The sequence below is a fragment of the Mesoplodon densirostris genome, chromosome 1 (genome assembly GCF_025265405.1).
Source record: "Mesoplodon densirostris isolate mMesDen1 chromosome 1, mMesDen1 primary haplotype, whole genome shotgun sequence".
Taxonomy (NCBI): domain Eukaryota; kingdom Metazoa; phylum Chordata; class Mammalia; order Artiodactyla; family Ziphiidae; genus Mesoplodon; species Mesoplodon densirostris.
The window spans coordinates 167,224,474-167,368,188 of NC_082661.1; the positions used below are offsets into that span (position 1 = coordinate 167,224,474).

General features: G+C 44.5%; 3 protein-coding genes across 4 annotated transcripts; all 3 read right to left on the reverse strand.

Annotated features, from left to right (window-relative positions):
- Positions 1-10,967: 10,967 nt before the first annotated feature.
- CDHR1 (cadherin related family member 1) lies at positions 10,968-32,359 on the reverse strand. Of its 2 annotated transcripts, XM_060111391.1 has the most exons (17): positions 32,211-32,359; positions 31,589-31,684; positions 30,681-30,826; positions 29,837-29,887; positions 28,584-28,673; positions 27,241-27,327; positions 25,775-25,891; positions 24,529-24,672; positions 22,658-22,736; positions 21,292-21,392; positions 18,517-18,720; positions 17,856-18,008; positions 16,079-16,243; positions 15,612-15,679; positions 14,866-15,094; positions 13,955-14,212; positions 10,968-13,291 (listed from the first exon to the last, which is right to left on the reverse strand). In XM_060111391.1, exons 1-17 carry the CDS (start codon positions 32,263-32,265, stop codon positions 12,743-12,745), a joined length of 2,592 nt encoding a protein of 863 aa, XP_059967374.1. In that variant the 5' UTR covers positions 32,266-32,359; the 3' UTR covers positions 10,968-12,742. The 2 variants fall into 2 exon arrangements, with proteins under 2 accessions (XP_059967374.1, XP_059967367.1); XM_060111384.1 differs by lacking the exon at positions 32,211-32,359 and having other exon boundaries at positions 31,589-32,013.
- An 8,968-nt stretch (positions 32,360-41,327) lies between these two features.
- On the reverse strand, positions 41,328-49,887 carry GPR15LG (G protein-coupled receptor 15 ligand). Its single transcript, XM_060091606.1, has 3 exons — positions 49,818-49,887; positions 48,021-48,110; positions 41,328-41,413 (listed from the first exon to the last, which is right to left on the reverse strand). The coding sequence occupies exons 1-3, from the start codon at positions 49,885-49,887 to the stop codon at positions 41,328-41,330; spliced, it is 246 nt and encodes an 81-aa protein (XP_059947589.1).
- Positions 49,888-59,832: 9,945 nt separating this feature from the next.
- GHITM (growth hormone inducible transmembrane protein) lies at positions 59,833-75,796 on the reverse strand. The gene is made up of 9 exons (XM_060111399.1): positions 75,671-75,796; positions 74,114-74,278; positions 73,013-73,112; positions 71,334-71,445; positions 70,765-70,906; positions 67,359-67,467; positions 62,271-62,459; positions 61,638-61,809; positions 59,833-60,120 (listed from the first exon to the last, which is right to left on the reverse strand). Exons 2-9 carry the CDS (start codon positions 74,240-74,242, stop codon positions 60,036-60,038), a joined length of 1,038 nt encoding a protein of 345 aa, XP_059967382.1. The 5' UTR covers positions 74,243-74,278; positions 75,671-75,796; the 3' UTR covers positions 59,833-60,035.
- Between the last annotated feature and the right edge of the window lie 67,919 nt (positions 75,797-143,715).

Sequence of the window (143,715 nt, forward strand, 5' to 3'; positions counted from 1 at the left end):
AAACAAACGAAAAAACCCTTTCTAGCTTTCTATGGGTTGAAATGCTCGGGTTTTTTTTTTTTTTTTTGCCGGAATTCAAAATCCTAACAGAGTCCACTTCTACAGCAGAGATGGAGAAATCTGCCTACTTTCCTCCCAGTTCAACTTTTCTTTTCTCTGCTACTCCAGGGACCTCCTGAATTTTGTGCAGCCCTATTCACAGTGACAAACATGGCTCCTGGGAGGCTGAGAACAGGGAGCATTCACCCTTCTTACTAGAGAATTCAGATGACTGCTCAGACACAGGTGAAACCGCCCTCAGGTTTCCCACAGGTGAAATCTCAGTGAGGTGAAAATCCAAGTGGCTTCAAACATAACGCAGGTCTGCCTCTTCTCTTCCAAGCCACTGACTCCCACCTAAATGTGTAGCTGGGTTTCCATGTGACCCAAATCAAACTCAGCATTACATGAATGTCTACTTTATGCCAACTACTTTACATATTTAATTGCATTTTTATGTTTATCAACAACCTCAGTGAAGCAGATATCCTTCCCTTCATTTTTCAGATGAGGAAACTGAGCTTTAGAGAAATAAAGTGAGGTGCCTAAGACCTCAAAGCTAGCTAGTAGTGAAAGAGGAATCCTGAACTTAAACCCACGTCTCTGTGTCTCTAATGCTCACAGTCTTTCCCTGCCCATACTGCCTTCTCTAATCTGACATAATTCACAATGTGCCTTTGAACAAGTCACTCAGCCTCTCTGAGCCTCAGTGTCCTTGTCTATGAAATGAGAATAGTAAGTCCTGCTCCCCAGTGTTCTTGAGAGCTTTAAAAACGGGATCAAGCAGGTAAACTATTTAGCATATTCCTGGCACATAGATGTTCAGCAAGTAGCACCAACTTCTATTTTCTAGTAACAGCATTCAAGCTTTTGATGGTAGAGTCAGATCATAGAATCCTCCAGCTAGAAGCACCTTTAAGAACATCTTTTACAGTCCCCTCACTTTACAGATGAGGAGATAGAGGCCAGAGAGTTTAGGTGAACTTCCTGTGGTCAGACAATGTGTTAGTGAAAAACTGAGGCCATGTTCATGTCCTTTCAAGTACAGGTTCAAGTTCTTCAAAACTAACTTTTGGAAGGAAGGAATGTTTATATCTTGCCCTTTGAACTTCTTAGCTGCATTCCAGGCTATTCGGTGTGGGGATGGGGGATGGGGAGTAGTTTCTGGTTTTGTTTTGTACCAAATCACAGCTGAGGAAAAGTTGTAAAGGAAAAGCCGATATGGGTCAACACTCCTTGACCTATGTGAGATCCCTGGGTCAGTATCATCTAGAAGCTTGTTAGAAATGCAATTTCTTGGGCTCCAACCTAGATCTCTTGAGTCAGAAACTCTCTCAGGGACTTCCCTGGTGGTCCACTGGCTAAGACTCCATGCTCCCAATGCAGGGAGCCCAGGTTTGATCCCTGATCAGGGAACTAGAGGCCACATGCCGTAACAAAGAGTTTGCATGCTGCAACTAGAAAGATCCCATGTGCCACAACTAAAGATCCCGCATGCCACAAAGAAGATCCCATGTGCTGCAACTAAGAGCCGGTGCAGCCAAACAAATAAATATTTTTAAAAAACCCAAAAAACCTCTCTTAAAATGGATCTTACAATAAATACTTCATTTGAAAATATTGTATCCATAAAATACACCAAGAACAAAATGTTATGAAAAAAGAACAAGAAAGAGTTTTTGAAAACTTAAAAAAAAAAAATGAGAGCCAAAATGAAAAAATACAAAGAAAGGCTGAAAGGAAAACTAGAGGAAATCTCTCTGAAAAATGAAATAAAAAGACAAAGAAATGGAAAACAGGATAAAGATAAGAAAATTAAAGAAGCAATCAGGGTGGTGGTTTGGGTGGGTCATCTGACTGGTAGGAATTCCAGAAAGAGAGAACAGAGATAATGGAGGAGAACAAATTTTCAAAGACATAACACAAGAAAACTCCAGCAAAGTTCATAAATATCTATTATTTATTTATTTATTTTTGTCTGGGTTGGGTCTTTGTTGCTGCGCGCAGGCTTTCTCTACTTGCGGCAAGCGGGGGCTACTCTTTCTTGTGGTGTGCGGGCTTCTCATTGCGGTGGCTTCTGTTGTTGCAGAGCATAGGCTCTAGGCACACAGACTTCAATAGTTGTGGCACGCAGGCTCAGTAGTTCTGGCTCGTGGGTTCTAGAGCGCAGGCTCAGGAGTTGTGGTGCATGGGCTTAGTTACTCCACGACATCGTAAATATCTATTTTGAAAGCACCCAGTGAATGTCTAGCATGTGTTTGAAAAAGAAAAAGTGTACAGCAACACATGTATGTCAGTGTACAATTTCAGAAAGCAAGGATTGAAAAAAATCCTAGGACTTCCCTGGTGGCGCAGTGGTTGAGAGTCCGCCTGCCGATGCAGGGGACACGGGTTCGTGCCCTGGTCCGGGAGGATCCCACATGCCACAGAGTGGCCGGGCCCGTGAGCCATGGCCACTGAGCCTGCGCGTCCAAGCCTGTGCTCTGCAACGGGAGAGGCCACAGCAGTGAGAGGACCGAGTATCGCAAAAAAAAAAAAAAAAAAAAGAAGGGAAGAGTATATAGAGGTAATCTTTTTTTTTTTTTTTGTCTGTCCGGTATTTTCACTTAAGTTTCTTTGCCATAAACACTTTTACCACAGGCATTTTTGCCACTTAGCTAATTTGCCTAAGGTAATTTTTCCATGAAAGATAAATAATGGGTTGACAGTTTGGTTTCAACTGGTTGAAATATGCTAGCATTTCCTCCAGTTAGTAACATTACTGATGGCTTTATTGAGCTGACAGATGATGATGATTTGCCCCATTGGTCGGTTTCTTATTTTGAAACACAATACACTGAAGGAGAAAGAGGCCAAAGGCATGGAGTTGAACCCCTTTTCCCATACAACTTTGGAACATCTAACAATGGACATGTGACAATATGCCAAGAACAAGCAACAGTGTAGGCTTTCCCAATGAAACACAGAGCTCAGTTACACACATGCATCCTCTCATGTGGAAACTGATACCCCTCTTTTTTTAATGAGAAAACACATATTTTATTTTTAGTAGGGAGAGTGGAATATGACAGGTGCTTCTTCAAACTTTCATACTCTCCTGACACATGGGGATCTTGTTAAAATGCTGATTCTGACTCAGTAGTGGAAACCAATACCTCTCTGAATGAAGGAAAAAATTTTAGCAAAAAAGAAAAAGTGTGATGCCAAACAAGGACACAAATCAATAAGCAGGAAAAAAAAAAGTATAAAATACTATGAACCAAAGACTTGGAAGACAAGGGCTTAGGTATGAACCACAAAATGTAATCAGTTATTTGCCCAGTATTGCCATGAATCTGCACACATTTTAAATGTATTCAGATATTTTGTATTTTGCAAGGAAGCATTTTTAATTTTATTATTCATTTTTCTTGCTTCATTGCATCCTTTTTAATGTCCCTCTTTTAAGTTTCATTACTTTATCTTTTATGACAAAATATGGCAATGAAGGTGCAATTATTCAAGCAACAGAAGAACCATTTGATGCCCACACAGTTCAGAAATTTAGCAATAAAAAGGAGAAAAAATAGAGTCTCAGCCAGAGGAGGTTACAGGGTTAAAAGAGGATGCTCTTATGTGTTTGATTTCAAGAGAGGATGGAGGTATGTATGCTTGAAGAGAAAGGAAGAGGCACCAAAGAGAACTAAATATGTTGGAGAGGAAGAGCATAGGTGTGAGCCCACAGATGTAAGAAAAATAGGCATTTTTAGGTGACAAAACTGCTTGTGGCAAAGATGTTTTCAGCAAAAATTCCTAGAACATAATTTTTCATCTATAAGGTTAGTAAAGATTTTTTAAAGTTTTAATCAACTTGTAGTGAGATGAATGGTGGCTCCCAAAGAGATATGTCTCCATCCTAATCCCTGCAACCTGTGAATGTTAACTTATTTGGGAAAAGGGTCTTTGCAGATATAGTTAGGTTGAAAATCTTGAGATGAAGAGATCATCTTAAATTATCCAGAAGGGCCCTAAATCCAATGGCTAGTGTCCTTATAAGAGTGAGGTAGAGGGACGTTACCAGCCAGAAGAGGACCAATATTTGGTTGTACTCAAAGTCCCACTTCTTTCAGTCTGTAGCTTCTCCATTTTCTAAGGCATTATCCTGCTCTGCTATTGGTGGAAAAGAGAAAAAGCACAGAAGATCCTGTGGATGTATTTTAGTTGGGAAGGTGTCTGTGGTACCACTCCTGCTCACACTCCATTGGCTGTAACTCAGTCACATGATCCCACCAAACTGCAAGTGCAGCTGGGAAATGTGGTCTGGGTACCCGGGAGTTGGAATGCATAGCACTGTCTCTACTGTATGGAGATTCCCAGAGCGGATTCTTTCTTTCATGGAATGCTTTCATGGATTTCCAGAGATGCCCCATGTGATCACAGCTTCCTTAATGTAGAGAATTCCCCCCTTTCACTAGCTACTTATAATTCCTCCTAAGCCTGTGGGCATCTGGCTGTCCACTCCCTCTGTTGGAGTCACATTACACCTCTGGAAGGTTCTCTCAGGTGGAGTTCAAGATGACTCCAAGAAGGAAACTTCCCATTTGTCCCCCAGCTGGTCCCCCAGGAAGCATCTGTGCTCCCCATCAGTGAACTGTAGTTTACTCCCAGTGTGGACCTTTCTATTCAGTTGCCTCAAGCGGCTTCACCCAGCACTTGCCTGTACATTTTTCAGAATTGGGTCAAATACAAATCCTTGTGCACCTTCAACTCCAGGGGACACATGCCACGCTCTCTTGAAACCTGCAGAATGTGGCTTATGGTGGAAAGACAGCGCTCTCCTCCCTGCCCTCATCAAAGGAAGACAGAAGGCACAGCACATGCAACTCTCTCCCCAATGCTGACTCTCCAGATCATTCAATTTGGGTTCACAAAATAATTTTTTCTAAATACCTTTTGAAAGTCCTCCATATTTGGTCCAGCACCTCACTTTGAAATGTAGGGGCTCTTGACATATTGCTTTGCTTATAGTGTTTTTGTAAAAGGTTTTTTTTTGCTGTTTGTTTGTTTAATGTAGTCAAATTTGTGATGCTTTTGACTCTGGGTCCAAAAAAAATTCTTACCCTACTCCTGGTCTTAGAAACTTTGATTTTCCTTCCATTTCTCCCATTACTAATTGAGCTGCTGTGGGCAAATTACATTACAGGTTTAAACCTTGGTGTCTTTACCAGTAAAATGGAGTAATAATATACAATTTACAGAGTCATTGTGGAGGTTAAATGGAATATTATCTGTGAAAGTGCCTAAGACTGTGCTCAGACAGACTAAATGTTCAACAAGAAAGATCTTCCACCATCATTCTATTCTAGAACAGAGATGTCTAAACTGCTTCTAAAGTGTTAATAAATAAATAAATATGGTTTTAGGCTTACGTTTGTAATTAACAAAAAGCTTTCAAAAGGGGTCCTAACAAGAGAATGAATTTGCTAGAAAATCTAACCTGGACTTTCCCTTTCACGTTCCTCTGGGTTAATTGCTCTTATTTTGTAGACAGCCTGCTGCTGATTTAAGGTAATCTAAGAGCTTGGAATGAAAATGAGGTTTAGATTTTATGTAATTTCAGCCACCTCAAACCCAGTACTGTATACACATTGCCAAATTGTAAAAGCTACCTACTGCTCCCAGGGAAGATCTTTTCTAAATATAATGTGCCCTGGGGAGACTGACAATATGCTCTGAAACAAAACAAAGAAAATATATCCAGCTTGCAATGGGCAACCCGGTTCCTGGTCGATGTTTGAATATCATTGAGTCCTGATAGAAGCAGGGGGCCCTGTTAAGTCTGTGTGCCAAGGACAGTGAAATGGGTGGTCCTGATGTGTTAAAGCCAGTCCCTGCATATTGTAATTAATACAATGAAATTGTAAGCCAGGCCTGAAGGGTTACTGTGACTTGCTAGGTGGCTTCTATAACAGTTTGCTGTAAAAAGCATCTCCTTTCTCTGAGAAGCTCTATGTGTTTGACAAAGGAGTAGCTCAGACAATTTCAGGAATCAGAGATGAAAATTTCAACTGTTTCAGATTCCAGGGATTTTAAGTTCCTACTGTGTGTTGGGGTACATGCCAGGGCCCAGTGAGTTCTGGGCTAATTGAGAAATAATATAAAGGAGTTCTTTTTTAGCTAATTGTTTATTTGCTCTTCTGCTATGTATTTGTCTCTTTAAATTAGGGAGGAACTCAATGATCACGCTTCCAGCTGAGGTTGAACCAGGCAATGCTCTGCCTCCTTGTTTCAGCTCTCATACTGTAACCTATCGCCTTTTGCAGTCTATTTAGTGCCAAGATTTTTGCATTTTTCTGCTTTTTCTGGTGATGTCTGTTTAGAATAATCCCCATGTGTAACGGTGAAGTGATGTCTAGTGTCCCTAAGTGCAAGAAGGCTGTGCTACGCCCTGTAGAGAAAATACATGTGTGAGATAAGAGTCATTCGGGCATGGACTTCTGGGATGGAGCAGTGGTTAGGAATCTGCCTGCCAATACAGGGGACACGGGTTCGAGCTCTGGTCCGGGAAGATCCCACATGCCGCAGAGCAATTAAGCCCGTGCGCCACAACTACTGAGCCTGCGCTCTAGAACCCACAATCCACAACTACTGAAGCCCGCATGCGTAGAGCCCGTGCTCCACAGCAAGAGTAGCCACCACAATGAGAAGCCCGTGCACCACAACGAGGAGTGGCCCCCGCTCACCAAAACTAGAGAAGGCCCACAAGCAGCAATGAAGACCCAACACAGCCCCCCAAAAATAAATAAATAAATAAATAAAGAGTCATTCAGGCATGAGTTATGGTGCTATTGGCCATGACTTTGATGTTAACTAATCAACAATATATGCTAACTAACGTATCTTTAAACAGAAACATACATGAAATAAGGTATGTATTGATTGATTGATGAAAATGTGAACATAGGTTTATAAGTGCCTAACCCTGTATTTCCCCTAGGAGCAATTGTTCAGTATCAACTAATTTAAAGTTCTCAGTAACTCTTTAGAACATCATTATTGCGAATAATTAGAATCAATTGTAGTAGTAGCAATAATAATAATATACCAGTATGGTCATTTTGTTATTATTAATGATAATAATTACAACTATTATTATGATTAAGGCAGAACAATTGGCAATGGAGCATTCTGGTTCTCAGGTCTTATGATAACAGAAATTAAAGCCTGCCCCTGGATAAGAGTTGTGACAACAACTTAAGGTATATTTTCATTGCCCTAAAAATCCTGTTTCAGCCTATTCATCCCCCGCCCCCAGCCAACTCTTGGCAACCACTGGTCTTTCTACTGTCACCATAGTTTTGCCTTTTCCAGAATGTCATACAGTTGGAATCATACAGCATGTAACATTTTCAGATTGACTTCTTTCAGTTAGTAATACGCATTTAAGATTCCTCCATGTCTTTTCATGGCTTATAGCTCATTTCTCTTTAGTGTTGAATACTATTCCATTGTCTGGATGGACCACAGTTTACCTACTGAAGGACATCTTGGTTGCTTTCAGGTTTCAGCAGTTATGAATAAACTGCTATAAACATCTGCAGGTAGGTTTTTGTGTGGACATAAGTTTTCAACTGCTTTGAATAAAAACCAAGAGTGATTGCTGGATCACATTGTAAGAGGATGTTTAGCTTTGTAGGAAACCACCAAACTGTCTTCCAAAATGACTGTACCATTTTGTACTTCCACCAGCAATGTATGAGAGTTCCTGTTGCTCCACATTCTCACCAGCATCTGGTATTGTCAGTGTTCCAGATTTCGGGCATTCTAAAAGGTGTGTGTTAGTATCTCATTGTTGTTTTAATTTCCATTTCCCTGATGACATATGATGTGGAGCATCTTTTCATTTGCTTATTTACCACTTGTATATCTTCTCTGGTGAGGTTTCTGTTAAGGTTGTTGGGCCATTTTTTAATTGGGTTGTTTGTTTTCTTACTGTTAAGTTTTAAGAGTTATCTGTATATTTTGGTAACAGTCCTTTATTAGATGTGTCTTTTAGAAATATTTTCTCACAGTCTGTGGCTTCTCTTTTCATTCTCTTGACATTCATTGTCTTTTGAAGAGCACAAGTTTTAATTTTAATAAAGTCCAGCTTATCAATTATTTCTTTCATGGATTGTGCCTTCTGTGTTGTATCTAAAGAGGCAATGGACTTCCCTGGTGGTGAAGTGGTTAAGAATCCGCCTGCCAATGCAGGGGACACGGGTTCGATCCCTGGTCTGGGAAGATCCCACATGCTGTGGAGCAACTAAGCCCATGCGCCACAACTACTGCGCCTGTGCTCTAGAGCCCACAAGCCACAACTGCTGAGCCCACGTGTCACAACTACTGAAACCCGTGCACCTAGAGCCCATGCTCTGCAACAAGAGAAGCCACCGCAATGAGAAGACTGTGCACCACAACGAAGAGTAGCCCCTGCTCACCGCAACTAGAGAAAGCCTGCGTGCAGCAATGACGACCCAACGCAGCCAAAAAAAGTAAAAGTAAAAATAAATAAATAAAAATTTTAAACAAAGTTAAAAAAATTTAAAAAAAAAATAATAAAAAGACATCATCAGGGACTTCCCTGGTGGTTCCAGTGCAGGGGGTGTGGGTTTGATCCTTGGTCAGGGAGCTAAGATCCCACATGCCTCACAGCCAAAAAACCAAAACAAAACAGAAGCAATATTGTAACAAATTCAATAAAGACTTTAAAAATAATAGTCCACGTCAAAAGAAAAAAATTTGTAAAGACATCATCTTACCTAAGTTCATCTAGATTTTCTCCTATATTATCCTGTAGCACTTTTATAGTTTTATGTTTTACATATAGATCCGTGATCCATTTTGAGTCAATTTTTTGAAGAGTGTAAGCTGTGTCTAGATTCGATTTTTTGCATGTGGATGTCCAGTTGTTCTAGCACCACTTGGTGAAGAAACTATATTTGCCCCGTTGTATTGTCTTTGATTCTTTGTCAAAGATCAGTTGACTATATTTATGTGAATCTGTTTCTGGGGTCTATTTTGTTCCATTGATCTCTTTGTTTATTCTTTTGCCAATACTATACTGTCTTGATTACTACAGCTTTATGATAAGTCTTGAAGTCAGGTAGTGTCAGTCCCCCAACTTTGTTCTTCTCCTTCAATATTATGTTGGCTATTCTGGGTCTTTTGCCTCTCTATATAAACTTTAGAATTAGTTTGTTGATATCCACAAAATAATTTGTTGGAATGTTCATTGGGATTGCACTGACTCCATAGAGCAAGTTGGGAAGAACTCACATCTTGACAATATTTGGTCTTCCTATCCATAAACATGGATATCTCTCCATTCATTTCATTCTTTTTTGATTTTACTTAGAGTTTTTTAGTTGTCTTCATATAGATTTTGTACATATTTTGTTAGATTTACACCTAGGTTGAATTTTTTGGATGCTAATGTAAATGATACTGTGTTTTTAATTTCAAATTCCACTTGTTCATTGTTGGTATGTGGAAAAGTAATTGACTTTTGTATAACAACCTTGTATTTTACAACCTTGCTATATTCACTTATTAGTTCCAGGAGTTTTTTCTCACACTTTCAAGATCATGTCATCTGGAAACAAAGCTAGTTTTATTTCTTCTTTCCCAATCTGTATATCTTTTATTCTCTTTTCTTGCTTTATTGTATTAGCTGGAACTTCTGGTATGATGTTGAAAATGAGTGGTGTGAGGGGACATCTTTTACCTGATCTTAAAAAAGTTTCAAATTTCTCTATTTTGATAAATAGTCTTCCTGAACTGTTTTTACATTTTCTCTCATGGGGGAATCCTGGGACAAATCCCCAAATCACATCTGAGATCTTTGACATGACCTTGTAATGCTGTTTCCTTCACATGGAAACAGATGAGGTATGCCAACCAAAGTCACTGCCTCTTTTCCTTTAATGAAGGAAAATTAGTGCCATTCCAGGGAATTCCTGAGCACGATGTTATTTCATATAATTAGAAAGGCTGAGCTCAACCACAGGAAAAAAGCACACACTGTTCTACAGACTTCTTGGAGTCACATCTGTTGGTTGTCCATCTATCCTTGGGACCCAGGAGTGGTAGAGCCCAGCCAATCTGTTACCCCTGCTTCCCAGCTCTTTACCTTGAGGTCTGTCATTGTGCCTGTCCTAGTGTGACTGGGCAGGCAGTCACTTGGCCCACACTGTTCCCTAATGCAGTGGCACTTGGCCTGGCCTCACTCCCACTGTCCAGAGGGTCTCCTCCAGTGCCACCACATTTGCTAGTCCCTTGGTGTTAGCCATATCTTCCTCCTCTTTCTCAATATAGCTTGTGCTGGCAACTAGGCACTTTTCCCATGCTTCCCAGTACAAGAGTTGCTCACATGCCCAGTTTCCAAGATTGCCTCTGCTTTGGTTCAAGTTCCTGGGCTTGTCCTGGAGCCCCCATTCCCCACCACCTGGGCCTTGATACTGGCCTGAGCTTCCAGCCCAGGGGCCTTCATGTCCCAGAGACAGCACTGCTTCCTGGGCTTTCATGCCTATACCAGGCCTCCCAACTCCTGCCCTCGCCGGGCTGGGCTGGGAGATAATTAATTTTAGCTCCAGATCCCATTCCTCCCCAAGCAGCCCTGCTGAGGCTTGTCCTGCTCATCCAGGCTCTGATAAGCCACACTCAGGTAGACAAGCCCCACAAGCGTGTTGCTGTTACAGATGTATGCGTGGCAATTTGGACAAAATTTTGCAGCCCCCCACAGTCGGATCTGGGGGTCGGGGGATTGATCCACCAAAGGAGCCAGGCAGCAGGCTGAGCTTGGCTGTCAGGACAATTGGTCTCTACAAGTCAGCTAACACTGATGCTAAGCAGGCAGCCAGAGGTCAGCTTGGCTTTTGGTTAACAGATTTTATTTACCATTTACAAAAGAGGTTGACTGCGTGCAAGTTGTAAGGATGCTGCATTGCCTATGGAGGGCAAACATGATCCAGCACAGCCCTGTCCTGAAACCTGTACCTGTTTGTTCAGTCTGGGCTCCTGGCTTGTTAGAGACCAACCCTTAATACAGCTTGGGTTGTGGACTGCAGAAACCCTGGCAAAGAGCCTGCACACCAGCGCATCTGAGTAACACCTTCAAACACCAACTCAAAAATCAAGAAAACCACATGTACATGTAATCTGTTTAAATAAAATCACAGACATATTCTAGAGAGGTTATTAGCGAGTGGAGTGAAATGCAAAGAATTGTTCCGTTTCTCTCTCTGGGCACACATTTAGACTTCCTCTTGGCAGATTTCCTTAAAGTCAGACAGAACTTCTTTGCATTAATAGAGGCCTGCGTGTTGTCTCTGCTGGAGGCCGTGGTCACAAGCTGATGAGGTGCGCCCCAGCTAGAGAAACATGCTGAGGGGCCGGGAGCCCTCAAACCAGGTCCCTGCCGCCAAACTGCTATGTGGCCTCTGGCAATCACTCCTCTAGGGAACTCATTTTCGTCATCTTGGCAAAACGGAGCCTTGGCTGGATGTGCTGACCAGCTCTGGTTCTGACAATGGCTGTCCTGGGCTGCATGGGGGATGTAGTTGGGGGGTGGGGGTGGGGAGGGAGGAGACATGGAAGGGAAGCTATGCCATCACCCAGCTCGGGCTGCGGTGGATCAGTGGCAGTGCCCTCACCCAGCACAGTGCCTCCTGGGGGTGCTTGGAAGAATAGCTGAGGGGCTCCCAATACTTTGTGGAAGAGCTGCACCCCAGAGAACTGGGCTGTGGAAAAATACTTTACATTTGTGCTGCTTTGCACTTGGTTAAAGCCCCTGTCGCTACTACTTGTTCTGATCCTCTCCCCAGACCCATGAATGAGGGAGACTCACTTTCTACATTTTCCAGATGAGAAAGAGGATGAGCAGGAAGTTTAAACAGCTTTCCCAAGGTTATAGCATGTGAGCAGAAGAGCTGGATAAAAATGGAAGTCTCCCCAGATCTCAGCGCTGCACTGTCTCTTTAAGGACTTCTAGTGGGACAGCTCCTAAGGCGACTTGATGTTTTTCCGGATATCTCTAGGGCTGCCGGCATGGCTCCAGCTATTTCTGGGACCAGGGAAAGCCCATGTGGACATAGCAGGGGCCCACAGTCTCTGCCCAGACACCATCCTCCACCTTCCAATGGCTTTTAGGCCCAGGGCCACAGTCAGCGTGAGTTTTCCGTGCATCCTTGCCCTCCCCTGCTGCATTTGGTCTCCTACAGCCTGCGAGGTTCGCTGACCCTCAACCTTAGTCAGCACTGAACCTCCTTTTTCTGCTCCTGCTCTTCGCTGAAGACCTCAGGATCCAGGTTCTAGTCGACCTTGTCACATGTGGCCAGGGCCCTGCTCCTGGACTGAGAAAGCTGGGGCCCCAGCAGGACCCAAGAGACACTGTGAGTTCTGGGGTTGGTGAGTAGAAGACATAGATCTGGCTCCTCGTCAACTCCCAGCCTCTGCAGAACAGGGAGCATTGAAGCTGTGCCGGGGATCTGGGTGACGGGAAGGTATTTGCCAATTGCATCCATAACCAGAGAAATAAATTCCTTGCCCAAGGCACTGTCCAGAGCCCTGGATATGGGGGTTACACCATTGTACAAAATAGGGGTGACCCTAAGGGGCACAGCTGGGGAGTATGGCCCAAGCAGCTGGGCAATCGGGTTGGGAGAGAGGGACCACAGGACACGTTCTAGAAGTAAGCCTTGTTATGCACATTCTTCTCAAACTTTTGCCTGAGCTCAGAGACCAGAGCTGACTGGACGGGTCTTCCCGCAGCCTTGTGCTTTGCCAAGGCCTTGGGTTTTGGTGATGGGTGGGGTTGCTGAGGGGCGAGTGAGCCAGAGACTGTAGGCACCATCCAGTGGGCTGGTCCCGTGCTGGGTGCCATGCTGGGTGGTGGAGGGGGGGCGGGGGCTTTGGGGGGCGGTGCACTTCCCAGGCTGTTGTTGTTGCAGTTCTCATTGGGAGGATCCTCTCTGAGCACAAACTTGTCAGCGGCCTCGGTCCTTCTGAGCCACTTGATGCCGGCGGTGCGGGGTGCAGGGCTGGGCCGCTTGCGGAGCACACGCCGCACGGGCAGGACCTTGTTGGACTTCTTGTTGCGCCAGAAGGTGGCGGTGGAAATGAGGACGGTTATGGCCACAATAATGGCCATGATGCCGGCCAGCACACCCACGGCCTTCATGGGGTTGTCTTTGGTCTGCATCAGGAAGGCAGCCATGGGGTTTCGGGACAGCATCTGGAAGAAAGATGCATTCGGCTGCTCCTGCCTCATCCCCAGAGGACAGAGCAGGGGCTGTAAGCTCCCTTAAGCTTGATGGTTTTTAAGCTTTCTGGGGTCAGGCATCCCTTGGAGAATCTGATGAGCACTATGGGCTTCATTGCAGAAAAAATGCACACAGAGAAAACACAATGCATGCACCTCTGCAGAAAAATGCACACAGAGAGAGCATGATGCAAGCACCTCTTCTGGATGAGGAACGCCTACATTAGCTGCTACTGCTTTCCTTTGATTGGGGGGAGTGTGTGTCACGTTTGCCCAAGTGCATTAGGAACCTCTTAAGTGATGACTTCCTGCCAGACCCTGAGCTGAGAACTACACATAATGATTTTACTTCTGCCTTTCAACACCCATGTGAAGGAGGCATCATTAGTCCCATTTCACAGAAAGGGAGTGGAGGCTTAGCAAAGTCCAAAGTCACACCATTACAAAGTGTTGAAACTAGGATTTCGACCTGATTTCAAAGCCTGTGTGTTTGATGGCACAGGTGGTCTTCGAGAGCATTGGGTGGGTGTCTTTGGAGGAAGGTGGTCTTTCTGCCTCTGGCCATGTTGCAGCGAGGCCTGAGCTGGCCCTCTGGCCCTCCCCCCCCCACCCCCCAGATCAGGGCTCCGTACCCACCTCAGTGTCTACGATGTCAATCTTGAGTAAGGCCGTGGTGCTGAAGGATGGGGAGCCGCGGTCCTTGGCCTGCACCTCTAGTGACCACGTGTGGTCCCCGCTGGGTGTGATGTTGTGCAGGGCATCCAGGGAGCGGATGGAGTTCTTGAGCCGGATCTCCCCCGTGCGTGCATCAATGTCGAACACGTTGGCTGGCTCTGCGTGGGTGATGGAATAGTCCACCAGGTTGTTGGGCTCCTCTGCATCCTGGTCTGTGGCCTGTGCACAGAGACGGACAGACAGAGCTGGGCTTCAAAGGTGATACTTGTGTACCCTGGCTAAAACAACATGTCATATAGAGCTGCCTGGGCTGAAGGGAAATGGTCCTAATCCTATGTGAGTGAATGGAGCTGGGAGAGGAATTGAATGAGCCAGGGTGGGTCTGTGCTTGGCTCTCTCTGTGTGTTGTAGCAATTCATTCTCAGAACAAGTCTAAGGCAGTCCGCATTGTCAAAAAACAAAAGCCTGGAGGCTGAGTGACTTGTCTAAGGATGGAGAGGTAGAAGGAGGGGAGCTGGGATCCAGAGTCAAGTCTGTTGGGTTCCGGGGTTCATGCTTTTTCCGTATCAGGAAGGCAGTGCAGCGGGGAAAGCAGTGCTGTGAAGGCAGGCAGACCAGCTGTGTGAACTCTGGCAAACCAAACATGCAACCTGCCTGAGCCTTAATTTTTCTTATGTGTAAATTGGCAAAAATATCTTCTTTCTCAGAGGTTACTTCCGGGTTGAGGTGGGGATGAGGGTATGTAAAGTACTTAAAAACCCTTGCTTATTTCAGGAATCCAATATACTTTAAAAGAAATTCTTATGCTACAGTGCCGCTTGCAGTTGCAGGAACAAGACTTTTAGGAGAGCTCAGCTACCTTCGAAGCCCACCTCAATTTTCACTGGGGTCCCCAGCACCATTGTCTTCTCCTGGACGCTCTTTCCAAACTGGGGGTAGTGGTCATTGACATCCAGCAGCGTGATGAACACCTCGGCTAGGCTGTACCTGCCCTCCATGTCCTCCGCCTTCACATAGAAGTTGTACCTGGCAGTGTCCTCGGCATCCAGGCTGGCCCAGGGCTGGGTGTAGATGATCCCAGAGGATGGGTGGATCAGGAAGCTGTGGGGCACAGAGAGCGCAGGCAAGGGTGTGCACAAGCACACTGATGTACACGCGTGTACACTCACAGAGGTACACACGTGCCTGCAGTTAGGAGCCGCCTACAGGAAGGGGCGATAATACACCAGGCAGCTTCCCCAAGGCATCCCGCAGGACCACCCACCTACTTACCAGTCTATCAATGTAGAACTTAACCCGAGTCACAGCCCTTCCCTCTCCTCCCACGACCCGCCCCTTCCTAGCCCAGCACTGCTTGCCTGGCCCCCAAGGCCATGAGCCCCAGCTCCAGGCCATAATGATGTCCCTTCTTCTCTCAGACACACCTCACTTGGTGGGTCCCCACACCTCTACCTCAGGCTCTCTACAGCTCCCCTCCATTCCTTGCCCCCAGGCTCGCCTCCCCGACCCAGGTCCTGTTCTCCCCAGGTTCCTCCTGCCTTTAGCACAGATCCTTCTCCACCCTCAGCCTCCCAAATCCCTTGCCTGAGGTCCTGTCCAGGATTCTGGATCTACTCACAGGTCTGCCCCGGATCCGTAGATGGAGTATTTGACTTCACCCCAGGGACCTGTGTCTGGATCGACGGCCTGGAAGAGAGAAAGCGCCCAGTGGCCCCTGCCCCTTTGCCAGGGCATGTTGGCAGCTCTTGTTTTCAATGGCAAAACAAGGATTTGGGGGGTTTGCCCAGCTGGGGAGAAACTGATCTGGAGGCATGCTCTGGAGCCCTAGTTTCGCCCCAGGAGATCTCAAGTATTGGAGGAACCAGATCTGGAAGGCCTTACATTTCTCATTATATGTCCTTATTATAGTCTTGTGAGGTGCTGTTATTCCCACTGTATAGAAGAAACTGAGGCTCAGAGAGGGCAGGTAGCTTGTCTAAGAACACAGCCAGTGAGTGTGGGCTTCGCGATTCAAACTGGAGCCCCAGTTTGTCTGACTTCACAAGGCCCCCTTCACCCCCAGTCCCTGGGTCAGCCCCAACCCACTGTGACAGCCAACACGTTGGAGCCCCCTGGGGCATTCTCAGGGATCCTGGCAATGTAGTAGTGGGAGGTGAACTTGGGGACATTGTCATTGGTGTCCAGGAGCTGGATCACGATGTCCGCTGTGGAGCTGAACTTCTCTGGGGTGTTCACTTCGATGGCCAGGAGCTGGGGAAGGAAGGAAAAGGAGGACTTGTCTGGGTGGCAGTCGCTCTGCAGAGAGCCTGCTATGTCCCGTCTCAGTATCATCCCTGCCTTGTCTCCCGTTTTCTCAGCTGCCAGCCAGCTATGCCTGCCCCCACCTGCAGGGGGCACCTCTAAGGCACACATCATTTCCCTCCCCACTGACCACAATGCCCGTTTCCTTATGGTTGCCATTTGCATCAGGACCAATTTCTTTTGCTCCATTGATTTGCATATTCCTTTTTTTAAAACTCCCATTTAAAAACTATTTTGCTTCATAATATACTTTAATATCTGTTAGAGCAAGTTCCTGCCTCATATTCTATTTTCCTGGATTTCCCGACTATTCAGGTTTATTTCTACAGATAAAAACCAGTATAATTGTATCAAGCCCCCTCCCTCCTCCCCTAAGGACATTCTGGTTAAGCCTTAATTGAGGTGGTGTGATTCTTTATTAACTGATAAGAGTTTGCATTTTTAAACAGGGTGTGTCTTTATATTTCTTGCCTTCTTTTTGTCCTTTTGTTAAATTTGTGCATTTTTTTTGTCATTTAGATGCTGCATATTTCTTGTTATGGTAATTCCTAGAAATTTTATTTATTAGTTGTTACTGTAAAAGTGATCTCTTCTTCCATTATTCTCATTGCTATTTTTTGTACATAGGAAAACTATTAGGTTTTGTGTATCAACTTTACAATCAATCATGTTAGCAACTTTGCTGTGTCTAACAGTTTTTCGATCATTTCTTTTAGATTTTTCTAAGCAAACAATCACATCATCTAAAATAATGATGATAATAATAATGATAATTTTTATCTCTTCCTTTCTAATGTTTGTACCTTTTGTTTCCTTTCTTTATCCAAGAAGAATGTCATTCTAGGAATAGTGTTAAAGAATAGTGGTGAGAGCAGTTATCCACGTTTTGTTCCTGACTTCATAGAATGCTTTTAGAATTTCACTTTTATCAATTGACTGATTGATTGAAGTATAGTTGATTTACAATGTTGTGTAGAATTTCACTTTTAAGCATGATGCTAGCTATCGGTGTCTGTGCATTTATAATCATAAATAATTAAAGCAATTTAAAAAATATCAACAAAGTATTTTTCCTTTTTATCAATATAAAGTATATATTTATGTATAATATGCATTTATTTATGTTTATCATTTAAAATAATTACAAGTACAAAGGAGTATATTTTTCATCTTCTGCTAAAGTTTTTAACAGAATAGATGACATATGTCAAATGTGTATGAGAAAACATCTATCCTGAGGATCAAATAGTTTTCTTCTCTCAATCTATTCACATGGCACATTGTATTGGTAGTTTTTCTTTGGACCCGACTCCGTGCATTCCTGGGGATAGTCGTAGTTTAGAAGCAGGAGCTCAGTGAGGCTGTGTGCAGTAGAAGAAGGTTCTTGTGTCATGATTCTTCTTCTCCCTTTCCACCTGCTCTTCAAATCAGCAGGAGGGGCAGAGAAACTGAGAGGAAAGGAGTCGGGCCAGGAGGGGCAGAGTGTGACAAGGGACCCCTTAGGAATGAATCTATGTGCTTCTGTGACCCCCCATTCAGGGTAGTGCAAAGCATCACCTACCTTGAAGGTTAACACTTTGAACTTTTCAAAGTCAATGGTGGCTGAGTTCTCTACAATGATCGTGACTTGGGCTTCATTCAGGACCGTCTGGGGGACCACTCGGAAGATGCCCCCGGGTCCCACCAGCCGCAGGTTGAATTTGGCATTGGCTCCCTGGGCAACGGTTTGGAGAAAGGAAACAGGGAAGATGAATGAGAATAGAAACTCATTAGATAGTCGCGCTATGCAAGGAGCCTTCACGTGCCCTTGACCCTGGGAGGTGAGTATTATTACTTATTTCTATAGGGGAGGTGATCAAGAATCAGAAAGGTTGAACAGACTATGAAGACTAAGCAAGGAAACAAACACAGAAAGCCTAGCCCTGAGCTGGACACAGGAGGCAACAGGCCACATCTGCAATGTCTGGAGGGTCAGACTCAGAGGTGCTTTCATTTGACTGGCTTTTTCTTTATAATTGATTGTGAATATATTTAGGCCAAGCAGCTAGTCTTTGATTATCTACCCTCCCTCCTCTCTCTCTTGGTTACCCACTCTTGCGTCATTCATTTTGTGACTCTCCAGGCCCCTGTGACATCAGCAGGAAAGGCTCATGCAGGCTCAGCTTTGGGGCTTGGTCCCATGTGGTTTGCAGGAAGACAGAGTGGAGGGCAGGACCACATACCTGGTCTGAGTCATTGACAGTGATCTTGAGGCCCCGCAGGATCTCCCCCTGGGGCGGGTGCTCATACATGGAGAGCTCAAATCTGTTCTGGGGTCCACTCTCTCCATAGAATGTTGGTGGATGGTTGTTGAGGTTCACGATCCGGATGGTGACAGGGGCCATGGCCTGGGCAGCTGGGGTCCCTGCAGAACTGACCTCAGTCACCTGGGGTGGGGACAGGTGGCTATGGCTGTGTGGCAGGCTGATTCCAAGATGGCCCCAATGATCCCTGCCTCCTGGTATTCATGCCCTTATGTAATCTCCTATTTTTCAGTGTGGCCTGGCCTAGTGACCTGCTTCAAACTGATAGAATATGGCAGAGGTGATGAGATATCACTTAGTGATTAGATTAGGTCCTAACTTCTATCTTCTAGCAGACTCTTTAGCTGGCTTGGATGAAGCAAACAGCTGTGTTGAAGAGGCCTGTGTTCTTGGGAACTAATGGTGATGTCTAGCCAACAGCCAATGAGGAACAGAGGTTCTTAGTCTGACAGCCCACGAGGTACTAAATCCTGCCAATAACCATGTGAGCTTGGAAGCTAATCCTTCTCCAGTTGGGCCTTCGGATGAGAACCCAGTCCTGGCTGAAAATTTGTTGGCAGCTACATGAGAGACCTTGAAACTGAGGACCCAGCTAAGCTGACCCTGTACTCCTGACTCACAAAAGCTGCAAGATATAAATGTGTGTTGTCTTAAGACACGAAGTTTGTGGTGATATGTTACAACAGTCATAGGAAACTAGTATAGTGCTATTACTAGTCCTGTTTTACAGATGAGGCAAGAGGAGTGAGGCAGTCACCTGGGGTCACACAGCTGGACTAGGAAGAAGGTAGATGTGTCTGATTCCTTAGGCAGTGCTCTCTCCACCTCACCACACTGCCCTCTCCTTGCAGCCAGACGTGGGTTCAAACCCTAGCTTTACCATGTTCTGCACTTGTGTCCACTTGTCCAGGGGGAGGCTGCAGGGAGGGGAGGGGTGGCGATGCAGCAGTGGATGACTAATACAGGCTGTAAAGCCAGGACCAAGAGTCCACAGCACCTCAGGAACGGGTGGCAAATACCATATGAGGCCCTGCGAGGGCTTCCTTCCACTCTCCTATAAGCATGTCTGGTCTTACCTATCCTCAAATGACCCTCCCTGGCCTCTACTGTATCACACACTAGCTGCTTCCTAACTCTTCTTTGGTAGGAGCTTATGTCCTCTGGCCCCTTTCCTCCTATTCAATGCTCAGCCCGTCCCCAACTCAGATACTTCACACTGACTTCCATGCTGCAGGTGGCACTGCCCGTTCCCCCTCCCCCTCCCGAGTGTGCTGTCCCCTTGGCTAAACTGGCTCCACTTTGCAGGTTGGACTTGACCTCTGGTCTCTCCTTCCCTGGCACCTCCCTCTTCCTCACTCTTATCCTGGGGTGCTCCCGCAGTGGCCTTCTGAGCCGGTGGCTCCTCTCTCCCCGCAGCCCTCCTCTGGGTGGCCTCATGCCCTCCCCTCCTTTCACAGCTACCTGTATGTTGATGCTGTCTGACCTGAAGTCCAAACCTGTACCCTGAAGTTTGGATGTTTCAACTTGAATGTCCCCAAGGCACCAGAATGCCTCATGCCCATCCTACTCAACTTGCCTTCTCACCTGTGTTCCTGATGGCATGGTACCACCCTAGATGCATCCCTCCCTTTCCTTTCCCCCACCCCTCACAGCCCCGTTCTGTGGAGTCTGTCTCCTTCACAGTTTGCCGTTTGTCCATTTTCACTGTTCCGCCTCCGCTCATCCCCACGGCCCCTCGGCATCTGGGCTGATGGCTTTGCTTCCCTACCTCTCATCCACTTCCCTCCAAACCCAAGTTGGGACCAGTGCTCTCAAACGCCAGGCTGAGACTGGTGCCAGGATCACCTGGGAGCTCAAAACATGCAGAATCCTGGGTTTCCCCCAGACATACTAAATACCCATCCTCAGGAGTGTGTCCTGGAAATTTTTTTTCCAAGCTCTCTGATTTTGGGAATCCCACTGGTCTAGTGAGCAGTCAGAGTGAGCTTTTAACAAGACTCTAATTCTGCTCAAACCTTTCCATGGCTCTTCCCTGCTCTTGGGCAGGACTAGCTACGTAGTTTGCAGGCCCAGTGAAAAATGAAAATAGGGGGCCCCTTGTTAAAAAATTACTAAGAATTTCAAGACAGCAAGAGCAGAGCAGTAAGCCCAGCATGGGACCCTTCTAACTGTGGTTCCTGTGTCATCTCACAGGTTGCATGGCCGCAAAGCTGGCCCTGTTGCAGGGAAAACCCATGCCTCGTATTCAAGGCCTTTGCTCCTCCGGCACCACCTGGGCTTCAACTGTTTCTCCTTTACGTGCTGTCTGTGGACTCTTGGCTCCGGTCCCACCTGACCCCTCAGTGTGCCCCTGCTACATCATGTGCTCTCACTTCCGGCCTCGGCTCACTGGGCTTTCCTAGCTTTGCAAGGCCTCCGCCTGCCCCACCCTAACCAGTGCTCCCCAACACCAGTCTCCACTTGCTGGGTCCTACCCATGTTCATGGCATCGCTGCTTCCATCCTTCCTTCTCCTACCTCATCACTGTTCCCCTCGCCAGGTACTACCTCTTGTAGGTGTTCCTTGAAGCAACATCTAGATCCTTCCTCCCTAGATCCTGTGAGCCCTGGGGGGTAAGGGGGCAGCCCAGGTCTCATCACCTTTGGAACCTTCCAGGGCCGAAGGGTGGGGAACGCCAAGCTCGTGGGAGGGTACCTGGACATGCAGCTCATACACATCTCTCCGGAGCTGGGCAGGGCTCTGGGTGATGGAGATAGCTCCAGACGTCTCATTAATTTCAAAGGCTCCATCACTGCCTGTCACAGAGGAGAGATGTGCCCTGCAGTTCTGAACAAGGCCACACGGTGGCGTAGGGTGCCATACGTTCCTCAGACGTATCTCATTCAAGTCTCCCCTGTTATCATCTGTGTCTTGCCAATGAGGAAACTGAGTCTCAGAGGGGCTAAGTAACTTATCTAAGGTTACACAGTGAGTGCAGAACTGGGACTCAAACTCACTACTTTCTGGCTCCCAGGTGCTCTAGTATTTTGCTTCGTGTGTCTGTGTATGTGTGTTAGAAAGAGAAAGGAGAAATAAAGAGGTATAGAGGAAGGGAGATGGCGGGTGGAGAGAAGGAGAGAAAAATGGAGGGAAGAAAGAAAAAGACTGGAGGAGGAGGAGTAGAGGGAGATGCAAGAAGACAGGAGAGGAGATGGTGTGGTGTGGGCACTTGGTAGGTGTTTGAAGGATTGCAGTGGTGGAGGGGAGGGAAGGCAGTCAGAGGTCTGCATGCCTGGGCAGACCTGCCTGTGTGTGAAAGTGGGCACATCTGCACGTGTGTGAGCTGCTGGAAGGGGAGCGTGTACCAGGCATGTCAGACCCAGGGACAGGGTCAGAGGAGGTGATGGTGTCTGAGTGAGAGCATAGAGATGTGTGCATGTCTGGGACCAGATACGAGGTGTGGTGGTCCCCTGGAGGGGACCAGCTACTGAGGGCTGAAGAGCCCTCCCCAGGGCTGGCTTCTCCTGCTCAGCTGCTGCCCAGCTGTGGAAAGAGCCGGCAGACTTAGGTTCAAACCCAATGGGAACTTGGGATAATTTAGCTTCTCTGAGCCTCAGTTTTCTCACCATGTACAGGGCTAGTACTAGGGACACGCAAAATCATCATTGCATTTAATTCACTGCATTCAACTCTATGCTCTAGGCCAAAACATTTAAAAGAATGAGAAAAACACATGGCAAGTTAAAGAGTATAAGAAATCTTGCCACCCCTTCCCATTAACGAGGTATGCCCAGGAGCGTGTGGGAACATGAATTGGCACCACCTGTGCCGCTCTCAGTATCCACCCCCCAGCCCCTCCCTTCCCAATGCGTCTCTCCCTGTTGCTGGACATAATGAGAAGCAGGGACCAGAGCAGACGCCCAAGGAGACGTGCCGCCTCCTGCAGGGACCCAGCCACTCTTCTCCATGCATCTTGGGCTTCTGGCCTATAGGTGAGGAAACCGGGACCCGGAGAGGTTGGATCTCACTCTGGTTACCCAGTGAGTTGTAGCTGCAGCCCAGCAGTGAGCCCCAGACTCACCGTTCACGAGGCTGTAGAGAACACGGTTGGGTTTGCCGCGATCTCCATCCATGGCGACGACCGTCAGGACCTCTGAGCCCTTGGGGGGAACAGGAGCAGCTGCCTGAGGCCGATGGGGGATGCTGGGGCTCTCCCTTCCCCCACACGCTGCCCCACAGTGGGGAGGTGAGGGGAGGTGCCGCCCCACTCAAGAGCCAGGTCTCTGCGTGACCCTATCCCCGCTCTACTGGGAGCTCGTGGCCCCTGGCCTTCCAGGGCTGGAGGGAACGCCTGAGCCCCGCTGCTTGCCCCCCACATGGCTTGGCACGTGGGCTGCCCCCCGGGCACACAGGCCTCCTGCATGGGCCACATGCTCACACCTCTTACACTGCCTCTTTCCCCATACACCACTCTCAGGCCTTGCCTCTACTGCCCACCCTCCAGCCTCACCCCTGTTGCCTCATCCACCTTTGGCCTTCAGAGGTGCCTGAAAGGAGAGGTGGGAGAGGGCCCAGGCAGAGGGGGTCCAGTGCAAAGTCCAGGAACCAGGATTTTATCCTGTGGCCCTGGGGGGGCCGTTCGAAGGTTTTGGGAAGTTGCCCGACCTGATAAGCCCTGCTCGATCCTGCCCTGCCGCCCCCTCCTGGTCTCCCTACTCAGGCCCGTCTCCCCGGAGACCTATCCATCCTCATGGCAGCTTCCTGACTGTCCTCTCCCCCCGTCCCGGCACCTCCTTCCCCCTTAGTTCCTCAGCAGGACCGCCTGGGCCTCGCCCTGCTCTGACCTGCGGCCCCCATGGGAGCAGCCCGGCCTCTCTCTCTCCCTCACTCTGTGCCCTCCTGCACCACTCGGCTGCCAGCATCTGAAAAGGCGAGGTTTTAGCTTGGGCCCAGCACGTGAGTGGTGCTCAGTAAGTGTTTTCATTGTTGTATAAAGTTGGGAATAATCAGAATCCGGGGAAGTGAGAATTGAGAATGCAATTCCATTCCACGGAGAGTTCTTGAGCCGTGGCCATGGGAGGTGTGGCGGGGGGGGCATATAAACACATGGGCTCACCCCAAGGAGGGGCGTGCCCGTGGAGGGGCGTGCCGGGCGTAGGAGCAGACATCAACCAAAGATGTCGGCGAAAGCAGTGCCTGGGCTGAGCCGAGAAGGGCAGGAGGCGTTAGGCCCATGGGCACGTGTCCGGCAGAAGGAAAAGGGTGCAGTGGTGAGAGAGCTGGGCTGAGTAGAGGATGGTGCGGGCTCCCGGGTGGAGGGGAGGCCCGCCCCTGGATGCCAGGCCCGGGACTGGAACCTGAGAGGTCAAAACACAAAACACGGGGGTGGCGGGGCAGGAAGGAGGGCCGGAAACTGCGCTGAAGTGGGAGGAAGCTGAGGCCAGCCTTCCAGCTGGGCCCGCGTGTGATGTCCGACAAGGGTTGTGGTGATTCGGCAGCAAACTGTGGGAGAACTACCGGTTTGGGGGGCCCCAGGCTACAGGCTTGGAGGGAGGGAAGCGAAAGGCACCTCACCTCCTGTACGAGGTGGAGGAAAAGGCCACCTAAACCAAATCATCAGCTCTCTTCCCAGCCTCTTCTCAGCCCTCTTGAAGGGCTGACGTGTGCAGCTGGGCTGGAGTAAGCTTGAGTGAGTGAAGAAACACCTGGCATAGCCTGGTCACCCGGTAGGTGCTCCACACACGAGCCGCTGCTTCTTCCCGGGCCTACTTCCCCATGCAAAACGACCTGTTTGTGGCCTGAGTGAGGGGTCCAGAGCCGGCCTCCACGTGAGCTGAGGCGCGCGAGCCCGGGTCGAGCCCAGCCATCCAGCAGGGGGATCCTCGGGCGGCGCAAAGGACAGGGCAGGAGGTGTCTGGAGGTGACACTAGGTTGAGGGGCACAGCCACCCACCGGAAGGGTGTCCTCGTACACATAGCCGTAGTAGGGCGTGTCCACGAAGACAGGGGCCATGTCCTGCACGTCCTCCACATTGACTGTGACCGTGGTGGTGGCCGAGAGCACCACGCTGGCCCCTCGCAGCCTCCCTCCGCCATCCTGGGGAAGGGTCGGAGAGGGAAGAGAGGTTGGGCTCTGGAGTTGAGCAGACTCCCACGGAATCCGGCTCCTGTCACTTACTGGCTGCCCTCCCTGATTTCTGTTTGCTTCTGTGTCACCTGGAGATAATTTTGCCCTCATATGGGTGATAGGAAAATTAAATGAGATGATGCAAGAAAGTCTTCAATCAGTGCCTGGTATGCAGTAGGCGCTCACAGGCATTCCTTTGGAAAGAGGGTTAGGTTTCTTTCTCTCCAGGGAAATCATGTCTGATCAGTAGCAGAGGAGGAGGGTCAGAGCCAAATCCCCTCTCCCAGCCAGGAGCCAAGCCTCACACACTCCTGAGGACCTGCTAAGAGCATGATGTGGACCCGCGCCTGAGCGTATATAATGGAGCTGTGCGCCCACCAAGCCAGCCCTCATGGAGTGGCTGGCAGGCAGGGCTGGCAGGAACCTCCTGGTGCAGACTGAGGGGGATGCCCTGTAGCCATATGTGACCAGCAGGGGCCTTTCTGGAAAAGAAAATGGGGGGCTTAGAGGGACGGCTGGGGTTTCCTGCCCTCGGGAAAGAGCAGCTGCTTTGGCTGAGCACCTGCTGAGTTGCAGCTCCCATGTCACACGCTTTAGAAGTATGAGGAATTTAGTTAAGTCTGGGGGTGGGCAGATGAGAAAACTGAGGCTCAGAGAGGGTAACTGGTCACACATAGAGGAAGAGGAGGGTGAGCAAGCCTGGGCAGAGAAACAGAGGTGCCCAGAGGCCACGTTGTGTGGATGTGAGGGCCATGAGCCTCCAGGCACGGCCACCTGGGCCTACAGAGGAGACCCAGGCCTGTCAGTCCTGAGGCGGCATACGCCCTCTCCCAGGAGGGAATATGCCCTCTCTGGCTCAGAAACACCAGCCTCCCTGGAGAATATGTCCATGTCTGGGCAGGCTCCATGAAATAGAGATTCCGAGCAGCTGCACCCCCCACCCCTCCTCCATCATATCTTCTGCCCCGAACTGCCCCCCAATTGTAGAACCTAGCTGCTCCAATCCAAGGGCAGCTTCCCCTGACGGAGGCTGAGGAGAGTCCAGATGCTGCCTTTCCTCCCTCTCTATTACCTTGGCAACCACAGCAATGAAGTGGGCCTGGGCCTTCTCGTAGTCCAGGGTGGCCCCAGCCTGGAGGCGCAGGACACCACTGTGGCGGTCCACGGAAAACTTGGTGGAGTGTGGATTCTGTAAGAGCGAGGGGCAGGCTGGGCCTTAGGGAGGGACCCAGGTGGCCCCAGGATCACCTGCTCTGCTTCCTGAAAGGGGGTCTTCACCGTCCTTCCTACATCACATGAACTCTGGTCTCAGGGCTGAGGTGCACACTTCAGGGCACTCAATCTTCCCGGCCCCCAGGGCCCCGCTTCCTAAGGCTCTGGGCTTCCCCTCCCTCTCCCTCAGTCCAACAAAGACGTTCCCTTCCAGCAGGTCCTCAGCTCTTTTCTCGGCTCAGCTAGAAAACAACGGGGCCCAGCTCTGGGCTAAGCTCTGGCCTGGAGTGTCCAGCAGGCAGAAATGTCATCAGAGTGCTCTAACCTAGAGGAGGTGACTAACCTAGAGGAGGTGAGGGCTGAAAGCCATAGTGACAGAGCCTTCAGGATCTTCCATCCCCTCCATTAAGTGACTGTGGGTCAGTCAGCAGCATCTGGGTAGGGGGTTGGGGCGGTCAGGTGGGGACAGGAGACAATCCTCAATCTGAAGAGGGGTCACTGTGTGTCAGGAGGTGGTGTTGGAGCTTGACACATATTTAATCCTCACAGCTAACCAATGAGGATGTGCTTTCAACTTGCCCATTTTACGCATGAGGAAACTGAGCTGGGAAAGTCATACAAGGATTGAAGCCCCATGCGTGGGAAGTGGTGGAATCTTTCCAGAACCCGTGGAGCCCAGGGGCTTTCTCCAGAACCTGTGTCTCTAGCCACTGAGCTATACTGCCTTGAAAATGGTGAGAGCAGGTGATTAACTGTGGAGAGCAGAGAAGATGCTACGGAAACAGCAGCCATGGGAAGGAGGGCAGTGGGTTCCGGAGGAGTCCAGGGAGAGGCGGGAGGTGTGGGGAGGGGTCTCTGCCTTTGACAGGGTGGGATGGATGGACAAGGGTAGGGTGGAGGTGGCACAGCTCTGCTCATTCTGAGAGTTGCCCCTTCTGCCTTTTTTACTATTGACAATTCTAGGCTCAGAAAAGTTTCTTTTACTTTGTGTGCGTGCAAAGTTCCCAGGCCATCTTCTGGGGGAGGGGTTGGTGGGGGAAGAGCTGAGGGTCCTGAGATCTGGGGAGAGGGAGGCAGGTCAGCTCAGAGGGAGCCAGGATGGGCCAGTCAGGGGAAGATGGCTTCCTCTCAGGCCAGTCTTAGGTCCCCACCTATTCATCCCACGCCTGCATTTACTGAGACCTCTTTGTGTGGGATGCACCATCTCTGACAATCTTTGGGAATAGCTGAGGCACTGACCTAAGGGCTTTAGTGATGGAGATGGGGGCTGTCCAGGTGTCCCCGCTAGCCCAGGCCTCTGTTTATTTCCTGTGTGTCCCACCTTACCTTCAGGAAGTAGGTGACACTCCCTCCAGAACCTGTGTCCCTGTCCACTGCACGGACCTTGGCAATACTGCTCCCAGCAGGTGTGTCCTGAGGGGTCACAGCCACAGAAGGTCAGTCCCAGGGGTAGTGACAGATGCTCGGGGAACTGGGGTCTGGGGGCACGGAAAGGTGGAGTCAGGGAAGTGAGGGGTGAAAAAGAAGTGAAAGGTGGTGATTGACCCAGGGAGCATCCAATAGGAGGAGGGGCCTTGATGGAGGAGACACACTGGAAGCAGAGCGGGGTCAGGAAAGGGCAGAGGAAAGGAGGAACAAACAGACATCCTCCCCCTGAGAACAGCTCCAAATAGACAAAGGCTTTAAATATGAAATGACTGTAAACAGTTAACAAACACAGACATATTCAGTATCACCAGGGATCACACACGTGCAGTTTAGAGCCAGTGCAAATATCTTTCTCCTACTGAATTAGCAGACATTTAAAACTCCCAGAATCGCCAGTGTCGGCCAGGAACCAGGAGACAAACCCTTTCTCACATCCTAGGGGAAAGGCAAACAGGTGCCATTCTGGAAAATCAATCTGGCAACACCTCACAGGCACCCATGCTTTGACCCAGCAATTTCAAATCATTCCAATTAGAGAAAGGAACTTTTATGCTCAGAGTTTGTTGTTTGATGTTTCTTATGACGGCAAAAATTGAAAGTATCTTTAATATCCAAACATAAAGGAACAGTTCAGTAAATGCTGGAATATGCGCTCAAGGAAAGCTATTAAAATCTTAGTTACCGCAACTTTACAATTACTGAGGAAAATTCTTATGTTATAAATTCAGTGAAAAATAGAAGACAGAAAACATATGTTTAGTTTAGTCACAACTATGTAAAACAAAGAGAAAGCAAGAACCTATGATCATGAAAATGATGAGGAGGAAATACCCCCAAATTTAACAATGTTGTCTCAAGCTGGAGAGATTAAGGGTGGTTTCTGAAACTTCTTTTCCCTACTTTTCTGTATAATTCACATTTTCACAATACGAGTACATTGTAGGGAATTCCCTGATGGTCCAGTGGTTAGGACTCGGCATTTTCACTGCAGGGGGCGAGGGTGCCCCCCCCAACAAAAGAAAGTGCATTATAATTCTAATGGAAAATGGTCAATGAACATTCCTTTGGAATAAGAATGTGAGGGGCTGGCGGGAGGACACAGAGGGGAGGAGTCTCCAGAGGGTAGTGAGTGACGGAGAGGGCTCTTCACTCCAATGCCCGGTCCCCTTGGCCAGGTCACAGGGCAGCCCAGAGGCCTGGGGCAGGAGTGCATTGACCCTGTCTGGTGGCCCCTTGCTCACCTCGGGAACCTGGACAATGTAGGGCTCCTGGATGAACCTGGGTGCCTCGTCATTGGCATCAGTCACCAGGATAGTGACTTTTTCCACCACCTGAGAAGGGGCAAAGGGGACAGGTGTTGGAGCATTGAGACCTTCTGGGTGATAAAGGGACAATGGCCTCTAACACCCTAGGTGTATGTCTCTGCCCCCTCCTTCCCCCTCCCTTCCCCTCCCTCCCTCCTTCCTTCCCTCTTTTATTCATTCATGCAGCACATACTGTTAAGGAACTACTCGGTGCCAAGCACTGTGTTCCAGGCTGGAGACAGAAGACACAGTCTGATGGTGTGAATTTTGCAGGGTGGAGTGGTGGGCAAATAGCAACATATGAAAGAACAGTCGTGATATCATTCAGGGCCACAACCACAGCAGGCTGGCCGCTGAGGGCTGGGGCCTGCACCACATGACTCTGAGGGCACCGTGCGCCCCAGCCTAGGCAAAGGCACCAGTTTAGGTGGCTACATCCAGAGGCCCAGAGGAGAGGCATCTGACCCAGCCTGCGGTGAATGACAGCAGGGAGGCCTCACAGAGGTGTGAGAAGTAAGGTCTGCAGCACTTTGTCAGGTGAGAGGGAAAGAGGAGGAAGGTGTGTCAGGAAGAAGCAGCAACACGGGCAAAGGCAGAGTGAAGCAGATACGTGGGTTCAGAGCGCATAAGCAGATTTAGGGCTACACGGCTGGTAGGGTGAATGTGGGAGAGAAGGCGGGTGAGTCTGATGGTGCTCTGAATGGCAGTCTGAAGCTTGGATTCCACCCTGAGGGCAGTGGGGGCCAGCTGCTAGCGCTTTCTGAGCTGGGATCTGTGGCCAGGTCTGTGCTGCACAGTGATGGCTCCAGATGTGGATTGAGGTCAGGGAGCCTTGAAGGGAGGGGAGCCCCCAGGATTATCCGGGAAGCAGTGATGAGGGCTGGGCGAAAGTGGCAGCTGTGGGGAAGGAGGGGTCGGGTGCCCAGGTGTTCAGCTTGGGTGATGGGGCGGAGCCAAGAGCCAGGTGGGAGGAGACGGATGGGCAAGTGGGTTTGAGGAGATACTGCTTGAGGAATGTGGGTGTGCTCCGTCAGAAGTGCAGCTGACAGGTCTTGCTTTCTTCCCTCTCTCTCCCTTCCTTCCCCTCTCTCCTATGAGCATGTTGGGGCAGATCTTGCTGGACCTCAGCTTGGGTTTGCTGGGAGCCCTGCCCTGCGTGCTGCCAGGGGCTGGCTGGAGTGTGTACTCACCAGATTCAGGCCGTCGGAAATGCTGATAATGGCTTCAATCTCATCCTCCCTCTGTGAAGCACAAGGACAAAGTGTCCAGGAGTCTGAGGCGCCACAGGGACCCCTGGAGGCTGGGGGCATCAGAGGTGGCCTGGGCATTTCAAGGGAGCCCTGGAGCAGGGCCGAGTGGCTGAAAGCTGCCTCTGGCCATGCTTGAGACCTTATTTTGGGGCTTGGCCCATCAGGGGTTCTCATAAACCCAGAGGGTTGAGGTGCCAACAGAAAATGCACCCCTGTTAGAATGAGGAGAGATGCTAACTAGTGTGCTGGAAGACCCAGGAAGAGGTTTTTAATCCATTTAAAAATTTTCATTTTTTTGCCCCTTATCTCTCCCTCAACTCTCCATATTCTACAGTTCCTCAGAGGTCCAGGTCTGTGGTGTCTCAAGCTCTCCCCTTGAGGTGGTGGGTGTCGAGGTCCCCAGGTCCCATAGGGTGACAGGGAGGGGAGAACAGTTGCACCTCCTCTGCTGTGTCCCCACAGCTGTCTCTGGGACCCACCCTTTCCTTTCTCTGCACTGGTGGAGTCTGCCATTGGATCAGAGCTGGCAGCACCCCACGGCTGAGGTCCAGGTACCTGGTCCACCAGCCTGGTGTGGGATCTCACAAGGGAAACATAGCCCATGCCCTGTCACCCGCAGGTTCAGAGGGCACAGAGGGGAGGAGTTTTACCAAACTCAGACCCGCTTTCTAAACCAGTCTTTCCAGCCCTGATCTGCATCCAAGGATGCTCTCTAGGGCACCTTCCCACCCACAGAGGTCTGTCTGCATGCCTGGCAGGCAACGTTCCTCGCAGGCCCCCATACCTCTCTGTCCAGCTCTTCAATCAGGGTTATGTTTCCAAAATTGGGGTCAACCGAAAAGACACTTCTAGCGCTGGGGTCAAAGCTGATGTGGTAGGAGACGGGGTCTCCCTCGGGGTCTGTTCCATTCAGGGTGTACACATGAGAGCCTGGAAAGAGACAGTTGAGCACTCACTGCTGGCCCCATCCCAGCTGGCTGCTTCCTACTCTTTTTCTTTATTCTTCACGACTATCAGTTAGCTGTTAGTATCTGCCACTTTACAGACTGTAATCTAGAATACAGATTACAGAGGGCTTCAGGGCTGCTGGGTCTAACTCTAGGGTCTCTGCCTGGAAATGACTCCTGTCCCAGGAACCAAGACTGGGGATGGGGGATGAGGGAAAAGGGAGGATCCTTAAGGTGGACGGGTGACCCACGTGCAGCACTGTTCCCCATGCTTGGATTATTCAGGGAATTCTGAGCAGGTGCTTCCTTTACACGGCAGTGGTCCTTTTGCTCAGGGTTCCCAGACCAGGTGATGGAGAGGAAGTGTGAACCTCCCTCCTTCTCCTGCTCCTCTCCCTGCAGATGCCACTGAGTTCATTGTTCTGGGCCCATTTTAAAGCCTAGAGCCCTGGGGCTCTGGCACATTAGTACTTTGCTCAAGGTCACGAAGTGGGTAAAGGCCCCGGCGCTGAGGACTGCCGCCTGCCCCTGGGGCCGGCCCTGTCTCTGGGCTCAGCGGTTGGGTCTCCAGGACTGGCCCATCTTAGGTGTCCACGGCCGCCGTGCCCTCCTTTCCTGCAACTGCCCTGGGGAATTCAGAGAGCAAACAGATGTCCCCGGAGTCACCGGTTCGGTCTCTATGTCCAGGGGAACGTGGGCCGCCCCTCCGGGAGACCTATGCGGGGCAGACGCCAGGCGTACTCACCCACAGGAGTGTCCTCCGGGAGGCTGAAGAGGGCCATGTTTCCGTTGGTGCTGCCCACCCCGTTGTCGAAAAAGTAGGGGGCGAAGTTGGCCTGGGCTAGGAAGAGAATACAGAACAGAGGACACCTGGGCACGCGCTGGGACAGCTCCGCATCGGCGTGGTCGCGCGTCTGGCCCACCCGCGGGCAGGTGAGAGCTCCCCTCCCAGAGCCCAGCGCGCCCACCGGGGCCCTCGGCCACCTCCTCCCGTGGGCTCCCGCTGGGCTCGGCTTGCCAGGGACACGCACCATCTGGGCGTTTGGAACTCAGGCAGCGGCCAGTCTCAGCCCCATCAATGGGCAGACTAGGAAACCTCGCCCAGAGAGGGGCAGTGCCCTGGCCAAGGTCACACGGGGAGTGGGAACACCCTCCCACAGCCCTCGGGGCAGCTGCCAGACCTCCGACTGTGCTTCTGAAGAAGCGGAGAGCAGCGAGAATCCCCCCTCCCCAGTCCCTGTCCCCGTCCCCCATCCCGAGCCCCACTCTGGAAGTGAACGGTCCAGAACTGTCCCTGGGTCCACCCGGCTGGCGCCGGCACCCACCCCTCGTCCCTACCGGGGCCCGCGGGGCCTGCGGCCACTCACCCAGGCGGAGGAACAGCAGCCCCAGGGCCAGGACGGCCCGCAGGCCGCGCCCCATGTCTCCGCGGGCGGGTCTTGTTGCTCCCCGCAGCCGAGGCCGGGCGCCGGAGCACGGAGCATGCCCTGGGCCCGCGACGAGTGCAGAGCCGGGGGTGGGGGGGTGGGGGGGGCGGCGGCGGGAGGCGGGCGTGGGCGGGAGCGCTGACTGGTGCGGAGGGCGCTAAGCGGATGACACGGCTCGGATCGGCGCCGCTGGAGCGCTCCCGCCCTCAGCGGAACGAGACCAATTAGTGGGTGCAGAGCTGAGGGGACCCGCTCCCAGCAGCGGGCGGGGTTGGGGGCGGGAGGGCATTCCTCTGTGCTACCGCGACCTCTGCCCCCAGGTCTGGAGCGCAGGAGCCAAGGAGACCCCAGGGCCGCAGGGCACTGGAAAACTGGGACTTTTTCCAGGTCTGCAAATCCTGGTAGGGCTGGGCTCCACTGGAGTTTTCCCTTCTTATGAACTTCCTCTGTGACTGTCAGGGAGTTTGCCACTCTCTTTGAGCCTGACTGTAAAACAGCGGCAGGGAAAGGGCCCAACCTCAGCGCAGAAGGATCCCTCCCACTAGTCTCTAGGAGAAATGAGAGCGGGGCAGAAAGGGGGTGGGTGGGCTTTGGGAAGGGCATGGCCTTAAAAATCCAAATCGATTCCAGGGATGTGTCCCTGAAGGCTTTGGGGGTGAGATTTGCGGTTGGGAAAGGGGCAGATGGTGAGGGATTATCAGGACCACCTCTCTGAGATCCCAACCCATTCCTGTCCTGACCCCCCAGGCCAGGCTAGCTCTCCCAGAGGGTCCGATTACTAGTCTGGTCACTAGTGGGGGTCCACGTGTGTGCTGGGCAGCAGAGAGGGCCATCAAGTCTCCAGTAAGGTGGAAGGCAGAGATTGCCAGGCAGCAGGCTAGTCTCCCTCCCCATCTGCAGTGCCCAGTTGTGACCATGGAGAAGCAGCAGACCCACACAAGCCTTGCAAGGAAGAGCAAACTGTTTGAAAGCAGATTCAAGCCCCATCATGGGACAGACTTGCTAACAGAGCTGGCCAACACAGGTATGGACTGTCCCAGGAAGGATGAGCTTCCCATCCCTGGAAGACGTTTAGGCAAGCAAGGCGCTGCTATGGGGGCCCTGGGTGCTGACAGCTGGGAGAAACACTTAAGCTCAGGAGCCTTCCTGGTTGCTGATAAGTTTCCCTGGGCTGGACCTTCACTTTCTTGCTCAGACACCAGCATCTGGTTGAAGAATCAGCCTGTTCTCCTTATATTCACAGGGTGTACAGGGCAGACACTTCAGGCCCGAGCTTGGTCACTCTCAAGGATACCCTTGGGAGGGTGTGGCCACAGACAGAGAAGACCCCTTTGTGTGCTCCCCAGAGAGGCTGGGGTCCCAACATTTCCTCCCCAAGGGTGTTCACAGGAGTACAGCATCCCCCATGCCCCGGGCCAGTCTCCCTCCATCTACTGTTAGCAAGAGTTAGGGATTCAGGCCAAGGAGAAGATGAACGAGCAGTCCCAGAGTGTTTGGCAATTTTCAGGTCCAATTAACCAAAACCCTTCATGTTGAATCCCCTCGGGCTTGGCCCTTTCACTGAAAAGGTGCACTTTATTTATTTTTTGAAAAGGTATAACAGTTATTTTTATTTTATTTATTGAAGTATAGTTGATATACAATATTACATAAGTTACAGGTGTACAATATAGTGATTCAAAATGTTTAGAGGTTATACTCCATTTATAGTTATTATAAAATATTAGCTACTTTCCCTGTCTTGTACAATATAACCTTGTAGCTTATTTTATACTTAATAGTTCGTACTTCTTAATTCCCTACCCCTACATTGCCCCTCTCCCCCACCACCACTGGTAACCACTAGTTTGTTCTCCGTATCTGTGAGTCTGCTGGAAAGATGCACTTTAACTTGCACAGACATTCCTGCATCTTTCGTGTTACAAAATGCTGGGACAAAGCTAGGGCAAGCATTCCCTATGTTCTACACAGAGATGAGGAAACTGCGGCTCTCTGTAGATCACCCAGTGAGCTGGAGGCACAGACAGGGTTTCCTGGGGCAAGTGTCAATGTGCTGAGAAAAGCCAGCTCTCCCTGTGTCCCATCTGCCCATCTCCTCACCAGTGGTTGTGGTGCTTTTGACTTCTTTCTCCTCAGTTCACTCAGTCAACAGACTTGTACTGGAGAGGGATAGAGAAGGAGTACCCCACATGCCGTGTGTGTGCATGTGTGTGCGTGTGCGTGTGTGTGTGTGTGTGTGTGTGTGTGGTGTGATTGTCCCTGCTTTTGAAAGGAAGAAGTTAAAGCACAGAAAGGGTAAGTCACTTGCCCAGGCTCACACAGCCAGTGAGAGAAAGAGTAGATTCACACCCAGTTTGGCCTGGCTGTAAAAATAGTTGAAACTCTTTCCATGGCAGAGGAAGATGACTGTGAAGCTACTGAAGCTTCAGCTCCTGAGCCCCTTGCTCACACATCCTTCCAGAGCCCTAATTTTGTATTTGTAGTTTATATTCTTCTGTGCCCCTTCAATTGTACAGGTTCAGATCTGCTATAGTGACTAGCGGCCTGGTTTGCCTGGGACTGAGGGGATTTCCGGGGTACAGGACTTTCAATGCTAAAACCATTAATGTTTGACTTAAACAGGAATGAGTTAGTCACTCTAGACCGGCCCCTGTCCTCAAACAAAGCATCTGAGAACCTAGGAAAACATCAACTCTTTATGGAGGTTCTCACCATGGACCCTGATCTTGACCTTGTGGTGCTCGGGGTCTGGGAACTGCCTGGAAGGCTCAGTTTCTCATAGCTGGGAAGGAAAGTCCCACCTGCCATGAGACATGGGGCTTGGCCCTCACTAAAAGACCCTGGGCAGTCTCGGGCACACCTGTCACCTTATCCTCCACAGGCCCATCACCCCTGCATGGTGACAAGCTCCCTCTCCCCTGGGCCTCCTCAACATGGCACCTGCTGTGAAATACCAAATCAGGTCATCTCTAGGTCAAGTTCCGACAGCTCTTCCTCAGGTAGATGTAAAACAGCTGGTCCTGCTGTGAGTAAGTGGGAATTCGAGTGCCAGCTGCCAGACTGGACATGCATGTGTGTTCTAGCCCCATGTGCCAGCATGTCACCCCAGGCTCTTGTGACCTCTTTGATCATATCTGATCTGAGCGTGCTAACCCACAGTGCCTTGCCCACATACATGCACGCACATTCACACAGCTGCCCGAAAACACGCGAGTTCTAGTCCCATTTGCAGACCCATTTGTGCACACATGCGTGCACAGCCAGCGGATCGCTCACATCTCCTCATTTAAACACGCGTGCCCAGGTCACGTGTGTGTACCCGCACTAGGGGGGGTTGGGCAAGGAGCTCTCTCAGCTCTTTCTATTGCTGAGCAGCAGAGGCCTGCTTTCAGGCTCATGTTCCTAGTGACTCTGATCTAGGAGGGGGAAAGGGCTGGTCTCCAGCACCCTGCTACTGCCCCAGCTGTCTGGGATGAGACCCGTCTGGCAGACTAATGTCTGCCCTGGAACTTGGCATCCTGAGCTGTTCTGTTCAGTTGCCAAGTTCCAACAAAATGACTGCTCATGACAGGGAAGCCATGGTCCAGGATGGGATTTGGTACTGAGCATGAAGGCATAGAGTCAGGGGATGTACCTTCTCTGGACACGACTGTGAAGTCCCACCTATCCCAACCCAGGTGAGGTCCTGAGGACTGTCCTCTACAGGTCTGGGTCAGATATACCCACCTGGCTGGAATTTGGGAGTCCTTCCCTACAGCTGTGGGCTCTGTGGGGCTGAGGAGTCCTGGACGTTATCTACTCTGAAATGTGGCCACTCTCTGTCCCCTTGCTGTGTCCAGGCCAGGTATAAGGTGGCTGCCTCAGTGTCCTTTGACATGGGGATGGCATTCTTCCTCTTATCTGTCTACAGGCCCGACTTGTTCCCCTAACTGAGAGACGCTGCAGGAATCTGGGGCTGCCACCTATTCCCCCAGTCTCCATCTAGCTGGAACTAGTACCCACTTGCTGGGATTCCTGTGTCTTAATGCTGGCTCTTGGTCACTGTGGCATTCACACAGGTGGGCAGAAGCTCCAGTCCTGGCGTTGCCTATTTTCACCCTATAGCAGTCTCCTTTGCTATCTCAGCCTGCCAGATGGCTGAGCCTGGGTAGGGGATATTCCCAAGGATGTCTTCTCCTCCAGAGAGTAGTATGCTTCTGTCCCCAGACAGAACTGGTCCTTACTTGGGACCTTGACAGGGCCCTTAAAAGAATTTAGTGCTGTAATCTGTCTGCTTTGGTGTCTCCCCCAGAGTGTGGTGAATCATTTAGGGGAGAGACCATGTTTCACACATAGGTTGCTTCAGTATCCACATAGGTCCTGTCCCACAATAGATCCTTGATGAGTAGCTGTTGACTGGCTGAATGATGACTGAATAAATGAATGAATGAAGACACACCTGACAGTGTCATAAGTCTTGGTTCCTGGTCCTAGTCAACAACTGACCCTCTTCAGGCCTTTGACATGCTCCCTTCCCCTCCATGCATCCATAAATGGGTAGGCTGAAGCAGCCAAACGGTATACTCTGAAATGCCTGCTGAGCCAGGCAGGATGTGGGAAAGTGTGAAATGGCTGAGGGAAAGGCAATAGGGAGTGGTGGGAACTACTGCACACGTATAAGCATCCATATCTATAGCGTATTTAAACATTGAGTTGAACAAGTGAAATGGTGGCATTTTGATGTGGAAAATGATGTTTTCAGGTCTGACATCTTGTAATTTGATAAATTCCACCCTCTGGTTCATACTTTGCAAATCCTGAGGTGCAGGGCAGTTTGACAGATTAAACAGCAGATGAACCAAAGACCTCTTCCAGCGATGGAGCTGTTGATAACAAGCCTGCCACCTGCCTCTGGACCTGGCCACATGTTACCAGACTGCTTGTAAACAGGCAAGGTCCAACCACCACTTGGGAAACCAGACTAGATACCTAGACACACCCATATCCTAGAAGTTTTATGATGCTTCCACTGCAGGGCAAGTGGCTGTGGAGTCAGTGGAGAGAGTCACATGTGGGGTCCTGCGTGAACATTAACCAGCTGGGACTCTAGAAAGTGGTTTACCCTGGACAGTTGGCCCAGAGATAAGCTCAGAGATGAGTCAGCAGAGTGGATGGGCACACAGAGCTGTAAAATGCATGTGGTTTCCAACAGGAGGTTCTGTGATAGCTGGGGATGGAACTGGTCCCAGAGGACCTAGTCTTTTTTTTTTAAATTATACTTTAATACATACATAATTTTATTGCAAAGATGTGATCAATAAAATGTTTTTCAAACACAAAAAGTATTACATTTGGATAACATTTTATGGGGAAGTGGAACATAAATATAAGTTATAAAAGAACAGTGTAGAATTACCAAATGTTAAAGAGCTCATTCATGTAATTTTTTTTGAATTTTATTTATTTTTTATACAGCAGGTTCTTATTGGTTATCTATTTTATACATATTAGTGTATATATGTCAATCCCAATCTCCCAATTCATCACACCGCCACCATCCCCGCCCGCCACTTTCCCCCCTTGGTGTCCATACGTTTGTTCTCTACATCTGTGTCTCTATTTCTGCCATGCAGACCGGTTCATCTGTACCATTTTTCTAGGTTCCACATATATGCATTAATATACGATATTCATTTTTCTCTTTCTGACTTACTTCACTCTGTACCTGAGGACCTAGTCTTGAACGGGGGTGGAGAGGGGGAGAGTTCTGTATCCGTTTAGTTTGGTGGAAACAGATCTGGGATGACAGTTCGGCTTCTATTTCAGAGCCAGACATTTCTACTTTCCTCTCCCTAACAACAGCCCTCTGTGACAGGCAGTCTTGACCTCACTTTCCAGATGGGGAACCTGAGACTCTGAGAAGTCGTCTGACCTCCCTGATGTCATACAGTCAGCCATCACCTGAACCCAAGTCTGTCTGGGAAGACTGTGCTCTGTCAACTGCACTAGGGGTCCCACCAAGTCAGGGAGTATGGGCACCTTCAGTTACCACACTTTCTCTAGTGACACTACTGTAACCTGCCAGTGTGTTTAGATTCTTCAAGGAGTCAATTAAGGCAACAGAAGAATTCCAGTTTTATAATGTAAAGTCACTTCCAGATGTCTGGGTTTTCTTTGTATCCTCTTAGGGTCCCTGTGAGCCTTGAATAGCCTTATTCATAAGACTTTCCCTGTCAACTCAATACCCTTTGAGGGTTAAGTTCTTCCATCAGGTTTAAAAGCCGGTGTCACAAGTTCTGGAGAGGGCATCCCACAGGTGAGCGTGGCAAGGAGAGTGTTTGGCATTTGGACAGCGTCCGGCTCTGCATGGGCACCTCTGTTTGCTTGGGAACTGGTCTCAGTCTTTCCCTTGCTCCTCAGAGGAAGGACAGATGGGGCAGGGTGGGTGGGCAGGTGCAGGGTCCTCAGCTCCTTTCTGTGCCTCCCACTTTGGCCTGGGCTGCTCTGAGGGCTGGTGTCCCTGGAAGCCCCTTTGGGTCACTGTCCATCTGGCCCAAGGCTGGTCTCTTTCTGGCACTCACCTCCCCCAGGCCAGTGGCTCAGAGCTGTGGGGACTGCATTCCTGCCCCTCAGAGACAGCCTCCTCCCAAGGGTCAGGCTGTGTCTTCCTTTTATTTGTGTACCTTAAATGACTTCCCTAGTGCGCCCTCAAAGATGCCGAGGCTTCTGCGGTTGTGCTTTCCTGAGGACGAGGAGGGTTCAGTGGCCGGACACATGGCCTTCGAATTGCTCCTCCTGTTGACTCTTGAGCACGCGTGTTTAGTTTCGTGTGAGTGTTTTCTTTACCTTCTCTTGGGTAGGGTGGGGAGTGGTGGAGCGGAGAGGAGATGGGTGAGGGACGAGGATCTGGAATGGCCAGCTCCCCCATTGCTGGGCAGTGAGGGGCTCACCTTGCAAGAGAGTTCCTGGTGAGAGTCCCACACAGCGCAGGAAATGTCCACTGTGGACTTGGCCCCCAGCCCATACAGTTACCAAGCCTCAAGGCTGCTCCACTGCTGTTCAGAAGCCCCTTGAATCCCTCCCCTGTGTCCCTCCCCTGCAGTTCTGCCTTCTTTCCAGCTCATTCCATCTCTTCCTGATGGTCCTTCCTACCTGCGTTCTCTCCTGCTCACAGACAGCTCTGGCTCTCTATCGTCCTCAGGATAAGCTCTAAATATCTGATAACGTTTGGGTGCTCTCATGGCCCCAGACTGAAAACTCCACTTCCCTTTTGTCCCGTGATTTTGCTGTCCAGTTGCTAGATTCTTCTCAAACTCTCAAGTCTTCACCCCTGCTTCACCCTAACAGACACACACACACACCCATTCTCCCGCTGGAACTCTCCCATAATTCAGTGCAAGCATCAGCTCCTCCTCTTTTCACATCTATTCCTGTGCCTGGTCTCTGTTCTTGCCTCACAACTGTGTGATGATTTCTCAGCCCTCGAGGACCGTATTTGCTCATCTCTGAGCCTCAGAACTAGCACAGTCTGACCATTACCTACCCCAGGAACGGGTGACTGAGTGAGTGAGTGAATGAGCTCGCAAATGAAGTTCTTGGAAGGAAGGCAAAGGTCTGTCCTAGGACAAGGTAGGGACTTTGAGCTTGCCCTAGGACCATTGTCCCCATTGCCCAGGGCCAGGGAAGCTCTGCCTATCAGCCTCGCACCTGGTGGGACTGGACTTCTCAGACGTGCCTGTGGGATGACGTGGGGAGGGCCTTCTCACCTTGCGGGGAGAATCAGATTAGAAGGAATTTACTGAGGGATAAGCCTCTTAGACCTGGGCCATCTGTTTCCTCTGAGCCTCCTCTCCGCAGTTCTGTGTTCACTTGGGCATAAACGTTCCCCTAGGGTTGGGGGCAGGGAAGGCAGGGGCTTCCCGAACCAAGCTCCTCTGTGTGCCAGGCCCCTTGTGGCATTTTACAGCTGTCTACTTGCCAGAGCCTCATGTTAGCCCTCTGAATAGGTCCTGGACTCTCCATCTTACAGACAAGGGAACTGACTTGCCCAGGTCACATGAAAATCCTGGGGAGGACTGGGGTTTGAGTCCTGGTGTGTCGGACCAAGACCCTTGCTCTTGTCACTATTCCTCACTCCCCCCTTTTGCTGGTTAGTGCGTGCTGTGAGGAAGGCGTGGCCTGCAGGAGAGACCTCAGGGTGTGGGTTTCCTCTAGTAGAAAGCTGTGGCTCAGGCCCTACCACCAATTTTATCAAACAACCATGTGCCATGCATTTTGTTTATTTATTTACAATTTGTTTCTTTGAACGTTTTTTACAGCAGATTCACATCGGGAAGTCAGGAATGGGTTCCTTCAGGAGCCACGGGATGTGGGGCTTAGGTGTACTATCTCAGGACAGATGAACCTCTGCATGGCTGGTTGGCTGCTCTTGGGCTCCTGTTACCCTGCACCCTAGCAGGCTCGGAAGTCTCCAGATTTGTTGCTGCCACAGGTCACGGTGGAGTCTTGACTATCAGCGTTCAAGGCGCCAGGTGGAGACTGAGGCCAGGTGGGCTGAACCTGGCACACAATAACTCTGAAGGTTGGTGGCATGATTGAGACCAGGATCTGGAGTTCTGGAAATTTCCCAGAGCCTTTGCTGCCCAACACGAAGCCCTCCAACGTCCCAGTTCTCTGCCATGAAGGTTGAAAGGGGTTAGTGAAGCCCATTGATACCTTCCTTGTATGTTTTGTCTTGCTGGATTTTATATCTCTGAAACCAGCATGAGCCCAGAGGGGCTAAGTTACTTGTCCAGGGCCACACAACAAGACAGGCATTCCAGGACTTTGACCTTTGAATCCATGTTGTGGTTTTCAGAAGATTCTGGTTCTGGCTTTTCTAAAAGGCAGCATGAGCACAGTCCAACATGGCAGGCAAGAAATATTGTATCTTTAAGTGAAGAGGCTCAGATTCATGGGCAGAGGCTTTGTCAACAGCTCCAACTTTGAGAGGAGCATCCTGGGGGAACCTAAGTCTTCTGGGTACCTAAGGCACTGAGCATGAGGGTCTCGGCTATATGGAGCCTGTTTTGGGGAGCACTACACCTGTGGGAGTGCCCCAGGCACCACCCAAGAGTGGTGCTTTGGCTTGAACTTGCATGGTCTGCAGCTTCTCACATGGTGTCCTGGGAAGGAGCAGTGGGCAGACAAGACCAGACAAGAGGCAGAGAGGCAGACAGAGTCAAGGTGGGGGAGAGGGGAAAATACAGTTAAGATTAATTTTTAGATACAAAGATTTTTTTAAAAAAATTGAAGCAAGAGTCAGATCTTACCCTCCTCCCTGGAGGCCCAGAGGGGGCTTTTCATTGCAAACATGACCAGCCCAGGCTATTTCTATCCCAGCAGGGAGTAACCGGATTTACAGGCAGAAGATGGAGAGAAGGTAGTTTATCTGTTCAACTGTCTCTGTCAAGAGCAGAGTCCACTAAAGTTGAGGGGTCTGGAAGGCCTGTTTCTGATGGCGGTGGTGGGAGGGTTCACCCACACCTACCTGCAGGCCCTTGGACCCTCAGGCTGTCTCCTCCCTGTCTCAGGCAATATGTGTCTCATCTTCTGACAAACCAGTCCCATTTATGGGAGGCATAATCCATAAGGAAAAAAAAAACTGCATGCATTAAGCTAGTCTTCATAGTTTTTTTTTTTTTTAAGATTTTTTGATGTGGACCATTTTTAAAGTCTTTTATTGAATTTGTTACAATATGGCTTCTGTTTTATGTTTTGGTTTTTGGCCACGAGGCATGTGGCTTCTTAGCTCCCCAACCGGGGATTGAACCGGCATCCCCTGCATTGGAAGGCCAAGTCTTAACCACTGGACTGCCAGGGAAGTTCCCATAGTTTTTATTAAAGTAATTAATTAATTTATTAATTAATTAAGTTTTGACGGCCTTGGGTCTTTGCTGCTGCATGCGGGCTTTCTTTAGTTGCGGTGAGCGAGGGCTACTCTTTGTTGCGGTGCGCGGGCTTCTCGTTATGGTGGCTTCTCTTGTTGCAGAGCACGGGCTCTAGGTGCACAGGCTTCAGTAATTGTGGCTCGCAGGCTCGGTAATTGTGGTGCACGGGCTTAGTTGCTCCACGGTATGTGGGATCTTCTCAGAGCAGGGCTTGAACCCATGTCCCCTGCATTGGCAGGTGGATTCTTAACCACTGCACCACCAGGGAAGCTCCATAGTTTTTGTTATCTATCTATCTATCTATTTATTTATTTTGGCTGCGCTGGGTCTTTGCTGTGCGCAGGCTTTCTCTAGTTGCAGTGAGTGGGGGCTACTCTTCATTGCGGTGCGTGGGCTTCTCATGGCAATGGCTTCTCTTGTTGTGGAGCATGAGCTCTAGGTGTGCGGGCTTCAGTAGTTGTGGCACGGGCTCAGTAGTTGTGGCCTGCGGGCTCTAGAGTGCAGGCTCAGTAGTTGTGGCGCACGGACTTACTTGCTCCACAGCATGTGGGATCTTCCCAGACCAGGGCTTGAACCCATGTCCCCTGCATTGGCAGGCGGATTCTTAACCACTGCGCCACCAGCGAAGTCCCCATAGTTCTGTTTTTAATAGCATAAAAAAATTCTGGAAACAATCTGAATATCCTATGGCAGAGAAATGGTTAATTAGTAAATGGTACCTCGTGATGGAAATGTTTAACAGTGATAAAACCCTGTGATTATGAAGACTATATAGCATCATGAAGAAAAATGCCTACAATGCAATGTTAATTTTAAAAATTAAAAAATGAGGTACAATAAAAATAAAACTAGGTAAGCATGTTTGTATATAAAAAAAGAAACACACATGAATCAGGAGGGTTATTAAATTATGGTAATGAAATTCTTCTTTTTCCTGTTTTCATTTCTGGATTATTACTATATGCAAGGTGGTATGATAGTTAAGAACATAGAATCTGGAGCCAGATTATTTGGATTCAAAGCCCAGCTCTGCCACTTACTTACCCACCCTAGCTGGGTGATCTTCACCAAGTTACTAAACCTCTCTGTGCTTTGGCACCTCATCTGTAAAAATGAGGATAGCAAAAGTATCTAACTCTTAGGATTATTGTGAGGGTTAAATGAGTTAGCACATGTAAGTGCTGCACATTAATTGCTATATAATCACTAGCTATATGAAAAATAAATTTAATTATCATAATTCATCCATAGCTTCATCTCTTAATCATAAATAAGTGCTAATATTCGTGTAATTTTCTCTTTTTCTTCCTATTTGAAAGTGCTTTTGCCTTTCCATAGTGATAACCATAGTAATATACACTGTAAACTACTCCTTTCTATTAATATCATATTGTGAGAGTTTTCCACCAGCATTTTTGACGGAGAACCATGATTTCCTGATCACTGTTTCCCCTCCACCACCTGTCCCCACCCTCAGGCCCCAAGATTCTCTTCTGTGGCTCCTACAATAAATACTGCAGTTAACTGATTGCAGATATGGGTGCAATTCTCCACCCTCCCTTTGCAACGTGACTTTGCAGCTTCTCTCATCATGATAAGGGGTCTATTTCCCTGCTCCTTGAATCTGGCCTGGTGACTTGCTTTGACCAAGAGAATGCAGTGGAGATGAAGGTGGACCAGTTCTGAGGCCGGAAGAGGCCTTAGGTACTTCCACTCACATAGGAGGAGCCCTGCAGCCCCAGGTTGACAAGTCTGAGTTTGCCTGTTGGAGGATGAGACGCCATGTGGAAGAGAGTCCAGTTGCCCAACTGAGACCATCCTAGCTTCAGACCACCAACCCCCAAACATGTGAGAGAGCCCAGCCAAGCTCAGCAGAAGTGCCTATCCAACCCTTGGAAGAATGAATGAGCCCAGCCAAGATGAGAAGAACCATTCAACTGACCTGTAGACACATGGGAAATGATAACTACCTATTGTTTTGGGCCACTGAACGTGGCTGACAGGTATAATCACAAGGAGCAAGACTGCTGATCTGAGCCCCTCTGATTGGTCCACTGGGCAGTATGGGCCGGGCACCCTCTCCACCTCCTCCTTTCCTGCATCCATTGTACTGAGCCCTTGTGTCCACCCTGCTACCACCCAAAGTTGCCAAAATCCTCAAGTCATCACGCTCGTGGTCCTCAGTGGGTAAGCTTTGTCTCTGCAGTCTGGGCTCCTTTCTGAAGACAGTGGCAACCCCACGGTGGGGAAGAAATCTCTCTGTGTCCCTTTCAGCCCCTGTCTCCCACTATGGGTCAAGTCATTTTGCTGGGCTTCAAAGCAGCGAGGGTGGCACGGAGCTCTCAGGCCTCGGGAAGTCTGTGGGATAGGCAGGCACACTCTCAGGCTCGAGGGACCCTCCCACAAGGCCGTCCCAGCCTTCCCCAGGAGCTCCCTCTCACTCACAGCCTCAGGACACATGGATGGAGGGCAGCTTGACAGAGTCCCCAGGGTCACAGGACTTCCCAGCTGGTGGGGTCTAGACAGCTGTCAGTCTGACCCCAGCCTAAACCTGAGGCTCCTCAAGTGCTAACAGAATCAACAAATTGAACATTCCTTTTAAAAGTGTTGCCATAGAGATTGCTACAAACTTTTCAAATGCTTTATAGAAAGCCCTTTTTTAGTAAATTGGTAAAGGTGGTAAGTTCAGCAAATTGACCTCTCGGCCCATTGATTTTTGACAATGGTTTTGTCAAATTGACCCAGAGTCCTGTGCCCGCCTCTTCCTGTCACCGCCACGGTCCTAGAAGAGCACATAGGTAAAAGCCATGCTCAGGAAAGATGCCTTAGATTGGAGGGTAGGTGATATTGTCCTGCGTGGGTCACAGCTGGTGATGTCAGCTCAGGGACATCCTCCAGGCTGCCCCAGGTTACCTTCTCTTTCGACAGACATGCACAGACACTCCTATGTCAGTGAAATGGGATAGAGAGGCTGAATTCCCAGAGCCTGGCACACCCAGTGTCCCTGCTGTCGGTTCCACAGCGTTGAGTGAGCCCCAGGGTCAGCCCTGGAAGATGGCAACCTCCAAGCCTGGGCGAGCTCAGACTTCCTCCACAGCTACGGGAGGGCAAGTTTATGGGGTAGCTGGTGCCAGGCCAATGCCTGGCTTTATAGTCACGACCCCACGGACAATGAGGTAATAGACTCTATGAAAATATAGAGTCCATTATTATACCCTTTCACAGGTGAGGAGACTGAGGCTTAGCAGAGCTGGGGTACCTGCTCAAGGGCACACAGGTAGCCAGTGGTGGAGCTGAGATTCCAACTCAGGTGGAGCTTTCCTTCCAGAAAGTATTGTCTCCCTTGGGCACGCACATGTCTTCATAAGCGTGATGCTGGAACCTTCTCTCTCTGGAGGAGACAGTTTCTTGCAGTGGAAGGAGGAAGACAGATCCAAGTTCCTGGTTCTGCCTCGTAGTCTTTCTGAGCCTCAATTTCCCAATCTGTAAAATGGTGACCATGCTTCCTCAGGGTGGTTCCAAGGATTTAAATGAGACCGCATGATAGGGACCTAGTAAAAATGTTTTTTGTTCTTCTTGTTCTAAGTTGTTTGCAAATTCCTGCAATGGAATTTAAAAGACATATACACTAAAAGAAATCCAGACTCAGCACGGGAGCCATGCCCTTCGATTATTCTAAAGTCTTGTGTGACTGAAAAAAGAGCTGCTCTTGTACTGTGCACAAGGAGTTAACTCAGCTGTTTCCTATGAACCGTGTGGGCTTGTCTGTGCGTGTGTGCACATGCACCATGCATCCTTAACTTCTGTTTATTGTGATGAAAGAAATTTTCACAGGGAGTTCCCTGGTGGCCTAGTGGTTAGGATTCTGGGCTTTCACTGTCGTGGTCTGGGTTCAATCCCTGACCGGGAGACTGAGATCCCACAAGCTGTGCAGCATGGCCAAAAAATAATTTTTTTTTCACATATTGAGAAATAGGGAAGTCATTCTGGCTTATACATGAGTTAACTTGAATTTTATGCTAACTAAAATAGCCTGTGTGTGGCCTATCAAACATACATTGTACATCTGCTTTGAATAGTAAAAGGGCACATTGACCAGAAGTAAAGAATGTCCATGTTTAAAATATAGATTAAATGCCCCTCTTCCTGGGATGCCAGTGCTGGTACTCCTTTGATTAGCATTCCTTCCCAGGTGCCAAGGTCATACTGAGTTGCTGTGTACATGCTGGTCTGTTCTTTTTTTTTGAAACCTTGAAGAAATGAAACCCTGACTTGTTTAATGTTCTTTGTTCTGACAAGATAAAAAACTGTGCTGAAAACCCTGCTTCTCCACATTTTCTCAGAGTAATCTGGGAGGCGGGCTTCTGGGCTAGTCCTCAGTTTGGCTCAAATCAAACTATTTTCTATTCTTATTATTGATTGTTTATTGATCAACTTCATCGACAAGGGCCTCTGAGCAAGTCCATCCTGGGGAGGGGTTGCAGGGTCTGAGCATACCCTGCCCCTCCCCATGGGGAAGGACTCACACACCTCCTCCTCCAGGCTGGAGCATCCGGGGGGAGCAGAGCTGCAGTCAGCCAGCCCGGGCCGGGCCTCACCCTGGGCTTCAGCGTGTGAGAAGTGGTTATTTTTACCCGGCCCCAGCGGGGTGTGAGGCCAGTTTCAAAGGAGGGGCTGTCAGCTTTTCCAGAGAAGTGGCCTGAAGCTGAGCTGGGCAGCCTGCCTCCCTCCCTCTGCTTCACACCCAGGCCCCTGCCCGCCCCCAGCTTCGTGCACAGGATTCTTGGTAGCTGGGAGGGTTGTGGGAGCTCCGCTCTGATCACAGGTTCCCTGGGCCACGGCCCCACAGGAGCCAGCAGGGCTGGAACCTTCTCAGACTTCTGCGAGGGGGCCTTAGGCTGCAGGGGTGGTGGGCGGCGGGGGGGGGGGGGGCGGTCAGGCAGGAACCCTGGGTTTGTGTCAGGCCTGGCTGGCTTTTGCCATGGGAGGGTCTGCCTGGCCCAGGCTCTAGGACCCTCCTACCAAAGGCCAGCAGAGGTCCAGCCATCCCAACCTTGCACCCCGGGTGAGGCAACTCCCATGCGTCAGCCTACCCCTGGCCTGGTGCCCCAGTCCTGGGAGCTGGGTGCCTGCAGCCCTCTGCTGGCCCGTCTCCCTCACTCCCCAGTCCCCTCCAGGCCTTGGAGGAGAGGGCAGCCTTGCTCTTCGAGACCTCGCCCTGGCAGGGAGCCTGGATCTGCACCTCTAGCCTGGCGCCTTGGACTGGCGCTGCTTGCCCACAGCTCTGGGACTCCCTGGACCTGTGTGCCCCATCCCCTCTGGTCACCCTGACTCACGTGCCAGCTCACTCATGAGGTCAGCACTGCCTTGGTTCGTAGCTTCCGTGAGTGCCTCCAGACTACCCCGCCTCTGTCTTCAGGCCTCCCTCTTGCCCATCTCCTGCCTGCTCGCCTGCTGCTTCCCCTGCCTGCCCTGTCCCCTCCACACTCTGGGTGCCAGTTCCTTGTCTTTCTTCAGGTCGCACAAATGTCACCTGCTTTGATGCCTCCCACCCAGGGTAGGGATCTTCCCCAACCCATTTTCTAATTGCATCCTGTTCTTTCCCTTGTGGGAATGTATTCAGTTCAAGGTGATTAATTGTTGACTTTTGCGGGGGGGGGGGGGCGGTCAGTTTCCCCTACTAGACGGGAAGCTCAGTGAGGGTGAGATCACGTCTGCTTGTGGCCCTTCCACAAAAGCGCCTGATGTCCCCCAGGCACGGGGGTCAGGGGGTGCGTACATGGCCTGTCCCACGGCCTCCCCAGAGCTTCTCCTTACACCTGGGCAGGTGCGTGGTGCTTACCTTTCCGGGTCATCAGGTCAGGGCCAGGAACTCTGGGACAGCAAGGCTTGCCTTTCCCGGACTTGGAAGGATGGCTCAGATGCCTTCTTCCTGAGGGTGGACACAGGAACAGAGACCCTCCCTTAGCGTGTTGGGGACGCCAGGGACTGGGTCTGTGCAGGAGTGACAGGAGGGAACTTCAACTCCCAAGGCGGAGGGCTCAGGAATGTTTATTCAAGGAAACTAAGGACGGGCCAGGCTACAGGAGGGCCCGTGGGAAGAGTGGGCCTTGAGGTGATCTATTTTCCGTAAATAAAAAAGTCAGTGTGGGGAGATACTCTGCCTCCAGAATACGTCTTCCTCATGTCCCTGTCCGAGTAACAGTTCACCACTGTCACTCAGAAGTGTCTACGCCCTTTGACACTGTAATTCTCTCCCTTTGGTAATCTAAGAAAATAATCCTAAAGTTAGAAAATGTTTTATGTACACACATGATTTTTACCATGTACTTAAAATAGTGCAAAGTTGTGACTCATTTGAATGTCTAAACATGTAAATTCATCACAGCACATTCACTTGATGGCAAGTTATACCTAAAAATATTAGTTAAATAACACCACTTTGGGGAATCTGCTAGAGATACTCCTAAATGGATAGGAAACTTAATGAGGAAAGGTATTCATCTTCATTGAATTGTCATTAAGGTAACGTTGGCAACCTCTAACTTTTCCAACAGAAGAGGTCTGATAACTTGCATTGCTATAGACTGTGTTTATGAGGAACTCTAATCACTGTTTTCCACATTGTATATGTGGCAACGTTCATTGCAGAAACTTTAGAAAACAAATACTTTCTATAATCCTACCGTGCAGACAGAGATGGTTGCTGTTGGCATTCTGGTATAAATGCTTCCAGATTTCAATCATAAGTATTTTTGGTGACTATAATAATATAGTGATAACTAAAAGAGATACAAGATTGAACATACAGAGAGTTTTCAATTACAAAGATGCTTGTATGCATACCGAAAAGAAATAAACAAAATGTTGAACATGGCCATTCTTGAGTCATGAAACTATGGGTGTTTTTCCCTCCATATTTATTTCTATATCCCCGAACTCCAATAAATGCTAAAATAACCATAATTGCTAAAACAAACAAACAGAAAAAAGTAGGCAGTTTTTAGAGTGTTAGGCAAGAGTAAAAGCTCAAAATATTCAGCTATCTGAATTGAGAAAGACAGAGGAGCTAAGTACTCATATCCACGGAGGTGCAAGGGCTGTCTCCCCCAGTTCCAAATGCACACGAACATGCCCCCCACCACATGCTCTCATCCCATCTGTCTGCCACAGGTGTTTCTTGTGCGTGAGATTTGGGGGTGTTCAGACTCAGATGGTCTACTAATTAATTTATTCATCCACTCAACACAGATTGACTGTGCCCCAAGCTTCATGCACATGTAATAGAGCGGCTCCAGAACTTCCAGCAAGGTAGGACTTCCGTGCACGAAGCAATCTAGCTGGCAGGTTGTGTGTCCGAGTGGTAAGCACACTGCTTTTACTTAGTTTTTGTGTGTGTGTGTCTGGGGAGCTGGGGCTGTGGATGGAGGTTGCAGGGGTTTAAAATTCCCGAGCCACCGCCGGTGCTGCCACTGTGGATAGAGGTGCTGTACAGGTTCAGGGGTGACAGCCCGTCTTTCAGGGCCCAGGACTGCCTGTGAGGGCCTGCCCTCCAACATTTCCTGATTCCAATCTTCCCAGACATGGGAATCCCTGTTCAGGGACCGGCACCTTGGGCGGGGGAGGGGGACAGTCCTACCTTCTGCGGAGAAGACGGACAAGCAGAGAAGCAAGATGCAGAGTAGGCTGGCGAGGGCTAGAAACCTCATGGTGGCCGGGTGGGAACCTCACGTCCCGGGGAGGCCGCTGTGCCGCAGAAGTCCTCCCTTGGGGCCACCGGGGACCTTTATAGAGTGGCAGAGAGAGAGGTGTTTCCTGATGGGCAGGGCACCAGCAGCCTTGGAATTGTCATAAAGGGTAGAGTCAGCCCCTCCCAGGAGGAAAAAAACCTCAGCTTTTCGAGAAGTTGAGAGCATTTCATGAACTGTAAAACAGAAAGCTATAAATGCCCAGCCCCAGGAAGGAGCTCCCGACAATGGCCTCAGAAAGCTCCTGGCAGGGAAGAGCCACTTCCCAGGGTTGAATATTAACTTTTAGTGTCAGTATTCATTCCATCCTACAACGGCAAGCATGGGGGAAAGTTGGCTGATGGTGCAGGAGCCTCAGGAGTCACCTTATTCATTGGACACACACTAGGCTGTGCGCCTGGCCCCAGGGACACAGAAGACACTGCCTGGATGGTCTCAGGGAGCTTCTCGTGGTGGAGGCAGTCATGCAGACACACAGAATTTGCATCTTCCCTTGTAATATTATGTCCATCTTGTCCTTTCCTTTCCTAAGTGTGCCCTTCTAACCAAAGAGCTGGTTCCCAGCCTCCAAGGGCAAGTGGGAAGTTGGTAGTATCAGGTTCAACACTCTAGGATCATCCTGTTCCCGACAGTCAATTCAGACAGTCCCCACTGCCCGGAATTGGCTCTCTTCTCTTGCTAGAGATTAGAGTTTCAGTATAGATCAAATGCTCAGACAGCTTGGTGAACAAACTCTTTGCCAAGGGATATTTTGACAGTCAGCCTGCATGCTTTCATGTGTTCCCAAGAACCTTAAAACCAATCCACACAAAGAAACTGGTTGGGGCGACTGCACTTAAGGACCAAATGTCATACTGTGTTAGTCACCTGCCCAGCCCCGGCCTGATTCCCTTTCCGGCTGCACTCTGAATCCTGCTCTCTGTGGTGAGCGGGCAGTGGCCATGGCAGACGGTGTGGTCAGGAAGACCCAAGGGGTCTACCAAGGGCAGCTCCAGAGCTGGGGCCCAGGAAATGCTTGAGGCGTGGCCATTGTACGAAGGAGGGTCGAGAAGAGGATGGGTCTTGTCTTGAGCTTCCATCTGTCAGCCCTCACACTTTTTTTTTCTTAGATTGCTTGTTACAGGTTCCTAAACCCAGCAAACTTTCCCAAAGATGCTTCCTGAGATTACAACCATGACTCACATCAAGGACTATTACCACTATTTTCTGGGGTCATTTAGGGTGCCACCACTGAGTTCTCTGGGCAAAAGCCTACCTTTGGCTGCCACTCACTCATTACCTGCTGTAACAGGTACTCTTTGGATTGGCATGGTTCCTTTTTCCTTTTGGCAAGCCATCATCAGAGGTGAAAAGAACGAGGTAGTTGTTGGCAGAGGGGGCAGGGATTGGGCCAGATATTCAAGCTGAACTCTACCTGCTTAGCAGTGGTGCAGAAATTAGGAGAGAGTCCCAGGCTAATGAAGAGAGAGATTCATTTGGATACACAGTCAAACAAAGCCAGGACTTGGGTAATTTTCCCAGAACGCTCAGCCACAGAGTCAGAAATAGATGTTAGGTTCTCAGTACAGCTTTTTTTGGGGCACTGAACAGCTAAGAACAGGAAGAACTTGTGATCTCAGGGGTCTGTTCCTTACACACTCACACATACACTCACGGATTTGCAGGTGTTCCCAGGACCATGTGTTTAACGGGAAGAGCAGATTCAGATGTCAGAATTCCACCTGCTTTTTAAATGTTTCTAAAAAATTACTGAAGCAATCTATGATGCATTAATTTGAATAACACAGGGTATTAAGTATAAGTTCCATCCAAAACCCCACTCCCCAGAGACAATCCCAGTTCACAGATTTTCACCTGCTTTTTTAACATTTCAAAGATAACTGTCAACTTCTTACTTTAAAAAAGGAAGAAACACCTCTGGCTCTTTAGAATATTTGAAATCTCATGTTGAACTGAGAGAGGTGAAAATGAGAAGCATTTTAACAGGAACACCTGTTAGTTTTAAGCACATGCAGTTTGGGTACAAAAATAATCAAGTTTGAGGCTTTGAATCATTTCCAAAGATGATTTTTGAACACTTGGCAATCTTCCTGAGAAAAAAGTCTCCAGAGACACACCTAACACACAGGGGAATTTACAAGGAAGAAAAGAATTTTCAAGTCAAATCTGTGATTTCTAAGGTCAATTAGGAAAATGCCTGGAGCCCTTTATGGTTAGAGCATTTTGACCCATGTCCCTCCTTCACTCTTGGCCACCATGCTCTTCTTCAAGGCTGTTTTATGGACCCTGTGATTGATCAGAAATGACTCTCCATCCTTTATTTGCTCAGGAAATTGTAGATCAGTTTATAATAGAGGAGGGGCCAGCATCTGGTGTGATCCTTCAGTTGTCTTCTCATTTAATTCTCCTCCCACCTCAGGGAGGCAGGCATTTCATTTCCATCTTACAACAAGGGAAAGGGAAGTTTTCCTTCACCTAAGTATGTTATGGCAACTTCTCACCTGGAACCAGGTGTGTTTGCCTCCAAATCAGAGGTTCTTTCCTGACAATGGTACCATTAGAGCTCATGAGTAGTTGAAAAGAATCCGCTACACTGAAGTTTAGCTTACACACTACCCTCAAATTGTACCAAAACCTGACAACTTCCTCTATTTTTTACAATTAATCTGAACTTCCTCATAAGCCTCCAACCCACTGGATCTCGCCTGCCCCTGGGTGTCCCACTGCTGGGGACAAGGCTGGTAAATTCAGGGTCTGTTGCCTCCACTTTCACCCTTGCTGGTCCCCTAGGTACTCAATGATGCTGTGAATCCACCCACTGTTACTCATGCCTCCCTCCCCACTGGTGTGGGCTACCCTGCCTCACCATGGTGGCTGCCAGCAGGCCTGCAGGCTCCTGCATGGGCATGTGCCACAATGTGACCTTCTCTTTCACACCACAAAGCCACCTGGGGAGACTAGAAGGCACTGTGTTCTATCCTGTGGCCACTGCATGCTGGTGCTGGAACACCTGTGAAGCCACCATCTCTGAGTCCCTAAAGGGAACAGTCCCTTGGCTTTCTGTTTTCTCTCTGGAGGTCCTGGCCTTTTGCCTCCACCCCTTCACATCCACCCCGTGGTTTTAGCCTGGAGTAGGGAACTCAGGACGCTTGCTTTCTATTTGTGTCTCCCTTGCTCCCCTACACTCATGAAAAGCACAGGCTCTATAGCCACGTGATGCAGGTTCTCAGCAGAACACTTGGCAATCTTTAGCTGTGTGACCCTGGACAAGTTGCTCAACTTCTCTGTTCCTCAGTTTCTCTGCTCAGTCAAACAGTAACTGAAGTTGGAGAGGAAGAGATCCCTTTGAGGAAAGTGAATGCTAAAGCATCGTGCCCTATGAAAAGAAGTTTTTTGTTATATTAAGCAGTCAGTTGCCAGCAGCGGGGTGCATAGCTTTCCCTCCCTTTTTAAATAACCTGTCTCTAAGAAATACCAGTTCCCCAATTGTGCTCAAGGATGTATGATGCTTCTTTAACGTGGAACGGTGACTGTCTTTTCTTGCCACGATTTGAGGCAAAGAAGAAATAAACACTGAAATTCAGGTCTAAAGGACTGATAGCAGACTCACCCACACGTGTGGATTTTGATGGAGAAGGGTGAGAGGACCAGCAAAGCAAGTGCCACTGACTTGGGCAATGGGGAGGAAGGAGGATGCCAAGGTTTCCGGCTTTTGCCAGCGTTCGGAGCTGGAGATCGGCAGGTGGGGTTGGGGTGGATCCTGCTTGTCAGTGTCTGTTGCGTGCTTTGCAGGTTTGGCAGCAGGCTTCCCAGAGGTGAGGTGTCCCCTTCACTTACTCTTGCCCCATGCCTGGAAGCACCAGGACCAGGCAGATGCGCAAGGTGCCGACAGAGTCCTGCCATGCTGGGCTAAACTTCAACCCTGATGTCACTGCAGACACAGCACATCAGGGCTAAAAGGGCCTTGAAGGCTCTGGGTTCAATTCCACTCAGAGGTGAGATGGTGCCAAAGGCCACAGGGTGGAGAGAGTTTCTGCTTTCCCACTAAGTTCCTAAAATCTGAAAAGCTTCTTTTAAGCTGTTCAATGTATTTTCTCTCCATATGGACTTACTTTTCTAAAAAACTACTTAGGGGCAGATATAATATACTGAAAAAGATACTGAACACCCCATTTCCCTTCCAAATGCCCATTTTTCTGCCACTCAGCAATAACAAGAGTGAAAATCTTGTCATAATTTCTCCAACTTTTTTTCCTTTCTTTCTTTTTTTGGCCGTGCCAAACAGCATGAGGGATCTTAGTTCCCTGACCAGGGTTCGAACCCGTGACCCCTGCAGGGGATATGTGGAGTCCTAACCACGGGACTGCTAAGGAACTCCCCAACTTTTTAAATGCGTCTTCTACTTAAATGAGGTAGGTGACCATAATTCTTTTCTGAGGCACCCAGTATAAGGGTGACATAATTTGTGAGCACACAAGTAGAGTCACAAACACATTTGGTTTGCAGGTGGAGAAGGCTGGGTTCTCTGCAAAGTAGGTCCAGATGCTTCCCATCATGCTTTGCCAGGAGGCTGCCCCAGACACGTCCCTTCCCACTAAAGCTGGGAGCCCCCTCCAGCCCCTAGCCTTTCTGTGCTGGTGTGTGTAGGACACCTATGTTCCTGTGGGCACTCAGCATAGTGAAACTGCCCCCTTTCTCTGAACTCCTGTAGTGAGTAGTCTCGATAATGCTTTTGTAGTTTCTCAATAATCACTTCACAATTACCTTGGGTCATTTGTTGCTGTTTCTCACATTTTAACGACACGGTACCAAATAGAGTGCCTATCTCTTGACCTGATCTGTTAAAAAAAAGTGACTTGTAAAGATTAATGCTGTTATGGGGGGAGGAAGAGGGATGGACTGGAAATTTGGGGTTGGTAGATGCAAACTATTACATTTAGAATGGGTAAACAACAAGGTCCTAATGTAGAGCACAGGGTATTATATTCAGTACCCTGTGATAAACCATAATGGAAAAGCACATAAAAAAAGAATGTATATAGGTGTATAACTGAGTCACTTTGCTGTACAAAGTGACACATTATAAATCAACTATACAGCAAAAAATAATAATAATAATGCTGTTGTGTTCAGGCGCAAAATTCCCCACCAACAGTAAGGGTTTCTGTCTCCAGCATTCCCTGCTCAAAGGTCAGCAGGGCCAACGGCCCTCTCTCACTATGAGATCTCTCCTGGCCACCACCCACTGCCTCTGCCCATCTGATGCTGTCTTCTAGCTGACAAGCTCCCAGCCAGGCTGTGACAGCAGGACAAAAAGGGTCTCATTCACCCTGGTTTCTCCCCACAGTTGGTGCTAAGAGTTCATCCCTTAAAGGAGTACTGAACTGAACCAACTCGTTAATCCCTTTTATGAACAGCCAGATCATGCCAAACCACAAAATCTTTCTCTCTCAACTTCCACTGGCATTCCTGTTTTGGAGTCATTCTGCATTGCTGGGAAATCAGTCCATTCAACCTGTATGAAGTATGTAACTGGGTGGGGCTAGGTTGTGCAAGAGTCTCTCTGAATCGTCAGATACCAGTTCTTACAGGACAATGAACTATTAGAAATGGAAAACAAATCACTGAAAAATACCATTATTTCTTCAATTCTAAGATGCCACTGATTTAAAGATACGCTGTTTAGTTTTGTGGAAAAAAATCATGAAATGGAACACACATTTCAGAAATGAAGTCTGAAAAATACTGCATCTTAGAAGAGGTAGCATGACTAATGAGCTAATAAAGACACGACACCCTTCCTAGGAGATCGTCATTTGAACCTCTATTTCACCAAGCTCTGCGATGCTAAGTGAAACGACTCTGGGGCACATAGGTGAGCAGTCCACCTGTTCCAAGCACATGGAAGGCTAGCCTGGAAGAATGATAGCCAGCTGACATCACACGTACAGGTGATCAGGCAGCTTTTAAAAAGTGCTTAGTGGAAAGCATTTGTTTTAAATATTTAAAAAATTTCTGAATTTGCCCAGTTGTGAGAATGAATGTCAAGTTGGTCCTGCCATAAAATATCAATCCTGTATTTCTGGGTGTAGCCACAGGGACCCCCAAGCCTTCTAACTGTATCCAATGAGGCTGCAACCCAGCCTCTCAGCTGAAGGTGGAAGGTTGGAGGCCCGTTAGGAGGGCTGATATTCCATTAGGTGAGGAAGCAATACAAGCTATGAGCAAAGCAGAATGGAATACTGAGGCTGAAGGGAACAGATTGTGCTGGAGCTGCCCTCATGCTAACTGGTGGTGGCCCTGTGAGATACCGCTAGAGCAGTCCATATAACCCTCCCTCCCCCATCAGACTTTTCACTGATTTCATCTTTGCTACTGGCACAAAATGCTCCTTTTGCTATTTTCAAATGTTAATACTGAGGGAACTTTCTCCATCTTCCTGAACTGTTTCACAAAAGACAAAGTCCTCAAGATCACAGCTTTCATATCTTTTCCTGAAAAATGGCTTCCATTTTGAGTGCTAGCTAAATTGAGTACATTTAAGGAGAATTTCATCTTACTGATTACATCGACCTTAAAAAATGGTTTCATCTGTAGCTCCAAGTGGACTGGGCAATACAGAAAAGGAGTTTCTGGTACTCTATACAATAGGATCTGGGGAAGTAAAATATAAATGATTACCATCCATTTATCCAACGAGATCAATCCCTTTTGATAAACACTAAAATTCTAATGTTCTAAGTATTTTCAGCTAAACCTCAACCTATTTAATTTGTAGTGCTTTTGATTCTCAAACAGGATTTCAGCCCTATGGCATTCATCACAAACTTCCCAGTATATCTGGTTAGGAGGTTCAACTCTACCACTTTATTCTTCCCAGCCATATGACCTTGTGCAAAGACTGAACCTGTGGGCTTCAGTTTACTCCTCTGCAAAAGGGGACAGCAGTGCTTAGCTCAAAGGAATGTTATGAGTATGCAAAGGGCTTATCACACAACATGCAAACATTTCAGTTCAACATTAGATATTATCAGCATATCTGGACCCTCCTACCCTATTCAAATGATATAGATCTTGGGTATATTCAATTTCAGGGACTTTAATGTGGACACATCCTACACAGATGAACAAATTTCAGGAAAATATGCCTGCTTTTCTTCCCAGATCCTAACATTTTAAAGTGCACAGAAAATACTCAAGGGTCAGGCCTCTAGGCACAGCACACACACCAGTTGTGTGCAGGGAATCAGGCTTCAGGGGAACCTGTTCTTGTCATCTTCCCCCATATCCCTACTCTCTCTCCATTATATTCCTGCTGTGTAAAATGCCCTACCTTTCTTATGTGCTGTAACTATGTTTACTCTTGAAGATTTCATCCTCGGACACCTTGTAAACATAATATTGTTCTCTTCTGACACTCATCACCAGAGGCTACGGCTGTCTTTACATGAGGTTGCTATGCTTTAGAAGGCAACTTCTATTATTGTCTCCCCTGGGTCCAGTTAGCGTGGTCCAGACGCTATACTCACGTCCTCTGAATGTTCATTAGATACCATTCTAAGCAAACCAAATGGGCCTTTATTATTTTGTGTGATTGTTTTTAACCACATACCTCAGTTACCCTTTAACTCTTCAGAAGATGTTTCAGAAAATGAGAAATGGATTTTTTTTTTTTTGCCTAAAGCCTATCAATTTGCAGGTCTCCACTCTTCCCTGTGAGTGATGTGAGGGGAAAAAAAAACCCCAGTAGTATGTTAACAGTAGCCAGAGAAATAGTGATTTTTCTTCTGTTATCATTTAAGACCTATTATAATATTTTAATTTATATTCATTTCATACTGAAGTCTTCACTGTCTTAGCAAAATCAGAAAAAGTGCTATAATAAAATGCTGTCATTAAAAAAAAATAAACAAAAACCCCCCCTTGATTTTCTAGATAAGCCTTTGCCTGATACCACTGTTGAAATTATATCATTTTGTGTTGTGTGTATATCATCCCAACGTAACGATATAAACTTTGTGTGCTAAAACGTGACTGACAACAGGACCGGTAAGATTTCACTCTAAGATCACACTGTACAGGGGCTAAGGTAGAGAAGGGAAAACACAGAAGTTTCATAGATGTTTCTTAGGAAAAAACCCTTCAAAACCAGCCAGCAACAGCAGCTAAAACTTATATAGCGTTTACTAAGTGCCTGCACATTTCACCTTAACCCTATGAGGTAGGTTCTGCTATCATCTTCATTTTACAGATGAGGAAATGGGCACAGAAAGGTTAAGTAATTTGCCAAAGGTCACGTAAGGAATAAGTGGAAGAGCTGGGATTCAGATAAATGCAGTCTAGATGTAAGGACCATAGTTATAATCATACCATACTCCATATACTACATCAGTAAGGGAATAAGTTGCTCTCTTGAACAAATCTCCTATTCAATGATATGCATATGGTTCAGCTGGAAAAATTACAGACCAATCACCATCTGGCTAGAACCTTTATTATTTCAGGAATAGGCATCCTATGTAACTTGAGGTGGGTAGAATAGTTATTAATGGATTACTGTAGTATTTGTCAAAACACCATCTCAATAATCATACACTTATTTCATTCATAAGAACTTCCAAAAATAACTCGTGTATCAAAAAACTTATAAATGGCACAAGAGAGTTAAGTAATGGCCTATGGAGGAGAGGAGAATTCTGCTAGGGGAAACTAGTGAATCATTTTCTCCATTACATTTTTGATTGATATAGTTCATGAAAGAAGCCTCGCTTTGCCTTCCTTTTTTTTTTTAAATAAATTTATTTATTTATTTATTTTTGGCTGCGTTGGGTCTTCGTTGCTGTGCGCGGGCTTTCTCTAGTTGCAGCGAGCGGGGGCCACTCTTCATCGAGGTGCGCAAGGCTTCTCATTGCAGTGGCTTCTCTTGTTGCGGAGCACAGGCTCTAGGCTCGTGGGCTCTAGAGCACAGGATCAGTAGCTGTGGTGCACGGGCTTAGTTGCTCCGCGGCATGCGGGATCTTCCCAGATCAGGGCTCAAACCCATGTCCCCTGCATTGGCAGGCGGATTCCTAACCACTGCGCCACCAGGGAAGCCGTGCCTTCCTTTTTTTTAGTGATTCCTCTGAGAGGGAATGCAAGAAACTAAATCTGAGGGGGAAAACTGCTTTCATAATCTCAAGTGTAAACCACGAGTAGGCTTTTCTGATAAAAGTTAAAGCCTGAAGAGATAAGAAAGGCAAGCATGTATTCCTTTAAACATTTCAATAAATTTGTAAAAATATTCAGCAACTATGCACATATTGTTTGTATACTTAAAATGCAACAATTTTCATGCTTCGAATATTTTTTTCCTGAGTGTTTTAAGGATATTTTGTTCTACTAGACAATTCAAAAGTAAGACTTACACACACACATAATATATGTAACAGGAATTCTCCACATGATTAGCATTGTGGACTCTCCCAACAGTGTCAAACAATGAGAAGCCAAACATGATCACATCCATATCGTAAGGAGAGCGTGGAGAATCACCTATGTCTTTTGTTTTCTGCTCAGTGCTTCTGATAAGTTCAGCAGATGTACAGCCATGACTTGTTTCCAAACATCCAGACCCCCTCACTGGCTCACCACAATTACACGAGTGCTAAGTTCTAAGTATTCAAAGAAAGACTGCAGGTGTCGCTTTACTTCTCTCTGGTCCCTTTACCAAACCCCTACATCACTTATGACATTACTTGTTAATATTCTGCAATGAAAAACGCAGGTACACAAGTTTGCTAAATTTCACTTAACCAAATAAATTTAAAAATATATAAAATACTTAAATTCCTTCAACACAAAACTTGGTTTTCATATTCATTTGAACATTTTACAATTACTCAAACACAAGAATTGAAAATGTCTGTATTATTTGGAAGAGAACTACTGAATTTATTCTCCAGAAGAAAAAGCAGACCTGAAGCATCACATTACTGGAACACCTGAAACATGTTGACAAGTTCTTATCTTCTAAACTTCAACGAAAGCTGCTTGCACAAACTAAAGAATATCTGCCCCTATTAAACAAGCCAGATATCTGATGTATTAAGGAAGTCAGAAGCTGAGTCACTTCATTTCTTTCTGTTGCCTCCAGTTGCTAGAATACTGGCAATTCGCATAAATATATTTAATGTATCCATGTAGATTCCCAGCATCCTAGAAAAGAAATTATTCCTGTTAAATATGATGTAATTCTTGTAACAATGACAAAAACGATTTCTTAACGTAGGAGAGAAGAAAGCACAACACTGATTATTTGTCCCAGGTATATGAAATGGAAATTTTTAAAAAGACACCAACTAAGGAAGTCCTAGACTAGAAAACTATCAAGATTTTTCTTTTGGCAGATTAATCTTTTACGTGTTAAAGGGCAGTTTTAAAAATCATTATATTCTCTGACACTCTATTATGAGTACAGCATCTTGCTTTAAAAAAAAAAAAAAAGAAATGGGTAATAGACAATGAAATAATCAAAACAAAAACCAAAGAAACACCTTCACAAAAATGTGTCAGACACAAGTCTGGCATTTTAAAATATAACACACTCCCTCAATGCCTCCCCTCATTACCCCCAAAAAACCTGCTACAAATCTGTAAGCATTATAGCAATGTTTAAAAAAATCATTACATTAAGTTTTAAACAAAGAAAAATAAATTACTTTAAAAAATGTGATAGACACCATGAAACTCAAGGAAATTACTTAAATAAAATAACCTACTTTGGTGGAGAGGCCAAGGAAAGGAAAAAGCATTATTATACAACACTTAACATCAGCTACAGTTGAGTATCTCCAAAATGGAATTTTCAATTTTTAATAAAAAATTAAAAATTGAAGTGTTTCCAATTTTTAATAAAATAGGCTTTCCTATTAAAAATTTCAATTATGTACACTTTCCAAAAATAACACTTGACTAATACATCTTTTCTTCGGTTTTAAAGTCTGTTAAATATAAATTACACACACTCGCACACAATTAATTGACCAACAAAAGGACTATAAGGCTAATTAACAAAAATAGGTAAAATACTCTGAATCAACTGAATACATACCTAATTATGACACTTAGTTGCAATATAATCAAATGTATACACAACTTACTAAGGAAAGAGAACAGACCAAATAATAACAGAAATAAAATAGTAAAATTCAACGAAGTCATTGTTGCAGGTTGAACTCAAAAGATATGTTCAAGTCCTAATCTGTGGTACCTGTGAATGTGACCTTACTTGGGAATAGGGTCTTTGCGATTATAATTAAGATGTGAGTAAAGAAGAGGTAATATTGGAGAAGGGTGAGCCTTAATTCAATATGGCATCATTATAAGAGACAGAGATACAGGGAGAACATCATATGAGGACAGGAGTAAAGATTAGAGTGATATATCTAAAAGCCAAGGAATGCCAAGGATGGTTGGCCATGACAAGAAGCTAGGAGAGGCATGGAGTAGATTCTCCCCTAGGGCCCTCAGAAGGTACCAACCCTGATGATACCTTGATTTCAGACTTCTGGACTCTGGAACTATGAGAGAATAAATTTCTATTGTTTCAAATCAGCCAGTTTATATAATCTGTTATAGCAGTCCTTGGAAACTAACACAGTCATAAAACAAAATAGGCCGAAGCAACACAAATGTCCTTATGCAACAAAGACAAGACATTAAAGGCTACTTACGAATTGATGGGATCATATTTTTGAACTCCATACACTGGTACTACTTCTGCACGCTTGATTACTTTCTGTGTATCATACAGAAGAAACATGCTGAAAAGAACTAATCCGCCATAAATTGCCACTGAGTACAGAGTGGCGCCAGCCACAGTGGTAGGTGGAAGAAACATAGATCCTGAAATCAAAATGGGAAAAAAAAAGTTTTTTCTGGGAAAAAGGATTTTTCTGTAACTGGATTTATAATCAGCATTACTTAAAAAAATTTTCTTCTTTGGTATGCTGCACAGATAAGGAAACATCCGAGTATGTGCTCTAATTTTACATACATTCAGTTCAAAACCCCATTATACTCATTCTTGCAATGGGTCACTTGCCCACATTATAGGAAAGTTCCTGCATCAGAGCAATTTTCATGTTCTCCAGACCAACTTTCCCATTTTACATGTATTTGGTAAAACCAATGATAACGGTTTGCCATGATGCCAAATGAGCAAATCCAGTCAAATTAGCATATATGTTTTAACCAACTTTTAAAAATGACACTTACTAGATTCTCTCCATTAGGATACCTGAGTATGTCAGATGATTTTAGGACATCATGAACCAAGAACCAGGCATCAAAGCACAGTGGCTTACCTAGTGAGGACACAAAGACGACACCCAGGCCCACGCCCAGGGGTGCTCCCATGTTCAAAAACTTCTCACTGGGTGCACACATGGCCACAGTGGATAGGCCTCCCACAACACCAGCTGTGTACCATGCAGCTCTGATGAGAAGAGGCCCCCCTAATATCGTCAGAGGGGCCACCACTGCACCCATCACACCTGCAGAAAGAGCAAGCAGGCAGTTAAATATTTACTAAGTAACAACCAAAAGGAAAATGCTTCTTCTAACTAACATGCCATCTGAACATATAGCTTATAGTTAAACAGTATGATTACAAAAAGTCTTCTCCTTATTTAGGTGACACTATCCCCAAAACCCCACAACTAAAACTTGTACCTATCCAAATTCTAAATCACAAGTAACACGATTCCTAGTCAGTCAGTCAAAACTCACACAAGTATAAACACTAATTTAGATTTTTAGTAACTATGTCAAATTCAGTGTAGTTCATTATTTGGATCTGAGTCTACCAATAGTCTTTATAACAATATTCACATTTGGAAGAACTGAGATGAAAGGCTTAAAATAACTGAAGGTCAAATCTACTGTGCTGGGCCTCCCTGGTGGCGCAGTGCTTGAGAGTCCGCCTGCCGATGCAGGGGATACGGGTTCGTGCCCCGGTCCGGGAGGATCCCATATGCCGCGGAGCGGCTGGGCCTGTGAGCCATGGCCGCTGAGCCTGTGCATCCGGAGCCTGTGCTCCGCAACGGGAGAGGCCACAACAGTGAGAGGCCCGCGTACCACAAAAAAAAAAAAAAAAAAAAAAAAAAAATCTACTGTGCTGAAAGAGAACACAGTAAAAGGAAAGATTAAGTATATGATGCTAATCTTAAAGTAGGAACTTCAAGGACAGATGCTGCTGTTACCTTGTGTAATAGGGAATGTAATCACAGCTTGTAAAAAGCAATTTTAGTTGTCAGATAGTTATAAACATGTCCACCAAAAGTATAGTAATAATTTCATTAGCAAAGGTAAATAGAAATCTTTTATTTAAAAAAAACAGATCTTAGATAAGGCATTGTTTCCGTATTGAGTAGAGCAAGCTATACCCTTTTCTTTTTTTTTTTGGCAGTACCATGTGACTTGTGGGATCTTAGTTCCCCAACCAAGGATCGAACCTGGGCCCCCTGCAGTGGAAGCATAGAGTCCTAACCACTAGACAGCCAGGGAATTCTCAACTATACCCTTTTCTTAAACATTAAATGTGCATAGTTGAACTCATGGAATAAGCACAGAGCTACCTTCACACGGAAATTTTAATACCAGTGTGTCTCTTTTGAGACTAACATTTCTAGATCAAGTAATAGGGCATATTTTATTACATGATGATGAAAAATTAAAAATTTTTTTGCTCTAGGAAAGATATTGGATAGAAATTCATCTGTATGACATTTCTATTAGAATTCCTATCAGTTTTGCAACTGGCAGCAAAATTTTAAGAAAAACTTTCAAGGAGATTATTGAGATTTTTTCCAATGATACTGATAAAAATCTTAAATGGCAATAGATGTTTGCTGCTTAAGGACAAATCAATTACAAAACTGATAAGAATAGCTCAACATTATCATTGTGAATGAAAACTGCCCTTCAGAAAATTAGTACATCCACTGGGGAAAACAAGTATGGAGGTTCCTCAAAAAATAAACACAACTATCATATGATCCAGCAATCCCAATTCTGGGTTTGTAAGCAAAGGAACTGAAATCAGGATATGAAAACAACCCAAGTGTTTGTCAATGGATGGATGGATAAAGAAGATGCGGTATATATAAACAATGGAATATTATTCAGACTCAAAAAAGAATGAAATGTTGCACTTCTTGACAATACAGATGGATCTTGAGGGCATTACGCTAAGTGAAATAAGTTGGACAGAGAAAGACAAATATCGTATGATCTCACTTATATGTGGAATCTAAAAAAGTCAAACAGAGAAACACAGAGCATAGTGGTGGTTACTAGGGGTTGGGGGGAGACGAAAATGCGGAGATACCTGTCAAGGGGTACAAGCTTCCAGTTATGATTAACAAGTTTGAGGACCTAATGTACATCATGATTACAGCTAATAATACCGTTATCATAAATGCTGCTAAGAGAGTAGATCTTAAATGTTCTCACCATAAAAAAGATACGGTAAATACAAAATGAAGGTGTTAGCTAATGCTATGGTAGTAATCATTTTGTAATATATAAGTGTCAAATCAACATGTTGTATGTCTTAAACTTATACAATGTCATGTATCAGTCATATCTCTATAAAGCAGGGGAAAAACACAGTTAGAAGAGACGAGCTTTCAGTGAGCATTTCAGTAATTCTTGCACAGTATCACTTAGGCCTGATTGAGACCACAGCTGTGTCCACAAGGTATTAAACATCTGTATGAAAAATGAAAATAGAATGCATTGGGATGTTTATCCTGGGTCAAAACCTGGCTTTGATGTCTCTCTGACACTGTGAGTGGTTGCCCTTAGGTCATCCACTTTGGATTAAAGGGGTCTGAAACTCAATCATGTCAGTGAATGAAGAATTAGACAGAGAGTTGGACTTTAAGAAATAACATTGGGGGCTTCCCTGGTGGTGCAGTGGTTAAGAATCCGCCTGCCAGTGCAGGAGACATGGGTTTGAGCCCTGGTCCGGGAAGATCCCACATGCCATGGAGCAACTAAGCCTGTGCGCCACAACTACTGAGCCTGTGCTCTAGAAGCCGCAAGCCACATCTACTCCGCCTATGTGCCACAACTACTGAAGCCCATGTGCCTAGAGCCCATGCTCCACAACAAGAGAGGCCACTGCAATGAGAAGCCCGCACACCACAACGAAGAGTAGCCCCCACTCATCGCAACTAGAGAAAAGCTTGCGCGTAGCAACGAAGACCCAATGTAGCCAAAAATAAATAAATAAATAATAAATTTATGGGGGAAAAAAAGAAAAAAAGAGAAATAACATTGGGGGGGGGGTGTCAGTCTTGACTTTGGCACTTCCTGCTGTGTGACTTCACCCAGCCTCAGCTTCCTCATCCATGAACATATGGACAGGCTAATGCCAGCACACACAGCTTCCCAAGATGTTTATGAAGGATAAAGCAAATTCTGAAAACAAATTAAAAAAAGAAAAAAATGGCATTCATACTGTGCAAGAAAGGGTTAACACAGCAGACCTAAGCCTACCTTTACAAAGACCTGCTTGCAAGGTTAATCCTTGGCTGGCATCTGAGAACTTGGCACTGGAACCATTCTCTAACCTTAGGGTTAGACTATTTATGCAAACAGTGAGTTATGCTGAATGCCTGCTTTCCTTCTGGGAGTCTGGATTTTGGTAGTTGCTAGGAGGGCCCCTAAATGATCAGCCCCCAATAAAAACCTTGGGCGCTGAGTCTCTAATGGGCTTCCCTGGGCAGAAACATTGTACATGTTACTGCATATTTAGCATTCTTGCCGTATACCCTCAAAGGAAGGAGACAGCACTGAAAGCCTGTGTGTGGATTTCTCCACCCTCTAGACTTTGCCTGTATCTTTCTCCCTTGCTGATCTTGTTGTGTATCCTTTCACTGTAATAAACCTTAGCTCTGAGTATAACTATATGCTGAGTCCTGTGACTCCATCTAACAAATTGCTGAATGAATGGGTGGTCTTGGGGACTGCCCTCCAACACACATAAAACACTCAGAACTTAAGTAATTTATATGTTACAATTATATCAGATAAAAAGAGGTTTTCTAAGCAACACAGGTAGAAAGGCTTACTTATTCTAGCTAGAATTAAAACTACATAGCTACTTTAATTCAACAAGTGGATCTACTATTTATCAGAGATAAAATGACACTGAACCTGTTTATTCAAGGAAACAGTGTCTAAAATGGGAAACAGGTGTAGAACTCTATTTACTGGCTAAGATGTTGAATAATCCTTGAATATTTATATGGCACTAAGAGATATTAAATTTTATAGCAAATGCACACACTACGTTTTAAGTAATTTTTTTCTTAAAAGCAGGTTACTGGTATAAGAAAATATTGGGACCATCACCCTCCCAACCACAAAAGTTCTGTCTTGTAAAGGTCCATGGAAAATATCTATGGTTGAATTACCTAAGACCTAATGGAAGAGAGGCTTGAAAACCAAGGTTGGGAAGTCATGCTCTCTCACATTCACCAAAACAAAGCCAGCACATGAAGAATACAAATGATGTATTTCACACTGGAAATTCATCATACTGGGTACCCCAAAACTAATTTCCATTTACTAACCCATGTGAAAAACATTTCAGTCTGTCTCCCTGGAATTTTCATGGAAATCCTTATAAAATTTGTCTTGGCTTGTGGTAGAGATCATGCATCTAAAGCATTTTTGTTTCTGCATCTGGTGTTCTTTACTCAACCCAGAGGCAGAATACCCTGGGATACTTGCAATGGAAAATACTTTATGTAAACTTTAAAATATTTGTCTTTCCATAATTAAGGAAAATATTACATATACCTAAAGAAATATTAATACTGTTCCGCAATACCAGGGTTGGACAGCCTCTGTCCTGCCCACAGTAACTTTGTGCCAAAAACTATCTAAATACTGACCCAGCTAACCTCATCACACACAAAAGTGAATTTCCAAAGATCTTTTTGACTGCTTTCTTCTTCCCAATGCTCCACTGCAAAAATCTCTGCTCCTATTCTTTCACACATCTTACGTCCTCCTTCTCTGGTAGAGACCCGTTTCTTATTTTTCTAAAGATATACAACAAGAACAATTCTCAAGTGATGTGTATCAGATCTGAAATCCTTCTGGTATTAGACAAAATACATAAAAGGAAATCTCTGCATATACCAGACTGTCACCAGAGGCAAGTGTAATACTGGGGCTGTCTATGGTCTTAGTATCAGAATCATTAACTTTCCAGAGTGGAGATCTGGCAATACTACTACCAGGAATAAGTGCAGAAAACCGTGTTTAGCAGACATGAGGCTTAATTAAATTGTGTACATATCATTTACAACCGTGAAGAGCCATCAAAAAAGGCAGTATTTAAGATTGTTTAACAACAACTGTAAAACAGAACATACCAGAATGTAGTAACCAAGCAAGATGCTTTGGGCCTGGGCTCTGGTCATATGATATCGACTGGACCAGCATTCCAGCTCCAATCATGGCTGCAAAGGTTGCACCAATTGTCTGAAAGACATGTATTACTAAGAAAAATTGATGCTTATACAACAACAAAGTAGAAACCCACAGGTTCCAAGTCCAGTTAGTCCCTCCAATAAACCATGTTTAAAAAGATGAAGGATAATAAACAGAATCCTATATTTCTCTAGCACATTAAAAGGCCTTGTGCTCATTTCAGTTTGGTCAAATTAGCAAGAGCATCCCCTACTATCACACATAAAGTTTTCCAGACAACTTTAAGTGAATGAGTAGAGCTTTGGCAGACATCATCTTTAAAAAATTTTATTCTTGTTAGACAAAGGTATAACAAAACCCCTTTAAAAATCCCAGAATTATTTAATTATTTTAAATTATATTTATTTCGGTATAGCGCAAGTAACATTAAAAAAGTTAGTCATGATACACCAATTAAAATATATATATATGTGTGTGTGTGTGTGTGTGTGTATATATATATATATATATATATATATATATATATATATATATAGCACATTGTCTCAAACTCTGTATTTGCTAAATGAAAACCTGAAAAAAAGAAGCACACGGAAAAGGTGAGAAATAAGATTCTACATTTCTATCCTCCCAATTTTCTGGCTGAATTGGCCCTCATCCCCTTTCTTTGTCTATCTTCGATTTCCATTGTTATACATTTAAATATTGCTTGTGCATAACAAGGAAGAAATGTTTGTAATGAAAGATGATAATCTTCAGGAAATTTAAAGCAGAAATTGCAAACTTGCAGCCCTTGGGCGAGATCAAGCAGCAGATGCTTTGTCTGGCCAACTATTCAAAAAACAATTGAGCGTGAATGCATTTAGTTGTAAGGCTTTCTCTAGATGCCAAAATCCCACGTGACATACCAGGCCTGCCTCACTCATCTCATCTGCATTATGTCTAACCCATGGGCAACTGAACAGTCAACCTCTGAGGTAAAGTACAGGTAAACAAAACAGCTGTTTTTGCTGAGAATGCGAAAGCCTTCACTCATAACACAGAAAAGCACGCTGGGTTCTACTTCACCACCTTCCAATGGAGAAACAATTACTAAAAGCTACTTCATCTATCTCCGTGCAAAGCATTTTCAGGATATTTAACACAATTATATATTTTTCTTTTAAAGTCTTTCATCATCCAGGTTCATTTTTTTGCCTTTTACCTTCCCATACTCTACATTCCAGCTACACTGAACTGGTAGGCTGCAAACATACCCCAGTTTCACACCTCTTTGTTTATTGTGCCTAAAAATACCTCCTTCCTATCTGGTTGACATATTCAAGGATTACCTCTTTGCCTGTAAAGTTTTTCTGGCAGGTACCCTGGCTGTAATAAGCAGTGTCAGATGTCTCTACTCTGTTCCAAAAGCACTTGGTACAAACTTTGACGTTATCTGTGTGTATGTCTGTCACCTCCCAAGGGCTTCTTCCTCTCTGTAGCACCTGTCTGGCTTTCTAAACTATTTTACTTAAGCAGCCCTGAAGGCAGGTGAGACTGATCTTATGCTCACAAGCACCTGAGAATATGACCCAAGCACAAAACCTCCTTGAAGTCTTATTTTAGGGGCTAAACTCTTTTGTATATTTTAATCTTACATGTTTGCTTTATTACAAAAGCATTGCTTTAAATTGTTTACCTCTTATTAAAACTGACACACCTGATGAGAATGCAACAGGTTGATTCTGTGCCTTCAATAACCTCTAGGCTAGGAGATTCATGACACCCATCTGAGAAGCAAGACCCTAATACTGAAGTGTCTAAATGGCTACATAACTGCAAATGGTTCTCCTTTTAGAAAGTACAGAATAGTGGAAACATTACAGATTTGGAAGTCATAGGGATTTGGGTTGCCCATGGGAAGAATCAGTGGGAATTTGCTGTGGGAAGTGTGTAAGTGTTATATAAACTTTCCCATCTCCCATTCCCTTCCAGTCTCACACTCGTTGCTCTAGTTTGCATTACCATCATTTTAGACCTTGAAAAGGCACAGCTGGTATACCTGCTTCCTGTCTCTTCCACATTAGCTCTTAAAGCTCAAATACAAATCATACTTTTGCTGTTCCAGTATCTGCAATGGCCTCTAACCGCTTAGGTGCTCTCCTCAGCTCGGCAATCAAACACACCCTTTCTAATTGTGTCTTCTTCACACTCCAGACCTCAAACACTTGAACTTCACTTGAATGGGATTGTAAAGTCACTTATAATGATTATCTCCTCTCCTTTGCCCAAGCTGTTTTTTTCACAAAACTCAACTACCCTGTCCTCTCCTACTAAAATAAAAAAAATGCTAGTAAAACAACAAATGCTCAAGAAACTCTCACTGAATATAAAACCTTATAAAGGGTCAAGAAAAGTTCAGAACAGTGCCAGCACTATTCTACTCCTAGTAGTATAGAGTGCTTGGGTTTTTGTGACAGCTACCCTCCACTGACCTCTAAGATGGATTTTTTTTTTAACATCTTTATTGGAGTATAATTGCTTTACAGTGGTGTGTTAGTTTCTTCTTTATAACAAAGTGAATCAGCTATACATATACATATATCCCCATATCCCCTCCCTCTTGCGTCTCCCTCCCACCCTCCCTATCCCACCCCTCTAGGTGGTCACAAAGCACGGAACTGATCTCCCTGTGCTATGCGGCTGCTTCCCACTAGCTATCTATTTTACATTTGGTAGTGTATATATGTCCATGCCACTCTCTCACTTTGTCCCAGCTTACCCTTCGCCCACACTGTGTCCTCAAGTCCATTCTCTATGTCTGCGTCTTTACTCCTGTCCTGCCCCTAGGTTCTTCAGAACCATTTTTTTTTTTTTTTTTTTAGATTCCATATATGTGTTAGCATACGGTATTTCTTTTTCTCTTTCTGACTTACTTCATTCTGTATGACAGACTCTAGGTCCATCCACCTCACTACAAATAACTCAATTTCGTTTCTTTTTATGGCTAATATTCCATTGTATATATGTGCCACATAAGATGGATTTTCATCTGCCTTATTTTTTAGTAAATTACTACAAAATAGAGCTGTTTGGTATCTGCTGCTAGATAAGTAGAATGTTCCTGTAAGTTTGGTTTCCAACATCTTTGCTGCTACTAAAATACATATTCAACAAGGAATAATAGCTGACTTGCCTAAGAAGGTATTTCCTACTTTGTTTCAGCTGCACTAATAATTCATATATTACTTGAACGAAGATTTGTTCAATATAGTAAGGTATTCTTTCCATTTAATCCCCTCCTCTGAGAGTTTTCATTTAATCTCTTGCTATTTAGTGGGAAAGGAAAACAAAAACAGGCTAACTTACCACCCAAGAGCCTCTCATCATGAAGTTCATGAGGGCAGGAGTTCTGCTCACTGCCAGGGCAGACAAAGCTGTTATGCCGATACTTCCTGCTAAGTACATATAGGTGGTATGAATTCTATCCTTCACATACTGAGGCCAAATTCTGTAAGAAACACAACACAGTTAATTTATAGAATTATGAATGTGAATTTTGGTTGAATAATTTACTAGGTGGGAGATCTTGAGAAATACCACTTTATTTCTCTAAATCTTATTCCAGTATCATGGAAATAATGATGCATGTTGGAGTTACCATAAAAAATTAAGTAATATAAAACATATAAGCACTTGGCACATATACAAAACAACACATTTGCTTCTTGCTTAAACATATATAACCTTGGTAAAAGATTTTTATTTATTGTTTGAATAAATATATGCCAAGGAAATGAGAGATTCTATTTTTATTCATGTATATTTCCACACAGTTGGAACACTGGACACAAAATATTCCAAAAGTGGTGAAAGATAAGGATGAGAAGAAAACTGGAACCTTTAAGGCACGAATTGTTTGAGAAAAATTTACTTACATGGCTTTTTCAATAGCTCCAATCTCATTAGACATTCCCAAGCCATAGTAGCACAAAGCTCCAAGACCAACAGCAGCCCCTCCAGCAATAAACCATCTTCCCATCTGATCAACTGCAGAACACAGGAGGAAATGCAAGTTAATACTGCTGTCTTGACTAAAATGATTAGACTTAATTAATCTTTAAGTTCACTCTAACAAAATTTGCGGAGGCAGTATATCTGTAGATGTAGGGATACTTCTGTGATATATGTTATTTTATTCATAAAAGATGTGTGTTCTTGTGACACTCTTAGAAAATAAAGATGAGAAAAACATGCTAACATCACGTTATATTTAATATTGTGTCTAAAGTGCTATTAACACAGATGATGCTTTACATGGAGTCAAGAAAAAAATGAACCAAAGAAAAATGTAATTAGTGTTTACGCAGCAAGATCAAGGGAGAGGATGCTCTTGTTTTTTAGAGTATCGAGAGGAAATGTTATCAACTCTTAACTGGATGGAGGTATTCACAAAGAGCACCTTGCTCCCTTTAGTCAAAGTTTGTTCCCTAAGAATGTTACTACACTGTTGCTATGATTCATATAATTTGGTTTCTAGGGCCAACTGACCAACAGAAATGCCCTGAGGGATGCCAACTAGGGCTCTCTCCCATTTTAAAATACAGATGGTCCCCAACTTTAAGATTTTTAAAAAAACGATATGTATTTAAGTAGAAACTGTACTTTGAATTTTTAATTTTGATCTTTTCCTGGGGTACTGACATGCAGTACGATACTCCCTTGTGATGCTGGGCAGCGGCACCCAGTCAGCCAGTTGATCATGAGGGTAAACAGCCGATACACTTATAACCATTCTGTACTCACCCAACAATTCTATTTTTCACTTTCAGGATTCAATAAATCACAGGAAGGATTCAACACTTAATTATAAAATAGGCTTAGTGTTAGATAATTTTGCCCAACTGTAGGCTAATGTTAAGTATTCTGAACACGCTTAAGGTAGGCTAGGCTAAGCTATGATATTTGGTAAGTTAGGTATATTAAATATAATTTGAATTTCAGGACCTCTTTAAGTTATGATGGGTTTATCAGGACGTAACTCCATTTTAAGTCAGGGAAGATGGGTATTGACCTTTTGCAAGGCTGTTAAGGAGCAGTAGTGTTCTTTGATTTGGGGTAGATTACCAATCTAGATTCTGAACTTGCAAAGCTGAAATCCAAACTGTGAACCAAACTGACGTCATTAGGGTATTGCTTCCTGAGAGGCCCTAAATGGGCAGCCAATCAAGATGACCCCTCTTGAACAACTAACTTTTTATTAACATCTATGTTTTGGTGATTTACTCTTGACCTGAACATATACAAATATTATGTTTGAAGTAAGATTCTACATGACTTCAAATGAACTTCAATAACAGATTATAACTTTCAGATCATGGCACATTAACTAATAATCCTTAAAAAAATGGTGAAAGTAAAATTTTTTTCTGGAAGAAATATGACTGGGGACCACTGAGCTCAGTGTGAAGTACCAACCTTTTCAGGGTCATCAGATACCTGAGCATGACTGCCCTTCTTCTCACAAAATGCACATATGTACAAGTTTGCATATACTTTAAGGAGGCTGTTCATGGACCTTTTTTAAAACACGAGTTTACTAAAGGCTGCCACCTACTTTTAAATATTTTTTCCAGTGATGGTTCCAGAGCTGCCTCCTTGAGTTCTTGGCCAGTTTTTCCACGTCGAATTCCAATTCTTGTCTTGGTGGCATATTCCTGATACACATGGAAACAAAGACACACACCACCCACACCAAAAGAATGTTAACAACAAAATAAAACAGAGGATCTCATCACCCTAGAAAACTCTGGATAATGTAACTTGGTACTTTCTATGTATGTAAGTCATATATACTTCACTATGAAAGTATGTTAGCCAATCTAAAAAATTAAATGTAGACCTTACCTGTGCTCTATCTTCGAAGTGATTCACTAATTCATTACAACCTAACTTCTCAGGTCAGGTTTCAGAACTGTTTATTTCATAAACTACAAATTTTATTTATATCTCTAGAATTATCATATTTTAAACACTAACTTTTAAAAGATACGCATTTGGTAAGTATTAGCTGCATTTTTTCATCTGGGAAATGGGCTCAATCCTTCCTTTAATACAAAGCCAAAGGGAGGGATGACTACTACCTCTATTTTAGCTCTTTTTCAACAGTGGAAGAGTTAATTTAAGAGAAAAAAGTTGTCTCTTCTAGCTTCTGTATATTTCCTTATCTACCTCACATTTCAAAATTTATACCCCTAATTTGAATGCTAGAGCAGAAATCTACTACAAAAGGAAACGGGTTTCTCTCTAACTTGACAGATTTTGTTTTACCATTCTCTAAACAAGAGCTGAAATGACATGTTTAGTAACTTATTAATAAGTTATTGGCCAAATGGTAATATTCTTAAGCTTTTGACAATCGGCTCCACGATCTCTCTGTTGAACCATACAGCTCTCAATCCTTCACAAATTACTCTAAATTCTCTGAATGAGAAATTCCAAGAGCTGTAAGTAAAGGAGAAGTTACAGGAGTTCTTTTTCATATATGATAAGGATGGAACAGAACACTAATAGGAAGAAAGAGCTGATTTGGGACATTTTCAGGGCTGTTTCAGTAAATCACTAATAGTAGAATAGGGAGCTTCACAATCTGTCAAAAAAATGGTCCCAGAAGCATAGAGAGAGACAGACAATATAAAAATATTCAGATTAGCTTTACCCTGCTGGGTGGTAAGAGCCACTGATTTTTCGTGATGGAATTCTTCACAACAGGGGAGGCCTTGGTCAGAGCTGGGTGGAAAACCCTGGAAGGTAGTGTCCGGAGACACACAAGTCTTGCGGCCAGCATGGTGGTGCACCAGGTTTACCAAGCAGATCTGAAATGCTAGTTAGAGACAGAGACAAAAAATCACCCATTAACCAACCCACTGGCTCTAAGAAAGAGCCAGTCATCTCTTAGGAGGAAAGGTGAAATAAAGTGACCTTTTAAAATGATAATGATGAATACTCTGCTTGTCCCTTGTTAGTTCAAGAAATCCATCCCACAGAACTGGTTTGGGATGGACCACCAAAATGGGTTTAAATTCCAATCGGAACAATAACAAGAGGAATGACTTTTAAGTTATGTGTCCAATACAGAGTGGATTTAATATCTTAAGAGAATTAAGGGGTGTGTGATGGATTTTATACATGTGGTTTTGGCTGAAGATTTATACCAGCATTCAGTGGGAAAATTTAAAAAAGAGCTAAGAATAACTTTGAGCAGAGGAAAAATGTCATCCAAGAAGTGATTAACTCTTCAAGGTCATACTACATTGCAAGGTTATAAAACATCAGTGGAAACCAAGCATGCCAAGTATTACTTCCCTTCAAAATATGATATAAAAATATTCAAGGTATTGAAACCACCTGGGATGTATCTTAAAAATGTAGATTCCTAGGTCTAACTTCGGTCCTAATGATTTAACCCCTAGGAATAGGACACAGTAATATGTATTTTAACTAGCACCCCAAAAGCTAAGAATCTTTGCTTTTAAATACCTATCTGAGTGTACTTCCAACTCTGCCACGGGATCTGCGAGGGGTGTACAAAACTGACACCTATCCTTTGGAAAAATACCGAATCATTCTAGCACTTTCGTGACATTACATCATCTCAGCCTAAAGGTGCTGTGCCTCTCAGTCCTCAACACACCTACTGAGGAGCAGCAGCTCAGAGTGGCCTCCAGAGTGGGAATTTTACTTCTATCACAGGCTAGAAGTGGCCTCGTGTGCATGTTTGATCCCTGAGACTCAGGTGCCTTAACTACAAAATGGGTACTATTACCGACCCCGTACGCTTTCGTGTGCATCAATGAGCTCGGGCGCCTGGTCCCCCGAGAAAGTTCAGCTAGATCACAAGACTCGGATGAGAGCCCGGCAGCAAAAACTCCAGCCTCCCAAAGTCAACGCACAACTCTACAGCACACCAGCCGCAGGCACCCCGTTATCTACCACAGCGGCGCCTGGGAGGCCCGGCCGCGGGGATGATTCAGCACCTCGCTGCCCAGGGAGAAGCAGGCAGAGAGAGCGGGCCCCTGCCCGCCTACCCCAGGCCCCGAAGTCGCCATCCCCTCCACCGGGTCACCTGCAGGACGGCCCTGACGCGCCGCCAGCCCGTGACGCAGCCCGCAGCGCTGCCGTCTCCAGTCCTCCCCACACGCACGCAGCGGCCCAACGAGGCCGGCTGTCAGTAGTACGGTGGATCGCGGTGCCTCACGGCCCGGGGGAGCCTTACCTCAGTCCCTGGTCAACTCAAGGGCGCAGGTCCCCTTCCGGGACGGCGAATCGCAACGACTACCACGTCCCGCGCCCTCCGTCCACTTCTTACAGATTGTGAGCGCAGTCTCTTTAGCTCGCTGCGTGACGCAACATCCGGAGAAGTCGCAAACACTACGGACAGCCAATCATGAGAGGAGGCCTAACGGAAGGGCGGGTATAGTAGGAAGGAGGGGTTCCGAGCTGTAGGGGCGGGGCCAATGGAGGATTGTTGGGAGCCTCGCAGTCAACGTCCATCGTGGGTGTGGGCAGAGAAGGCATTTCAGCCATTTTAGCTCTGGGTAGCGGAGCTCACCGTTTTTCTCTCAACAGTTACACTTGCAGCAGTTAAAAAATTATTTTAAAATTGAAAGATGATAGTATGAGAATTAAAAATTATTCCTTCGTCCTGTTTCTTTCCTCTTGTCAAGAATTTATTGCCAGATAGTGTGCCAAATTGGCAGTTTCAGACCGGAGCCAACGGGTTTCTTGCGGCAGATGTGAAATCTACAAAATGGTCTGAGTCACACGAGGTCGGAGAGCCGCCTGGCCGGATTTTAGGAGTTCTTTCATTGCTTTGTGACCTCCCCATGACACACTTTCAAGGTTCAGTGAATACTAGTATAATAGGTTGGTACAACAGGCTCTGCCTCTTACCCAGGGTTGTTTTGAAAACTATTTGTATGCACGTAATTTGTAAGTTGAAAAACCATTTCTTGGCTACGTGAGGAAGATTTTCCCCTCCTATCATTCTCATTTACCCGTTAAACAAATATTTACTGAGGCTCACTTTGTACCAAATTCTGTACTAGAGATACATACAAATAAAAGACATATTGTACCATTGAAATAAAAGACATATTGTACCATTGTTTTGGCAAAACAAACTCCTTGACCTTATGGCGTTTACTTTCTGGTGGAGACAAGAAAATAGACAAAATGTTTGTTAGTGATAAGTACTAAGAAGAAAAATAAATCTGCGTAAAACCCTAGACGGGCGCTATTTCGATAAGGTGATTAACAACATGTAAAATTCATGAACCTAATCTCCTAAGCTATTGTTAATTGTGATTTATGATAATCCTCTAACCATGTAAATCTTGACAAACAAAAAGATTTGCGTTTTATGTGGGTAATAAAACAGCTTGGCATCTGACTGGTTTCTTATCCTCCACTTGCTGGCTAAGTGGAGAGTGGGTTATAGAGGAGAAGAATCAGACTCGAGGACTAAAAATATTTTATTTCTTTTTAGTTAAAATAAATACCCTCACCCTGTCTTTCTGAAACTGAGCAGGACGCTGAAGGGCCCTCCTGGGTGCAAAAGCCTTTCCAGGTCCCTCATTTCTTATTTGCAGGATAAAGGCTTCAGCCTCCTAGATCTTCCCTGAGCTCCAAAGAGCAGATTCAAACAGTTGCCAATCAGGGAAGTGGGGGAATGCAGAAACAAGGGAGGAGCAGTGAAGAAACAATAATGCAGCCTTGGGGCAGGTTCCTTGTTCCTTCTCATGGAATATACATAATATCTTTAAGTTCTTCTGCAGGAACAAAATCTCCCACCCATGTGGAGGATGGTAACTTCAGGTTGAGCGCTTGATTCCTGGGGCATCGCCCTGTTGCCTCACCACCACCCAATCAGAAGAAAGTCACACACCCTGCAGCCAAATTTTGCCCATTAAAACTTCTCCCTAAAAACCATTGGGAGTTCGGGGTTTTTCAGCATAAACCACCCATTCTTGCTTGGCCCTGCAATAAACCTGTCTCTGCTTCAAACAAATTTTGGTTTGTTTGGCCTTACTGTCCATTGGGCACATGAACTTATGTTCAGTAACCCTACTAGACTTTTCCATCAGGAGATGTGGTATGGCTGAAAGAGAGTTGAAAAGGGAGTTTGTGACCTTCATTCTCTGCCTTCCCCAACGGGGTCTTATGTGGTCACTGTGTTTCCCAACAAAGGTGCTCTTCTCTGAAAGTTTGGTGATATTTCTGAACACAGGGGACCAACTTCTCAAACAGTGTTTAAATGGCAGAAAACAAAGCAGGTATGAAGGAGTCAAGTTCTTCCTCACCCTGTTTTCTCTTGGTCTTAAAGTTTGCCATGTCAGAGAGTCCTAGAACCCCTGAGGCCTGGATAAACCCAAGACTGTAGCTGTGAGCATGGGCCAGCTTGTTTGTACCCTTCAAGACACTGCTCAGTAGTGAAGGGGACACCAGAAATATGCATGGGCAAGACACCCAGATGGGCATCAACAGACCATGGCGTGTTCTATATGACAGAGCCAGCATATGACTCTGTCTGGGTGAGAGACAAAACTGTGCTAACCTCAACAGTTAAATCCTTCCAGCAACTGAAGGAAAATGAAGCCATGGGTGAGAAAGGGGCTGCTCCCTTGGATATCTGCTGAAAGCATCTACCCGGGAGCTGGTACATGGAAGTAGAATGGAGGGATAGAAAACAGGCCACACCTTTTTCCTCTTCTTTAACATGGATGTTTCTTCTTTCTTTCTTATTTTTTTTATAGTACTGCTGCTCTTTATTTATTTGTTAAATTAAAATTTTTTAATATATTTTATTTTATTTATCTATTTTTTAAAAAATTGTATACAATTTTTAAAGATTACTTTCCATTTGCAACTATTACAAAATACTGGCTATATTCCCCAAGTTGTACAATACATCCTTGAGCCTATCTTACCCCAATAGTTTGTACCTCCCTCTCTCCTACCCCTATATTGCCCTTCCCCACCCCCACTGGTAACCACTAGTTTGCTCTCTATATCTCTGAGTCAGCTTCTTTTTTGTTATATTCATTAGTTGTATTTCTTAGATTCCACATGTAAGTGATATCATACAGTATTTGTCTTTCTCCATCTGACTTATTTCACTTAGCATAATGCCCACCATGTCCATCTATGTTGCTGCATATGGCAAAATTTCATTATTTTCATGACTGAGTAGTATTCCTTTGTGTATATTTATATATCATAACTTCTTTATCCATTCATCTGTTGATGGACACTTAGGTCATTTCCATACCTTGGCAATTGTAAGTAATGCTGCTATGAATATGAACAGTGGAGTGCATGTGTCTTTTTGAATTAGTGTTTTTTTTTTTTTTTTTTTTGATACCTACCCAGGAGTGGAATTGCTGGGTCATATGGTAGTTCTATTTTTAGTTTTTCAAGGAACCTCCATACTGTTTTTCACAGTGGCTGCACCAGTTTCCATTCCCACCACAGTGTATGAGGGTTCCCTTTTCTCCACATCCTTGCCAACATCTGTTATTTGTTTTCTTTTTTAAAAAAATAAATTTATTTATTTGTTTGTTTATTTATTTATTTTATTTTTGGCTGTGTTGGGTCTTTGTTGCCCCGTGCAGGCTTTTCTCTAGTTGCGGTGAGGGGGGCTACTCTTCATTGGGGTGCACGGGCTTGTCATTGCAGTGGCTTCTTTTGTTGTGGAGCACGGGCTCTAGGTGCGTGGGCTTCAGTAGTTGTGGCACACGGGCTCAGTAATTGTGGCTCGTGGGCTTAGTTGTTCCGCGGCATGTGGGATCTTCCTGGACCAGGGCTCGAACCCATGTCCCCTGCACTGGCAGGCAGATTCTTAACCACTGCGCCACCAGGGAAGCCCTTGTGTTCTTTTTAATGATAGCATTCTGACAGGTGTGAGGTGATATCTCTTTATGGTTTTGATTTTGCATTTCCCTGATGAATAGCAATGTTGAGCATCTTTTCAGGTGCCTGTTGGCCATCTGCATTTCCTCTTTGGAAAAATGGGAAAACTGGACAGCTACATGTAAAAGAATGAAATTAGAACATTCTCTGACATCATATACAAAAATAAACTCAAAATAGATTAAAGACCTAAATGTAAGACTGGATACTATAGAACTCCTAGAGGAAAACATAGGCAGGGCACTCTTTGACATAAATCACAGTAATATTTTTTTGGATCCATCTCCTAAAGTAAAGGAAATAAGAGCAAAAGTAAACAATTAAACTTAAAAGCTTTTGCACAGCAAAGGAAACCATTGACAAAAAAAAAGTCCACCTACTGAATGGGAGAAAATGTTTGCAAATGAGATGACCAATAAGGGATTAATATCCAACATATAGAAACAGCTCATACAACACAACATCAAAAAAAAAGCAACCAAATTAAAAAATGGGCAGAAGAAATGAATAACGTGGATGTTTCTAATCCATATGGGGCCCAGCAGAGGAGAAAGTGCTTTGAACTTCTGGTGGAGGATGGTGATAAGTCCTAAATACGACTGGCAAATTGTCAGATTGTCCTGAGCTTGCCAGAGTGGAATAAACTAAGCTATCTGCTTTAGGCTGACTGGGGGCTCAAAAGCAGCATTGATGCCAGATTGAGAAAAAGTGTAGCTCATTTTTGTACTCATTTATTGGCAGCTTTTCAATGTACACCACTCACAGAGATGCAACCAAACACTGTACATATGTCAAAGGGCAAGTCCGTTAATGGAATAGTAACTGTGAAGGGGCAGAACACTGGAGGAATCTTGAGAATCATCTCACACTTCCTGGTCAGATTGTAAGGAGTAAACTAAGACCCAGAAATGATAATAGCTTAAGAAAACCTAACAAGGTAATGGTGGATCTGGGTCTAGAACCTACATTCCCAATGAAGGTAAAAACTGGTTCTGGAGGGGTGAAAAAACTCTTTATACACAGGCAGACCTCGGAGATATTGTGGGTTTGGTTCTGGACCACTGCAATAAAGGGAATATCGCAATAAAGTGAGTCGCATAAATATTTTGATTTCCCAGTGCATATAAAAGTTAAGTTTACACTATGCTGTACTCTATTAAGTGTGCAATAATAGTATTATGTCTGAAAAATACAATGTACATACCTTAATTAAAAAATACTTTATTGCTAAAAAATACAGACCATCACCTCATCTTCAGTGAGTCATAGTAGTAACATCAAAGATCACTGATCACAGATCACCAAAACAAATATAATAATACTGAAAAAGTTTGAGATATTCTGAGAATTAAACAAAATGTGTCACAGAGACATGAAGTAAGCAAATGTTGTTGGAAAAATGCCACCGACAGACTTGCTCACTGCAGGGTTGCCACAGACTTTCAATTTGTAAAAAATGCAGTAGCTGCAAAGTGCAATAATATGAGGTATGCCTGGAGATATATATATATATATATATATATATATATATATATATATCACAACTATACATTACATACAGTACATTAAAATTTCATGGGGGAAGGCAATTAGGAAAAAAATGTCTGAAATGTCTCCTTAGGGAAGCAATCATGAAAAACTGGTTGAGAAACTTTGCTCTAGAATCGAGGATTCCTTTGACTCGTGGTGGGTCCACTCTGGTAGCAGACCTGCTCAGCAGAAAAATCTTAGTTTTCCATCTATGATTCTATCAGTGAGATGTTATTTGCGGTAATTTTATGACCTCTTGATAAAAATTCCATATCTGTATTCTTTGTGCTCCAATATATTATTTCTAACTGCTTTGGGACATCTCCATCTAACTTGTCTAAAACCAAGTTATAGCTAAGGAGTGGTCCAGCAGATTGCACATAATAGATGTACTCCAGTATTCATTTCTCCCTGAGCCTTCAGATTCCTTTATAGTAGTTCTCTCCAAGTGTAGGGATTAATAGGTCCTAGGTCCTCGTGCCAGTAGCAATGGCATCACCCCTGAGCTTGTTAGAAATGCAAATTCAAGGCCCTCCTCAACCTACTGGATCAGAATTTCTGGGTCTGGGGCCCAGGAAACTGTTTAACCAAATCTACAGGTGATATTTATGCATGTTAAAAATTAAAAATCACTTTTCAACAGTATGCTAGAGAAATTTTGCCATCTCATACTCATAGTATAGGTTATTGTTTAGTCCAAGCTTCAGTTAACCAACTAGAAAGCTATAAAGACACTTCCATAAGCTCACACTAACACATTTAAATCCTGAATGCCAGGGAAGTGCATCCATATTGATAATCAAACCATACATTTTATTTTCTTTAATACCCTTAGAGTCTACTTCCATAAATGCTAACCAGACTCCTGATCATACCAATTGATGAGATCCTATTTCTCCTTGGTGTGTAATATGTCTCTCCGAGAACAGGCTTTGTATTTCTTTATCTGGGCTATGCTGAAATCTGACTTGATTTATTTAGATTTACAGGAATGGAGGGTGTGCTTGTAATAAAGCACAGTCACCCAGATATTTCAGTACTGGGCCACATGATCAGAAACCCAAAAGTGTGGGGCCCACATGGATCTTAAAAAAAAAAAAAGCTAAAAGTGGTGAAATAGTTTGTTAGCTATTAGAATTATACTCTTTTAGCAATAATACAGAAAGTAGGACAAAAGAATATTTTAATAATAGCTAAAGCTTATTGAATTCTACTATGTGTAGACATTACTAGTTTTTGGTCATTTTATATTTATTATATTGTGTACTCTTGTAAGATGGCCTCAGAGGCTTGACCCTGCCCTATCTCCTGTTACCTCCCCCCCACCGCCCCCCCCAACCAAGAATTTAAGTCTCTTGATTGGATTTGACCAAGGATGCTTTTTCAGGTGGTGTGTGGGTGGGTAAAAAAGGCAAACAAATTAAGGGTTTTCAAGGGAGGGATTATAATGATGGACCATAGGATCTAGGCTGGGTCAGGATGGATGTGAGAAGGGTGAGAGAAACTAAAAACCTGCTATAATTAATGGGCTGGAAGTTTTGGGATTTGTATTATTGCTAGAGTTGGTGATTTCAATGAAATGAGGTTGTAGTAAAAAAAATTTGGATATTTGAAATTCAGATATTGGAGGAAGTGTGGTTGATGGTAATGGCAAGGTCGTGAGTATGACCATGGGATAAGTGACTGAGGTATGGTGGAAGAAAAGATGATTATTAGTGACAAAGAGCTGAGAGGTCTAGGTGTTGGACAGATCTTCCAATGGATGCTGATACACTGAGAACGGCGACAGGACTAGGGGTGGAAGGGAGGGTGGGTATGTAAGTACAATAATGGCCCCCTAAAAATGCCCATGTTCTAATCTGTGGACTCTGTGAATATGTTTCCTTACATGGCAAAAGGGACTTTGTATATATTATTAAGTTAAGGATCTTCAGATGGGGAGTTTACCCTGGATTATGGGGCTAAGGGGCAATTAGTCACAAGGGTCATTGTAAGAGTAAGACAATAGGATCAGAGTAAGAGAAGGAGATGTAATGATGGAGACAGGAATTAGAGTGATATGGGGTTATGGCCCAAGGAATGTGGGCAGCCTCTTGGAGCTAGAAAAGGCAGAGAAATAGATTCTCCCCTTCTAGGAGATAGCACCTCCAGAAGGAATGCAGCCCTTTCTGAAACCATTTTAGACTCCAGAACTGTAAGGTAATAAATTTGTGTTGTTTTAAGCCAGTAAGTTTGAGGTAATTTGTTACAGCAGTCATAGGAAATTAACACAGCAGATGTTAGAGTCATTAATGAATTAGGGAGAGTGATGGTAGAGGTTAGGAGGCGGGGTGGTAAAGGACGGAATTAAGGAGGTAACACCTGATACATACATTCAAATGTTGCTGGGGTTTTAGAAGGAGGAAGGGAACTTACAGGTGATGTATCATGAGTTCCACGGCTCATGATGGAAGGTTTGGGAAATAGGATCAGATTAGGATGGGTCTAGATCGCTATAGGGATATGTTGATGGAGAACCTGGAGATTTTGGGTTTCTATGGCACCCGCAAAACAAGGAAGAGAGACAAGAGTCCTGAGGTCTGTTATCTCCAGGTAGTTTCATTTATTTATTCAACATATATTTATTCAGCACCTACTCTGAGGAGGGTCTGTTATGGGCATGAATGGTTTGGTGACCCACGGGAAAGTTAGTGCATCCTTCTGGGGAATCCTGGTGATGGTTATTTTGAATGCCAGAAATTTGAGTTGCTCTAAAATATTCCTTTTCCTGTTCTGTGGGCAAAGTGGTATGACAGGCTGGATGGGTTGAGGGGAGATGAGAAGGAAAGAATGTTGATGGCAGTGATGTCTTATTTGGAATAGGAAGCTTGGGACTTTCACTTTCTCCAGTGGCTTGATGGGCTCCAGTGGCTTGATAGCCACCTAAAATGAAAGAAGAATCAGACTGGCATCAGATTTCTTTTTTTTTTTTTTTTTTTTTTTTTTTTTTTTTTGCTGTACGCGGGCCTCTCACTGCTGTGGCCTCTCCCGTTGCGGAGCACAGGCTCCGGACACACAGGCTCCGCGGCCATGGCTCGCGGGCCCAGCTGCTCCGCGGCATGTGGGATCCTCCGGGATCGGGGCACGAACCCGTGTCCCCTGCATCGGCAGGCGGACTCTCAACCACTGCGCCACCATGGAAGCCCCAGATTTCTTATTCACAACATTAGATGCTAGAAGCCAGTGGAGCAATGACTTTGAAGCTCTGAAGAAATAGAACTGAGGACCTGGAATTTTATACTAGGCAAGAAATAAATCGAGTATGAGTGAGGGCTGGACTTTGCTCTGGGGTAGATTCCTTGCCTTTCCTCCACTGTGCTCTGTATTGCAGGAGACTTGTTCTGTAGTCTGCTATTCCCAGGCTCCTGTTTTACTGCCTTATGGTTAGGTTCAAGCAGTGAGAGAGCACAGGAGGAATGAAGATACCAGGATATAATTCCTCCCAATCCCTCCCACCCCTCCCCCTGCAGTGGAATCTGACCTTTGCTGTGCGTTCTCTGTGGCTCCAGTTTCTCCTGGGTTACCTGGCCCAGGGGTGGGACCTGCAAACACCACCTCTTGCTTTGTCCCTCCAGCCTAAGGATGACTGTGAATGTCCACAGTCTGTAATAATTGGGTTGCCTTTCTCCTTGTTTGGTTTCTTAGTTCTTCCATTATTTATGTAACCAATTTTTTCCATTAAATTTCCTCTGTTTAAATGCTTTAGTGGCTTTACTTTTCCTGTTAGGGATTTGAGTGATACGGCAAGATAAAGATATTTTTGGGAATTCATGGAATCAGAAAGTTTATCTCTGGCATAATCCTTCTCAGGAAGTTTTATGATGATATACTCTAGAAAACAAGGAAGGAATTCAAGAAAGAGGCTGGATCCACTCCAAGAGTACAAGAGGGAGCAGTGGATCCAATTCCAGAGGGCAGTGAAGGAAAATCCAGGATAAGAGCTACGCCCCAGGCCTGTAGCACAAACATATCAGCTTGAAATAGGAGTACAGAGGGCTCCAAAAAAAGTCAATTTAAAACCTCCTCCCACAAAATAAAATCTATGTAAGACCACAAGCTGTTGTGATCCAAATTTGAAGCAAAATAAGATATGCAATGATTTTAAACATAATTGATAGACTATAAGAGAACCCATTTCACCTTGATACAAGGATCATTCTTCTCACCATGGCCCGGGGATTGTGACATGGGACTTGTAAAAAAGGAAATATAACCATAGCATTATATTTAGCTTTGCAGTAAAAAAATATTGAGTCATATTAATGTAAATGCTCTTTATTGGTTTTTTTAGCTCTTAAAGTCAAACTAAGTACAAAGAATCGTAGACCTGATTATGCTTGCAGCAGAGAATATAAACGTTAACAACCTTGGTACTATAAAAATAAAAGTGCAAATGCAGAAGGTCAAGGGAAGAAAGTTGAAAGGAGGTATGAGGAATTAATATTCTCATTTTGCAAAGGGAAGAATGAGCCAACTAAAGTTGATAGAATAAGTAGAGGACCAGTATATAATTTAAAATGATTAAGATAACCAATAGTAGACTTTGAAGCAGTATTGTAATTGTCAAACATTATGAGATGCAGGAGTAGCACACCTGATTTCAAGAAATACTTCCTCCAATTGTCAAATCAAGAAAGAGGCTGTGGGGGCTTCCCTGGTAGTGCAGAGGTTGAGAGTCCGCCTGCCGATGCAGGGAACACGGGTTCAAGCCCTGGTCTGGGAAGATCCCATGTGCTGCGGAGCAACTAAGCCCATGCGCCACAACTATTGAGCCTGCCCTCTAGAGCCCGCGCACCACAACAAAGAGTAGCCCCTGCTTGCTGCAACTAGAGAAAGCCTGCGCGAAGCAATGAAGACCCAACGCGGTCAAAAATAAATAAATAAATAAATTTATAAAAAAAAAAAAAAGAAAGAGGCTGCTTCTGGGGTAGGGGCTGCGGAGCAGGAATGGCGGGGGTGGGGGCAGGCTATGTTTCTTTCCAGCCTCAGTTCTCTTTTATTCTTTAATTTGTGTCCACGAAGTTTTGAAACACTTTGGAGTAAAAGAGAAAAACAGTTATCAGAATTTATCTCTGGGAAGTAAAACTGTATTTTCCCCCTTCTTTTTGCTTTATCCTTTGAGTTATCTATATGAGCATCTATTTACTTTTCCATGACAGAATTTGTTTACTTTTATAAAAACAAGATCAAGTATTCCACTTTTCTTCATGCTGGAGAGTTAAGTCCAGACTCTTTATTACAAGAGCCAGTAGAGGGTGGTGGTTCTGGGCATGGTTGAAACCTTACTGGCTATGTGATCCCAAGTCAAGTTATGTAACCTTGCTATACTTCAGTTTCTTATCTGTGAAATTGAGATATTAAATATAGTGCCTACCTCTTGATGACTGTTCTGAGGATGACATGAGTTAATTTATAGAAAGTTTGTGGACTGGAACCTGACACATTGCAGACACTATGCAAGTGTATTCTATTTTATTACTTTGCTGTCTAAGATTCTTTATGATCTGGCTCCAAGATACCCTTCTAAATGTGTCTCTCTTTCTACTTTCTTTCTGAACTGTTTGCTATTCTTCATACGTAAATTGTGTTTTCCCACTTTTCCCTTTTGTCTTAATCTCTTCATTTCCAAATCAAACTTTTCTTCAAAGTCCAGCTCACGTACCACTTTTCCATGTGACTTTACCTGATCTTCCAGCTAGAAGTACCTCCGCTACATCACAGTTTTTATCTGTGCCATGAAGAGTTTTATGGCATTTAATACTTCCTATGCTGTATTCTGTTACTTATGTATATATGTATATATTTTTCCAATTAGGTTGGGTGCTCCAAGGACAGAGTGAGTAAGTATTTTATTTTCAAGTACTTGGCAGACAGTAGATGTCTCCAAAATGTTTTTTTTTTTTTTTTTTTTTCGGTACGCAGGCCTCTCACTGTTGTGGGCTCTCCCGCTGCGGAGCACAGGCTCTGGATGCGCAGGCTCAGCAGCCATGGCTCACGGGCCCAGCCACTCTGCGGCATGTAGGATCTTCCTGGAGCGGGGCACGAACCCGTGTCCCCTGCATCGGCAGGCGGACTGTCAACCACTGCGCTACCAGGGAAGCCCCAAATTGTTGTTTTGAATGTACATTGAGTTAGAGAAGAAAAGGACAAACAATGTGATATCTTCGTTAAAATAAAAGGCTCAGTAATGCTTTAACCCTCTGGTAGAATTGTGCTTGTTTCACTTTTGTTTTTCTCTTACAATAGGCTGGGATAAGACTCAGAAGCAGCCTTGATAATAAACCACATTTTCCATTTCTAATAACCCTTTAGTAGCTCAGTGCTGAAGCTCATTAGAGTGAGGTCTCTTTGTTTACTGAACAAGGACCACAGTTTTTCACTAAAATGATGACTCATTCCTCTATGATGTTTGATCCGGTTCAGGTTTTGCAGAAACAGCCTGTTTGCTGTTAGCACAATTTTTTATTTTTGTTTCTATAGGTGGCGCTAGCTGTGTGTGTTAAAGCCACAAACTGGGCTGAAAATGAACCTTGTTTAGAAATAATTGAATGTCCATTTGCCTTTCATTCTTTCTCTCAAGCTTTTTCCTTCTTTGTATGTATTTACTCGTAGAGGATTGCTCTAAGCAATGCTCTGGAGATGCTGCTCTAAGATAGGTCATTAAAACCAGGTCCATTACTATGGGATCACCTTCAACATCTGTGGGTAGTTCAGGTTTTAAGGAAAATATTAATAATAAAAAATCTTAAATTATTTATAGTGATTCTGAATCTATTATGCTATAACATTAATTTAAACAAATTATGTACTAATCATGCCTAGCTAAATACAGAATGCTAATTTATTAACATTAATGGAAGTACTGGACTTCCGGGTAAGATGGCGGAAGAGTAAGACGCGGAGATCACCTTCCTCCCCACGGATACACCAGAAATACAGCTACACGTGGAACAACTCCTACAGAACACCTACTGAACGCTGGCAGAAGACCCCAGACCTCCCAAAAGGCAAGAAACCCCCCACATACCTGGGTAGGGCAAAGCGGAGAGATCCCCATACAGAGGATCAGTGCCGAGCGGCACTCACCAGCCCGAGAGGCTTGTCTGCTCGCCCGCCGGGGCGCGCAGCGCTGGAAGCTGTGGCTCGGGCTTCGGTCAGAGCGCAGGGAGAGGACTGGGGCTGGCGGTGAGAACTGAGCCTGAAGGGGGCTAATGTGCCACAGCTAGCCGGGAGGGAGTCCAGGAAAACTCTGGAGCTGCCGAAGAGGCAAGAGACTTTTTCTTCCCTCTTGGTTTCCTGGTGCGCGAGGAGAGGGGATTAAGAGCGTTGCTTAAAGGGGCTCCACAGACGGGCGCGAGTCGCGACTGAAAGCGCGGAGCCCAGTGACGGGCGTGGGACGCTGGGGCTGCTGCTGCCGCCGCCAAGAAGCCTGTGTGCGAGCGCAGGTCACTGTCCACACCGCCCTTCCGGGAGCCTGTGCAGCCCGCCACTGCCGGGGTCCCGGGATCCAGAGGCGGCTTCCCTGGGAGAACGCACGGCGCGCCTCGGGCTAGTGCAACGTCACGCCGACCTTTGCCGCTGCAGGTTCGCCCCGCACTCCGTGCCCCTCCCTCCCGCCCGGCCTGAGTGAGCCAGAGTCCCTGAAGAGGCTGCTCCTTTAACCCTGTCCTGTCTGAGCGAAGAACAGACGCCCTCCGGCAACCTACACGCAGAGGCGGGGCCAAATCCAAAGCTGAGACCCAAGAGCTGTGAGAACAAAGAAGAGAAAGGGAAACCTCTCCCAGCAGCCTCAGAAGCAGCGGATTAAAGCTCCACAATCAACTTCATGTACCCTGCATCTGTGGAATACATGAATAGACAACACATCATCCCAAATTGAGGAGCCAGGAGTCAGTGCTGTGCCTCTGAGGTGGGAGAGCCAACTTCAGGACACTGGTCCACAAGAGACCTCCCAGCTCCACATAATATCAAACGGCAAAAATCTTCCAGAGATCTCCATCTCAACACCAGCACCCAGCTTCACTCAACGACCAGCAAGCTACAGTGCTGGACACCCTATGCCAAACAACTAGCAAGACAGGAACACAACACCACCCATTAGCAGAGAGGTGGCCTAAAATCATAAAAAGTCCGCAGACACCCCAAAACACACCACCAGACGTGGACCTGCCCACCAGAAAGACAAGATCCAGCCTCATCCACCAGAACACAGGCACTAGTCCCCTCCACCAGGAAGCCTACACAACCCACTAAACCAACCTTAGCCACTGGGGACAGACACCAAAAACAACGGGAACTACGAACCTGCAGCCTGCAAAAAGGAGACCCCAAACACAGTAACATAAGCAAAATGAGAGGACAGAAAAACACACAGCAGGAGAAGGAGCAAGATAAAAACCCACCAGATCTAACAAATGAAGAGGTAATAGGCAGTCTACCTGAAAAAGAATTCAGAATAATGATGGTAAAGATGATCCAAGATTCTATTTCCAAGATCCAAAATCTTGGAAATAGAATAGACAAAATGCAAGAAACAGTTAACAAGGACCTAGAAGAACTAAAGATGAATCAAGCATCGATTAAAAACACAATACATGAAATAAAAAATACTCTAGATGGGATCAATAGCAGAATAACTGAGGCAGAAGAACGGATAAGTGAGGTGGAAGATAAAATAGTGGAAATAACTGCTGCACAGCAAAATAAAGAAAAAAGAATGAAAAGAACAGAGGACAGTCTCAGAGACCTCTGGGACAACATTAAACGCACCAACATTTGAATTATAGGGGTTCCAGAAGAAGAAGAGAAAAAGAAAGGGACTGAGAAAATATTTGAAGAGATTATAGTTGAAAACTTCCCTAATATGGGAAAGGAAATAGTTAATCAAGTCCAGGAGGCACAGAGAGTCCCATACAGAATAAATCCAAGGAGAAATATGCCAAGACACATAGTAATCAAACTGTCAAAAATTAAACACAAAGAAATCATATTAAAAGCAGCAAGGCAAAAACAACAAATAACACACAAGGGAATCCCCATAAGGATAACAGCTGATCTCTCAGCAGAAACTCTACAAGCCAGAAGGGAGTGGCAGGACATAATTAAAGTGATGAAGGAGAAAAACCTGCAACCAAGATTACTCTACCCAGCAAGGATCTCATTCAGATTTGATGGAGAAATTAAAACCTTTACAGACAAGCAAAAGCTGAGAGAGTTCAGCACCACCAAACCAGCTTTACAACAAATGCTAAAGGAACTTCTCTAGGCAAGAAACACAACAGAAGGAAAAGACCTACAATGACGAAGCCAAAACAATTAAGAAAATGGGAATAGGAACATACATATCGATAATTACCTTAAATGTAAATGGACTAAATGCTCCCACCAAAAGACACAGATTGGCTGAATGGATACAAAAACAAGACCCATATATATGCTGTCTACAAGAGACCCACTTCAGACCTAGAGACACATACAGACTGAAAGTAAGGGGATGGAAAAAGATATTCCATGCAAATGGAAACCAAAAGAAAGCTGGAGTAGCAATTCTCATATCAGACAAAATAGACTTTAAAATAAAGACTACTAGAAGAGACAAAGAAGGACACTACATAATGATCAAGGGATCGATCCAAGAAGAAGATATAGGCCGGAGGAAGATGGCGGAAGAGTAAGACGCGGAGATCACCTTCCTCCCCACAGATACATCAGAAATTCATCTACACGTGGAACAACTCCTACAGAACACCTACTGAACGCCGACAGAAGACCTCAGACCCCCTAAAAGGCAAGAAACTCCCCACATACCTGGGTAGGGCAAAAGAAAAAAAGAATAAACAGAGACAATAGGATAGGGACGGGACCTGCACCAGTGGGAGGGAGCCGTGAAGGAGGGAAGGTTTCTACACACTGCAAGCCCCTTCGCGGGCGGAGACTGCAGGTGGCGGAGGGGGAAAGCTTCGGAGTAGCGGAGGAGAGCACAGCAACAGGGGTGTGGAGGGCAAAGCGGAGAGATTCCGGCACAGAGGATCGGTGCCCTCAGGCACACACCAGCCCGAGAGGCTTCTCTGCTCGGCCGCCGTGGCGGGCGGGGCTGGGAGCTGAGGCTTGGGTATCGGCTTTCAGTCGGAGCGCAGGGAGAGGACTGGGGCTGGCGGCAGGAAGAGAGCCTGAAGGGGTTAGAGCACCACGGCTAGCCCGGAGGGAGTCCGGGGAAAGGGTCTGGAGTTGCTGAAGAGGCAAGAGTCTTTTTTCACTTTCACTTTCGTTTCCTGGTGTGCGAGGAGAGGGCATTAAAAGGGCTGCTTAGGGAAGCGCCGGAGACAGGCGCGAGCCGCGGGTAAGGCGTGGACCTCGGAGACGGGCGTGGGCCGCCGCCGCCGCCCGCCGCCGCCGCGGCCCGCCGCCGCCCACCGCCCGCCGCCGCCCGCCGCCGCCGCCGCCGCCGCCCCCGCAGCCCGCCACCGCCCCCGCCTGCCGCCGCCCGCCGCCGCCGCCGCCGAGGCCCGCTGCCGCCGCCGCCCCCGCGGCCCGTCACCGCCGCTGCCTGCCGCCGCCCGCCGCCGCCGCAGCCGCGGGGCCTGTGTGCGAGCGCGGGTCACTGTCCGCCCCGCCTTCCGGGGGACCTGTGCACCCCGCCACTGCCGGGGTCCCGATACCCGGGGACGGCTTTCCCGGGAAAGCGCACGGAGCGCCACGGGCTGCTGCAACGTCACGCCGGCCTCTGCCGCCGCAGGCCCGCCCCACACTGCGCGCCCCTCCCTCCCCTCTGCATGAGTGAGCCAGAGCCCCCGAATCAGCGGCTCCTTTAAACCCGTCCTGTCTGAGCGAAGAACGGACGCCCTCCGGCGACCTACGCACAGAGGCGGGGCCAGGTCCAAGGCTGATACCCGGGAGCTGTGAGACCAGAGTCAGGGAAATCTCTCTGTGCAGCCTCGGAGGCAGCGGATTAAAGCTCCACGGTCCATTTGATGTGCCCTGCGTCTGTGGAGTGCATGAATGGACAGCGAATCATCCCAAATTGAGGAAGTGGACTTTGAGGACAAGATTTAAGACTTTCCCCCCTTTTCCTCTTTTTACAACGAATTATTCCAAAGTAAGGAGGTGGACTTAGAGAGCAAGATTTCAGACTTCTTGCCCTTTTCCTCTTTTTACAACGAATTATCCCAAATTGAGGAGGTGGGCTTGGAGAGCAAGATTTTTGATTTTTCCCCCTGCTCTCTTTTTGTGAATGTGTATGTGTAATCTTCTGTGTAAGATTCTCTCTGTATAGCTTTGCTTCCACCATATGTCCCAGGGTTCTATCGGTCCGTTTTTTTTTTTTTTTTTTTTTTCAATAATTACTTTCTAATTTTAATAACGCTACTATATTTCATACTTTACTCTATTTTACTTTACCTGCTCTTTCTTTTGTTCCTACCTTCCCTTCCTCCCTCCCTCCCTCCGCTCTTCCTTTCCTTCTTTCTTTTTCTTTCCTCCCTCCCTCCCACCCTTCTTCTTTCCACTTTCTTTTTCTTTCCTTCCTCCCTCCCTCCCTCCTGTCTTTCTTTCTTTCTTTCCTTCCTCCCTCCCTCCCTCCCTTCTTCCATTCACTCTTCCTTTTGCTTTCATTGCCCCCTCCCTCCCTCCTTTCTTTCCTTCTTTCTTTCCATCCTTCCTCACTCCCTCCCTCCTTTCTTTCTTTCTTCCTTCCTTCCTTCCTTTCTTCCCTTCTTCCTTTCTTTCCCTCTCTCTTTCTTTCTTCTACTAATTCTTTCTTTCTGCTTTTTCTCCCTGTTATTCTGAGCTGGGTGGATGAAAGGCTCTTGGTGCTGCAGCCAGGAGCCAGTGCTGTGCCTCTGAAGTGGGAGAGCCAACTTCAGGACACGGGTCCACAAGAGACCTCCCAGCTCCACATAATATCAAGCAGCGAAAATCTCCCAGAGATCTCCATCCCAACACCAGCACCCAGCTTCAGTCAACGACCAGCAAGCTACAGTGCTGGTCACCCTATGCCAAGCAACTAGCAAGGCAGGAACACAACCCCACCCATTAGCAGAGAAGCTACCTAAAAACATAATAAGGCCATAGGCACCCCAAAACACACCACCAGACGTGGACCTGTCCACCAGAAAGACAAGATCGAGCCTCAACCACCAGAACACAGGCATTACTCCCCCCCACCAGGAAGCCTATACAACCTACTGAAACAACCTTAGCCACTGGGGTCAGACACGAAAAACAACGGGAACTACGAATCTGCAGCCTGCAAAAAGGAGACCCCAAACACAGTAACATAAGCAAAATGAGAAGACAGAAAAACACACAGCAGGTGAAGGAGCAAGATAAAAACCTACCAGACCTAACAAATGAAGAGGTAATAGGCAGTCTACCTGAAAAAGAATTCAGAATAATGATGGTAAAGATGATCCAAAATCTTGGAAATAGAATAGACAAAATGCAAGAAACAGTTAACAAGGACCTAGAAGAACTAAAGATGAATCAGGCATCGATTAAAAACACAAGAAGAAGATATAACAATTGTAAATATTTATGCACCAAACATAGGAGCACCTCAATACATAAGGCAAATACTAACAGCCATAAAAGGAGAAATCGACAGTAACACAATCATAGTAGGGGACTTTAACACCCCACTTTCACCAATGGACAGATCATCCAAAATGAAAATAAATAAGGAAACACAAGCTTTACATGATACATTAAACAAGATGGACTTAATTGATATTTATAGGACATTCCATCCAAAAACAACAGAATACACATTTTTCTCAAGTGCTCATGGAACATTCTCCAGGATAGATCATATCTTGGGTCACAAATCAAGCCTTGGTAAATTTAAGAAAATTGAAATTGTATCAAGTATCTTTTCCGACCACAATGCTATGAGACTAGATATCAATTACAGGAAAAGATCTGTAAAAAATACAAACACATGGAGGCTAAACAATACACTACTTAATAACGAAGTGATCACTGAAGAAATCAAAGAGGAAATTAAAAAATACCTAGAAACTAATGACAATGGAGACACGATGACCCAAAACCTATGGGTTGCAGCAAAAGCAGTTCTAAGAGGGAAGTTTATAGCAATACAATCCCACCTTAAGAAACAGGAAAGATCTCGAATAAACAACCTAACCTTGCACCTAAAGCAATTAGAGAAAGAAGAACAAAAACATCCCAAAGTTAGCAGAAGGAAAGAAATCATAAAAATCAGATCAGAAATAAATGAAAAAGAAATGAAGGAAACGATAGCAAAGATCAATAAAAGTAAAAGCTGGTTCTTTGAGAAGATAAACAAAATTGATAAACCATTAGCCAGACTCATCAAGAAAAAAAGGGAGAAGATTCAAATCAATAGAATTAGAAATGAAAAAGGAGAAGTAACAACTGACACTGCAGAAATACAAAAGATCATGAGGGATTACTATAAGCAACTCTATGCCAATAAAATGGACAACCTGGTAGAAATGGACAAATTCTTAGAAATGCACAACCTGCCAAGACTGAATCAGGAAGAAATAGAAAATATGAACAGACCAATCACAAGCACTGAAATTGAAACTGTGATAAAAAATCTTCCAACAAACAAAAGCCCAGGACCAGATGGCTTCACAGGCGAATTCTATCAAGCATTTAGAGAAGAGCTAACACCTATCCTTCTGAAACTCTTCCAAAATATAGCAGAGGGAGGAACACTCCCAAACTCATTCTACGAGGCCACCATCACCTTGATACCAAAACCAGACAAGGATGTCACAAAGAAAGAAAACTAAAGGCCAATATCACTGATGAACATAGATGCAAAAATCCTCAACAAAATACTAGCAAACAGAATCCAACAGCACATTAAAAGGATCATACACCATGATCAAGTGGGGTTTATTCCAGGAATGCAAGGATTCTTCAATATACGCAAATCAATCAACGTGATACACCATATTAACAAATTGAAGGAGAAAAACCATATGATCATCTCAATAGATGCAGAGAAAGCTTTTGACAAAATTCAACACCCATTTATGATAAAAACCCTGCAGAAAGTAGGCATAGAGGGAACTTTCCTCAACATAATAAAGGCCATATATGACAAACCCACAGCCAGCATCATCCTCAATGGTGAAAAACTGAAACCATTTCCACTAAGATCAGGAACAAGACAAGGTTGCCCACTCTCACCACTCTTATTCAACCTAGTTTTGGAAGTTTTAGCCACAGCAATCAGAGAAGAAAAGGAAATAAAAGGAATCCAAATTGGAAAAGAAGAAGTAAAGCTGTCACTGTTTGCAGATGACATGATACTATACATAGAGAATCCTAAAGATGCTACCAGAAAACTACTAGAGCTAATCAATGAATTTGGTAAAGTTGCAGGATACAAAATTAATGCACAGAAATCTCTGGCATTCCTATATATTAATGATGAAAAATCTGAAAGTGAAATCAAGGAAACACTCCCATTTACCACTGCAACAAAAAGAATAAAATATCTAGGAATAAACCTACCTAAGGAGACAAAAGACCTGTATGCAGAAAATTATAAGACACTGATGAAAGAAATTAAAGATGATACAAATAGATGGAGAGATGTACCATGTTCTTGGATTGGAAGAATCAACATTGTGAAAATGACTCTACTACCCAAAGCAATCTACAGATTCAATGCAATCCCTATCAAACTACCAAGGGCATTTTTCACAGAACTAGAACAAAAAATTTCACAATTTGTATGGAAACACAAAAGACCCCGAATAGCCAAAGCAATCTTGAGAACGAAAAATGGAGCTGGAGGAATCAGGCTCCCTGACTTCAGACTAGACTACAAAGCTACAGTAATCAAGACAGTATGGTACTGGCACAAAAACAGAAAGATAGATCAATGGAACAGGATAGAAAGCCCAGAGTTAAACCCACGGACATATGGTCACCTTATCTTTGATAAAGGAGGCAGGAATGTACAGTGGAGAAAGGACAGTCTCTTCAATAAGTGGTGCTGGGAAAACTGGATAGGGACATGTAAAAGTATGAGATTAGATCACTCCCTAACACCATACACAAAAATAAACTCAAAATGGATTAAAGACCTAAATGTAAGGCCAGACACTATCAAACTCTTAGAGGAAAACATAGGCAGAACACTCTATGACATAAATCACAGCAAGATCCTTTTTGACCCACCTCCTAGAGAAATGGAAATAAAGACAAAAATAAACACATGGGACCTAATGAAACTGAAAAGCTTTTGCACAGCAAAGGAAACCATAAACAAGACCAAAAGACAACCCTCAGAATGGGAGAAAATATTTGCAAATGAAGCAACTGACAAAGGATTAATCTCCAAAATTTATAAGCAGCTCAGGCAGCTCAATAACAAAAAAACAAACAACCCAATCCAAACATGGGCAGAAGACCTAAATAGACATTTCTCCACAGAAGATATACAGACTGCCAACATACACATGAAAGGATGCTCAACATCTTTACTCATTAGAGAAATGCAAATCAAAACTACAATGAGATATCATCTCACACCAGTCAGAATGGCCATCATCAAAAAATCTAGAAACAATAAATGCTGGAGAGGGTGTGGAAAAAAGGGAACACTCTTGCACTGCTGGTGGGAATGTGAATTAGTACAGCCACTATGGAGAACGGTATGGAGGTTCCTTAAAAAACTACAAATAGAACTACCATATGACCCAGCAATCCCACTACTGGGCATATACCCTGAGAAAACCATAATTCAAAAAGAGACATGTACCAAAATGTTCATAGCAGCCCTATTTACAATAGCCCAGAGATGGAAACAACCTAAGTGTCCATCATCGGATGAATGGATAAAGAAGATGTGGCACATATATACAATGGAATATTACTCAGCCATAAAAAGAAATGAAATTGAGCTATTTGTAATGAGGTGGATGGACCTAGAGTGTGTCATACAGAGTGAAGTAAGTCAGAAAGAGAAAGACAAATACTGTATGCTGACACATATATATGGAATTTAAGAAAAAAATGTCATCAAGAACATAGGGGTAAGACAGGAATAAAGACACAGACCTACTAGAGCATGGACTTGAGGATATGGGGAGGGGGAAGGGTAAGCTGTGAGAAAGTGAAAGAGCGGCATGGACATATATACACTACCAAACGTAAGGTAGATAGCTAGTGGGAAGCAGCCGCATAGCACAGGGAGATCAGCTCGGTTCTTTGTGACCGCCTGGAGGGGTGGGATAGGGAGGGTGGGAGGGAGACGCAAAAGGGAGGGGATATGGGAACATATGTATATGTATAACTGATTAAATTTGTAAAATAAAATAAATAAATAAATAAAAAGCACTTTTCAAAAAAAAACAAAAAAAAAAACAAAAAAAAAACAAAGAGGTCAAGGTCACACAGCCAATTCATGATAAGACTGAGATTAGAACTTGTGTCTTTATTCCTGGTCTTGCTCATCTTAGTATACTAAAGGCAGAGCTCAGATCAAAGGAATAAATTGCAAATGGTTGGTCTTCAGTCTTTTGTGGCATACCAGTGGGAAGGAGACGTGTGCGTGATGAAAAGGGGTGATTTCCCAGGGTTCTTTCAGTGATGTGCTGGAACTGGCTCATAATGACTGGTGAAAGTTGATGGTTACGTTTTCAGGAATTTTGCAATCAGTTGTTAAAGCCATCATTAAAAAATCACATGATATAAACTTTGATTACATAAATTTTATTAAAGGTAATAAATATTCTAGAAAAAAAAATCTAGAAACAATAAATGCTGGAGAGGGTGTGGAAAAAAGGGAACACTCTTGCACTGCTGGTGGGAATGTGAATTGGTACAGCCGCTATGGAGAACAGTATGGAGGTTCCTTAAAAAACTACAAATAGAACTACCATATGACCCAGCAATCCCACTACTGGGCATATACCCTGAGAAAACCATAATTCAAAAAGAGACATGTACCAAAATGTTCATAGCAGCCCTATTTACAATAGCCCGGAGATGGAAACAACCTAAGTGTCCATCGTCGGATGAATGGATAAAGAAGATGTGGCACATATATACAATGGAATATTACTCAGCCATAAAAAGAAATGAAATTGAGCTATTTGTAATGAGGTGGATAGACCTAGAGTCTATCATACAGAGTGAAGTAAGTCAGAAAGAGAAAAACAAATACTGTATGCTAACACATATATATGGAATTTAAGAAAAAAAATGTCATGAAGAACATAGGGGTAAGACAGGAATAAAGACACAGACCTACTAGAGAATGGACTTGAGGATATGGGGAGGGGGAAGGGTAAGCTGTGACAAAGTGAAAGAGCGGCATGGACATATATACACTACCAAACGTAAGGTAGATAGCTAGTGGGAAGCAGCCGCATAGCACAGGGAGATCAGCTCGGTGCTTTGTGACCGCCTGGAGGGGTGGGATAGGGAGGGTGGGAGGAAGACGCAAAAGGGAGGGGATATGGGAACATATGTATATGTATAACTGATTAAATTTGTTATAAGGCAAAAAATTAGAAAAAAAAGTTTTAAAATGTGAAAAATAAATGGAAGTACTCCTAGTATTTCATATTTGATAATACTTCATGACTAACCTCCCTGCAGCCTTTTTATTTTACCTCTAAGTAATAATGCTGACATTTCTTCTTTCAATATTCTTTTTGTACTATGAATGTGAGCATTTGATATTATTATGCTGAAGGCAATATTTTATGTATGAAAAATAATTTACATCAAGGATTTAAAGGTGAGCATCTTGTGCTTTGGCCCATGAGTCCACGGTCTAAAGAAATCTAGCAGTAAGCTCATTGAGATTGAGTAAATGAGAGTCAGTATTCTCTGCTTCTTTTTGCAAAATGCATTCGTTATTGTTCTTGAAACACACACACACACGTGCATGAACATACATTGTCTATATGTAAGAAGTTGATTATGTTAACTTAATGAGAGGGGAGTAACATCAGGGAAGTCATGGATTCATGGAGAGAAGTGTAGCCAATATACATGGCGCTCATTACAGGAGAAGGTGAATAACATTTCTATAAGCAGGGATGTCTTCATGGGCCTGCGATCTATGCAGTCTCATAAGGCCCTTTGCTTAGAGAAACCCAGTACTTGGTTTAATGTTCTACTTTTGCTGTCTTGAAAATGTTCAAAAATTATTAAGAATTTCATCTTGCACTGGACCTCATGTAGGCAGTCCTGTCTTTAGGCTTAATAGCTTTCAAGACAGTTGCAGGGCTAGAGTGGAGACTTTGTAATAGATGTCATACCCTATGTGACTATCTTCAAGGCTTTGAGATTGAATGAAATGGAGAATCAATGAGATTCCTGAAAATAGTCCCAGCACAGGGTCATTGTCAATGGGCTGTGGAGGAGCCTTCTCTGAAGGGCCTGAGCAGATGGCAGCTGAAAACTCTGCAACTAGGCTTCCTCGCCCAGTTTCAAAACACACACTCAGCATGCTCATGCTGAGAACTTTTTTAAATTAAGGATTTCTGACACTTTTCCAGAAATATTCCTATCACCTCCCACTGCATTCAGTTCCTGAATGGATGTCTGAAACACTTCTTTTCTGGTAGGTAGAGCATGTTTCCTGGACATTCCTGCTAAGTAAGACAATAAAAAAAGGCAGAACTAAAAGTCACCTATATATTTAGCCTAGTGCAGTGGCAACACACCTATAATTGCATTAGCAAATAGGGTGGTTTTGAACTTTGGAATTGAAACTCATAACTACATTGCTGGTATCCTTTTGCCAAAAGAGATGACTTTTATCAGCTGTTCACATGGTTGTGTTCATCAGCAGAAAATAAATGAGTCTGTGCTTAATACAATTTCTCCTTGGAGTGAGCTTGCACTGAAGTTTTAAAAATTAGATCTGGGGAAAAAAATCTGAGCATGCCATGGTTTTCCCTCCTGCTCTGTATTCTAGATGCCTCTCCCCATACGTTGCACAGGGTTTCAGGGCCTTATCTATTGCAGCTATTTACATTTATATTTAATAAGAGAATCTTCTCTGTTCTAGGCTTTATAATATATATTTCAGCAGGGATTACCATGGACTTGGGAACAGAGTTTCGTTTTGTTTTGTTTTTTGTTTTAGACTGTACCATGTGGCTTGTGGGATCTTAGTTCCCTAACCAGGGATCGAACCCACGTCCTCAGCAGTGAAAGTGTGGAGTCCTAACCACTGGACCACCAGGGAATTCTTGGGAACAAAGTATCTGAGAACATATTTAGCGTGTTGGGGTTCCTGACCCTTGTCTTCAAAAGAAACTAGAATAATATTTAGATCCAAATTCTTTTTTAAAAAATTAATTCTTGTGAATGCTTCAAAGCTCAGTATTTATTTATTTATTTATTTATTTGGCTGTTCCGGTCTTAGTTGTGGTGTAGGAGATCTTCGTTGCCGCATGCGGGACTTTTGTTGCCGCACAGAATCTTTAGTTTCGGCGTGCGGGATCTTTTAGTTGCCCCATGCGAACTCTTAGCTGTGGCATGTGGGATCTAGTTCCCTGACCAGGGATCGAACCCGGGCCCCCTGCATTGGAAGGGTGGAGTCTTAGCCACTAGGCCACCAGGGAAGTACCCAAATCCTTTTCTATGTGGAAGCATTTACGTTCATCATTCATTCATTCTCCATTTACCATTTATTCTTAGTTCTTGATTTAGAAATGAATATGAATTTGAAGCTTCCCTTCCAGAGAAAGGAAAGAATTTGTTAAAAGCTGTAGGTTTATTAGTATCCACTTGAAATACACAACTTCCTTTGAGGCTAATTTCAAGGAAGGAAGTCATCCTATATTACAGAACTATCAGGTTTTGCATAGCAGATTGGCGCTAAACAACTTGCACAATTGCCATAAGATTTGAATCATTAAGATAGTGGGGATATAACATTTGCTTGCTGTTGCCAGTGTATGAGTACTCATGAGCCAGTGCCTCTGAGTGGTAGAGTGGGGCTTTTTGTTCAGAAGTCCTTAACGAAACACACACTGAGGAATCGTCTATGAATAATTTTACCACAAAGCATTCTTTATCTTCCCATTTTTGCAAGCAATCTTGATATTTAATTATACATTTTTAAAAGTTTGTGGTCAGAAAAGGCAACATGGAAAAACTGTCAATTTCAGTTAATTTCAGGTGTAAGATAAAAACACCTGAAATAAAAACTAGGGTTAATATTTTCTTCCTAATAAGGGTTTCTTAAATATAAGATATAATGCTGTTCTTATAGTAAAGCAATTTATTTGCATTTTTTATAGTCTTGTTTTAAAAAGTGATTAAAATAATAAAGGAAGGAACTATGGAAATATTTGGGAGGTAACTGTCAGATAAAATCGGTATTTCTATAGAAAAATATGCTAAGGGCTTCCCTGGTAGCGCAGTGGTTGAGAGTCCGCCTGCCGATGCAGGGGACACGGGTTCGTGACCCGGTCCGGGAAGATCCTACATGCCGCGGAGCAGCTGGGCCCGTGAGCCATGGCCGCTGAGCCTGCGCGTCCGGAGCCTGTGCTCCGCAATGGGAGAGGCCACAACAGTGAGAGGCCCGCGTACCTCAAAAAAAAAAAAAAAAGAAAAATATGTAAAAGTTTATTTTTCTTTTCAATAAAAGCACTTAGCAAAGGTACCCAGATCCCTTTAATTTTCTTTGTTCCTTCTTTAGTTCTCTGTGACAAAATCCCAGGTCCAGGAGGAATATTTTGTCATTTGGTTTAATTTTTTTCCTAGAAAGGATGCTGTCTAGAGCTGGGACATCCAATGAGCAACCAAGGTTATCCCAGAGACTTGTAAAAAGTAAACACGCTGCAATAAAAACCAAAAACAACATTCAAAACAAACAAAAATGATTGATATACACAACAACATGGATGAATCTTAAAATAATGATGCTGAGTGAAAGAGCCAGACCCCTCCAAAAAGAATATGATGCCATTTATATAAAACTCTAGAAAATGTGAACTATTCTGAAGTGAAAGGAAGCCAGTCAGTGGTTGCCTGGGGAGGGCGGAAGCAGGGAGAGGCAAGAGGAAGGGGTTACAACAAAGGGGCATAAGGAAACTTTGGGGGTAACAGATATGTTCTCTATCTTGATTATGGTGATGGTTTCATGTGCGTGTACATATGTCAAAAATTTCCAAGTTGTACATTTTAAATATGTGCAGTTTTTGTATGTCAATTATACTTCAAAATATATACATTTTTTGGTGTTATTTATACAAAAAGAAAAAAACAAACCCCTAAACTAAGTGCTCTGCAGAATTAAACAGAAGAAAAACAAGGCAACCTATAATCCCAGTGGTCAGAGATAAACACTGTTAATGTAATGGTTAGGTACTTCTAGAACCTTTTCTGTGAATGTAGAGTAATCACTGTTGGTCTATCCATCTATCACTTTCATTGATCTATCTTTCTGTTCCCCCAATATATATGTATCCATAAGTTCATTTTACCACTTTTAGGACAATTGCTGTTTTCATGTACTCTGTTGTCCTCTCCCCTAGAGAAGCGATGGGGTGGGACTGCCCAAATCTTCCCCTCATCCCTTCCCTTCTACGTCTGAGGTGTTTGCCCATGAACGTGAGCCTGCCTGGGAACTGCAGCTCCGCACATCCACATCTACAAATCTACCTCAGGACCTTCGGCGACAGAATAGCAACTCTAACTTCAAAATTTTGGCATCTTCAGACATAGCACTCTTGAGTTTTGAAAAGTGGTGTTTACCTGACTGTGGACAATTTCTAGAGCAGAGTCCGTCGCTAGCCTTGGGCGTAGTTGCTGTGATCCTTTCCGTCCAGGCAATTTTACATCTGGTTCTGCTGGCTGGAATTGCAGGGTGTTCCACGGTGCTCTTCAGCATCTCAGGAAGAAAAGCTTTTGATGGTACTGCAGTCCTTTCTGGCCCATGATGATTTCTTGTCTGCTCCTGGGGCTTCTAGTAGGTCTTTTCCTCATTTGAGTAAGAAGTTTACCCTTCTGCTACTTCAAGTTGCTATTCTTTTTTTTTAAAAAAATAGAGGTTGGTCACCCTGTACTTCTGCAACCAAGAGAGAAAGGAAAAAGAGACAGAGATTGAGAAATAGAGAATTTCATTTGCTGTCTTCATTTCTTTTATTTCAGAACCCTTCACTTACCTCCGGGCCCATCTGTCTGTTCTCTCTGCTCTCTTTACTAAGGCATTAGCTTTTAAAGGAAAGGATTTGGGGACCCCAAAAGTCAATAGGACTCAAAGAATTGTCAACATACACATATCCAGAAGCTAACCAATCTCAATCAACCTCAGATAAGCACATCTAACACTTGTCTATAAAGAAAAGCTATTTCAACTGTTTGCCAAAGCATAGATCTATGAGCCATTTTATTTGCCATCTTCACAGACACCGTGTTATTAAAGTCATTCACCTGCTGGGAATATTTTCAAAAAAATTATTTCCCCATGGGAAATTATAAAAAATTTAGAATGGCACATTTTAACTACTGAATATTAATGTAACCTTTTCTAACTACTAATAAAAGAATCAAATCCCTGTTTGTGAATATATTAAAAAGTTAGACCAGGCTATTTCATATGCAACCAGTAATTTTTTCACCGTGACATTCATTTTCACTTTAGAATTTAGACAGGACTGTAATGGGACTGATAAAAACAGAACTATACACTTTGAAATGTGCATAAGTGTGCACATTTTTGGCTTCATGACAATTCATTTCAGTGTTTGCTTTTGAGGTGAATGAGTTCAGAGTCTTCAATTCCATGTGTGACATATACCATTATAGGGTATTACTCCCCATCAAAAGGTTCAATTACGCGGGTGGTAATATTAAGTTGATTACCTTGACTTAGCTATGACATGTGATTTGACATAATTTGGCTGTTCCAGTGAATAGATTGGAATTATATTGATTCAGTAAAGACTAGTGGTTTAGGAATTGGGAAACCTGGATTTTAGTCCTATGTCCATTTATAATAAAATTGGGCAATTATCGGTGGGTCTCGTGTTTTGTGTGTGTGAGTGTATATGAGTGTGAGTGTGCATGAGTGTGTGTATTTGTGTGTATGTTTATAAAAACAGAACAAGGTAAGACATTTAACGTAGCTGAAATATTGGGTGTGTTATGAGTAGTGGTAGAAGATAGAGGTGTACAAATAGGTCAGATCATAAGAGACATTATATGTCATGCTAAAGAAAATGGATTTTATTTTATAGGTACTAGGGAAACACTCATTTTTTAAACCTTTTAATTTGAAATAATTTTAGACTTATGTAAGAGTTGCAAAAATAGTACAAAGTCCCGTATGCTGTTTACCCAGCTTCCTGTAATGTCAATGACATATATATTTATCAAAACTGAGAAATTTTCATTGGTACAATACTAATAACTAAATGATAGACTTTGTTTAGATTTTTATCAGTTTTCCCATTAATTTTTTTCTTCTGTTCCATGATCCAATCCAGGATACCACATTGCATTGGGTTGTCATGCCTCTTCAGTATTCTCTTATCTGTGACAGTTTTGCAGACTTTCTTTCTCTTTCCTGACCTTCACATGTCTGAAACGTACTGGTCAGGTGTTTTGTAGCTGTCCCTCAATTTAAGTTTGTCTGAAGTTTCCTCACGATTAGATTGAGGTTATGCTTTTTTTTGGCAAGAATACTACAGAAGTGAGTTGCCCTTCTGAGTGCATCATAGCAAGTGGTACTTGATGTTGATATGTTATTATTGGTGATTTCAACCTCATTCATTTGGCTAAGGTGGAGTATGCCAGGTTTATCCACTGTGAAGTTATTTTTTTCCTTTGTGATTATTAAATATTCTGAAAGGATGTTCTTTGACACGATACAAATATCCTGCTTCTCCTTAATTTTCTGCCCATTAATTTTAGCATTTATCCATGGATCTTACCTGGCCCCATTATTATTGTTGTGTTCAAGTGGTGGTTTCCTATTTCCATTATTCCTTCTACACTTATTAATAGGAATTCTCCTGTAAAGAAGAGTCAAAATTATTTTGAGGAATGATTACTGTGATTCTAATATGTGGATGAGAGATTGGAAGGAAGCAAGACTGGGGGCAGAGAGACTACAAGTTAGGAGACTTGAAATAATTTAGGAGAGATGACAAGAGCATGGACTGAGACAAGTGCAACACAGGTAGGTAATTAATATGAGAACTATTTCAGAGGCAGACTCAAGAGAACATGACGACTTATTAGATGTGAGCAAGGAAGGCAGGCATCAAGTATGGCAAGAGGTTTCTGTCTTGGAGATAAGGAATAGTGGAGGAATAAGTGATTTTGGAAGAGAGCTAAGAAAAACTCAAGTAGGGACATGCAGAGTGGAGGAAGCCTCATGGGACATTCACAGAGGGTTGTGTGATAAGTTGGTCATACAAAAGGCTAGAACTTTGAAGAGAGGCCTGGCACAGAAATACAGAGCTGCGAGTCATCAGTGGGTTAGTGGGAGTTGGACTCATGGAGATGCATGACCTCGTCCAGGAAAAGTATGTAGAAGCAGGGGAGTCATAGCAGGCTAAGGATCACCAACATAAAGGCAGGGAGAAGAAAAGGAATTCACAGAGACAGAATGAAAATGGGCACCTAGAACAGTAGGAGGAAAACTAACACAGTGGGAAAATGCAGGCCAAGTGAGGAAAAGTCTCATGGAGGGGGGAATGTTCACCAGCATCCAGGTTACAGAGAAGTCAGGTAAGAGAAAGACTGAAACAATATGGCAGCTATGAGTTTACATCACCAGAGCAATTTCAGCACAGTGGTGAGGGCAGGCCCTATAGATTCCTAAGGGAAGTGAAGATGGAGAGACTGTGTGTACAGACAACACTTTCAGTGAGTTTGAAGGAGCTGAGAAAGAGATAAGGGTGGCAGGAGGGGAGGGGGACCAACTTAGGAGATTATTATTATTATTATTATTATATTATTATTATCTCCCCTTTTCATACTCGTAAGTTATGGTTGTGAGTATAATATTTATTCTTTATACATTAGCACGTGTAAGTTCCCTTATTTCTCTGGGTGGTTTATATTAAAATACACACACACACACACACTATTATCTGGTGACATTCTAGATAATTCATCATTCCACTGAATGACTGTGCTTCACCTGGCTGGCACAGAATTGCCTATAAGCCTTGCATTATTATATCTCAATTCAGCGTGTTTGGATTGAGTATTTGGCCAAGGTCTCCATGTACTCAGCGGACAGGTCAATTTGCTTTGCTTGGCCAGGCTCCTGAGTGCCCCCCAGTCCCCAGGCTTACAAATGCTTCATCATCAGCTAAACAGAGAGCAAGGTGAAAGGAGAAAGGATAGTTCAGCTCAAATCTACCCCCATGAGGGAAAAAGCAATTCAAAACATATGCCCTGCTCACAGAGGAGCAAAAGCATTATCTTTGTACAACATTACTTCAGCATAGAGGTCAAATTTTCCTCAGTAAACTCAATTAATTCCTTTATTCTATCTGGAAAGAAAATTTTGCCTGTGAGCATGAGAAATTAACCCTGGAATATGAATCATTTGAGCTAAAAGTATAAGATATTCTGGAAGCTGAGTTTGGCCTTGTAGCTATTTATTAACATTTATAAGGAACTTCTTTTGATTGTAAAAACAATGTAATAATATTATAGAAAGTTAAGAAACAGAAAAGGGAACCACTGCTAATCTTATTAGCAGTTACTATCCTTTTTGGGTATTTTTGTGTTTCTTCTATATGCACTCATATTTTTGCATAATTGCAATCATAGAGATTATATACAGTTTTATCACTGGCTTTTTCAGTTGACTCATAAGCATTGTTCTGAGTTGCTAAGTACACTTTATAATTATTCTTTTTATTCTTTTTAAATGATTGCATAATATTCCATGGAGTGTATGTGCCATAAGTTAATTAAGCATTCCTCTACTGCAGGACATTTAGTCTCTTTCTAATTTATCATCATCATAAATAAGGCTGTATTAAAAAATATTGTATGCCATGGTTTTATCCCTATATTTTGTAGTGTTTTCTTAGGTTGTATTTTCAAGAGTGAGATTGCTGAGTCATAGAGGATGAACATATAAACTCTTCATATTTTCTTTAATATTGTCGTTCAAAAGAGTTTACTTATAATGATGTCACCAACTAAGGTTCGCTAAGTGGGTGGGTGGAGGTGTTCAAAAGGCCAGAGCAGTGTCAGGTAGGATGGCTCTCCCATGTGGACAGAGGTGGAAGGGCACTGCAAGTTCCGTCTAGGGATCTGCTGACAGCAAAACTTAATGAAGCTGAAATTCTTCTGTGAACCTCAAACTGGAGGTGGAATTCCAAGTAGGAGGAACAAAAGGAAATAGGAAGTAAAAAAAGGTCAAGGGCTTCCCTGGTGGCACGGTGGTTGAGAATCTGCCTGCCAATGCAGGGGACACGGGTTCGAGCCCTGGTCCGGGAGGATCCAACATGCCGCCGAGCAACTAAGCCCGGGCGCCACAACTACTGAGCCTGCGCTCTAGAGCCCATGAGCCACAATTATCGAGCCCGCATACCACAACTACTGAAGCCCACACGCCTAGAGCCCTGTGCTCCACAACAAAAGAAGCCACCACAATGAGAAGCCCGTGCACTGCAACGAAGAGTAGCCCCCGCTCACCACAACTAGAGAAAGCCCTTGTGCAGCAACAAAGACCCAACGCAGCCAAAAATTAAAAAAAAAAAAAAAAAAAAAGGTCAAAAGTCTGAGAGACAGTTAAAAGATTGAAGATGCAGTGGGACAGAAAAAGCCGAGGTTGTGGGGAGGGTAAAGTACAACGCAATTGGAGACCATAGGTTTGAAGCCCGTATTGGTCATGAGCCGTGGGTGTGGAGAACTCACATGGAGTGTTTCAGACATGCACAATGACACTGGGCTCAGCAATAATTAAAACTCAGTTAATTTTCACTGTCTGGTAGATACTGTCTTAAGTTTCTCAGGGACGCCCTCATTTCATCTTCATTACAACGTTAACAGGTGCTATTACTGCTCCCATTTTCAGGTGAGAATGTCAAGGCTTACAGGTGAGCGGACAGGCGACTGTCCTGAGAAGGCACAGTGGTCAGCTGTCAGGTGATCTGATGCCCTTTCCTTTGTCACACCCTGCTCTACACTCCACTGGAGTTTCAAATTTTGTGAACATACTCTGGGTATAAATATACCTCATCATTGGTTCAATTTATATTTCTCTGGTTTCTTGTCGTGCTTAATATTTGAATAAGACACTTAATATAAGAATTGGGAAGAGAGATTTCTTCATACTACAGAAATAATGATTACTTAACCATTTGATATCCCCACCCAGGTGGAAGGACATCAGCTTTATTTCACTTTTGTGGTTACTCAGCAACTGTTGATGAATTGTCAAAGGGTTTTCACAAAAAGCTAGAAGAAAAATTTTGAAATGTTAAGTTGCCTTTACATGGTGAGAAAATGAATAGTTGTTTACTCCCTTCACTTTGGCATTTTCTAAATGATATACAATTACTATGGATTTCTTTGAAATTAATAAAAAATTATTTTATTAGTATTTTAAAACATCTTTATTAGAGTATAATTGCTTTACAATGGTGTGTCAGTTTCTGCTTTATAACGAAGTGAATCAGTTATACAAATACATATGTCCCTATATCTCTACCTTCTTCCATCTCCCTCCCTCCAACCCTCCCTATCCTACCCCTCTAGGTGGTCACAAAGCACCGAGCTGATCTCTCTGTTCTATGTGGCCACTTCCCACTAGCTATCTGTTTTACGTTTGGTAGTGTATATATGTCCATATCACATTCTCAGTTTGTCCCAGTTTACCCTTCCCCCTCCCCGTATCCTCAAGTCTGTTCTCAAGTAGGTCTGCGTCTTTATTCCTGTCTTGCCCCTAGGTTCTTCTGACCATTTTTTTTTTTTAGATTCCAAATATATGTGTTAGCATACGGTATTTGTTTTTCCCTTTCTGACTTACTTCATTCTGTATGACAGACTCTAGGTCCATCCACCTCACTACAAATAACTCAGTTTTGCTTCTTTTTATGGCTGAGTAATATTCCATTGTATATATGTGCCACATCTTCTTTATCCATTCATCTGTTGATGGACACTTAGGTTGCTTCCATGTCCTGGCTATTGTAAATAGAGCTGCAATGAACATTTTGGTACATGTCTCTTTTTGAATTATGGTTTTCTCAGGGTATGTGCCCAGTAGTGGGATTGCTGGTTCGTATGGTAGTTTGATTTTTAGATTTTTAAGGAACCTCCATACTGTTCTCTATAGTGGCTGTATCAATTTACATTCCCACCAACGGTACAAGAGGGTTCCCTTTTCTCCACACCCTCTCCAGCATTTATGTTTGTAGATTTTTGATGATGGCCATTCTGACCGATGTGAGATGATATCTCATTGTAGTTTTGATTTGCATTTCTCTAATGATTAATGATGTTGAGCATTCTTTCATGTGTTTGTTGGCAATCTGTATATCGTCTTTGGAGAAATGTCTATTTAGGTCTTCTACCCATTTTTGGATTGGGTTGTTTGTTTTTTTGATATTGAACTGCATGGGTTGCATGTATGTTTTGGAGATGAATCCTTTGTCAGTTGCTTCATTTGCAAATATTTTCTCCCATTCTGAGTGTTCTCTTTTCGTCTTGTTCATGGTTTCCTTTGCTGTGCAAAAGCTTTTAAGTTTCATTAGTTCTCACTTATTTATTTTTGCTTTTATTTCCATTTCTCTAGGAGGTGGGTCAAAAAGGATCTTGCTGTGATTTATGTCATGGAGTTTTCTGCCTATGTTTTCCTCTAAGAGTTTGATGGTGTCTGGCCTTACATTTAGGTCTTTAATCCATTTTGAGTTTATTGTATGAGTTAATACATTTTGAGTTTATTTGCATGAGTTTATGTGTATGGTGTTAGGGAGTGTTCTAATTTCATTCTTTTACATGCAGTTGTCCAGTTTTCCCAGCACCACTTATTGAAGAGACTGTCCTTTCTCCACTGTACATTCCTGCCTCCTTTATCAAAGATAAGGTGACCATATGTCCGTGGGTTTAACTCTGGGCTTTCTATCCTGTTCCATTGATCTATATTTCTGTTTTTGTGCTAGTACCATACTGTCTTGATTACTGTACCTTTGTAGTATAGTCTGAAGTCAGGGAGCCTGGCTCCTCCAGCTCCTTTTTGTTTTCTTAAGATTGCTTTGGCTATTTGGGGTCTTTTGTGTTTCCATACAAATTGTGAAATTTTTTGTTCTAGTTCTGTGAAAAATGCCAGTGGTAGTTTGATAGGGATTGCACTGAATCTGTAGATTACTTTGGGTAGTAAAGTCATTTTCACAATGTTGATTCTTCCAATCCAAGAACATGGTATATCTCTCCATCTATTTGTATCATCTTTAATTTCTTTCATCAGTGTCTTATAATTTTATGCATACAGGTCTTTTGTCTCCTTAGGTAGGTTTATTCCTAGATTTTTTTGTTTTTTCGGTACGTGGGCCTCTCACTGTTGTGGCCTCTCCCATTGTGGAGCACAGGCTCCGGACGTGCAGGCTCAGCGGCCATGACTCATGGGCCCAGCCACTCCACGGCATGTGGGATCTTTCAGGACTGGGGCACGAATCCGTGTCCCCTGAATCAGCAGGCGGACTCTCAACCACTCCGCCACCAGGGTAGCCCTATTCCTAGGTATTTTATTCTTTTTGTTGTAATGGTAAATGGGAGTGTTTTCTTAATTTCACTTTCAGATTTTTCATCATTAGTGTACAGGAATGCAAGAGATTTCTGTGCATTAATTTTGTATCCTGCTACTTTACCAAATTCATTCATTAGCTCTAGTAGTTTTCTGGTAGCATCTTTAGGATTCTCTATGTATAGTATCATGTCATCTGCAAACAGTGACAGCTTTACTTCTTTTCCGATTTGGATTCCTTTTATTTCCTTTTCTTCTCTGATTGCTGTGGCTAAAACTTCCAAAACTAGGTTGAATAAGAGTGGTGAGAGTGGGCAACCTTGTCTTGCTTCTGATCTCAGTGGAAATGGTTTCAGTTTTTCACCATTGAGGATGATGCTGGCTGTGGGTTTTTCATATATGGCCTTTATTATGTTGAGGAAAGTTTCCTCTATGCCTACTTTCTGGAGGGTTTTTTATCATAAATTGGTGTTGAATTTTGTCAAAAGCTTTCTCTTCATGTATTGAGATGATCATATGGTTTTTCTCCTTCAATTTGTTAATATGGTGTATCACGTTGATTGATTTGAGTATATTGAGGAATCCTTGCATTCCTGGAATAAACCCCACTTGATCATAGTGTATGATCCTTTTTATGTGCTGTTAGATTCTGTTTGCTAGTATTTTATTGAGGATATTTGCATCTGTGTTCATCAGTGATATTGGCCTGTAGTTTTCTTTCTTTGTGACATCTTTGGTTTTGGTATCAGAGTGATGGTGGCCTCATAGAATGATTTTGGGAGTGTTCCTCCCTCTGCTATATTTTAGAAGAGTTTCAGAAGGATAGGTGTTAGCTCTTCTCTAAATGCTTGATAGAATTCGCCTGTGAAGCCATCTGGTCCTGGGCTTTTGTTTGTTGGAAGATTTTTTATCACAGTTTCAATTTCAGTGCTTGTGATTGGTCTGTTCATATTTCCTATTTTCCTGGTTCAGTCTCAGCAGGCTGTGCATTTCTAAGAATTTGTCCATTTCTTCCAGGTTGTCCATTTTATTGGCATAGAGTTGCTTGTAGTAATCTCTCATGATCCTTTGTATTTCTGCAGTGTCAGTTGTTACTTCTCCTTTTTCATTTTGAATTCTATTGATTTGAGTCTTCTCCCTTTTTTTCTTGATGAGTCTGGCTAATGGTTTATCAATTTTGTTTATCTTCTCAAAGAACCAGATTTTAGTTTTATTGATCTTTGCTATCGTTTCCTTCATTTCTTTTTCATTTATTTCTGATTGGATCTTTATGACTTCTTTCCTTCTGCTAACTTTGGGGTTTTTTTGTTCTTCTTTCTCTAATTGTTTAGGTGGAAGTTTAGGTTGTTTATTTGAGTTGTTTCTTGTTTCTTAAGGTAGGCTTGTAAAGCTATAAACTTCCCTCTTAGAACTGCTTTTGCTGAATCCCATAGGTTTTGAGTCATTGTGTTCTCATTGTCATTTGTTTCTAGGTACTTTTTGATTTCTTCTTTGATTTCTTCAGTGATCTCTTGGTTATTAAGGAGTGTGTTGTTTAGCCTCCATGTGTTTGTATTTCTTACAGATTTTTTCCTGTAATTGATATCTAGTCTCATAGCATTGTGGTTGGAAAAGATACTTGATACGATTTCAATTTTCTTAAATTTACCAAGGCTTGATTTGTGACCCAATATATTATCTATCCTGGAGAATGTTCCATGATCACTTGAGAAGAATGTGTATTCTGTTGTTTTTGGATGGAATGTCCTATAAATATCAATTAAGTCCATCTTGTTTAATGTATCATTTAAAGCTTGTTTCCTTATTTATTTTCATTTTGGATGATCTGTCCATTGGTGAAAGTAGGGTGTTAAAGTCCCCTACTATGATTGTGTTACTGTTGATTTCCCCTTTTATGGCTGTTAGTATTTGCCTTATGTATTGAGGTGCTCCTATGTTGGGTGCATAAATATTTACATTTGTTAAATCTTCTTCTTGGATTGATCCCTTGATCACTATGTAGTGTCCTTCTTTGTCTCTTGTAATAGTCTTTGTTTGAAAGTCTATTTTGTCTGATATGAGAATTGCTACTCCAGCTTTCTTTTGGTTTCCATTTGCATGGAATATCTTTTTCCATCCCCTCACTTTCAGTCTGTATGTGTCCCTACGTCTGAAGTGGGTGTCTTGTAGACAGCATATATACCGGTCTTGTTTTTGTATCCATTCAGCCAGTCTATGTCTTTTGGTTGGAGCATTTAATCCATTTACATTTAAGGTAATTATTGATATGTATGTTCCTATTACAATTTTCTTAATTGTTTTGGGATTATTATTGTAGGTCTTTTCCTTCTCTTGTACTTCCTGCCTATAGAAGTTCCTTTAGCATTTGTTGTAAAGCTGGTTTGTTGGTGCTGAATTCTCTTAGATTTTGCTTGTCTGGAAAGCTTTTAATTTCTCTGTCAAAACTGAATGAGACCCTTGCTGGGTAGCATAATCTTGATTGTAGGTTTTTCTCTTTCATCACTTTAAACATGTCCTGCCACTCCCTTCTGGCTTGCAGAGTTTCTGCTGAAAGTTCAGCTATTAACCTTATGGGGATTCCCTTATGTGTTACTTGTTGTTTTTCCCTTGCTGCTTTTAAAATTTGTTCTTTGTATTTAATTTTTGATAGTTTGATTAACATGTGTCTTGGCATATTTCTCCTTGGATTTATTCTGTATGGGACTCTCTGTTCTTCCTGGACTTGATTAACTATTTCCTTTTCCATATTAGGGAAGTTTTCAACTATAATCTCTTCAGATATTTTCTCAGTCCCTTTCTTTTTCTCTTCTTCTTCTGGAACCCCTACAATTCGAATGTTGGTGTGTTTAATGTTGTCCCAGAGGTCTCTGAGACTGTCCTCAATTCTTTTCATTCTTTTTTCTTTATTCTGGTCTGCAGTAGTTATTTCCACTATTTTATCATTCAGGTCACTTATGTGTTCTTCTGCCTCAGTTATTCTGCTATTGATCCCTTCTAGAGAATTTTTAATTTCATTTATTTTGTTGTTCATCTCTGTTTGTTTGCTCTTTAGTTCTTCTAGGACCTTGTTAAACGCTTCTTGTATTTTCTCCATTCTGTTTCCAAGATTTTGGATCATCTTTACTATCATTATTCTGAACTCTTTTTCAGGGAGACTGCCTGTTTCCTCTTCTTTGGTTAGGTCTGGTGGGTTTTTGCCTTGTTCCTTCATCTGCTGTGTGTTTCTCTTTCTTCTCATTTTGCTTAACTTAGTGTGTTTGGGGTCTCCTTTTTGCAGGCTGCTGGTTCGTAGTTCCTGTTGTTTTTGGTGTCTGTCCCCAGTGGCTAAGGTTGGTTCAGTGGGTTGTGTAGGCTTCCTGGTGAAGGGGACTAGTGCCTGTGTTGTGGTGGATGAGGCTGGATCTTGTCTTTCTGGTGGGCAGGTCCACGTCTGTTGGTGTGTTTTGGGGTGTCTGTGGCCTTATTATGATTTTAGGCAGCCTCTGTGCTAATGGATGGGGTTGTGTTCCTGTCTTGCTAGTTGTTTGGCATGGGGTGTCCTGCACTGTAGCTTGCTGGTCGTTGAGTGGAGCTTGGTCTTTGTGTTGAGATGGAGATCTCTGGGAGATTTTTGCCGTTTGATATTACGTGGAGCTTGGAGGTCTTTTGTGGACCAGTGTCCTGAACTTGGCTCTCCCACCTCAGTGGCCCAGCCCTGACGCCTGGCTGGAGCACCAAAAGCTTATCCTCCACATGGCTCAGAATAAAAGGGAGAAAAAAAAAAAAAGAAAGAGAGAAAGAAGAAGATAAAAGAAAAGAAAAGAAAGCAAAATAAAATGAAATAAAGTTATTAAAATAAAAAATAATTATTAAGAAAAATAGTTTTTTTAAGTAAATCAAACAAAGAAACAAAAAAACCCGACAGACAGAACCCTAGGACAAATGGTAAAAGCAAAGCTATACAGACAAAATCACACACAGAGGCATACACATACACACTCACAAAAAGAGAAAAAGGGGGGAAAATAATATATATATATATCGTTGCTCCCAAAGTCCACCTCCTCAATTTGGGATGGTTCGTTGTCTATTCAGGTATTCCACAGATGCAGGGTGCATCAAGTTGATTGTGGAGGTTTAATCCGCTGCTCCTAAGGCTGCTGGGAGAGATTTCCCTTTCTCTTCTTTGTTTGCACAGCTCTCGGGGTCCGTTGTTACGTTGCGCCAGCCTGAGGCGCGCTGTGTGTTCTCCCGGGGAAGTTGTCCTTGGATCACGGGACCCTGGCAGTGGCGGGCTGCACAGGCTCCCGGGAGGGGAGGTGTGGACAGTGACCTGTGCTTGCACACAGGCTTCTTGGTGGCGGCAGCAGCAGCTTTAGCGTCTCATGTCTGTCTCTGGGCTTCGCGCTGATAGCCGCACCTCGTGCCCATCTCTGGAGCTCCCTTAAGCGGCGCTCTGAATCCCCTCTCCTGGCGCACCAGGAAACAAAGAGGCAAGAAAAAGTCTCTTGCCTCTTCGGCAGGTCCAGACTTTTCCCCGGACTCCCTCCTGGCTAGCTGTGGCGCACTATCTCCCTTCAAGCTGTGTTCACGCCGCCAACCCCAGTGTTCTCCCTGGGATCTGACCGAAGCCCGAGCCTCAGCTCCCAGCCCCCGCTCGCCCTGGCGGGTGAGCACACAAGCCTGTCGGGCTGGTGAGTGACGGTCGGCACCGATCTTCTGTGCAGGAATCTCTCCGCTTTCCCTCCGCACCCCTGTTGCTGTGCTCTCTCCTCCGTGGCTCCGAAGCTCCCCCCCTCCGCCACCCGCAGTCTCCGCCCGGGACAGGGCTTCCTAGTGTGTGGAAACCTTTCCTCCTTCACAGCTGCCTCCCACTGGTGCAGGTCCCCTCCCTATTCTTTTGTCTCTGTTTTTTCTTTTTTCTTTTGCCCTACCCAGGTACATGGGGGAGTTTCTTGCCTTTTGGGAGGTCTGAGGTGTTCTGCCAGCGTTCTGTAGGTGTTCTGTAGGAGCAGTTCCACGTGTAGATGTATTTCTGATGTATCTGTGGGGAGGAAGGTGATCTCCAAGTCTTACTCTTCCGCCATCTTGAAGCTCCACCCCAAATAAAAAATTTTAAAACAAGCAAAACAAAAAAGAATTGGGAAGAGAACAATAGGGTCACTTACCTATCTGAAAAATGTAGCCACAGACAAAGAAGTGAGTGTATTCTAAACTGGTACTGAGTCAACACAAAACTAAATGATGGCATTCAACTTTCAAATTCAAGAATGTTTGCCTAACACTGAAGCTTCCTAGATTATGGCTATTATTTATTGTAAATATTCCATCTTTAGAAATGAAAGGGAACACAGTTAAGGCTTAGTATTCCAGTGTGCTGGCCACATTGTACATGGGATCAGATCTCTTCAAACATAACCATTATAGATAAGAAAAAATTGTCATTGGGGAAGAGTGAACTGAGAATGAAATCAGGCTCTTCTACAAAAGGCTGTGGATGTCTTGAGCAGAAACACCACAACCAAGTGTTGCCAAAATTTGGCCTCTGTACATCAGTGCCAGATTAAATCTCCGTGACAGAGTTTTGGGTGAAGTAGAAATAGCTTTTATTGTGGCAAAGGGGGCCACAGCAGGTTAAAACACACAGCCTTGAGGAAGACAGTGTGTCCCGCCCAGGAGGGGGTAGTGAGAAGCCTGACAGTGTTCAAGGAGCAGGGCGTGATCAGCTGGTGGACATTTTTCTGATTGGTTGGTGGTGCGGTAATTGGGAGTCAGTATCATCAACCTTTTGGTTCCAACAGGCCTGGGGGCCTACGTGCTTATGAGCAGCATACAGTTAACTTCTTCCACCTGGTGGCTGTTTCAGTATCTGCAAAACAGCTCAAAGGACGTGGCTCAGAATATTATCAATAGTAATTGAGGAAGAACTAAAAGTCCTTGACTTTGTTTAATGGCTAAAGTATTAATATTGTGTCTTGCTTGACTGTTTTCCTTTCTGCATTTTCTCACTTCTCTGATTAAATTTATTCTTTGACTAAAGTTTTTCTGCAGTTAAACGGCAGGCAGAGGACATGGGTGGGAGTCTATTCTGGGAAGGCTTCTAGGGTCCTGCTCAGTTACACAGGCACCTAAATTTTCATCCTCTTAGTTTTCCAACAAAAGTTCTGAGGAAGATGCTTCAGTGGCACGATGGTCTTCTGTTTTGAAATGACATATGAATGTATTTTTCTTTCTGTTGAGAGCTTTCCTTTATGAAACTATGATGTTTAGATTAACATTGAAAAGACTTCCAGTTCAGTTTCTACATGTGAAGAGCTTGGAATCTATCACTCCTATCCTTACAGCAAGAAAAAACTGGACAACCTGAAAACCAGTGACTTTTCTTGGCTGTCTTATGGAAATGAGGATACAGGGAAAACCACCATCCTAAATCTTGGGTAGAGACTGAGCTCATTAGAGAGAACAAGTGTTGAAAATTAATAAAGAAAATAAAAACAAGCGTTTTAAAAATTATTTTATCAAGGGGGTCCTCGATTGGGGTTCAGGACCACCTGGGCATATCTGGAAGGACTACTGTAGCTCCTGGAAGAGAAAGCCACCTAAAGGAAGAAGGAACCAAGGAGAAGTTTTGAACCACCCAGAGCCAAGGGGACGTGGTTGGGAGGACTTAGAAGTGTTTGTTATTCCAGTTTGTGTCCAAGTCCTTAATCCTTGGATTTCATAGAAGACCTTGGAGTCCCTTGGAGAACAGGTGTGTTGTACATAAACTCCTACAAGGATGTTTCTCCAGGACACTAGGGCATGAGCCACAGAGCTCTGACACTCTTGCAACAGAGCATAAGACAAAGGGAGAGGGACCACTGTGCACTGGTGATATCTCGGGGGTTCAGGAATTCAGCTGCAGTGGGAGAGGGGACATCTGGCAGGAGACAGAGGGACAGCAGTAGCACTCAGATGGAGCAGACATGTTCATAAATACACCTGAGATATACCTGGGGACTCCAAGAAACACTTCAAGTGCCGGGTAGGGGCATGACCCAGTGGAAAATGAGTTATTTCTGCTAATGTCACACCATTAGCTCCCACAGGCTGTGAAGAGCTGGGTGGGCAAAGTCTCACTACCTCCAAGAACAGTTTTGTTTCCTCTCTCATTCTGGTCATTCCTTCAACTAGCCCTTTGGTTGGGCTGCTGAAACATCCAGCACTCATGTGAGAAAATGCGTAGGAAGCAATATTATGTAGGATAGTTTTCTTGGCCCTGTGAATGGATCGGTTTCTCTGCTTGATTGTATTGTAGAAAATATGAATTTCATTAATATCTCCTTGAAATGGATAATGTGGATGAGCATATTTTTTTTTTACGTTTAACAAACTCTTTTTTTTAAAATTTATTTTTTGATTTATAAAAAATTTAATCAGTTATACATATACATATGTTCCCATATCCCCTCCCTTTTGCGTCTCCCTCCACCCTCCCTATCCCACCCCTCCAGGCGGTCACAAAGCACCGAGCTGATCTCCCTGTGCTATGCGGCTGCTTCCCACTAGCTATCTACCTTATGTTTGGTAGTGTATATATGTCCCTGCCGCTCTTTCACTTTGTCACAGCTTACCCTTCCCCCTCCCCATATCCTCAAGTCCATTCTCTAGTAGGTCTGTGTCTTTATTCCTGTCTTACCCCTATGTTCTTCATGACATTTTTTTTCCTCAAATTCCATATATATGTGTTAGCATACGGTATTTGTCTTTCTCTTTCTGACTTACTTCACTCTGTATGACAGACTCTAGGTCTATCCACCTCATTACAAATAGCTCAATTTCATTTCTTTTTATGGCTGAGTAATATTCCATTGTATATATGTGCCACATCTTCTTTATCCATTCATCCGACGATGGACACTTAGGTTGTTTCCATCTCTGGGCTATTGTGAATAGAGCTGCAATGAACATTTTGGTACATGTCTCTTTTTGAATTATGGTTTTCTTAGGGTATATGCCTAGTAGTGGGATTGCTGGGTCATATGGTAGTTCTATTTGTAGTTTTTTAAGGAACCTCCATACCGTTCTCCATAGTGGCTGTACCAATTCACATTCCCACCAGCAGTGCAAGAGTGTTCCCTTTTTTCCACACCCTCTCCAGCATTTATTGTTTCTAGATTTTTTGATGATGGCCATTCTGACTGGTGTGAGATGATATCTCATTGTAGTTTTGATTTGAATTTCTCTAATAAGTAAAGATGTTGAGCATCCTTTCATGTGTTTGTTGGCAGTCTGTATATCTTCTGTGGAGAAATGTCTATTTAGGTCTTCTGCCCATTTTTGGATTGGGTTGTTTGTTTTTTTGTTATTGAGCTGCCTGAGCTGCTTATAAATTTTGGAGATGAATCCTTTGTCAGTTGCTTCATTTGCAAATATTTTCTCCCATTCTGAGGGTTGTCTTTTGGTCTTGTTTATGGTTTCCTTTGCTGTGCAAAAGCTTTGAAGTTTCATTAGGTCCCATGTGTTTTTGTCTTTATTTCCATTTCTCTAGGAGGTGGGTCCAAAAGGATCTTGCTGTGATTTATGTCATAGAGTGTTCTGCCTATGTTTTCCTCTAAGAGTTTGATAGTGTCTGGCCTTACATTTAGGTCTTTAATCCATTTTGAGTTTATTTTTGTGTATGGTGTTAGGGAGTGATCTAATCTCATACTTTTACATGTCCCTATCCAGTTTTCCCAGCACCACTTATTGAAGAGACTGTCCTTTCTCCACTGTACATTCCTGCCTCCTTTATCAAAGATAAGGTGACCATATGTCCGTGGGTTTAACTCTGGGCTTTCTATCCTGTTCCATTGATCTATCTTTCTGTTTTTGTGCCAGTACCATACTGTCTTGATTACTGTAGCTTTGTAGTCTAGTCTGAAGTCAGGGAGCCTGATTCCTCCAGCTCCATTTTTCGTTCTCAAGATTGCTTTGGCTATTCGGGGTCTTTTGTGTTTCCATACAAATTGTGAAATTTTTTGTTCTAGTTCTGTGAAAAATGTCAGTGGTAGTTTGATAGGGATTGCATTGAATCTGTAGATTGCTTTGGGTAGTAGAGTCATTTTCACAATGTTGATTCTTCCAATCCAAGAACATGGTACATCTCTCCATCTATTTGTATCATCTTTAATTTCTTTCATCAGTGTCTTATAATTTTCTGCATACAGGTCTTTTGTCTCCTTAGGTAGGTTTATTCCTAGATATTTTATTCTTTTTGTTGCAGTGGTAAATGGGAGTGTTTCCTTGATTTCACTTTCAGATTTTTCATCATTAATATATAGGAATGCCAGAGATTTCTGTGCATTAATTTTGTATCCTGCAACTTTACCAAATTCATTGATTAGCTCTAGTAGTTTTCTGGTAGCATCTTTAGGATTCTCTATGTATAGTATCATGTCATCTGCAAACAGTGACAGCTTTACTTCTTCTTTTCCAATTTGGATTCCTTTTATTTCCTTTTCTTCTCTGATTGCTATGGATAAAACTTCCAAAACTAGGTTGAATAGGAGTGGTGAGAGTGGGCAACCTTGTCTTGTTCCTGATCTCAGTGGAAATGGTTTCAGTTTTTCACCATTGAGGATGATGCTGGCTGTGGGTTTGTCATATATGGCCTTTATTATGTTGAGGAAAGTTCCCTCTATGCCTACTTTCTGCAGGGTTTTTATCATAAATGGGTGTTGAATTTTGTCAAAAGCTTTCTCTGCATCTTCTGAGATGATCATATGGTTTTTCTCCTTCAATTTGTTAATATGGTGTATCACGTTGATTGATTTGAGTATATTGAAGAATCCTTGCATTCCTGGAATAAACCCCACTTGATCATGGTGTATGATCCTTTCAATGTGCTGTTGGATTCTGTTTGCTAGTATTTTGTTGAGGATTTTTGCATCTATGTTCATCAGTGATATTGGCCTTTAGTTTTCTTTCTTTGTGACATCCTTGTCTGGTTTTGGTATCAAGGTGATGGTGGCCTCGTAGAATGAGTTTGGGAGTGTTCCTCCCTCTGCTATATTTTGGAAGAGTTTCAGAAGGATAGGTGTTAGCTCTTCTCTAAATGCTTGATAGAATTCGCCTGTGAAGCCATCTGGTCCTGGGCTTTTGTTTGTTGGAAGATTTTTTATCAAAGTTTCAATTTCAATGCTTGTGATTGGTCTGTTCATATTTTCTATTTCTTCCTGGTTCAGTCTTGGCAGGTTGTGCATTTCTAAGAATTTGTCCATTTCTTCCAGGTTGTCCATTTTATTGGCATAGTGTTGCTTATAGTAATCTCTCATGATCTTTTGTATTTCTGCAGTGTCAGTTGTTACTTCTCCTTTTTTATTTCTAATTCTATTGATTTGAGTCTTCTCCCTTTTTTTCTTGATGAGTCTGGCTAATGGTTTATCAATTTTGTTTATCTTCTCAAAGAACCAGCTTTTACTTTTATTGATCTTTGCTATCGTTTCCTTCATTTGTTTTTCATTTATTTCTGATCTGATTTTTATGATTTCTTTCCTTCTGCTAACTTTGGGATGTTTTTGTTCTTCTTTCTCTAATTGCTTTAGGTGCAAGGTTAGGTTGTTTATTCGAGATGTTTCCTGTTTCTTAAGGTGGGATTGTATTGCCATAAACTTCCCTCTTAGAACTGCTTTTGCTGCATCCCATAGGTTTTGGGTCGTCGTGTCTCCATTGTCATTTGTTTCTAGGTATTTTTTAATTTCCTCTTTGATTTCTTCAGTGATCACTTCGTTATTAAGTAGTGTATTGTTTAGCCTCCATGTGTTTGTATTTCTTACAGCTCTTTTCCTGTAATTGATATCTAGTCTCATAGCATTGTGGTCGGAAAAGATACTTGATACAATTTCAATTTTCTTAAATTTACCAAGGCTTGATTTGTGACCCAAGATATGATCTATCCTGGAGAATGTTCCATGAGCACTTGAGAAAAATGTGTATTCTGTTGTTTTTGGATGGAATGTCCTATAAATATCAATTAAGTCCATCTTGTTTAATGTATCATTTAAAGCTTGTGTTTCCTTATTTATTTTCATTTTGGATGATCTGTCCATTGGTGAAAGTGGGGTGTTAAAGTCCCCTACTATGATTGTGTTACTGTCGATTTCTCCTTTTATGGCTGTTAGTATTTGCCTTATGTATTGAGGTGCTCCTATGTTGGGTGCATAAATATTTACAATTGTTATATCTTCTTCTTGGATCGATCCCTTGATCATTATGTAGTGTCCTTCTTTGTCTCTTCTAGTAGTCTTTATTTTAAAGTCTATTTTGTCTGATATGAGAATTGCTACTCCAGCTTTCTTTTGGTTTCCATTTGCATGGAATATCTTTTTCCGTCCACTTACTTTCAGTCTGTATGTGTCTCTAAGTCTGAAGTGGGTCTCTTGTAGACAGCATATATATGGGTCTTGTTTTTGTATCCATTCAGCCAATCTGTATCTTTTGGTGGGAGCATTTAGTCCATTTACATTTAAGGTAATTATTGATATGTATGTTCCTATTCTCATTTTCTTAATTGTTTTGGGTTCGTTATTGTAGGTCTTTTCCTTCTGTTGTTTTTCTTGCCTAGAGTAGTTCCTTTAGCATTTGTTGTAAAGCTGGTTTGGTGGTGCTGAACTCCCTCAGCTGTTGCTTGTCTGTAAAGGTTTTAATTTCTCCATCAAATCTGAATGAGATCCTTGCTGGGTAGAGTAATCTTGGTTGCAGGTTTTTCTCCTTCATCACTTTAATTATGTCCTGCCACTCCCTTCTGGCTTGTAGAGTTTCTGCTGAGAGATCAACTGTTAACCTGATGGGGATTCCCTTGTGTGTTATTTGTTGTTTTTGCCTTGCTGCTTTTAATATGATTTCTTTGTGTTTAGTTTTTGACAGTTTGATTAATATGTGTCTTGGCGTATTTCTCCTTGGATTTATTCTGTATGGGACTCTCTGTGCCTCCTGGACTTGATTAACTATTTCCTTTCCCATATTAGGGAAGTTTTCAACTATAATCTCTTCAAATATTTTCTCAGTCCCTTTCTTTTTCTCTTCTTCTTCTGGAACCCCTATAATTCGAATGTTGGTGCGTTTAATGGTGTCCCAGAGGTCTCTGAGACTGTCCTCTGTTCTTTTCATTCTTTTTTCTTTATTTTGCTCTGCAGCAGTTATTTTCACTATTTTATCTTCCACCTCACTTATCCGTTCTTCTGCCTCAGTTATTCTGCTATTGATCCCATCTAGAGTATTTTTTATTTCATGTATTGTGTTTTTAATCGATGCTTGATTCATCTTTAGTTCTTCTAGGTCCTTGTTAACTGTTTCTTGCATTTTGTCTATTCTATTTCCAAGATTTTGGATCTTGGAAATAGAATCTTGGATCATCTTTACCATCATTATTCTGAATTCTTTTTCAGGTAGACTGCCTATTACCTCTTCATTTGTTAGATCTGGTGGGTTTTTATCTTGCTCCTTCTCCTGCTGTGTGTTTTTCTGTCTTCTCATTTTGCTTATGTTACTGTGTTTGGGGTCTCCTTTTTGCAGGCTGCAGGTTCGTAGTTCCCGTTGTTTTTGGTGTCTGTCCCCAGTGGCTAAGGTTGGTTTAGTGGGTTGTGTAGGCTTCCTGGTGGAGGGGACTAGTGCCTGTGTTCTGGTGGATGAGGCTGGATCTTGTCTTTCTGGTGGGCAGGTCCACGTCTGGTGGTGTGTTTTGGGGTGTCTGCGGACTCTTTATGATTTTAGGCCACCTCTCTGCTAATGGGTGGCGTTGTGTTCCTGTCTTGCTAGTTGTTTGGCATAGGGTGTCCAGCACTGTAGCTTGCTGGTCGTTGAGTGAAGCTGGGTGCTGGTGTTGAGATGGAGATCTCTGGAAGATTTTCGCCGTTTGATATTATGTGGAGCTGGGAGGTCTCTTGTGGACCAGTGTCCTGAAGTTGGCTCTCCCACCTCAGAGGCACAGCACTGACTCCTGGCTCCTCAATTTGGGATGATGTGTTGTCTATTCATGTATTCCACAGATGCAGGGTACATCAAGTTGATTGTGGAGCTTTAATTCGCTGCTTCTGAGGCTGCTGGGAGAGGTTTCCCTTTCTCTTCTTTGTTCTCACAGCTCTTGGGTCTCAGCTTTGGATTTGGCCCCGCCTCTGCGTGTAGGTTGCCGGAGGGCGTCTGTTCTTCGCTCAGACAGGACAGGGTTAAAGGAGCAGCCTCTTCAGGGACTCTTGCTCACTCAGGCCGGGCGGGAGGGAGGGGCACGGAGTGCGGGGCGAGCCTGCAGCGGCAGAGACCGGCGTGACGTTGCACCAGCCCGAGGCGCGCCGTGCGTTCTCCCAGGGAAGCCGCCCCTGAATCCCGGGACCCCGGCAGTGGCGGGCTGCACAGGCTCCCGGAAGGGCGGTGTGGACAGTGACCTGCGCTCGCACACAGGCTTCTTGGCGGCGGCAGCAGCAGCCCCAGCGTCCCACGCCCGTCACTGGGCTCCGCGCTTTCAGTCGTGACTCGTGCCCGTCTGTGGAGCCCCTTTAAGCAGCGCTCTTAATCCCCTCTCCTCGCGCACCAGGAAACCAAGAGGGAAGAAAAAGTCTCTTGCCTCTTCGGCAGCTCCAGAGTTTTCCCGGACTCCCTCCCGGCTAGCTGTGGCACATTAGCCCCCTTCACGCTGCGTTCTCGCCGCCAGCCCCAGTCCTCTCTCTGAGCTCTGACCGAAGCCCGAGCCTCAGCTTCCAGCGCTGCGCGCCCCGGCGGGCGAGCAGACAAGCCTCTCGGGCTGGTGAGTGCCGCTCGGCACTGATCCTCTGTATGGGGATCTCTCCGCTTTGCCCTACCCAGGTATGTGGGGGGTTTCTTGCCTTTTGGGAGGTCTGGGGTCTTCTGCCAGCATTCAGTAGGTGTTCTGTAGGAGTTGTTCCACGTGTAGCTGTATTTCTGGTGTATCCGTGGGGAGGAAGGTGATCTCCGCGTCTTACTCTTCCGCCATCTTACCGTGCCATCGGATGAGCATATTTGTTAGATCCTTTGTGTCATCTAGGTTTTACCCTCCTTGAATAATAGAGTTTGAAATTAGTTGAACTCCACGGTACCCAGGTTCTTAGCTTTTATCTCACACTTTATAAGTTTCCCCTAAGAACACTGTATTTGCTTTTCAGGACTTTGGTTATGTGCTTTATTTCCTCTAAAGGGAAGACCCAGGTAAAGTTTAAATTACAGTTAATTGATAGAGGCCAGGGAGGAAGATTGAAAAATTTAATTAGTTTCCCTGCAAAGTAATGTGTATTAACCTGACTTTCCACACTAGAGACTAACATATCTTAACTTAAGGTGCACACGAAGTGTTCTGTTTAAATATACAGGGTCTGAGTCACCCTCCAAGCTTATCTTCTGTCTAGACAGAGGAGAGCATCAAATCCCTTTTAAATTGTAAAATTGTTCTGTGATTAGATACCATGGCTGTCTCCTGAGTTACTCAGGGAACATCATAAAGAGTTCACACCTGTTAACAGTTGATTATTTAGGAGGTATGGACCAGGTGTGGACCATTGGTGTCCCGTGCTGCCCAACTTGGCTTCCAGCTACGGTGTGGTGGGAGCTTTCATGCAGACCACCTCCCACCTTACACACTCATGGGTCTCAGCTCTCTGCCTTAGGTCTTTCTCCAAGTGCAAGGAGCTTGCTCAACCTGTGTGCTTGGGCCTGGAAGTGTGAGACAGGAGTTGGTACTCCCACAGTAACCAACAACCAGGAGTTGTTGGATAAATACCCCAACACTGACCTTGGACCGATGACTCTAAGTGCCATTTCTGTGTGGCTTCCCTAGCAGAACTGAGCAGTAACCAGCTCAATCAAGCAGCCTTTATGAGGTCTCCTTCCCTCTCTCTCCAGCTTCTCTGGACAGTCCCAAAAGAATTACCTGAGCCCACATCCTTGTCTCAGTCCCTGCTTTTGGAGAACCCAAACTAAGAGCTGGTTAGTTTGGAGGGTCAGATAGGCTGATCTTGAACATACATTTTTACTAGCACCTGCCTGTGACTATTCAGTCACCTTTGAGAGCCTCCTGTGTGCTAGGCGAGGATTTTTGGTGTTGAACAAAACAAACAGAACGTCTGCCCTCATGAACCTTCCATATGACTCTTTCAAACTTCACAACAACCATGTGAGTTAGATGTTATTATTACCCCCATTTCGTGTGTAACTAATGTGACCGAGGATTCTTGGCTCTTTGGGGATATAAACATGAGTTTAATTTTTCTAAAAATGCCTAGCTTTTCTCTGTGGAGAGGCGTGTCCCTGGATTTCTTCCCAATTTTATAAATTTTCAGCCACTTCTTCTGATTAAACAATCTCATTCTAGTTTTATGACTCACTCCCATGAACTTTTTTTAAATTGAAGTACAGTTGATTTACAATGTTGTGTTAATTTCTGCTGTACAGCAAGGTGATTCAGTTATACAAATATACATATTCTTTTAAAAGTTATTTTCCATTATGGTTTCACAGGGTACTGAATATACCTCCCTGTGCTACCCAGCAGGACCTTGTTATTTACTCATTCCAACGCACATTAAACCTTCAACGTCCTAATCAATTCTAAAGTGCCCATTCCTGTTCTTGGGAGGGCTTAAAAAACCCGCTTGGAGACTTGTGTGAGGTGTGTGTGTGGGGAGCTCTCTGTAGCCTTGGCAAGCAACTGAGATGACAGTGTCGGAGGGGGCTCACTGAGAGGACCTGACTGTCGGCTGACCCAGGAGCTGCACGGGGCCATCCAGTCGGAGGCTCTGGGCCCCTGCTCTGTCCTTGGCATGTGAGTTCTGCTTTGCCTTCCCTGAGCTGGAAGCTGCCTCACGGACACAGCCTTGAGAGAGTAGGTGTTGTTGAGACCATCTGGACGGTATATTAGACTGAACCCAGTTAAAGCCTCTATAGAGAAGTTTCTATAGAAACTTCTAAGATTCTGGCAGGCAGGAACGGAAATCTACTCGTCTCGTGGCCACCCAGGACAAGCCTCGTGAGTACGTTCCCTGTTACTAAGCCTGCCACTTACCAGTCTGGAGTGGTCTGTCTCTTTCTTCGGTCTGTCTCTGCCCTCCATGTCCAGGGGGCCTGTTTTGAATTTTACCCTGGGAAGCTCCCAAGGTAGGAAACCAACAACTGGGGAGGCAGCCAGGAAGCTGAAGAATGGGTCTTGGGAAAGAGATATCCAGGGAGGGGAAATCCTGAGTTGGCTATTGGCCTCTACATGGAGAGGGGTGGCATGTATGTTAGATGCTTGGAGACCCCGTGAGTACAGGGACACCCAGAAAACGCCAGCTGGTCTAATGCGCCTGTTTGAGGAACTGTGCAGTGCCCTGCGGCACAGGAGAGAAACACATGGGTGCGCGGTGCGCCAGGCTCTGCTGTGGGCAGGTCGCTGCACACTGATGTCCAACTAGAGGCTCAGTCCAAATCAGGAGATTGGAAGGAGAGCTGAGGTTAGAGAGGGACGTGCAGGTGTCCACTACTCTGCTAGCTTGGGGGCTGGCAGACAAAGCAGGAGTGCAGGATAATACATTGGAGCCGTTTTGCATAAGCCAGGAGGGCACACGCTTCAGAGGAGGGAACTTATGACAAAGACTCTTTCTTTGGTCTCTCCTTGCCCTCCATGTACAGAGGGCTGGGGCAGTCTCAGATTTCACTTGAGGAACTCCGGGGGTTACCAACCAACAAATACAGAGATAAGATTGAACAAAAGGGATTCTAAAGCCTTCAGGTCCAGGGATAGTCCCTTGCAGTGAAGTTTTCTTTTGAGGAGTTTCTGATATTAATTCAAACCAAATATAATGTGTATGTCATTTATACCTTTGCCACTGGGAGAAGGGAGATGGAGAGGAGAGAGGGCAGACACAATCATCTTCAACTCATTTATAATCAGCTTAAAATGACATGATCTTTTTAGGGTGAAGTGGCATTTTCCTGTTTATTCTACTTTGCTTAGACTGGCAGTGGAGAATATCTTGTAATTCCCCAGTCAGCTATGTTAGGCAATGGTTGCCTGGAGAGCCCTGTTGGGAAGGAGTCTGAGGCCATAAGCAGGTGTAACAGGAAGGTCATTAATTAGTATCAAATTAATTTTTAAAGCCAGTCATGGGTGTAAGAGGGGGAGAAAAGCCGCACTTTTTTTTTTTTTTTGTGGTATGCGGGCCTCTCACTGCCGTGGCCTCTCCTGTTGCGGAGCACAGACTCCGGACGCGGAGGCCCAGCGGCCACGGCTCACGGGCCCAGCCGCTCCGCGGCACGCTGGATCCCCCCGGACTGGGGCATGAACCCGCGTTCCTTGCATCGGCAGGCGGACTCCCAACCACTGCGCCACCAGGGAAGCCCAAAGCCGCACTTTTAAAATGTGTTTGCCGTCCTTGATCCGGTTTCACGTAACCAAGTTGCACTTACTGGATGAGGCAACCTGAAAGTCTTCCAGAGTTTTTAATTTACTAGGTTTTACAGTTCAGGTCCAGGGCTGCAAACGACAGGAAATTAAGCAGAAAACCAAAATGTGCTGTAGGATATTGGATAGTTCACTGCATCTCCAGGAAGACTGGAGAACTTAGCTCATAAAATTGACAGCAACCAAGACGACCCGGCACGGCCATAGGCAGGTAACCCTGGTGTCACTGGATGCTCACCAGTTCCTCCAGCACACCACTGCTCTGGGACCTTCCCTGCAACACTCTTGGACTTGCTAAAAAGTTTTAAAAACCTTTTTATGAAAAATTTTAAGCATATACAACAAGAGCAGAGTATAATGAGGCTCCATGCATTCATTCCCAGATTCCCTGATTATTACTGATACAATTCTGTCCATCTTATTTTATCTATCCCCCATTTAAAATTAAAAAATTGTTTTTTGCTGGAATACTTTGCAGCAATTCTAGACATCATAATAAGTCACTTGTAAGCACTTTGAATTTTTCACCAGCCGATAACTTAAAAATAAACCTTACCCACAGCACTATTACCTGAATTCGAGATGCCTTCTTCCTTATAAACTAAATTTTTGTAGGACTTAGTCATTAATCAATCCTTTTAATTACTTCCTCAAGGTTCATCATTACATGCCTACACTCCTGTAGCCCAGGAGCTAGGTTGCCCCTTTGTCGTCCATGATGGGAGATGGGGCTATACTGCCCAACTATCTTAGAATTACTTCCAAATAATAAGGGTGTACACAGCCTGGGCAAAAAAAAATGGCAGATAAGACATAGTAGAGATTAGAACTGCTCGCAAAACCATCAGATAAGTAGCCGCTTGTCAAAATTGCCATTTATATTTCCTAATTGCCTTTGACTTATAGCCTAGCATTCTTCTATAATTTTATAAATATTCTTTGATAGTCATTGAGTGTTGATTTAAAGTGATGTGGTTTCCACCTGGTTGGAAGGCTATTTTCTTCCTGGGAGGTTTATTAGCAATTACATATGTAAATCTATGCATACTTTCTTTTGATACATTCTCTTGGGAAAAATTACACCAAGAAATTATTAATGTACATGAAAACAACAGTTAAAACTCCCAGAGGATAATCGAGGCATTGAATATTTTTATATATTTTAAGATATCCACCAATATCACTCGAGGGTGGCAGTGTTGAGGAAAGAATGTTAAAATAATAATTTTCCCTGTTTAGATGTTTTAAAAATTTGACCAATGAATGTGTTTATATTATACCAGAAGAAGAATTAAGGTTGTGGACTATAGAGTTTCCAGCAGTAAGATGGAGTTAACTTCAGCTTCTTGGCTCTATCTGGTAGGATCCTTACTTAATGCAAATTTATGACGTTTCCTTGCATGGGAAGTGGGATGCATAATTTTTCTTTATCTCCTTGTTTTGAATCACATATTCACCATCATTTGCACTTCCTATTGTCTTTCATTATCTTTTATCTTCATCATCACTAGGGATCATGAGTGATAATCACAGTCTAATTTCTACCATCAGCTGTCACTGGGGACTACAATTATGGAAATAAATTCAACAAATACCTATTGATTGGTATTGATATATCCATTATAGAGATGGAGGGCATAGCAAGGTTCTGCGTCCTCAAGGGGATCAGGGGAGGTGAGATACAAACCCATAAGATAAAAGTGTTAGAAAAGAGCTAAAGTAAAAAGTTCTTAGAATTTAGAGAGGGGAAAGATTACGATGACTCTTGCCTGGAGAGATCAAGGAAGGCTTTCTGGAGCATGTGTCATTTGAATCGGACTTTTCTTTTTTTTTAATTAATTTATTTATTTTTGGCTGCATTGGGTCTTCGTTGCTGCGTGTGGGCTTTCTCTAGTTGTGGCGAGCTGGGGCTACTCTTCGTTGCGGTGTGCGGGTTTTTCACTGCGGTGGCTTCTCTTGTGGAGCACGGGGCTCTAGGCGTGCGGGCTTCAGTAGTAGCGGCACGCAGGCTCAGTAGTTGTGGCACGTGGGCTCTAGCGCGCAGGCTGAGTAGTTGTGGCACACGGGCTTAGCTGCTCCGCGGCACATGGGATTTTCCCGGACCAGGGCTCGAAACTGTGTCCCCTGCATTGGCAGGTGGATTCTTTTTTTTTTTTTTTCAGGTGGATTCTTAACCACTGCGCCACCAGGGAAGCCCTGAATCGGACTTTAAATACTGGCTTCAAGGCATTTAGCGTGGAGGAGGCACATTCAGAAAGTACGGGCAGGCCCTAGGAATTGCCCAGCTTAACTGGGGTGTGTGTGTGTGTGTCTGTAGAGAAAGAGAACAGTGTTCTTCCAGTTGGATTCTGACTGAAAACAAGACATTTCAGAGTTTATTAGCAAAGTCTTTAAGAGCAAAATGATTCAAAGTTAGTAATAAAAACTATACAGAGAAATGTCACAGTCACATAAGCGCCTCCTATTTGGCAGCACCCTAGTGGGGCTGCACACCTCCACCAGGCCCCAGCTCCGTGGGGCAGGCAGCCACAGTGGGCACAGAGCCCACGTGGGGAGGCGCCCTGGGGACCAGTGCTTCCCAGCTACACCAGCAGGCTTTACCCGTGCTTCTCGGGGTCTTACATATGTCGCCTCCTCGTTGTGACTTCCTGCTCTGCCTTTCACTGATAGTGTAGCCGAAATTTGGCCTCTGTACCCTGACACCGAATTGAATCTCAGAGACAGACCTTTGGGTGGAGTAGAAAAGAATAGCTTTATTGCTTTGCCAGGCAAAGGGGGCCACAGTGGGTCAGTGCCCTCAATACTGTGTCCCGCCCAGGAGGGGGTAGTGAGAAGCCTGACAGTGTTCAAGGAGCAGGGTGTGATCAGCTGGTGGACATTTTTCTGATTAGTTGGTGATGAGGTAATTGGGAATCAGCATCATCAACCTTCTGGTTCCAACAGGTCTGGGGCTTACGTGCTTATGAGCAGCATACAGTTAACTTCTTCCACCTGGTGGCGGTTTCAGTATCTGCAAAACAGCTCAAAGATATTGTCATGTGTATCCCTCGAGGGGGAGCCCTGGTGGAGGTTTCAGTATCTGCAAAACAGCTCAAAGATATTGTCATGTGTATCCCTCGACGGGGAGCCCTGGTGGAGGTTTCAGTATCTGCAAAACAGCTCAAAGATATTGTCATGTGTATCCCTCGAGGGGGAACCAGGACCCTGCCCCAAGACTGTACCTTTTTTTTTTTTTTTTTGACTGCTCCTTCCTTGTCTCCGCATCCCCTCCCTTCCCTGATTAGCATCTTTTTGAACCTGCTCCTTGGAACGCAGGGGAAGGTCATGGAGGCTGAATGAAGCTTATTTCTTGCCAAAAAGAAACTCAGGGTACATAAAGACTTTTGCCCCCAGGAGTCCCACAGGGTCCTGCTCTGTTTCAGTAGGGGGAGGCACCAATCCAGAACTGAGTCAGAGAGCTCTGCAGTTGAGTCTTGCTTGTGGTTTTATGCTAAAATCAGCAGAAGCAAGGTCAAGAGGTCAGCATGTGAATACCTTTCCCTGCAGGGGAGTTGAGTGGGCCTGGGTTGAATATGGGCTCCAGCGTTTAGTAACTGTGTGACTTCAGGCGAGTTGCTTTTTCTTTCTCTGTTTCAGTCTTGTCTCGTCTGTAAAATGGTGGGAGCCATACTATTTTCTTGCAGGGTTCTCCTGTGTGTTAAGTAAGTTAATGGGTATAAAATGTTGGAACGGGCCTGCTGGCTTGTGCTCTCACAGGTGCAACAGTGTGTGGGGAGGAGCCTTGGGGGATGGGGAAGGGGCACTGGCTGACTTGTGGATAGTCTTGCGTGCCAGGCCAGGAGGCTGAGGCAGGCGCCCTGCTTGCTGCAACATCTGGGCTGGGCTTGGATGAGCGTCTTTATTTCGGAGCTCGAGATTATTTCCAGGGGACTGGGAGTGAACCTAATCCCTTTCTAGGTGCTGCAGGAGAACTGGGTCCTTCTTCCGTGGTTACCAAGGTTTCTGGAGGAGAGCTCTGGCGTGGACCCAGTGTCCTGCATAAGCCTGTCACACAACAAAGTGGCAATACGATTGTATCAGAGGAGTGGCTAGTGGGGACATATAAAGGTGACTCCTAAGGTCTCATCCCTGTACCAGGAAGTGTCCATTCTAAGGCAGTTCACACACGAGCCACAAGGGATTACAGGATACAGATGCAAGTACAGGGAGACAGGCTTGTCAGGCTTCAAAGATGAAGACCGTGGGTAAAGGAGTAAGAAGTGAAAATTCAGGCGACTGTAAATCTTTGAGCCATTTTCTGCATCTTGAAGGCATCGACTTAGTACAAAAGCCTTACATTGCTGTTCTTAACAAGTTTTGCAGAGCATTGAGGCGAGCCTTTGACAAACATATATTCAAGGGCAGGAGAAAGGTCCCCATCAGTTCTGTCCTGGGTGAGCACAAGTCTCCTAGAGCCCCATCTCTTGCCCAGGAACCTCTCATTGAGAAGATACCCCCTCTGAAGTGTTCTTTATCCAGAGCTGACTCAAAACAATTGAGGGAATGTCAGCTTCTGAATATGTCTTAGAGACCACATGGTCCAGTGGTTGCTATTTTTTTTTCCAGGAGAATAATAAGATTTAGAAAAATTGATGAGGGCTACTGCATATTTTGCCTTCTTGTTAGGGTGGTACTAGGTAATGGTATCTGTCCAATAATCTTAGCCTAAGAAGCTTTAGTCTAATCCAACCCTCTCAATTACAGAAGGAAAAAAATTGAGTTGCAGAGACAGGGAGCAGTTTACCTGCAGGTTCCCAGCTCAGCCTGTAAGTGGCAGAGGTGAGACAGGGACCCAGGTCCTCCTGGGTTTCAATTTTAGTATCGTTTCTACTACACTAACCAGAACAATGTGCTGTGCGTCTCTAATTGTTTACATATTGTAATTGCCTTAATATTATCTTCCCTTTAGCTGTTTAGATAAGCACCAAAGATTATGGGTCTTATTCTGTACAAGCTGGCATCACTTAGGATATTGATATCTTAGAAGGGAAATGGAAGAAGCTAGCAGCTCTGTTTTAAGTTCTTGATATTTCCAAATGTCTCCAGTGATGAGCATTTGTTTGAAGAGAAAAGCTTAAAATAGGGCAAAGTATCTTCCTTTCCATCAGGAAAAGGCCAACAGCTCATAGAATCTTTCTTAGCCTTTCTGACATTTCCCAGAGAACACTGCAAATTATTTGCAGTGATTTGGAAATAATGAAGGACCTTACACATTTTGTAGTATCGTGTTTCCCCAAATGTGTTACACTCATCAATGGTATGCGAGATGATTTTAAGTAGTATAAAGATTGGACCTTTTATTTTACTAGTAGGTATAAATAGGTATTTATTTTAATGTATGTAATGAAATATATGATAAAAATATAATTAGTACAACAAACCTATAACATTTTATTGCTTAGAATGGAGCTAATTATAAAAGGAAGTCGTTTTAAAGAAAAATGTCAAATAATAGTATAAGTTAGTATAGGTGATGCCCAAGTTTGTCAAAAATTGGTACAGTGATATCAGACATTACATACACATCTACAGTTTGGGAACTACTTATTGAGGCCACATGTAACATGTATAAAATGAACAGTTGTAACAGTCCACAAAACTTGAAAGCACATCAGTGGAACCCCCAGTTAATTTATAACTGTAAATGAGGTTTTTATTCCCACGAATGGGGGAGAACTTAATCTTGGTCCTTTCACAAACAGAAACTATGATTCAGAGGTTTGCACAGTGGATTCAAGATTTTCTCAATCCCAGTGTGGTACCCAGCTGTGGCCCTTATCCCGCTGGCTTCCTCTGAAGAGTCTCCTCTGGTGATTGATTAGGGGTTGGAGGAGGGGAGAGCGGGCTTCCTCTTCGTCTCCAGTGTTTCTCTGCCAGGGCCATCTCTACACTGCTTAGTCAGCCCTGCCTGGCACAGGTGGCATCACTCCACCAGCCTGTGATGTGCTGCAGGTAGTCTGTGCGCCCGCCTACACTTCCAAGGTGTACAACAGTTTCCCCTCCCACCTCCATCAGTATACACGCACGTGCGCGTGCACACACACACACACTCACACTCACCTCCAGTGAGTGTTCACACACAGATCTCTGAGGCAGGTTCTTTGCTTTTCTGAAAGGACCTTAGAACCTTATAAATCTCTTCTAGGCCAGTTCACTCTGCTGGACCCTTGTGGGTCTGGAGTTGTCTTTGCCCCTCCTGCCCAGCTGCACCTTTCTGTTAGCTCTCCTCTCCTTTTCTCATGCACCTGTGGGGGTTGCCTCTGAGCCAGATGCCCTCTAGTCACACAACGGCAGTCTCCCCTAATGGGTAGGGTAGAGGCACAGGGGCCCCACTCACGCTCTCCACACATTTCCTCTCCATCCCTTTCCTCCTTGCTTTAGAACTCTCCTTTCTTCTACCCTGGCTCCCTAGGTGACCTCATCCAGTCTCATGGCAATTAACGATGAACAGGACAGAAGTGGTACCTGCCCTCATTGAGCTTACATTCCACTGGGGCTAGAAATTCAAAAGGCAAGAGAATTGACAAGTAATATAAAATAATACAAATTATAATAAATTTTTGTAAAAGGGAAGGAGGCTTAGATATAAATAATGCTGCAGTTAGTATCTCTTGCTCGAAATTTTGCTCACTCTTCAGATTATTACAGATTCTTACAAGTGGAGTTGTCAGGGAAAAGGTGATCATTTTCCAGCTTCTGGATACATTTTTCAAGGTTTCTTAGGTGGAGATAGTAATTCGGAGAAGTTTAGGATCTTTAGGGGGGTGTGTCCCTCATATTTTGAGCTAGGAATTAAAGAAGGAAATAGTCTTTAAAAAAAAATTGTGTATCAGTCAGGGTCCAGTCAGGAGACAGTAACCATATAGTAACTTAAACAGGGAAATTTTAATGTAAATGATTAACTATATCAGTGTATTACCTACTAAGGAGAAAGAGCTATAAAGAACACAGGGATAACAGATAAAAGGAACAGTCACTATCTCTAGGGCTGTGGCAGAGAACCAAGGAAGGAACGAATCTTGAACAGGTTCCCCATTAGGGCAGAAATCTAGATCTAATTAGAGAGGGCATGGCTGTGGCCCGCAGGACGGTGAAGTTTGCTGCGGTGCTGCACCTGTAGGACTCACTGGGAATCTACCCTCTAGGGTACCAGGGAAAGTTGTCCCCAGAGATGTGCCTTGTGCAGAACTTGTTGGGGAGCTACTTGTAAGACTGGTGCTGCTGAAACTCCTGGGGGTGGGAGGGAATGTCATGTGAGTGCCTCTAGTGTCCCTACCATGCCAGCTGCTGCCCCAGAGGAACAAATGGAGAGGATTCAGGAGGAGAAGCCCCTTCCTCCTCCAGGGTCCCCCCAGCACCCTCTGCCAACAAAGTTTTACATTGTGTCAGTTGATAAGGAAAATGTGTTCCAGCATCCCAGGAGGCCAGCAGAGGATGGATTTGGAACTGAGAAGCAAATATACCAATTCCTGTTCTTCTTTGGTGGAAGATCAGTCCTGGGACATTAATTCATCAGTACATTTGGCCATGTCCTGTAAAAGCCAATCATATTTTTGTGGCTCAAGAAGGCCCTCAATTTATTGGCCTGTGATAAGAAGCACTCAGTTTGTGCTGAATGGTGGGTGCCCTGGGGATATGGGTGCAGCATCCAAAGCATCTGCAGTAGATGTCATCACACACGGTGTATATTTAGGCATTTATTTCCTGTATTGTCTGTGTCCCCACTCTAGAATGTAGGCTTTATGAGGGCAGGAGTTTTGTCAGGTTTATAGACTGTAGCCAGAACAACGTGGGGTGCATAGTATAGGCTCAATTCATTTTTGGTGAATTAAAGAATGGATTTCCTGCAAATCTCAGGGAGAGGATGTGAATATCAATGACCTTGGTGTGCCTGGAGTACTAGCTCACGGGCTTCAGAGGGTCTCCTTCCCTATTCTTGGGCTGGTAAATAGAGACACATCTAGAGCCGCCCACACCTTCCCGTTCCAAATGACTGAGTGCACGCCAGCATTCAAAGGATCAGGCAGAACACAGTTGCTAATACTTCTGGACAACCAACACAAGGCTTGAGATTGCTCATTTTTCAAGGGTAATTGCAAACCATAGCAGCTGTCCTGGCCCAAGCTCGCTGGGCATATTTCACTGCAAGTGGGAGATGGCTGTGACTATTGCTGACAAGGGGAAGCAAACCCAATGCACAGCCTTCTTCAAGGGAATTAAGCTCAGCTCCTCTCAGCAAAGTATTCTTACCTCCTCAGCTGTGAATGTTCAGGAATCTCTATCCATTAACTCCTTCAGGCACCATCAGCATATTCAATGTGCTCTGGTTTTGGCATCAGAGGAACATTTGCACTCCAGGTGTTTTATTTACTGTTTTGAGAGAGGTTCTGTATTTCAGGGTAATTTATTTTACTTTCGGATGAAAGTCTCTATCAATTTTGCCTCACATCAAATCATCTTGGACTGTACTAGAAAAGGCCACATTTTAATCTTACCTGATACGTTTATACATCCAGAATATCTTTTTTATGGGATTCAGGGGGGCAGAACCAGAGTCAGGATGTGGGCTCTGGCGTCTAACTGGAGGTCCAGGTAACTCACGTGGAGATGAGGACAAATTCCAGATTAAGTTGGTGATAAATTTAGAACAGTGTAGAGTTTATCCCTGAGCCTCCAGTCAGGGCTTTTAAAATGACTGAGCATATGAATACATGATTCAAAACTAATCTCAGGAACTAACACAAAGTTCAGAAGATTTATCAATGCTAGCTAGATCAATAGGGTTTGAGATGAAATATTATAAATCAAGTGTGAGCCGGTGTTAATCCAAATCCTGCCTCCAGCTTGGAAGGTTATGTGTGAGGTGAGAGAATCACAGGGAAGAAGCCACAGGAGGAAAAGATACTTTTTCAGTGAGGGCGTGCGATGTCTCAGACTGAGGGCCCTGGCACTCAGGAATCAAGTCTGTAAAAGAGCGTCCCCTTGTCCACACTGCAATGCTGAAGGGTTTTCACTTCACCTTCTTCAGACCTAGATACCATGGCATATGAGAAAATAGGGACATGGTACTCTCAGGGCCTGAAGGGCTGAATCTGTCAGTGTGTTGTTTTGGGAAGGCAGCTGGTGAGGTGGCTGAGAGTTTTGGTTTTTCTCACTCACAATACAGGAATGACAACAGTACCGAATCACAAGTTTGTTGGAAAGATTAAATGAGATAGTCCATGTCAAGTATATAGCACTTAGCCAATAGTCAACATTAAAACATACTAGATGTGATTATTATTTTCATTATTAATAAATGCACATCCTGTGGTGTGAAGTATTACATTCCCCAAAGCTGTATCTTTTTGTTTAAATTTAACTTTTCAGTCCAGAAGCCCCTGGGGTTCCTAGAATACTTTAACAGCATTGAGTACCTGGACTCTGCTAACAAGCCCACTAGGTTAGGGTCCAACAGTGTCCTTGCTTGAAGAAGATGAGGAACATTTTAGGCAACATGTCAAACAGATTCAATTTTTAAGCAATCAAATACACGTTCTTGGACTTCCCTGGTGGTGCAGTGGTTAAGAATCCACCTGCCAATGCAGGGGACACGGGTTTGAGCCCTGGTCCGGGAAGATCCCACATGCCGCGGAGCAACTAAGCCCGTGTGCCACAACTACTGAGCCTGTGCTCTAGAGCCCATGAGCCACAACTACTGAGCCCATGTGCTGCAACTACTGAAGCCCACGTGCCTAGAGCCCTTGCTCCACAACAAGAGAAGCCACTGCAATGAGAAACCTGTGCACCACAACAAAGAGTAGCCCCCGCTCGCAACTAGAGAAAGCCTGCACGCAGCAACAAAGACCCAACACAGCCAGAAATAAATGACTAAAATAAATAAATAAATAAATAATAAAAATAAATTTAAAAAAATACACGTTCTTAAAAAACGTATTCTTGAGCATATATTGAGAGCAAACTTACCACAAAGCATGTTAACTTCCAAAACCAGTAAAGGTTCAGTTCAGTTGCGAGTAACAGAAAAACTTAAAATAATGGTGGTCTAAAAAGTTTGTTTCTCCTTTACTAAAGGAACCTGGCAGGTTGGGCACCCCTTTGATCATCAGCAACTCAGCCTTTGTTATTACTCTGTCATCCTTAGGATGCTGTCCCATGGTTCAAGATGGTTGCGTAGGCTCCAGCCTTCATGTCCACATGCCGGCCAGCAGAAATGAGGAAAGGACTAACAAGGATAGCCCTTCTCCCTTTCAGGAGTCTTTCCAGAATTCACACATGATACTTTCACTTAAATTCCATTGTCCAGAGCTTTGTCCTCTAGCCACACCTAGCAGCAGCAGAGTCTGGGAATGTGGTCTTTATTTTAGGTGGCCATGAGCTCAGCTAAATATAAGGGATTCATTTACTAGGAACAGGGCGGAATGGATACTAGGGGACAATTAATAGTCTCTGTTACAGATCCCTTCCCTTTATTTTGTAGCAGATCTTGTTCGCTGCATTGGACCACTCTATCTGAGGTGTGTTTCTGCCCTTCTTTCATAGAAAGACAATGGATGGAACTCCCCTCTTTTACAAGAACACTTGAAGGGTATTATTTTTTTTTTATTTTACAGATAAGAGACCTAAAATTTAGAGATGATAAGTACCTTCTCTGAGATTACACAGTAATTGATGGGGACAGGATCTGAGCCCAGGTCAGTCTGACTGACAGTGAAGCCCCATCCTCCACCTCCCTTCCCCGCAGCAAGCTGCTGCTAGGAACAGATGGGAAGACTCACTAGTCACTGGATGGCCTCACAGCCCTAACATCCTCATGTGTGCACCAGGCAAATTGTTCTGGAAATAAAGAATGATGGTTCCCTGGCCTAGCAAGTCCTCTGATAGTCTAGTGGCAGGTCAGGTACATGTTGGTCAAACGGGCCAGTCTCAGGGGCTGGAGCTTTTGCCCCAAGAAGGTTCTCCTGGGATGTCTAAGGTGAAAAAAGCATCCCAGAAGAAGTGCTTTTCAAGTATTGATTAAGGGAGGGTTTGGCTTTCATCTTCAAAGAGGCACAGTTGGTTGGTTCATCTTCCAGATTCTAGTTCTCATTCTCTCTCTCTCTCGCTATCCCTCCTTTATATTTCCTGGATACATTTGTTGCAAGACTGCTATCCCTTCTTTTACTTTCACTGTGAAATGACGGGGAAAGGTCTGAATCAATTTTGGAGAACTTCAGACTACTGAAAACCCAGGGTGTGTTCCATGAAAATGAAACAGAGAGACCAGAAAATCCAAAACACACTTGCATTGTAATAGGTGGTAAAAGATCAGGCTTACACACAGAGATAAACGCTTAGGGTTGGTTCTTTCTGGAAGCGGTACCTGGGGCACTGCACTGGGCTCTGCAGCAAAAAAGCAGATGACACTGTGGAGGGTTTCCCTAGGGATTTTGGAAAGGCTTTGTTTACTCAACAATTTCTTTTGTCCAGGACTGCCCACTTAATTCATATATTAGAAACGCCATCGGGCTGCAGGGTACCAAAAGAGAATCACGTGATTAAGGGGTAGTGAGCTCTATCAGAAGGAACATAGGCTTTGGAATCAGATAGATCTGGGTTTTTTAGTAGCTGGTTCTATAATTTTCTTGACGTGTGACCCTGGGATAGTTTTTGCATCAGTTTCTTCAGCTATAAGATCGGAGTAAATACATCTGATTTGTAGAGGAGTTTTTTTGGCCGTGCCACGCAGCTTGTGGGATCTTAGTTCCCTGACCAGGGATTGAACCTGGGCCCTTGGCAGTGAGAGCCTGGAGTTCTAACCACTGGACTGTGAGGGAATTCCCTGTAGAGGAGATTTTAGAAGATATATCTATAGCTTCTAAATATATGTATATTTCCTAAAATATTTACAAGTGACTTTATATATAAGGTGTCACAATAGTGGGTCACAGAGGACAGAGGTTAATGTGCACACTGATTCTATAGTTGGGGATCCTCATTAGTCCCAGTAGGCATTTTATATATCAGCTCTCTATTGCCGTGTAACAAACCACCCCAAAATTTAGTGCCTTAAAACATAGGATTCTACAACCTATGGGCAAGGTTCAGTAGGGACAGCTCATTGTTGTTCCAGGTGGCAGGGACTTGGGGTCACTAGGAGCTTGGTTGGGCAGAAACAAAATGGCTTTACTTACACATCTAGTACCTCTGGTGCCTCTGTTGTGATGACCAGAACACCTGGGGGCTGGCCAGGTGGCTTTCTCCTTCAGTGTGGTCTCTCCAGCAGGGTGGCCACCTTAGCTGGTGACTGAGAGCTCCAGAAGAGCAAAAGAGGAAGCTGCCAGGTTCTTTAGGGCAGGCTCATGCTGCATTCTGCTGGGTCAAGGCAAATCTCCATCTATCCCAGATTCAAGGGCAAAGGATATAGACTCCACGTCTTGATGGGAGGAGAAGCAAGAATTTGTAGTCATCATTTAGCCATGACAACCATGATATAAAACTAATTACTTTTCCCCAGCTCTATCTCGACCACCAGCAGTGAATGTTGGCAAATCCTAAATTAGGAAGATATAATTGCTGCCACCTGCCAGAACAGAAACAGGTGCTGTTAACAGGTCCAGAAATATGTCTGGGGCTCTGGGAGCCAGGTGAGGGAACAAAGTGTCTCTCCGGAGCCCTTTTCCAAAAGTGGCACGTTTGCAAACATTTTGAATGTAATGTGTTAACATAGTGTTTGTTAAGGTTGTGAGGAAAAGAAGCCAGAGGAAGCCATTTAAAGGCAGCACCTTGAGACATACAGATAATGCACACAAACAGTAAACTTTTTATGTACTTTTCTCCCTTATGTACACTGCAGACCTCTTTCTCCACCCCCAGCCCCTAGATGAACATGGACTTCCTTGATATTAGAGCCCATCCTGCCTCTCACAGGGCCGGAGCATCCTGGGGCTGCTGCTGTGAGGTCACGTGTGTGTGTGTGTGTGTGTGTGTGTGTGAATGAGCATGTATAAGCATGTGATGGTGTGCATAAGTACGTAAAAAGGAGTGTTTGAGTTGTGTGACTGCGTGGATGTGCATGTGGGTGTGAGAGTGTGTGTGGATGCAAGTGTGTGTGGGAGTGTGGAGACAGACAGCATGGGAATGGGAGTAAACCCAGAACTGGGCAAAGAGAGAGCATGTGGAATCCTGATTCAATGTGATGGTATTAGGATCTGCTGGCCACTTGGAAGATTGCCTGATTCTAGAGCATGCAGCCCCTTCTCATTGCTGATGGCGACATATCAGAGTCTTTTTTTTTTTTTTTTTTTTTTTTTTTTTTGCTGTACGCTGGCCTCTCACTGTTGTGGCCTCTCCCATTGTGGAACACAGGCTCTGGACGTGCAGGCTCAGCGGCCATGTCTCATGGGCCCAGCCGCTCTGCGGCATGTGGGATCTTCCCGGACCGGGGCCCAAACCCATGTCCCCTGCATCGGCAGGCAGACTCTCAACCACTGAGCCACCAAGGAAGCACCAGAGTCTTTTTAAGTGATTGAAATAGAATGCTTTGATTCCTGCCAGCCCACGATTGGCTGAGTCTGGAGAGCCTGGGGCCAGAGCTGGGGGAAGGGGAAAACATTGAAGTTGTAGGGATTGGGGATATCCCATATTGGAGCAGGAGGGTTCTGTGAAGCAGGCACCATGTTCCAGAGCTCACGCTGCTCCCTCTTGATCCTCTTCATCCTGGCTGCGGGCATCCCTGAAGAGGGGAACCTAGTGCACTGTGAACTGGCATTTGTCTTTTGGTGCTTTTGAGGGTGGTCCCCACCAGTCCCTGCAGACACGGTTGTGTTCGTCCCAGGCTCAGACACACCCACTACATCCTCCTATTACCTAACCACCAAACCTCCATGGATCTAGGAGCTGGAAGGAGTAAAGTGTTAAGAATCTTTACGTACCAGTCTTCTTTCTTTCTTTCTTGTTTTTTTCCCAAACATTTCAATATCCGGATGAGATTTTTGTCTTTGTAGCTTGGAAAAATAATTTTCCCTCATCTTGTTTCCACTTTTTTTTGTTTTTTTAATAAATTTATTTATTTTACTTATTTATTATTTTTGGCTGCGTTGGGTCTTTGTTGCTACTCTTCATTGTGCTGTGCGGGCTCCTCATTGCAGTGGCTTCTCTTGTTGCGAAGCACGGGCTCTAGGCATGTGGGGTTCAGTAGTTGTGGCTCACGGTCTCTAGAGCGCAGGCTCAGTAGTTGTGGCACACGGGCTGAGTCGCTCCGTGACATGTGGGATATTCCCAGACCAGAGCTTGAACCCATGTCCCCTGCATTGGCAGGCGGATTCTTAACCACTGCGCTACCAGGGAAGCCCATCCACTTTTAAATTCTGTATATTTCTGTACAGGTTTCTTTTTTCTTTTTTTTTTTTTTTTTTTTTTTTTTGCGGTATGTGGGCCTCTCACTGTTGTGGCCTCTCCCGTTGCGGAGCACAGGCTCCGGACGCACAGGCTCAGCGGCCATGGCTCACGGGCCCAGCCGCTCCGCGGCATGTGGGATCTTCCCAGACCGGGGCACGAACCCGTGTCCCCTGCATCGGCAGGCGGACTCTCAACCACTGCGCCACCAGGGAAGCCCTATGTATGGGTTTCTTAAAGTTGAGGATGATTGATGGGTTTTCAGTGAAGGAAATAATAACAAAAAAATAACTCACAGAGCACTTTTAAATACATATCTTACTGTGGTACAGGGATATTTGAGAGGTAATTTCATGAATGATTTGTTGGTTAATAATTATTGTTAACGTTGATTTGAGTATGTACTTTGTGCCAAGCACTATTCTAAATACTATATACATGTTATTCTAACTTACAGATGAGAAAAACATGGCCCAGAGATAGTAGGTAACTTTTCGTGATCACACTGATAGTAACTAGTGTATCAAGCTTCGAACTCAGGCTTTCTGCCACCGTGAGCACCCAAGTTCTGGGTCAGTAGACTCTGCTGTGCCAGTTAAGAGTGTGATCCAACTACTCAGGTGTCAGTGGTCAGGGAGTGCAAGTTGACTGTGACATTGACATTCACTTTTCATTGGCTCTTGCCCCTGCCCCTTGACTCTTTTAAGTCCTGTCTTTTTTAGCATCAACTACTTTGATTATTTTGGGGAGCCCCTCAGGGTGCTTTCTCATGTCCACAAATTATCTCTAGTTGTTATTCTCTTGCTGGGACAGCAGAAATTAAAGTCACTCATTTCCATTGCATATCCTAATGGCCTAGTTTTAAGTTTAAACATTCACATGGTATAGTGAGGAAGAACTACCATTGCCAAAGTGTGACCACACCCATTTCCTCATTTGAATTCCACGATCACCCGTTGGGTGGTGGCACAGGTGTTATTATCATCTTCTCCCCATTTTATAAATGAGGAACCTGCAACTCAGTGAGGTTATTTGTCTGGAAAACCATAGTTGGTAAAGAGTGGAGTTAGACTGAACAGAGCTATATCTGATCCCAAATGGCCACACACAATGCTTCCTTATTAATCCCTGGTTTTCATGTATACTTGTTACTATGGGTGTCCATAGCTTTGACACTTATTTTTGTGACAAGAATATGTTATCTGTATGGTAGAAAGAACTAACCCACTGAAACTAAGAAACACTCTTCTAAATAACCCTTGATTCAAAGAGAAAATAAAATCGATAT

Bases quoted from the DNA above. Each gene is read 5' to 3' on its own strand.
- CDHR1 (XM_060111384.1), bottom strand. From the start codon at position 31,877: ATGGTGCGTGTCCCTGGCAAGCCGAGCCCAGCGGGAGCCCACGGGAGG. The intron at 30,827-31,588 runs GTGAGTACGCCT...GTCTCTTTCCAG, and splicing joins CCCGGAGGACACTCCTGTGG to GCTCTCATGTGTACACCCTG. The intron at 16,244-17,855 runs GTAGGTGATGCT...TTCCTTCCCCAG, and splicing joins TCAAAGTGTTAACCTTCAAG to CTCCTGGCCATCGAAGTGAA.
- GPR15LG (XM_060091606.1), bottom strand. From the start codon at position 49,887: ATGAGGTTTCTAGCCCTCGCCAGCCTACTCTGCATCTTGCTTCTCTGC. The intron at 48,111-49,817 runs GTAGGACTGTCC...GTCCACCCTCAG, and splicing joins GTCCGTCTTCTCCGCAGAAG to GAAGAAGGCATCTGAGCCAT. The intron at 41,414-48,020 runs GTAAGCACCACG...GCTCCTTCCCAG, and splicing joins TGACCTGATGACCCGGAAAG to GACACCATGTGAGAAGCTGC.
- GHITM (XM_060111399.1), bottom strand. From the start codon at position 74,242: ATGCTGGCCGCAAGACTTGTGTGTCTCCGGACACTACCTTCCAGGGTT. The intron at 62,460-67,358 runs GTATGTTCTGTT...CTCTTTCTGCAG, and splicing joins TGCTTGGTTACTACATTCTG to GTGTGATGGGTGCAGTGGTG. The intron at 61,810-62,270 runs GTAAGCCACTGT...TTTTGATTTCAG, and splicing joins CGTCTTTGTGTCCTCACTAG to GATCTATGTTTCTTCCACCT.